Here is a 107,085-nt window from a genome sequence, read left to right as displayed (position 1 = left end):
CTGACAAGCGAGCACTTAGATATGGTCATTTACACATTTTGATACATTCTTAGTATACATACTTCACAAACATTCTAAAGCATTTGTAAAAATTCTATAGCAATATAAAGTGGGAAAGCGGCTGTGCATTTGGGCAATTAATAGACACTGCAGTAAATAAAACCTTAAAAAAACATCTGTCTCGTCCAGGACTGGAGTCTACGCAGACCGGTGCGGCATAGCCAATCAGAGCTACAGTAGGCCTATGTGCCAACAAGCCATTTGCCACAAGGGCCTGCCATCATTCACTTTGAACTGAACTGTGTGTTTACAGGCAGTTTCAACAGCGTGACTTTAGATCATTAGAACGCATTAGGCAAAAGCCACAAAATACACTTGAATGGATTTCTGCAAATATGTAGCTAAATACAACGGGAATCCTCTTACATTTGGGAACTTTACATTCCTATTGATCAAACAACCAGAAAAGGGTAGGCTATCTTTCCCTATATGCACATCAACAACAACAAGATCAGCAACTAATGCTAACCAGAGCAAGATGAGCTATAATCTAACAAAGGAACATTTAGATAAACCCTCTCAAACCTTTTCAGCAAGTTGGCCATCAAAATTGCAACGATAAATGATGGGGAATAGCCTGCTCATGTCCCAACCAAGCACCCAAGCTAACTGGCTAAAGTTGCCTAGCTTGCTAGCTAGCTACTTCCAGACACAAATGAGAGACACCTCACTTACCATTTTACTCGCCCTAGCAGAGCTGGTTAGGCTGTTTACATGTTATATAGAGTGTACGTGACTAACTATTACTTTTTTTGCCTGCGTTTACTGACACGGTCATATTCAGTGGGTCTTGTGCGTTTGTAAATTCCTCAGTTATTCTGTGCTCTGGCACACTCAGACAAGAGTGCTCTGAAATCAGAGTACATAGCTAGCCAGAGTGAATTAGCGAATGCAAGAGATATGCTAATTGGATAACAGTCGTTCAGCATAGCGATTCACATTTCTTACTAGCTAACCAAATGACATGTGCATCTTTAACTGTGTAGCCAACGTAAAAAAATAAGAGGGGGAAAAGTCAGTCACTCACCCACTCCTCCAATGACATGACGTCCTCCAAGCAGCTAGCTAGCTAGCTATCTAGCTAACGTTAGGCTCTGTGTTTTTATCTTGCTACATAAATAGATACGCTAGCATATTAGCCACGTTATGACTGACTTGTGATCATTGCCCTTGCTAGTTTGTTTGTATTGACATTCCCAGCCTTAGTTACATTCATCAGTTTTTGTCCAAAATATTGAGTAATTGAAACTGAAACAGTGCATCCTGAATGGAGGCAGCAAACAATGTACCAGGCCAGCTGTGATTTACAACCTGATAGCAAGATTTTTTGGACAACCAAGAAATGTATTAGTGAATTATATTAATCATGCATTGAACTGCAGCCATCTATTCTGCCAACAATGCCTTAGCGTACATCATGAAATGTTGAGTCAAAAAGAACCTATTTCGAAACCTCTTCAAACATTTTTACATTTTAGTCATTTAGCAGACGCTCTTATCCAGAGCGACTTACAGTTAGTGAGTGCATACATTATTATTATTATTTATTTTTTCATACTGGCCCCCGTGGGAATCGAACCCACAACCCTGGCATTGCAAACGCCATGCTCTACCAACTGAGCTACATCCCTGCCGGCCATTCCCTCCCATACCCTGGACGACGCTGGGTCAATTGTGCGCCGCCCCATGGGTCTCCCGGTCGCGGCCGGCTACGACAGAGCCTGGATTCTAACCAGGATCTCTAGTGGCACAGCTAGAACTGCGATGCAGTGCCTTAGACCACTGCGCCACTTGGTTTGGTTTTGTAGCATAAACTAGGAATTTGATCTTTTTGACTGATATTATGATTGTCTGTTTCATATCTGCAAAGTAGTTAAAATGCTGTCAGTTCCACTTTAATGAGAAGAGAACATCTGTGTTTTATTTTTAGAATCAAAAATATAGACATAGGAATCTTTTTCCTATTTATTTTATTTCCATAACAATTGCAGAATAAATTCCTCACCTTTTCTGAACAAAAGTATAAACGCAACATGCAACAATTTCAAAGATTTTACTGAGTTACAGTTCATATAATGAAATAAATCAATTGAAATAAATTCATTAGGCCCTAATCTATGGATTTCACATGACTGGCAATACAGATATCAGATACCTTAAAAAAATTAAAAAAGTAGGGGCGTGGATCAGAAAACCAGTCAGTATCTGGTGTGACCACAATAATAATAATAATAATAATATGCCATTTAGCAGACGCTTTTATCCAAAGCGACTTACAGTCGTGCGTGCATACATTTTTGTGTATGGGTGGTCCCGGGGATCGAACCCACTACCTTGGCGTTACAAGCACCGTGCTCTACCAGCTGAGCTACAGAGGACCACATCTCATGCAGTGCGACACATCTCCATGGTGCACTCTGTTCACAACGTTGACATCAGCAAACCGCTTGCCCACATGACGCCATACACGCTGTCTGCCATCTGCCCGGGACAGTTGGAAACCGTGAAGAGCACACTTCTCCAGCGTGCCAGTGGCCATCGAAGGTGAGCATTTGCTCACTGAATTCGGTTACGACGTCGAACTGCAGTCAGGTCAAGACTCTGGTGAGGACGACGAGCACCCAGATGAGCTTCCCTGAGACGGTTTCTGACAGTGTGTGCCGAAATTATTCAGTTGTGCAAACCCACAGTTTCATCAGCTGTCCGGGTGGCTGGTCTTCCCACGTGGTCTGCGGTTGTGAGGCCGGTTGGACATACTGCCAAATTCTCTAAAATGACGTTGGAGGCGGCTTATGGTAGAGAAATTAACATTAAATTATCTGGCAACAGCTCTGGTGGACATTCCTGCAGGCAGCATGCCAATTGCTTGCTCCCTCAAAACTTGAGACGTATGTGGCATTGTATCCACTCACTACTACTGTAAGTCGCTCTGGATAAGAGCGTCTGCTAAATAACAAATTATTTTTTGACAAAACTGCACATTTTAGAGTGGCCTTTTATTGTCCTCAGCACAACATGCACCTGTGTAATGATCATGCTGTTTAATCAGCTTCTTGATATGCCACACCTGTCAGGTGGATGGATTATCTTGGCAAATGAGAAATGCTCACTAACAGGGATGTAAACAAATGTGTGCACACAAGTTGAGAGAAATTAGTTTTTTGTGCGTATGAAACATTTCTGGGAACTTATTTCAGCTCATGAAACATGGGACCAACACTTTACATGTTGCGTTTATATTTTTGTTCAGTGTAAATTGTTTTGAATATACAATCAATCTTACAGACACTTGCTGTAGGCAGCATGGATGCTTATTCTGCCCATATTTAATGGTTATAAATGAGACCCCAGGGTCTGGGATTTCCTTCTCCCTGGAAGCCGGAGACTGTTGGAAGTACCTAAACAGACTTGGGCTGACTTGGGATAGGTACTTGTCTGCTGGTATCAATGCAGGTTTCTCTGTTTACTCTCTAATTTGTAAATACCACAGCAGTTGCTTCAAAGTTCTACAAATAAACATTGTTTTCTATTGTTTTGCAGAATATAGTGTTTTGTTTTGAGAATGTTCAACATATTACAATACTAGAATCCATATATGACAAGCAAATATCTTTGGTACATGCATTTTCAGGTGGAGCTCTCAAAATGTGTCATGCCCAGACTGCCAGTACTAACACAGTAATCATGTACTACCACAGTTTAAATTGATCAGCCCCTTTAGGATTACCTTACAACTATGTATTCAAGGTAGAACAGACACTTTCATTAGCGGAGGGTGAAAAGGTTAAACGTTAACCATATCATCAGGAATTAACCATATAGGCCTAACCGCAGCATTGTTTGGCCTCCTTCCCCTTTCAATCTCTCCCCCCTATTCAAAGCATGTTCCCCTTTAGTGTTGCTAGCAGCAACCTGAATCCCTTGCCTTCTCATGTACCCTTGATCTTTTATGGAGTAAAAGCAGGCCAAGAAAACAGAATTAGTCAAACGGGCTCACACGATACTGAGGAGGAAAAGATGTTTTAAACCGATAGAGTTAATATTTGAATGAAACCCTTTCATTATGCACACGTCCTTTAGGGCTGCTGTGTTGTAGGGCTAGGCTGCATAGGGACTGGAGAGGCGCCCATCGTGGTTATTAATGGACTTTGAGGTAACACAGGCCTCAGGGTGCATCATCAAACTGTCCACCCACACGACTGAGCGCGACACTCGGCTCTAGCCCCGGGCATACCTACCCACAGTCCCCTTCCAATGCATTTTACATTCTCAAAGATTATATAAAAGGAAGAGGGGGTGGAGGGGCTCGGGGACCCCTCCTCCTCTCCTGCCCCTCCCCTCCCAAATCCCTCTGGCCCCCCACCTTCAGCCAGCACATAGAGTGGTGCACAGAGGTTTTGTATGCTGCTAATGTGTGAGTAGGAGTAGTGAGTACACAGGGGGCCCTCAGCATGGTGGCTGTATTTTCTATTGATATAATGCGTAGGGTATTATCAAGTACCATGGTAGTCGATGGGTTACTAGGAGATAATGACATCTTTGATGCTTTGACTCTCATTCAAATCCTAGATTGCCCAGTTTGGAGCCCTGTTGTAGTCTCTTGGGATCTGTTTGTTTGGTGTATGCCGTATTGGTGTCGTTTGTGACAAGAAAAGTAATCCAGTTGGGCTTCACACACATCTCCATAAAGCAATTGATCTAATATTTGTCCCAATCCTACCCGTGATGACACCCTCTCATTTCCAATATTCAGCTCCGTAGAGAGCGGAACATAATGCAATGTGGAACCGTCAGTATCATAAATGAAATGGCCACTAAACACGCCATGACACATCACTGCAATTTAGTGCTAACACATATTCAATCCCTACAACTATAAAAATGGCATTACATGTTTTAAACACTGAACAATTTTGCCCTGTGGTTATGCTCTTCCACCTGGTAGTCACAGGGAGAAATGGGAGAATTAATGCAATCTCTTGCGCTAAGCAAAGTGTGTCAGACTGACTCTGCTGTTCACGTCATAGCGCGGTATTGTAGAGGCAACAAACAGCACAGCCCACTCAGTTTGTCGACAATGGTACGGTTAGAGCAGAATGTAAATCAAAGCTGTTGAAGATGCACATAATAAACATGTACTGTTGTGCAAACAGTATTAAAGACTGGCTGCATTGGATATTGAGAAAGAAGAGATTGTTTGTTTGAAAATGTGTGAAGATTAGTCTTCAAATTTCACCAAAAGGTAGATGCATTAGGTCACAGGTGGAAGGCTCTCTTTCCTTACTCCTGCGCTGATTGTATAAGGTATTATTACTATGACATTTGAACAGATGTCACCCCTCTGTACAGACCAATTGGGAGAGATGATAGGATAACCAACAGTTATGAAGCTATGAATCACCGCGTGCCTCTGATTGGACAGTTAAAATCATGGCAGAGATTAGGTAATATTGTTACATCTTAGTTTATTCTGTGACAACCATTAGATTGTCCACATCACTCCTACTTTTGTTCCAATATTTACACTGGGATCATCTAGCATCCTTCCGTCAGTGGATTCATTGAGTTATCATTCACTAACACCTGATTTAATATTATCCATAACCATGGACAGGGTTTCTATTCCCTCCTGATTGTGAACAACCCCAACCCTAGCTTCATGTCCACATTCCGCTTCAACCCTAACCCTCAACCACAACCCTAACCCTAGCTCCATGTCCACATCCCGCTTCAACCCTAACCCTATTCTCAACCACAACCCTAACCCTAGCTCCATGTCCACATCCCGGTTCAACCCTAACCCTCAACCACAACCCTAACCCTAGCTCCATGTCCACATCCCGCTTCAACCCTAACCCTATTCTCAACCACAACCCTAACCCTAGCTCCATGTCCACATCCCGCTTCAACCCTAACCCTATTCTCAACCACAACCCTAACCCTAGCTCCATGTCCACATCCCGCTTCAACCCTAACCCTCAATCCCAACCCTAGCTTCATGTCCATATCTTGGTTCAAGCCTAATCCTAGAATCAATTACAACCCTATTCTGTCTACTTCACATCCACCATTGCTCTACCCATGCCCTCTGTACCATGCTCCTAGTGACTGTAGACTAGCAGGGCAGCCACAACAGACCCAGGTCGCGACCTGACGCCGCCGTAAAGCCCATAACAATCCCTTCCGTCTACCCCGTCGCAAAATGCCACCCCACTATAAAAGGTTTTATAGCAGAGTCCATAAAACACTGAATGCATTAAACCTTTTCATTGGCCTGTTAAGACACGTTGCTTTGAACAGTTGGTGTCGTGTATACTGCATGTGTGTTTCCTGTATGAGTTGTGTGTTCTGAAAGTGTGTGTGTGTTTGATTTGTACATGACTGTTGACCTAGGACTGTGTTACTCAAAACAGCCGACTTATGACCACTTTCCCCGATATATGATTTAGGAAAATTCGGAATATCCCCAACTTAAGTCAGATGGAAACATTAATGAAATGTGTTTCTTTGCCCCTCCCTTTATTTTGATAATCTACCATATTTGTTATTAGTTTCTGATAAGAGCAGAATCATTAAATCCCTTTTTATAGCTAGGTATAGCTACAGTATATTTCCAGAGATAGGAAAGTTTTAGGAGTTGACATACAGTCTACTTTGTAATAGGGTAAGGAAGGAAAAGGGCTATACAACCTAACCCATGAGAATCAACGTACTGGTACCTCTCACTATGTCTTGGTGTTACATTTGGAGTGTGTTGTCACTCCCTATCCTATCCCCTCCACTCATGCATACAGCCAAGTGAGAATAATTCTCTCCCTGGTAATTAAAGTATTATTTTTGCCACGGGTCAAATAAAGGGAAACAGTTAATTCCTTAATGTGTAGGTCGACTTAATGTGTAGGTCGGCTAGATTGTTGCTGGAGGTTCTGAATGACTAGATTGTGGCCCTGAGCACAGGGCTTCTTCACTCGTCTTAGCCTCACACTGAAATATACTTCCATACATCCATGAACCATGGCAATATCATTTTTCCTCATGTCAAAGGCTAATGCCATTTTTCAAGAAATATCTGACTCCTACAGATAGTTTCCCTATATGACGGACGGTATTATTGTGAATATTAAAATGAGAATTCACATTTTTTGTAAAAATAAACTCTTTAGAGAGATGGAAGACAGAGAAAAAGGCTCTGCTATTTGAATTTGAAAGTAAGAAAATGTTGGTTTGCGGCATTTTGAAACTGGTGGATTATCAACAAAGAACAGCAACATTAATTTCACGCATCAGGAGAAAGCCTGGTTCCGTCCTCTTGGTTCTGAGGCTGTCTGATTCTAGACTGAAACAACACCTCCAGCATGGAATGACAAACTCAAAGAAAGACAAAAACAAAGACTGGTCTGGGGAAATGTGTTTATGCAAATGTACATGTGCACATGTGGATGTGGATAAGGCAGAACTGTTTTCCTCATGACATCTGATATAGGTTTCTATGTGGAAAAGACCTGTTATTCCACTCTGGAGACTGAGTGAGATGCTGAATAAAGATGTTGATCGTCTCTCCAATGGCTTTATTATAACTGTCATGGTCTTTTGAATTTATTTTATTTCCTACATGCAATCAGTCGGTTATTAATCAGGTATTTTCTGAAACATTGCAGGTTAAAGTGCTAATTATGCAGTAATAACCTATGAAAAATAACCACCGTTTTAATACCATTTCATATCAGGCAGTTGTGAATAATGATTAGTGAATTGAATACACTGAACAAAAATATAAACGCAATGTAAAGTTTTGGTCCCGTGTTTAATGAGCTGAAATAAAAGATCCCAGACTTTTTTCCATACGTACAAAAAGCTTATTTATCTCAAATTCTGTGCACAAATGTGTTTACATCCCTGTTAGTGAGCATTTCTCTTTTGCCAAGATAATCCATCCACCTGACAGGTGTGGCATATCAAGAAGCTGATTAAACAGCATGATCATTACACAGGTGCACCTTGTGCTGGGGACAATAAAAGGCCACTCTAAAATGTGCAGTTTTGTCACACAACACAATGCCAAAGATGTCTCAAGTTTTGAGGGAGTGTGCAATTGGCATGCTGATTGCAACAGAGCTTTTGGCGTGGGGTTATGGTATGGGCAAGCATAAGCTACGGACAACGAACACAATTGCATTTCATCGATGGCAATTTGAATGCACAGAGATACCGTGACGAAATCCTGAAGCACAATGTCATGCCATTCATCCGTTGCCATCACCTCATGTTTCAGCATGATAATGCACGGCCCCATGTCGCAAGGCTCTGTACACAATTCCTGGAAGCTGAAAATGTCCCAGTTCTTCCATGGCCTGCGTATTCACCAGACATGTCACCCATTGAGCATGTTTGGGACACTCTGGATCGATGTGTACGACAGCGTGTTCCAGTTCCCACCAACATCTAGCAATTTCGCACAGACATTGAGGAGGAGTGGGACAACATGCCACAGGCCACAATCAACAGCCTGATCAACTCTATGCGAAGGATATGTGTCGCGCTGCATGAGGCAAATGGTGGTCACACCAGATACTGACTGGTTTTCTGATCCACGCCCCTACCTTGACCAACAGATGCAGGGGCGCAACTTTCACTGGGGACAGGGGGGATATGGCCCCCCCCAGAAATTGCATTTTTGTCCCCCCCCCACCCAGTTTTATCATTGCATTGTGATACAAAACGCGTATACGGTGTGCTTTGGGACCATGCAGACGCCTCAGAGCAGTCGGGTAGGCTGTTTTCCGGTTTCAGCTGGCTGGATTTAGGACCACAGAGACACCACAGAGCGTGCATACAGGCTGTTTGAAGGCAAAGCTTCTGAAAGGCTGGTAATAAAGACCAGCACAGGGGAGATGAACAGAGGTAGCTGCTATCTGTGTTGCGCTTTTTCTCAGAATTGTAAAAGCAAGCAGAGCAGAAACTGACTACTCTTTAGTTGACTGATCTAGCTAGCAAGGTAAGTACTGTTTGGCAGAAAAATATATATATATATATATTCCCAGTGCTGAGCTAGTAGTGTAACTGACATGTTACCTTAGCTAATGTTTCATCCCCCCTCGACTGAACTAAAATGTAAATGTAAGTGAATGAACTACTAGCAGTTAGTTAGCTAGCTAGTAGCTACCACAGCCAGTTCAGCTCTAGCTAGCCTCTAACTATCTGTCAGGTAGCAGTATCTAACAGATGTTGTGTATGGAAATGTTTTGTACCCTTTGCTTTGTCCCGTTTCAACAGAAGTACATTTGATGATGTTCCATTAGTTGGCTAGCAATAGCTAGCTAGCTCGCTAACTTTAGCTATTATTTTTGCCTCAATCACACTAGACCTGAATCAAACGATGAAACCAGCGGCCAAATGATTGAAGACCAATATTCTGATGTCTTTTCAGCGCAATGTGAGTTTTTATTAGTCAGTATAGCAATGTAATGTTATTGAACTGTCAGTTTCCCTAGCTAATTCCCTACTTTTCACTGTAACACGGTATAAACAGCTATACAGGCTTCACTGTCATGGTGCACAGTCATTACACAACACTATGCTCATCATGTCTTAGCAGGATCAGATGATGACAGGTGTCCATGCAGGGGCAGACAGCCAGGGAAGACCAGTCTACATAGCTCAGGTGAATTTTGCAGTATATTATAACAATCAGTGAATGGATACAAAGTTCCATCTTGAGTTGATGGGTAGGCTACAGTCTGGGATCTGTGAATAATGGTCATTTTCATTGTTGAACCATTGAATCTATTCATGGATAATATAATTTATACCAATGTCATTCTTTGTCATGGCTCATCTGAGCAGGATCAGATGGTGACAGGGGACTCATCAGGGTCAGGCAACCAGGGAAGACCAGTCTGTGACAGAGCTGAGGTGAATTTTTGCAGATATAACACTTTATTTTCTCTGTACAGCAAACACGGGACAAGCAAGAAGCTTCAAAGATTGAAACTATTTTAAGGCCTTCCGACAAACCTCTAAAGTTGATTTCCAAACTGTATCAAGGGTTGATGGAGGCTTTTCCCGATGACACAAAACATGTGAAACAAAAATGTAAGGAAGACCAGGGAGACGCTATTGATGATGATGAATGGATACATATGTTAGAATGCCCTGTCATGTTCATATAATCTCAGACATAAATTACTGCAGTTGAAGACCATCCATAGAACGTACTATATGCCAGTGAAACTGAATACCACGCACACAGAAATGTAATTATTCTGCTGGAGGTGTAAAACACAAAAGGGGACATATTTGCATGTTAAGGTTAAGGTCTTGTGAAGGCTGGATGAATTCTGGCAAAGAGTATGTTATTTTTTCTCAGCATGTCTACAGATTCTCCATTCTCCCTGTTTTTGTTTGCTTGGAAATGTTGATACTGGAGACTGTTATCAGAAGAAATGGTGTAACCTAGCATTTATAGCGGCTAAGAAATGCATTGCCATTAATTGGAAGGTTGGTTATCCTCCCACAATGGATGGAAGAAATGTCAAGTTATGAATCACTAGATTTGATTTATTACAATACTAAATGTATACTGTGCAACTTTCATAAGGTCTGGATGCCTTATATGGAATACAGTACGACAAACGGAGTCTGTATTTAAAACATGCCCACGTCAGGGGAGATACCCATTTAGGCAATACCTAGCTGCTGGGCTGCTCAGTCCTGGCCCTGGGGGTCTGCCTACTGTTGGTTGACACTCTGGTCCTGGCCTAACACACCTGAAAGCAACAATGAATGTGTCACTAAGATCCTAAAGCCGAGTGGGGTGTGTTGGGTTGAGGCGCTGCAGGGCCGTGGACCCCTATGGACAGGACGGGGTGACCCAGCTATATTGTGTGCAAGTAAAAAGAGCTCTACAGTATTATTATGCCTATGATATTAATTATATGGAGGGTGTACGGTTAATGTATGTGTGTTTTTATAAAACGTTTGTTTTCCAAACCTTTCCTTGAGACATAAAACAAAAAGATGGGAAGGAAGTTGTGCTGGGGAGAGAATTTAGTTATTGACTAGACTGGTTGGGGTTGGGCGTGCAGGCAGCTCTGTCTGGCTGAAATGTTATATAGAGGATGTCTGAATAAAGACAATCAAAAGTCTTTGTACTCCATTTGTAAGAGTTGTTCCTTTGTTAGGCTATTGGTTAAAGGTGCAACACAATATTGATTATTGAATTATCATTGATCTAGTTCAGTCTTATCAATCACTTAAACATATTTAATAATGATCTCTTACCTAGCTTGATGACTGGGCATTTTTGCTTGTTTTATGTTGTTCTAAATAGAGACGGCTAGAAGGGCCATGGGTCTTATTAGATTGTGTAGAAATGCAGGAAATGAGCTTTAGATGCCCCCAAAAGTGACCCCTAGACACCCCACCAAGTTACAGTGAGGGAAAAAAGTATTTGATCCCCTGCTGATTTTGTACATTTGCCCACTGACAAAGAAATGACCAGTCTATAATTTGAATGGTAGGTTTATTTGAACAGTGAGAGACAGAATAACAAAAAAAAAAATCCAGAAAAACGCATGTCAAAAATGTTATAAATTGATTTGCATTTTAATGAGGGAAATAAGTATTTGACCCATCTGCAAGGCAAAAACCTTTGTTGGCAATCACAGAGGTCAGACGTTTCTTGTAGTTGGCCAACAGGTTTGCACACATCTCAGGAGGGATTTTGTCCCACTCCTCTTTGCAGATCTTCTCCAAGTCATTAAGGTTTCGAGGCTGACGTTTGGCAACTCGAACCTTCAGCTCCCTCCACAGATTTTCTATGGGATTAAGGTCTGGAGACTGGCTAGGCCACTCCAGGACCTTAATGTGTTTCTTCTTGAGCCACTCCTTTGTTGCCTTGGCTGTGCGTTTTGGGTCATTGTCATGCTGGAATACCCATCCACAACCCATGTTCAATGCCCTGGCTGAGGGAAGGAGGTTCTCACCCAAGATTTGACAGTACATGGCCCCGTCCATCGTCCCTTTGATGCGGTGAAGTTATCCTGTCCCCTTAGCAGAAAAAGACCCCCAAAGCATTATGTTTCCCCCTCCATGTTTGACGGTGGGGATGGTGTTCTTGAGGTCATAGGCAGCATTCCTCCTCCTCCAAACACGGCGAGTTGAGTTGATGCCAAAGAGCTCGATTTTGGTCTCATCTGACCACAACACTTTCACCCAGTTCTCCTCTGAATCATTCAGATGTTCATTGGCAAACTTCAGACGGGCATGTATATGTGCTTTCTTGAGCAGGGGGACCTTGCGGGCGCTGCAGGATTTCAGTCCTTCACGGCATACTGTGTTACCAATTGTTTTCTTGGTGACTATGGTCCCAGCTGCCTTGAGATCATTGACAAGATCCTCCCATGTAGTTCTGGGCTAATTTCCCCACCGTTCTCATGATCATTGCAACTCCACGAGGTGAGATCTTGCATGGAGCCCCAGGCCGAGGGAGATTGACAGTTATTTTGTGTTTCTTCCATTTGCAAATAATCAAACCAACTGTTGTCACCTTCTCACCAAGCTGCTTGGCGATGGTCTTGTAGCCCATTCCAGCCTTGTGTAGGTCTACAATCTTGTCGCTGACATTCTTGGAGAGCTCTTTGGTCTTGGCCATGGTGGAGAGTTTGGAATCTGATTGATTGATTGCTTCTGTGGACAGGTGTCTTTTATACAGGTAACAAACTGAGATTAGGAGCACTCCCTTTAAGAGTGTGCTCCTAATCTCAGCTCGTTACCTGTATAAAAGACACCTGGGAGCCAGAAATCTTTCTGATTGAGAGGGAGTCAAATACTTATTTCCCTCATTAAAATGCAAATCAATTTTTAAAATTTTTGACATGTGTTTTTCTGGATTTTGTTGTTGTTATTCTGTCTCTCACTGTTCAAATAAACCTACCATTAAAATTATAGACTGATCATTTCTTTGTCAGTGGGCAAACGTACAAAATCAGCAGGGGATCAAATACTTGTTTCCCTCACTGTATGTCCCCTCCACTTCTAAAACCAAAGTTGCGCCCCTGAACAGATTCAGATCTGTATTCCAAGTAATGCGAAATCTATAGATTAAGGCCTAATGAATTTATTCCAATTGACTGATTTCCTTATATGAACTGTAAAAGGGAAAATCTTTGAAATTGTTGCATGTTGCGTTTATATGTGTAGGCCTATCAGAGGACTTCTGCGACTGTCACAGAAATGTAGGGAGTTATTTAAAAATGCAACACTTGAGGAAAGAAAATACATTTTTAAATAAAGGCCAGCCTCAATTTTCCATGAGGCTTCCGATGAGCCCGTCCCAGGAGAGGCAGCATTAAAGGTACAGTAATTAACAGAGCCCGGCTAGCTCTGATGAGTCCACATGAGCTTTTTACCGTTGCCATATGGGCCATTTAATTTCTCTGTGACGGTGTTCCCTGATAGAAAATGTTTAAAGGGGGAGGAATGGAAAAAGGAGTTTGTCCTCAAGTGACACAGTCATATGCTATCAATATGCTGCCATGTTCTTTTGGAGCTGGGGTTGTGTTTTAATGGGCCTGGTGGTTAGAACGTGGCATGCGTTTCACAGGGACACTATATTGTTATGCCTCCATTTCTTCTTTTAAAGGAGGATTTTTTATTTTTTACTAAAGAAGGCAGACGTCCGTTGCCATGAAGCTCTTCCAAAAAGGAACAAAGAGGGGGGCTATTCCAAAACAGAGTGGTCGACAGTTATTATATGAAATCACCACACACAGAGAGGCTTGGCTGGGAGAAGGAAAACAAACCGGCCACATTCCCCCTGTACTGTAGCCTACTCTGACTCACATCTTGGTTATGGATCGGACAGAGGGGTCCCAAGCTGAAAGCAGTGTCATATGGCAGCATTGTCATTCTTCTGTAACCGCTCCCTTATTCTCAGACCACTCTGCAGTTAACCCTGCTCCTATTATTTATACTGACCTATTTACATTATATATTTATGTTCTCAATTACTTTAAGCATATCCTTCCTACTCTCCGTCCAACACTTTGACAACCACTTTTAACAAAACAAGCAAATGGATGAAACATTCCCATGCAGCAAAAACTTGGTTTCTTGGATCCAAGACCGCATTCATGTTTTTTGTCAAAAGTTGTGTAGAGAGTGAAATGTGGCACTGAAAGCATTGGTGGCCTGCCGGGCTCGTTTGGTCTTCGAACGTGTCTCTGCGTGCCAGGAGGGAGGTCACCCAAAGCTGGAGCTCGTTCTGTCTTTTATTCCCGTGGAGATTTAGTGAAACACAACCACAAAGCTAGTTTAAGTATGTCACTCTCCCATCGCTCTCCCAGTTCTCTGCCAAGGCATGAGACATCTGATTTAGAGAATAATGAAATGCAGAAAAATGGCTTTCCCATAATTAGACTTTCTCTTATCTCTGCTGAGCTCTGTAGAAAAAATAGCAAATTCCATAATGGCAGAGTCTTTGCATTGGCTTTTAAAAAGTGTATAAACAGAAACTTCTGTTAGGGAGTATGAAAGCAGTATGCTGATTTGAAACTGATGTGAATGCTGTTGTACAGTACCACACAGCTACAATTGTATCTCTGTGGATTATTTGTACACTCAATCCATATGGAGATATGCTGACTGAGAAACGCATTCTGACAGTATTTACACATCACGTTTCTCCTCAACAAATACAATAGTTGGTTGGTAGCCTACCAGAAGATGCAGTGATCTTGATTTAACTTGGAACATTTTGATTTTATGTGTATTTGTCATAATAGACAGGGCTCCTGTGGCTGCAGCCTTATCTCTACATGGTCTTCCTCAAATAAGCTCTACAGGGAACTTATTAGTATATCCACAACATATCTTCCACCCAGCTCTATAGTGCTGTTGGGGAGTATGAAAGCAGTTGGGAAATGGTACCTTATTACCTTTCAAACGACTCTAAACCTACTGGGAGTAAGACTAATGAATTATTTGATACAGGTTCTTTTGACATACTTTGACTTTCAAAGTGGCTTTAAAGTGGCAGCTTCAGAGTGGAAGCTCTTTGGACTAGTAGTCTATGATACTATATGCTACAGATGCTGTAAGTGGTTGGTGCTTGAGGGTGTGTCTGGACCATCCCAAATGACATAGATCCATTAGTCCTTCTGGTATAATGATATTGATTTAGAACACCTGGACAGGAGCTGTTGTTATTGGTGCAGTATTGCAGAGTTGTCATCATACTGATATTTAGACATCGTAAAATGGATGACCTCATTGACAAAAATGTGTGTACACAGTCTATTGCTTTCTTGGGGTTTCTGCATCCACAACGAAGACAAACTATTTTCCTTGAGGGCAAGTCTGCAGTGTTGGTAAACCTGCGACTCCTGCTGTATCTTAAAAGACAAGTGACTCCTGCTCCATCCGAAAAGACAAAAATAGCACACAACACAACAAAGCTTTGCTCCCAAAGATCAAATGCTTAGAGCAGACAGGGAGTGTGTTTCATGTGGTCTATAGGCATATAAGTAGGAGTGGAGCAGCTGTGATCTGATAGTGATGGAGAACACCTTGTCTGAGTGACACTGCCCTGGCCTCTAGTGACCAGCAGAGGGCGCTGCTTTCACCCCACCCTCCCTCTGGTCTGACGTAGAACAATGAAGAAGTGGCGCTGCTGACCAGCTTTGGATCGGTCAAAAAGCCTAAACAAAGTCTTATCCTAGATTAAAGCTTTTACTCGATCCTCATCAAACATTCAGGAAGTAGATTCACTATTGAATTAAATGATCTGAAACAGATTGATATACATTAACCTAACAGGACTTGCAGAAGAATCGATGTGGACAATATCCATGATATCAAACAGGACTTGCAGAAGGATCGATGTGCACAATATCCATGATAGAGGTCAATACACCCACAAATAATCTGTTGTGATTCTCTTGTCATGAATCTCTCAGGTGTTTTAGATCCCTGTAACTTCTTACAGTGCTGTACAGAAAGTGACGTGTACAGTATTGGACATGATGGCAACTTTAAAAGTGACACATTTAACTGGCATTACAAACGTTTAGATTAGGGAGCCTGTTTTAATTGCGGTCGTGCTTTGAGGATCAGGGCTGTGTAATAGGAGCTGACAGACGTATGATATGAGTCCTGTGATCACTATTAGACTACAAAGGCTGTGGCTGCTCCTCTCTGCTCTGCTCGCCCTCCCATTCATTTACACTGTGATTGACTGTTTTATTTCAGGAACAGCTCTATAAGGTATATTTCGATGAGTGGTCATTCTTCAGAGAAAATAATTAAAAGTAATCATCTCATCCGGGTTGTCTCTCTCTCTCTCTCTCTCTCTCTGTGTTACTGCGTGTGTGTAAGCTACTCTGATCACTCAGTATGCATGTTCCATCTTTGTGTTTGTCTAACCCCTAAAACAGACATTTGCAATTGGAGGAGAAAGGGAGACTTTTTCCAATGTACTTGTGGTTTCATACAATGCATATGATACAACCAAACTCAGTGCTCATATTCAAAGGATTCTTTTTAATTTCCAAGTGTGTCTGAGACAGGCCCCATTTGCATAGAAAATGGTAACGGATACTCACAGTCGGCTGCATACTCTGTTTGGAGTTGGTGTTCAGGATGATGCTCATTCACAGACTTGAATAAAGACAGATTTGAATGCATCACACAGGCACACGTACACACAGATAACATAGCATCATTACTTTTGTCCATTCTTCTTTCATGATACTGTAGCTATGCAGTATAAGGCAATGGAAGAGCCAGACCACAAAATAAGCTATTTACTAGTATGCATTCACTATAGTACAATTCAGAAATCACAGTTTGGGTGCTGGGTTCAAAAAGTGTAACTAACAAATACAATAACAAAATAGTAAAATATAAACGCTATCCCCTTTTTAAGCAGGTAGCTTAGTGGTTAAGAGCGTTGTGCCAGTAACCGAAAGGTCGCTGGTTCTAATCCCCGAGCCGACTAGGTGAAAAATCTGTCGATGTGCCCTTGAGCAAGGCACTTAACCCTAATTGCTCCTGTAAGTCGCTCTGGATAAGAGCGTCTGCTAAATGACTAAAATGTAAATGTAACTAGCTCCAAGCTTTAGGCACAATAAGTCCTCTTGTCTGTTCATGAATCCATCCATTGCTGTAGATAAAATGCCCTTATCACTTCTTCTCCAGGCCGAAGATCTCTTGGCTCTCAATGAGGATGAACTCCACTATCTGGTTCTGATATACCATGTTGACCGCCATGTTCCCACAGTCCAGCTCAGGCCACATGAGTGTCGGACCAAACACGATGCTGATGCCTTGGGTCGACATCAGGTTCTTCCGCGAACACGTCAGAATCCTGCAGAGAGATAAGGGTTAAATTATCTGGGAAAATAAGAGAGAGCTTGGATTTAGATGGTTGAGCTTGAAACAATGGATATAAATGAATAAAAAGTCACGAAACAAGGTTTTTCAAGTCAACATCAATGATCATCACAAAAAGAGACATCTCATTGCCACTGGAAAATGGTGGATACTTTCTGCACACATTCAGTAGATTTGTTAGCAAGGCCGATTTTTACCCTTGAATGGCCCCTGTTGAAAACATATCTTATTTCAGTATTGGTAACTCAGTATATCATTTGTGCACGCAGCTTTGTGTACTCAAAGATCCAGGTTCAGCCACAACTAAACCGCTCACTTCATGCCACACATTCAGCACCGGCAGTCAACTGCGGAACATCTATTGACTCTACTGTATCTGAATAGGGAAAGTTACAAAATAAATCTGGATGGAGTTTCAGGGCAGAGAGGAGGTCTGGAGAAGGCTTGGGGACTGGATAAAACAGGGGCAGGAAATTAAGAAGCACATGCAACTCTTGTATATTACAGACATGCTGTAGGATTCTATGCCGCAATGAGATTATATTCTCTACTGTACGATCTGCAGTGACCTGCTTTTGTTTCACTGTACAGATTGCCTCGCCTTCTTCCTTTGTCATAATCCATTAGAAATATATTCCATTCTCTTCACATGAGCAGTACGCTACGCAGGGTGTATGAGGACTCAGTGGTTGTACTTTCTGGGGGAAAGCACAGAGAACGTGATACAGGGAGGCTTTTAGAGAAGTATTCTTCCTGAGCTGAGGCTTGGCTGTGCGACAAAGGCCCAGGCAGGGGGACCCACTCCGCTCCAGTCTCTACTCCCTCCGTGGAGGAGGCTGCCGCCCACAGGCATCCGGGCACGTTATGGAGTGAGGCCTGGAACAGGATGGAAGGGCTGTGGCGTGGGGCGCATTTCCAAGCTGTCAGTGGGCTCTTGACGGAGCGTTCTGAGGTGGGATGGGGTCCCTCCGTGCCCAAAACGGATCCACACAGGGCCTCTCAGCAGATAATTGCATCCAAAAGGTATTGTCAGGGTGCCAGGCCTAGGCACTGCAGCGCTGCGGCGTCTGAAGCTGGTCTTTTGGAAAGCCCTAAGTGATGTTATCTATGGCTTACATGTCATAAAACAAAAAGCAGTCTGTATATTGTCCAGCCTCACACTGTCATTGCCTAGATGTAGTGCACATGTATTGTAAGAAAACACACACTAGAATCCTCTGACCTTTTTCCCAGTTGTATGGAGTTAGGATTCTTTGTGACAACTACCATAATAGTTCAGTCAATCTAGCTGTTGTAAAGTATTGGTCTTCACAAAGTTTGCTGCTTCAGTGTTTTTAGATATTTTTGTCAGATGTTACTATGGTATACTGAAGTATAATTACAAGCATTCCATAAGTGTCAAAAGCTTTTATTGACAATTACATTAAGTTTATGCAAAGAATCAATATTTGCAGTGTTGACCCTTCTTTTTCAAGACCTCTGCAATCAGCCCTGGCATGCTGTCAATTAACTTCTGGGCCACATCCTGACTGATGGCAGCCCATTCTTGTCAGAATTTGTGGGTTTTTGTTTGTCCACCCACCTCTTGAGGATTGACCACAAGTTCTCAATGTGATTAAGGTCTGGGGAGTTTCCTAGCCATGGACCCAAAATTTCGATGTTTTGTTCCCCGAGCCACTTAGTTATCACTTTTGCCTTATGGCAAGGTGCTCATGCTGGAAAAGGCATTGTTCGTCACTAAACTGTTCTTGGATGGTTGGGAGAAGTTGCTCTCTGAGGATGTGTTGGTACCATTCTTTATTCATGGCTGTATTCTTAGGCAAAATGATGAGTGAGCCCACTCCCTTGGCTGAGAAGCAACCCCACACATGAATGGTCTCAGGATGCTTTACTGTTGGCATGACACAGGACTGATGGTAGCGCTCACCTTGTCTTCTCTAGACAAGCTTTTTTCCGGATGCTCCAAACAATCGGAAAGGGGATTCATCAGAGAAAATAACTTTACCCAAGTCCTCAGCAGTCCAATCCCTGTACCTTTTGCAGAATATCAGTTTGTCCCTGATGTTTTTCCTGGAGAGAAGTGGCTTCCTCGCTGCCCTTCTTGACAGCAGGCCATCCTCCAAAAGTCTTCGCCTCACTGTGCGTGCAGATGCACTCACACCTGCCTGCTGCCATTCCTGAGCAAGCTCTGCACTGGTGTACTAGCAGCAATATCCTTGCCTGTGAAGCCCTTTTTGTGCAAAGCAATGATGACAGCATGTGTTTCCTTGCAGCTAACCATGGTTAACAGAGGAAGAACAATGATTTCAAGCACCACCCTCCAGTCTGTTATTCTAACTCAATCAGCATGACAGAGTGATCTCCAGCCTTGTCCTCGTCAACACTCTCACCTGTGTTAACGAGAGAATCACTGACATGATGTCAGCTGGTCCTTTTGTGGCAGGGCTGAAATGCAGTGGAAATGTTTTTGGGGGATTAAGTTCATTTTCATGGCAAAGAGGGACTTTGCAATTAATCTGATCACTCTTCATAACATTCTGGAGTATATGCAAATTGCCATCATAAAAACTGAGGCAGCAGACTTTGTGAAAATTAATATTTGTGTCATTCTCAAAACTTTTGACCACGACTGTACAGGTATGCAAGAGCGCAATCAGGATAGACATTTAAGACGGACTGACATTCACATTAGGGATAGTCTGTCTAAACAGCTGATTTCAGTGTTACAGTATATGTCAATAAAAAATGTTTCTGGAAAGGTCACGATCAGGCTGTATCTCTCACCAATGGAAATATGCCTCTAAATCGTTAATCATGTGGGATGGTCAACATCTTGCTCTGCCATATGTCATTATAATATCGACCCGGCTTGTACATGCCATGCATATTTCTCAAGCTCATTACTAAAAGAAAGGCATGATGATGATCCAACCTGACATAATCGTTATGAATAATTATCCTCATCTCACTTTAAGCCAATAAATTATATTTTCCATAAAATATGCTATCATGCTACGTGTCAGAGCGAATCTGTATCAATGTACTGTGGTAGTTTATGTATAGTAATAATGCAATAGTGGTAGCTTTTGCAAAACCAATGTAGCAAGTACTGAACAGTGTCTCCCTGTGCCATAATGCTAGTAAGGCAAAGAACACTGATGTCTTGGAAGGAACTATATTGTGAAAAAAGTGCCATAATTGATTCCATACTAGAGCACTTACGTTCACAGGTGGGAGTGTAATTGCAGGAAGTTAAATTCACTGCCACCTATTTATCGGTGCTAGCAAAGCAGAATTAGAGATTTACTGTCACCGCATGCATGTGCTGTAAGAGTCTGGTAAAATATATAATTTAGGGGATGATTGGGAAAAACAGAGTTTACTGAAAGCCTGTACTTGAGGTGGACAATATGATGTGCACGTGCTTTTTATTTCATTTGACCTTGTAAATATAGTTTTATTCACCTGGTAAATACAGTCTATCCATGCATTTCACATTACTGTAGGTTGAGCTACTCTGTGTTTGCATGCATTGATGTCCATGTGACTAAGTGTTTTGGAGTGTGTCTTAGAGTGAAACCTGATTAAAATGTGTACACGCTATAATTTCCTATTTATGTCTGCAATTAACCTCAGCCCTGTGCCTGTGTACAGTGCATCACTGTTCTCTGCCTGTCTGACCATCAGCGTTTTAACTTAATTAGAACACTGAGATGATCTAAGGGTCTGGATTACCATGCCTAATGGTTCACTAATGATCTCAAATAAGGCAACTCAATTATTAAAGTAATTCCACTGTATATTATTATTATTAATTATTAAAGTAATTCCACTGTATATTCACAGAAGGAATATATCACCTTACTAAGTTCTCAGGATCATTCTGCCTCTGCACAATGGAGACTGGTATAACAGTGTTAATATGCTGACACTAGCTACTCCTCATCTCCTCTTCCTCTGACTACAAACGACAACTGCTACTACCTCTACCACTAGCTATACCTACAGAAAACGAAATCACACTTCAAATACTGCACACCCAAACGTGCATGCAATGACTAGTTACCAACGCCCTGGCATAGTGTTTCCAAAAAGCCGTGGTGGCATGCACAGCTCATATCAGCAATGTCCATCCTACCCTACCCAGAGAGGTGACCAGAGGGGACTCATGATTTGATCTGACGAATCATTGATGTCTCCTACATGAGCTGACGTGCACGGCCCAAGATGCCAATGGTAATTAATTAGCATCTAGTTTCTCCAGGCGGGGCATGACAGGAAATGGGAGCTGGACCATGATTGGGTCCCCTCCTTCTTCTCCACCACCTCCTCCTCCCCGCCTTCCCTCCTCCTCGCCTGGAAGGCTCCTCCTAATTGGGTCAGGATCACTGACTCCTTCAGGATCATGGGACAGATAATACATTGAGGTGGGGATGGGAAGAGAGGGAGGAAGGGCCAGGGAGCCTGAGGAGGTGGGGTGAGGAGGAGAGGGAGGGAGGGCCAGGGAGCCGGAGGAAGTGGGGTGAGGAGGAGAGGGAGGGAGGGCCAGGGAGCCGGAGGAGGTGGTGTGAGGAGGAGAGGGAGGTGGGGTGAGGAGGAGAGGGAGGGAGGACCAGGGAGCCAGAGGAGATGGGGTGAGGAGGGAGGGAGAGGGAGGGAGGGAGAGGGAGGGAGGGAGAGGGAGGGAGGAAGGGCCAGGGAGCCGAGGAGGTGGGGTGAGGAGGAGAGGGAGGTGGGGTGAGGAGGAGAGGGAGGGAGGGCCAGGGAGCCGGAGGAGGTGGGGTGAGGAGGAGAGAGAGGGAGGGCCAGGGAGCCGGAGGAGGTGGGGTGAGGAGGAGAGGGAGGTGGGGTGAGGAGGAGAGGGAGGAGAGGGAGGGAGGGCCAGGGAGCCGGAGGAGGTGGGGTGAGGAGGGAGGGAGAGGGAGGGAGGAAGAGGGAGGGAGGAAGGGCCAGGGAGCCTGAGGAGGTGGGGTGAGGAGGAGAGGGAGGTGGGGTGAGGAGGAGAGGGAGGGAGGGCCAGGGAGCCGGAGGAGGTGGGGTGAGGAGGAGAGGGAGGTGGGGTGAGGAGGAGAGGGAGGGAGGGCCAGGGAGCCGGAGGAGGTGGGGTGAGGAGGAGAGAGAGGGAGGGCCAGGGAGCCGGAGGAGGTGGGGTGAGGAGGAGAGGGAGGAGAGGGAGGTGGGGTGAGGAGGAGAGGGAGGGAGGACCAGGGAGCCAGAGGAGATGGGGTGAGGAGGGAGGGAGAGGGAGGGAGGAAGAGGGAGGGAGGAAGGGCCAGGGAGCCTGAGGAGGTGGGGTGAGGAGGAGAGGGAGGTGGGGTGAGGAGGAGAGGGAGGGAGGGAGGGCCAGGGAGCCGGAGGAGGTGGGGTGAGGAGGAGAGAGAGGGAGGGCCAGGGAGCCGGAGGAGGTGGGGTGAGGAGGAGAGGGAGGTGGGGTGAGGAGGAGAGGGAGGTGGGGTGAGGAGGAGAGGGAGGGAGGGCTAGGGAGCCGGAGGAGAGGGAGGGAGGGCTAGGGAGCCGGAGGAGGTGGGGTGAGGAGGAGAGGGAGGTGAGGAGAGGGAGGTGGGGTGAGGAGGAGAGGGAGGGAGGGAGGAAGGGAGGGCCAGGGAGCCGGAGGAGGTGGGGTGAGGAGGAGAGGGAGGTGGGGTGAGGAGGAGAGGGAGGAGAGAGAGGGAGGGCCAGGGAGCCGGAGGAGGTGGGGTGAGGAGGAGAGGGAGGTGGGGTGAGGAGGAGAGGGAGGGAGGGAGGGAGGGCCAGGGAGCCAGAGGAGATGGGGTGAGGAGGGAGGGAGAAGGAGGGAGGGAGGGAGAAGGAGGGAGGGAGAGGGAGGGAGGGAGGGAGAGAGGGCCAGGGAGCCGGAGGAGGTGGGGTGAGGAGGAGAGGGAGGGAGGGCCAGGGAGCCGGAGGAGGTGGGGTGAGGAGGAGAGGGAGGGAGGACCAGGGAGCCAGAGGAGATGGGGTGAGGAGGGAGGGAGAGGGAGGGAGAGGGAGGGAGGGAGAGGGAGGGAGGGAGGGAGGGCCAGGGAGCCGGAGGAGGTGGGGTGAGGAGGAGAGGGAGGGAGGGCCAGGGAGCCGGAGGAGGTGGGGTGAGGAGGAGAGGGAGGGAGGGAGGGCCAGGGAGCCGGAGGAGGTGGGGTGAGGAGGAGAGGGAGGGAGGGCCAGGGAGCCGGAGGAGGTGGGGTGAGGAGGAGAGGGAGGGAGGGAGGGAGGGAGGGAGGGAGGGAGGGAGGGAGGGCCAGGGAGCCAGAGGAGGTGGGGTGAGGAGGAGCGGGCGGGAGGGAGGGAGGGAGGGAGGGAGGGAGGGAGGGCCAGGAAGCCGGAGGAGGTGGGGTGAGGAGGAGAGGGGATGGGGGGTGGTCTAAGGCTCGGAGGTTGAAACTATAAGTGTCAGTCTCGTAAAGTGAACAGACAGCGCCCCATTTGATCTGAACTAAAAATACCCCATTGGACCAAACATTTGAGTTGAAGTGTTGAAAAGTTTCCAAGCAGAGAGCATCTTCTTGGTGCACTATGGCTAAACAACACTGCATTGGATCATGGCAGTTGAGAGCCAATAATAAGAGCTGTCCTAGACAGACCTATGTCATCCATTCTGGTTCAGCAGCACCCGTTGATTTTGATTCATCTCCTAGCCTTGGCTGTGGCTACCTACCACGCCTATAGAGGTTTTATTTCCACTCTGTAGTAAGGTCAGCAGGAATTTAAAGCCCATGGATTTTTTTTTAAGCCCTTGTGGTAAATGGTACCATGAACAGCAGTGACAAAAACACTTACAAAAAGGAGAATAAATAGAATGGTTAAGTGAAGGTACACTTCAGAGAATCTGGTTTCCTTGACCACATCATCACAATGCAAGTACACAGCTCGATATTGAAGCCAGACCCTATGGATTGAGGGAAAAAGGAACACTGGTTCCACACAGGCAGAGAATGAAGCCACAACAAAGCAGTCAGAAAACTTCATAGACTCCTACATTACTGAAGGCACAGCCAACCCAGCCAGGACTGAAATAAAACCGCTTAGTGAAGCCTGGGATCATAAACCACTCTTCCTTCTGGAATAAAAGTTGTTTAATATAGGAGGCAGGGACACACATTCACACACTCCGTCTCCACAGTGCCTTTTTGTAATCTCATTTGATATCCTCGATAAGGCAACATGCACCACGGATAAGCGTTTTTCAGCGTTAACTTCGTACACTCATTATTTTCCTCTAATTGTCTTTAGAATAATTTCTCAGTGTTCCCCCTCTTTTTCTCCTCTGGCAATCTCAGAGAGAATGTTCTATACACTGTGCCTGTGCGCCCTCCAATGCTGCTCAGCTCTTCGGGGAAAAAAATGCAAATAATAAATAAATAAATCACACATGATCCCAATTTACTGTGGTCTGGTGTGAAATTTAGATTAGGCAAACGCATCTAGCCTATGAGAAATAAAGGGTGGGACTGGAAGTGAACGCGGTATGGCGCGAGACAGAGAGCGAGAAAGAGGGAGAGAAAGAAATAAGTGAATTAGAGCTAAACCACATCAGTAGGTAAGGGTGTGGCAGCCAAAGTCCTGGATCTGGTCCCTAGGGGCCCGTTCTTCTGCCATTCTTTCACATGAGACGTTCTGGCTTGATTATTTGCATGGTGAGAGGGCAGGGAGAAGTCATTTTGTGGTGGGGGCAGACTTGGAGGCACTGCCTGGGATTTACCCTGTCCCCACAATCCCCTCGCAATGAAACCGTGTGAGCAAAACAATGCGTCAGTAACATTACTTCACTCAGTCCATTGACAGTTGTTATGAGGATATTATTCAACATTCTATTATGCAAAGCTGCATATAGGAGCTGCAAAGAAGAGCTGAGAAGGACTGAGAAATAGGATAGAAATGCAGCTGAAATCATTCTTTGAACTAGGTGTGTCATTGCTGAAAGAGAGAGAGGGAGAGCGAGATAGGAAGAGGGAGAGGAGAGTGAGAAGAGGGAGAGAGAGAGAGAGATAAAGAGATAGAGATGTTTTGGGGTGATCTCTGCAGGCGATTCTGCATCGGGATATGAATGGGGGGGTTGGACTTATTGAGGGACCTGGCATTCGAAAGCAAACAGACAAACACACACTCGTCCTCTGCTGCAGCCAAGGGGTATGTTCCAGTTAGGGAGGGGCTCATCAATCTAAAATGAGTCATTTGGCCTCCTGTGTGGGGTGGTAAATATGGAGAAGGGTAAGATGGGATAGAACACCTCTCCTGGGACATGGGTTTAGCCATATGGCCCCTTTAGCCTGGCCAGGACAGTCAGAGTGGACCGGGGCCAGGCAACTTGCACACGCAGGCAGCACTGAGGTCATTTCCCCGTGTCCTGTACACATGGGGCCGGGATGCCACGTTCGGGTGGGGGGAAGGGGGATAGGAGGTTCAAACTTAAGTTTCTACAGAGCTTGATGTTTTAGTGTGACCTCTCCGTCACCCTTTACTGTACGTTTGACCCTCTGTTGTCAATCTGCTTTTTAAAAACACTGGGCTAATAGAAAAAAATACTATTTCTGAGTTAGTAGTACTACTACTGTAGTACTGTAGCATTTACCTACTGCATTCTACAATGCATTCGAATTCTGGACATTGAATACAACATGTTCTGGCTGTGCTCCAATGACATTAACAGGCTGTGAACTTACTTCTGCAGGTGTCTGAAGAGTACTCTCATGGTGTCCTGGTTGGGTTTAGGGAGCTGAAGTACCAGCTTCTTCATCACCTGCACCTTCTGCTTGCCATCCTTCTTCTCTGTTCAGAAGGAAGATTTGGAGGAATATCGTTAAGAGTGACAACACTATAAAGATTGATTATCCAAATGTAGATGTTTGTCTGATTATTCATATTCAATTCAAGAGTTAGTGAGACTTTACTTATACTTTTTTTAATGGATGATCATTATTGTTATTACTGGAAACCATTAGAGCCTTTCTGTTACTGTAACACAACACTTAATGGCTGACCAATTAGCCATCCCAAGGGAACGTCCTAGTCTCCAATGGGGAGTCAGATGGGCCCTTACCCCTAATGCACAAGCCTTATATAGATGGTAAACTGTTTGGCAACATTGTGTCTGACCTATGACCCTTAGAAATTGGTAGCATCCATCATGTTGTGATAGCTGATGGGTAACACTCTTAAGACCGGACCTCCTCTCCCGATAGTGCATGCCTGCAGTACACTGTTCTATGGTAGGTAAGAGGAATACACCAATGAATTCACTCAAACACTGTGCATGTGTTTCAATGGGACTGGTGAGACTTTATTTGATTGTAATCAAACCAAATAGAAACCTAACACTATGGTCAGATCAGTTAGATAATCCCAGGGAGAAAATCCTCGATGATTTAGTCCTCAGGGGCCAGGCCAGGCGGGGACGCCAATACAACCAGCCCAGGGATCAAGCTCCTTTTCCACCACGAATTCCACCCCAAAACAACTTTGCGTGTTATTAATCTGAACAGATGTTTGCTTTCTGTAATGCTACTCCATTTAGGAACAGTTGGGGAAACATGTGTGAATGTGTATGTTTGTGTTGCTGTATTTGCTAAAGAGGGAGAGAGTGAAAAGTACTTGTAAAATAGTTTTTGTTATAAAACAAGACAAATCCAGTCCTCAATCCCTGATAAATATGACAAGAAACTGCAACACTCAGTAACACATCTATAGTCCAAAAACTGTCCCACCCACTGTGGCACTACAGCCATTCAACACCTCCCATCCATCTGTTGAAACCTGCTACCTGTTTATTTATATCGACATCCTGCTAAAAGGTGACAATAACCTCATGCTTGCTCTATCCTCCCCGTGCTCACTGCTCAGCATGTTTCTCTGACCTCCAGAGGAACCCACAGGTTAGGTTAACACTAATGGCCTAATGGAGTCTCCTCAGCTCTGCCTGTTCTCATTACCCCAGGTTGTTAGCAGACAGTGCCGCAGAGCGAGGCGAGGACAATGTTTGGCCCCCTGTCTGTCGTACCGTGGAGGCTCCCCTTGAGCACGGCCAGAGCAGATGTCAGCATGTACACCGAGCTGGCACAGGCACAGGTGGCAGATGCCCACGTTGGGTGCCAACCCTGCCAGTTGGGCACAGATGGACAAACCCGTTCTGGGAGAGAGAGTAGGGCCCCTGACCTTCTGCTCTAGGTGAGCCTAGCCTGAGCCACGCTCTGCTCTGTGCCGGCCCGGCAGGATGGAATGTGTGGCAGCTTTCCCTGCCCTGCCTGGCGGACAGGCTGTCACTCTGAACAGAGTTTTCCTGTTTAGTTTTTGTCCTCAGTATCAACTATGACTGGAAGTTATCACTGAGATTATCAGAATTGACTAGAGATGACCCACTCTGAAATAGATCAGGCAATATATCTGTTAAGTACAATGCAGAACTGTTTATAAGAGGCACCTGCTGCTACACAACTAATCAATAGTAGGCCTCACCCTAAAATATTTAATCTAGTCTACATTACTGGCACAAAGGACATGATTCATTCATTACTTTGCCGTTGGTGGCTGACATATTGGAGATGCCCCTCAGCTCACCATTGTGGACAGATGGCGAGGACAGTGTCATTAATTTAAAGCAGGCTGAAATTCCCTGTTATGATTATAGCATCTACATTTGCTGATTCACTCCAATGTACCACACACTGAAACATACAACCTGACCCATAAAGTCACACAGGGTCATATAATATGGCACTGGATGAGCAAGGGAGCCAGAAGAATACGTGTAATACTGCTCTTCACACAAGTACTCTAAACTGGAAGATAATTTTCAGCCTTCTTATAAATTAAGTTGTGATTATTTAATTGACTGAGCTGACTTTTGGGAACCATAGCAAGCATAGGACATTAAGTGTGGTACCATTTCCTGGAAGACCCAATTTCCTTTTTTTGCAAATTCAATATTGTTATGAATCTGGCTCGGACAGGAGTAAAGCCTCTCGATAATGGGAAACATCTCAAGGGAGAGAGCGTACCCCACAGAAGACTAAACGAACATTAGTCATGTCAACTTTAGTCCCCGGCTGCAGCATTAGGCAGCTTTCGGCCACCTAGAGGGGATTGAGTGATTTATGAGCTGCTATGACAACAGACCATTACAACTCCCCATCCAGGTCTGTATACAACAACAAACAAACACGCCTGTGCCAATGAAAATCAATACTGTGTAAGGGGTGTAACCATGGAATAGTCCTTTGATCCCGAACAAATATTTAAGAATTGCTGATCTGTATGGATTGGAACAAGAAGGTAAATGGCAAAGAAATGCCTACAAACTTTTTAAAACCTTGTAAGCCTGTAAGCATTTCACTGCACCTTTTATACCTGCTGTAAACTGTGTATGTGACAAATAACATTTGATTTGTTTTGTTTTAAGGTATCAAGTTGGGACAATAAGATTTATGGAATTGTAGACATTTTTGCAAAGTTACTTTCTTAATTATTAAACATACGCAATGTAAATCTTAAAACCCAATGTTCGAAATTTGAGAATGTCAATAGCTGTATATTCATAGAGATTTCTGTGAGAACCAATTACTGTACAATAGCCGCAAGTTTTTCTTCTCTTTTTGATTTTTGATAAGTGTTTCAATCGGTGACACAGTGACTAGATACACATTCAGCATCTAAACCGCTGTGGATATAATCCCATTACAAACGGGGAAATGTATTTTGTTTCAGGAAATCTAGCTGTACAACCTCATCTCCAGGCTTAGTGTACTGCATGGCTCACTAAAGCCCCGTCAAGGCAAATATTAGCAGAAAGCAAATAATCCTGCAGGTTGTGATTAAGATTTTAAATGGATCCCAATTGTGTGCTTTTGGTTAATGAATAACAAAGTCTTAGAGGATGGTGTCTGTAATATATTAAACATGAAAAGCTCCTTGATGAAATATAGAAACTAGATATTTTTGCATTTCAAACGATTTGCATGGCCAGCTTACTTCACATGCAAATGAGGTGGAGTTTTAGAGTGTTATAAAAATAAATGAACTAATAAGTACCATTGAATGCCCCCATTTCATAAAAAGGTAGTATCTTCAAGTATCTTGATCAAAGGTAAAACTTAATTATGAAGAATTATTATTCTCAAACTGAAACATTACCAACTTAAGAGGTCTCAGCACAATAGTACAGAAATGCAGAATTTCTAGATAGTTTTTTCTAATTTGTTCAATCTTTAATTGCATATTCATGGGAGTACTTTGCACCACATTCCCCATTACAGAAAATACACAAACACAATTAATCCTCATTATGAACACAGATCGTAAGTTAATAATCCATCCGTGATTATGATGAGTGCTCTGTATGCACTCAATAAGTCAGAAATAGAAACAAACCAAACAATGTCAAACTAATAAAAACACCTCCTTTGTATGCTACAGGACTTGTAGGGCTCTGGGCTCTCTGCCTTTCTGTGATGTGCGCTTTGCATTTGAGGTAGACTATAGAATGCTATTCTTTCCTACCGTAATGGTGATTATCAGCTAAACTAGGCCAGATCATAAATATGTGCAATTATTCATATGTAAATGATGTGTCTCTTTGAAGCTTGAGAAGTGGTGTGTAACCCAAGATGACCTGGAGCTAGCACTGGACTTTACCATTTTCCAAGAAAATATGCATCTGATGAGCTGACCCAATTGTAGTCTAGCCCTTCCTGTAGAATGTAGGATATCACCATGATAACTATTTACAAATGTATTTCAAACAGATACCAAACACTATAGAGAAATGTGATTCTCTCTAACATTTGTCATGTACATGCATTTTGTCTTCCCTAATCTACAGTATTATCATAAATACTGAATGCACATTGGTAAAGTTATTGCTTAAGTGGGTGAATCAACCAACCCCAACTGAGACACAATAGATTCCCTCGATTCTCTCTGCAGTAATGTCTTTCCGCTGTGTTTCTGTTTCTGTGTCAGTATGGTGAATAAATAAGAGCCATGTATAAAACTGTGCTAGCTAGTTAATGATGTGAAAGTCCCTGGCTTGGTGGAGATGCGGAGGGAGCAGTATTTAGACTTCTCTCCTCGCCTGGGTGGCCCAGTTACTAACACACGACTCCATTTCCATGGTTACTGAGGGCATAGACAAGGACCCAACAACTTGGGTTAGTATTTTAGAATTTACAGAAGAAGAATTTTAAGGATGCTGGCCAATCTGAAGTTCTGGGAGCCAAAAAATGGAATAATAATAATATGCCATTTAGCAGACGCTTTTATCCAAAGCGACTTACAGTCATGAATAAAATCACTTATGTTAAGAGAGTTCAAATCTTTGTAAATATCAACAGTTAAACACATGCATGCATGTATACAAAGAGCATCCACTGAGCCATGAACATGTAACATCTTAGTTATTGTAACCAGTGTAAAAATGTCTCAACCCAAGACCCGACCGAAACATTTACACTTTTACGGCAACACTATCAGTGCCGCCACCATCCTCTACAAAACTATAGAAACAGTGCTTTAACAAGATCAAACTCAATTCATCAGTGTTTGCATTGATTTGCTTGCGAAACAAAAAGGAGTGTTTGTCTGCGAGACAGGTGGCTGGAGATTCCAGATACCCCTCTCTGATACTGAGGCCCACATGAATAATAGAACGTGGTAAGTTGGTGCCAGGATCACGGCCTGCAAACACAGCTGCTCCTCTCAGCCTTCCAAGAATGAACAGCTCACTTGGAAGGGAGACAGTGAGACAGGGCCTGCATGGGCCCCACCTGAGGACCTCAGACTGAACAACTAATCAAACCTACGGGGCTGAGAGGGAGAGAGGCGAGAGGGAGAGAAGGGAAGGGACAGAAGGGGGCATCTGTTCATACAAAAGTAGAGAGAAAACAAATGAAACAGGAGACCGGGGAAAGAAAGGAAGGGAGGTGTAGGACTGAAGATATGATAAGTGTTTGCATTGTGTTTAGGATATTTAGGAGATAACAATATCATGTCTCTCTCCATTATCCGTGGCTGAGAAAATCCTTTCATATGATGTGAATGGACTGGACTACATCCAATGCTACACTAACCATCATGTTGTAGTACTTGTAAGTCTCTTTGTCCAATGGGAGCCAAGCTCTTGGCCCATGATTCTGGTAACGACACTGCCCATTCTTAACAACACATACACACTGCCCATGATTCCAGTAAGCTGCAACACTGTTGGCTCTTGGAACAGTGGTTTCAATTAGAGACCTGGTGATGTATACTGAAACCTGCCTAATCAGCTCACCTCCCGTCCACACAAGCCATGGACCCATAGGAACTCCCCCTAATGCAACCCCATTACAGGGCCAGCCAGCACGGGAAACGCGACTCTAATGATGACGACCCATCATCTCCATCAGCAGGAGACTCGCTCCCAGTCTCAAGGTCCTAAATGGGGCACGAAGTCAAACAACTCTACTAATAATGTGTTGGCTGCAGATGAGGCCTTGCTCTCATGTTCTGGACAGTTCAATCAGCTCGTCTTAAATGAAGTGGGGCAGGTGATTGCCATGTGCTGATGCTAAATCTTCACAGTCTTTTCTTCAGTATCTTTGCAATGTAAATGAATGGTGTACGTCACCATATGGTTGCTAATACATCTATTTAGTTGCACAACTACATTCATTTAGTGGCAAATCTGTGGTGACTCCACCCCTGGTCGTTTCATCTCTACAGTGGAGCACGGTGTAGCAGGTTATCCTAATTACACCTCCTGCTATGAAGGGCTTCCTACACTGCTAATTAGTTGTCTAAACGCTGTCTGAGACTCATCAGCCGTGCACATACTTATCTGATTAACTGGATGTAACCACCTTGAGCGCCAGAGGGGATTCTGGCCTACATTCTGGAGCATGTAAATATTTATTGCCAAATTATAACACCACCTTGGGATTGTTTTTGCAATCTGTTTCCGGGGGCTTCTAGGGTCTCTGAGAGAATATTTGGGGATGGGATGGGACAGCATTGATAACAGCAGGCACTTTTGTACAAATGACACATATTGAACAAATTAAAAAGAAATAAGGGGTAGAAGAAAAAGCACATATTAAAGCACATTATTCAATGTCATTTCCTTATGTTTTATCCATGGAGCTCAGGAGAGGGCTGATGGCCCCTGTACTCCAACCCTGAGGTGGGGTTACAGGCACCAGGTAGCATTTCAACACAAGAGCACAACCTTTAGTAGTATTGTTTACACAAGGTTAACTCTGGCGTCAGTAGGACGGCAGCTAGGGTGGGAGCCTGAACACTGGCATGATGGGGGTTAATTGAGTCGTGGGTTGGGGGTGTGTGTGTGTGTGTGTGGAGGGGTGTGTGTGTGTGGTGGAGTAGAGTGGAAGTACGACGACACATGACTCAGTGTCAGATCTGATCTGGTGTTAGCTTCTGTCTGGACTGCCAGCCCTGGCTGCCGTGACCTTTGGCCCGTAGAATTCCCCCACTTACGACCAGGGGATCTCAGGGGTGAGAGAGAGAGGTGACCCACCTCACAGTTCTACAGCGACCTCTTTTGACTGGACAGATAGAAAGACGCAGATAATTCTGCTACCTTTTTGAGACCACTTGGTGTAAGTGGAGTCAATGATACAGTACATTGTACATGAAGCACAGAATGATATCCTGCACATACTGTGTGGATCCATCCGAATGTTCGAATAGTTTATTCACCGCCTCCAAATGCAACTTAAAGTTCTAACTCTGATGTTGTTTTCCTCTGGGCCCATACATACTGTACGTGCCAAGTGACCATGTGGAAAGATGTCTATTGATTTCACCTCTGTTGCTAAGCAGATATTGGAGTATCAACTTAGCATACTGTACCACAGCTCAATCCTCAGTGGTCTCTCTCTCTCTCTCTCTCTCTCTCTCTCTCTCTCTCTCTCTCTCTCTCTCTCTCTCTCTCTCTCTCTCTCTCTCTCTCTCTCTCTCTCTCTCTCTCTCTCTCTCTCTCTCTCTCTCTCTCTCTCTCTCTCTCTCTCTCTCTCTCTCTCTCTCTCTCTCTCTCTCTCTCTCTCTCTCTCTCTCTCTCTCTCTCTCTCTCTCTCTCTCTCTCTCTCAGCCTCTCTGAATGAAAAATCATTTAGTGTTTAAGTGAGCTGCCTTGAGGACAATGTTTCTAGAGGCAAATAAAAGCACATGGAGTACAGTATAAACAGGATTAATGCTAACACACCACAGGGCCTGATGCATGTGTTACTATGTAAAAACCCAGGCTAGCCTGCCTATTTCACTAGTAGAATATCAACCGTTACACAGTTCTGACACAAACCATTATTAATCTGGAGATTTTCATTACATTCCAAATTTTCACTCTTCTTGACCTCAAAATGAAGGTGACTGAAACCTGACTGCAAGTGCAAGCTTTGCGAATATGCTTGAATATGCTGACACTAAAACTGATGTGCTGATGACAAAAAAAAACACACAAAAAACAGCTAGGCTGTATACTCACTGATGGCCTCCACAAACAGCTCAAATAATGGGAAGGGGAACAGGGGCTCTGGCAGCTCCCGGAAAAACATCTTGAGTGCCCCGGTGACGACGTTGATGTCCTCCCATTGGCTGTCGTCCAGGTTAAACTCCTCCTCTGGGACAACACCAGGAAGAGAGGGGGCAAGAGAGAGGGGGGGAAGAGGGGGGAGAGAGAGGGGGGAGGGGGGAGACAGAGAAGGAACAGGAACAGTGAGAGAGAGAGAGAGAGAGAGAGAGAGAGAGAGAGAGAGAGAGAGAGAGAGAGAGAGAGAGAGAGAGAGAGAGAGAGAGAGAGAGAGAGAGAGAGAGAGAGAGAGAGAGAGAGAGAGAAGAACAGGAGAGGGAATAGAGAGGGAACAACACAGCTTTAATTGGGAGAATTAGCGAGGGCTAATTACTATACTAATGTTTACCTGCTAACAGCGGCGCTTGCTAACAGGCTCCCAGCTACCCAGAGGTCTGATGAAGCCACATATGTTGGATTGGGTTTCTGTTCTAGACTGACAGATACCCTCTGCTGAAATCAGTTAGTTCTGATAGGGCTGAGAATAGAGAAAACCCCTGGTAGTGACAGAGACAGGCCATCAGGTGACAAAGTGATTCAGGGGCACCAGGCTCAATATGCCACAGGAGGGGTGCAGGATGATGCAAAGCCAAGATGACAGGCCTGGAGGTCTGAAGACAGTGGAATGGTACAGCACAAAGTCACATTATGCTGTATGTTGAAACTGGAAATAAGCCATCGTTCATTTCAGACAACCCTGTTACATGATCATAGGAATATAGTGTCATAGGAACTTCAGAATCATTTTCACAGAGATAATTATCTTAGAGAGATTTTATCCATGCTTTGAAATTAGAGTAATGTATTTGGCATGTCAAGATGATCTTAGATCTTCCCTTCATTCTTTGGTCAACCAAAAACAAAGGCAATGTGTTGGAGAGCCAGACTCATAGATAATGACATAAAGCGAGTGGGTATTTCTTTCTTTTTCTGGACAGTTTTAGGTATTCCCTAGCAGAAAGTCCAGACTTTCAATTAGCCAGCCTCTCCAGTGTGTGCACTTGACACATCTGAGCTGATTGCTAATCAGCCCACGGTTTCCTTGTTTGTACCGAGTCCTGGTACAAAGACCCACTCAGGGAAACTGAACCTGCAGCGTTCTATGGTCCTGAAGGACATAGTAGCCTACTACATGGTCAATGTTTTCAACCCACTCTCACTTGAGATTGTACTGTACTGGCTCTGTATAACTATGGGGGTTGGGAGCACATTCAGGATAAATGGAATGTGTGGGACAGAATGTAGACACATGGTGTCATTGTGTCAGAATGCTCGGAATGTGCAAAATGTTGATGATGTCACTCTCTCCTCAATGTCCCGCATCACAAACCACTTCTTTAATCTATAGGACTGCAGGGCACAGTAACAAATAATGGTGTATAAAGAAGGTTGCTAGCTACCTCAAGACAGAAAAATACATTCCAGAATGATAAATTAGGCTAAAGGTCAACCAGTGTATTCTTTATTCTCAGAGCCAGGACAACAACAAACGTTATCTTGTTGGTTTGCTGGAGAAATCCCCCAGGAGTCCCTTACAGGAAACATTGGATAATTCAGATGAAGTACGTAGACGTGTTTCACTGGAGACACAGATCTGACTTGAAGTCTCATGAGGGATGCTTTATCATCCTTGCTTTTACTCTGAAAGACCCCATTCTTAAGGTATTCATCAATAATTTTTTATTTGCCAAAGAATGCCTTGTGATCAGTTACTCATTCACCATCAAGAGAAGGTCTCTACAGTTATTCATAATTAAGCTGTAAAGTAGAATTACTCAGTAATTACTCAGAATCATCCATGATTTCAACAGAACACACTGTATGAACTGTATGAACTGTATGAACTGTATGAAGTCAACTACTGTTAATCCATAACTCTAACTATATTAGTTTACTGGATATGTGGCTGTATAACAAACACTATAACATACAGTCAATCACAAGTGAATTAAACAACAGAACATACCTTGGTCAACCAAGAATCGTAACTTCTGGATGGTGGCAAGATTACCACTCACTCTGTAGATGCCATCAGCCTCTAAACCTGGTGGATACAAGTTAGACATTATACACAAGCAGATTTGACAAGACTACGTTTTGATTTGGACTTACAGTGGGGGAAAAAAAGTATTTAGTCAGCCACCAATTGTGCAAGTTCTCTCACTTAAAAAGATGAGAGAGGCCTGTAATTTTCATCATAGGTACACGTCAACTATGACAGACAAATTGAGAGAAAAAAAATCCAGAAAATCACATTGTAGGATTTTTTATGAATTTATTTGCAAATTATGGTGGAAAATAAGTATTTGGTCACCTAAAAACAAGCAAGATTTCTGGCTCTCACAGACCTGTAACTTCTTCTTTAAGAGGCTCCTCTGTCCTCCACTCGTTACCTGTATTAATGGCACCTGTTTGAACTTGTTATCAGTATAAAAGACACCTGTCCACAACCTCAAACAGTCACACTCCAAACTCCACTATGGCCAAGACCAAAGAGCTGTCAAAGGACACCAGAAACAAAATTGTAGACCTGCACCAGGCTGGGAAGACTGAATCTGCAATAGGTAAGCAGCTTGGTTTGAAGAAATCAACTGTGGGAGCAATTATTAGGAAATGGAAGACATACTGATAATCTCCCTCGATCTGGGGCTCCACGCAAGATCTCACCCCGTGGGGTCAAAATGATCACAAGAACGGTGAGCAAAAATCCCAGAACCACACGGGGGGACCTAGTGAATGACCTGCAGAGAGCTGGGACCAAAGTAACAAAGCCTACCATCAGTAACACACTACGCCGCCAGGGACACAAATCCTGCAGTGCCAGACGTGTCCCCCTGCTTAAGCCAGTACATGTCCAGGCCCGTCTGAAGTTTGCTAGACTGCATTTGGATGATCCAGAAGAGGATTGGGAGAATGTCATATGGTCAGATGAAACCAAAATATAACTTTTTGGTAAAAACTCAACTCGTCGTGTTTGGAGGACAAAGAATGCTGAGTTGCATCCAAAGAACACCATACCTACTGTGAAGCATGGGGGTGGAAACATCATGCTTTGGGGCTGTTTTTCTGCAAAGGGACCAGGATGACTGATCCGTGTAAAGGAAAGAATGAATGGGGCCATGTATCGTGAGATTTTGAGTGAAAACCTCCTTCCATCAGCAAGGGCATTGAAGATGAAACGTGGCTGGGTCTTTCAGCATGACAATGATCCCAAACACACTGCCCGGGCAACGAAGGAGTGGCTTCGTAAGAAGCATTTCAAGGTCCTGGAGTGGCCTAGCCAGTCTCCAGATCTCAACCCCATAGAAAATCTTTGGCGGGAGTTGAAAGTCCGTGTTGCCCAGCGACAACCCCAAAACATCACTGCTTTAGAGGAGATCTGCATGGAGGAATGGGCCAAAATACCAGCAACAGTGTGTGAAAACCTTGTGAAGACTTACAGAAAACGTTTGACCTGTGTCATTGCCAACAAAGAGTATATAACAAAGTATTGAGAAACTTCTGTTATTGACCAAATACTTATTTTCCACCATAATTTGCAAATAAATTCATAAAAAATCCTACAATGTGATTTTCTGGATTTATTTTTCTCATTTTGTCTATCATAGTTGACGTGTACCTATGATGAAAATTTCAGGCCTCTCTCATCTTTTTAAGTGGGAGAACTTGCACAATTGGTGTCTGACTAAATACTTTTTTCCCCCACTGTATATGACCAAAAATGACCAATTTAGATACAATTCCTGGGTTTTTCGATAGACAAAGTTTACATTCATTGCAGTGGAATGGATAGTTGACATCTTGCCTAGATAGTGGCTTGGACTTGGACAACATATGGCTCTATTTCACTGTAACATTTTGAGTGTGACTTTGATTATAGAGTCTGACTTCCATTTGGTTTTGCATCCAAGTACAGGAGACCAGCCTGCCAAACCAACTCAACAGCCTTTGACAGATTGTCATGCTTTCATTGTCCATACTCTAACAATAAATTAAAAAGTGACCAGCATTTAAATACACAAGGCTGGAGGCTTAAAAGTTGAAACACAGGCTAGGCTACAGATTGTAATGCTAAATATTTGAGTCACACTGTTGTCAGTGCAAACTAACACTGCCGCTGCATAGAGGTAGCTGGGGCGACACTTTCCTCTGGCCCTTTCTATCAATTGCTCTAATGAATGTCCGTCCACATTCCCGAGCAGTTGACAGTGGCACGCTATGTCCTGTACCACTGTCACTGGTGGGGTAACTTGAGGATATGGTTGATTTTTAAAGTAAAGAAGACGTACATTTCATTCTTTGCAAGGCATTCTTGTATAACGTCCTGGCTATTTTCTTCTGCTCAAGTGTTAAGATGTCCAGAGGAATTTCACCCCAGTGTTTGGCCCTTTGTTTACATAGAAAGCAGTCAGAAGTTGTTTGTTTGTTCTTTCCCTGCTGTGTCCAGAGCCCAGCCAATGGCCTCCCAAATGTTGTTTGTGTGTGTGTGTGTGTGTGTGTGTGTGTGTGTGTGTGCGGGTGCATGTGTGTGGGAATGTGTGTGCGTGTGTGCGAGTGAGTGAGTGAGTGAGTGAGTGAGTGTGTGCGTTTGTGTGTGTGTGTGTGTGTATGTGTGCGAGTGAGTGAGTGAGTGAGTGAGTGAGTGAGTGAGTGAGTGAGTGAGTGTGTGCGTGCGTGTGTGTGTGTGTGTGTGTGTGCGTGTGTGTGTGTGAGTGAGTGCGTGCGTGTCGAAAGGTTTATTTTCTAACACACTAAAGTCCATCATGTATCAAGAAATGCAACAGACCTTTAGATCATAATCATTACAGTTAAAAGACGTTCTTAATCATTATTATTATCTCAGCGTGTTTATCGGGCCACAGCAATTTTACCCCCAGATAACTAATAGTCCTGAACAAATGTTCAGCCAAAACCACAAACGGGACCCATTACACAAACACATAATTCACTCTCAATTTCAGCGCGTTATAAACAGTCTGAAGTGGACTCGGAATTGGACGGGGACCAGGAGTGAGTGATTTGGGATGCTGAGGAGCATTTTCCTCAGGGTTCAGCCCCTTTGCCTGGCCAGCTATGTGACAGAGCCTGGGAAACTACTGATCACACACATTGTGTGAGAACACTACAAGTCAATGACCGGGATACACGTCTTATAAAACAGGCACTCTCAACTATTGGTCTTTTTATATTCACTCTCAAATGTCAAAACAGAGGGGAAGTGTAAACAGTGGTGAAACGCTGAAGCAGCTACTGTAACTGTGTGAGATGAAGCATCACTGGGGTGGACAGGCTGACTCGACAGGGTCAGGGTGTGGAGAAGGGTCAAACTCCCCAATACAGGAGGAGGATAAGACAGTCCATACTTAAATTATTTCCCACACACATCTTATCCATTGTTGGTTTATTTCCCATAAACAAAGTATTAATTAAATAAAACAATTTTAGGAAAAGTGCATACCTCTTTTTTCAACGGCCTCCACACACTGCCTGACGAACTTTGGCACAGTGGTCCCTTCCCGCTCGCAAAGTGCCAACAAGTGACACCCAAACACTCGATCTGTGAGGAAAAAGACTTGATTTGTTCAGTAAAAAAATCCATTTCCCAGAACTACTGAATAAGAGACCGTGTAAAAATATAGAAATTAGCAGTCATCATCATCTATTGCATTTAATTGCATCAAAAGTCCTCAAACGTGGAATGTGCTGAAATGTCTGTTTTCAGATCTCAACTTGGTGGAACGGTAAAAGGTCTGTTTAATAAGTCATTTCCATTCACACAATCTCATTAATACTGTCCATTGATCATCATCATCATTATGTGGAGGGATAGGTAATTATCTCATAGCATGAGTAGTAACACTCATCGCTCTTGACTCCTACTGCCCTGCTCTCCTCTGGTGGCGCTACTAACAGTAGGCTACATGGATTCCACGGCCACATTGGTAAAGGATAAACAATCTAATGTTTAATCACACACTTAGCATTTTATCGCTAACATTTTTTCCCATGAACCCTGAGTCTCCCAGGCCGCTTTGCTACAATCAGAGGGAGAGGGGGGCCACATTTTCTTGCCTTATATGAACATTCCCATTGCTTCATTACTCTGCTTTTGTCCATTTAAATATGCTGAGGCGTCCCTCATTTAACCTGTTCTTCCTGGCAATAAACTCAGGCTTCTGTGGTCACTAACTCCGGTCAGTTCATCTCTAGTAGACACCCTATAGGGCTTGCAAAAGCTAGGGTTAGCAAAGCATACCTCATCAATCATAGACTGGAATTCAAACTGACTGCACAGAGGTACACTTTCTCACTCATCAACTGGCTTATGTTACAGTATCGGGACTCTCGAACAGTGCTGTCTCTCTAGCACTGTGCAACATCAAAGATTGCCCTCTCTTGTTTATACACTGGAGGGGAGGGTGCACCAAATACATAAATGACTGCGAGCACGGCACCTTTGCATACAAAATGCACTTCCCAGCGCTCGGCAGATAAGCAAGAGAAAAGACGAGGAGAGGGGAAGGGGGGCAGAGAAATGGAGCAAAATTACCCCTCCTAAAGGAATTCAAATAACCCTCGCGTCGCATGGATTTAATTTGCATTCTGAAGTACGATAGGAAAGAGGGGGGAGGAAGAGGGACCTGATTTGAGGAAGCACACTCTCTGAAGTGGCTTGCCCACCAGCCTTGCCAAATAGGACAGTCTGGAGGCCACCTGCCCCACTCCTTAATCCAGAAGTATTTCATTTATTCCGTCAATAACGTCCTCTCCCTTTGATCTAGCGTTTGTCCCGTGGACACAACATTAAAGGGTCTCCTTGAAGCTGGGGGAAATTCCAAATACCGTTACCTTCTTCTAAGGATTGCAAATGTGCTTAAATATGCCCTTTAATGGTGTATTTTCCTTCAACCGTGAGCTCAATAAATTAGTTCCCCCTTAGAGGAATGGATTCTGTGGTTGCCGGTTGGATTGGCATGGTTTGTTCAAGTAAAATGCATTCGGTTTAATTTGATCAATCACTGTTGTTCTGTGACTCCTAATAAACATGGCGAGACCTTTTCAAATCAGTATAATAACTCATTATCATCACTAGTTATTCTATATTTACAATCAATTAGAAAATAAATTGTGACATCTGGGAATATACAGACACAGTTAACTCTCTTTTTTTTTTTTTTTAAGCGCTGTCCTAATAGAAAAAGATGACAACATGTAGAACACATTTTGAAAGATTTGTGTTCTTCACAACATGTGAGGTGTGGTGGAAAATAATACACTTATACTGGTATATTTACAACAGAATACTCTGATACCTTTGATGATGCCTTTCTCCTGTAGAGTCTTCATAGAGGGCCGTCTTGATATGAACTTTTTGAGTCTGTTCTTCACTCCATTCTTATCAGCACTGTCCGACATGCTGTAGTTGAGCTTGGAAGACTTGAAAACTTGTCAGGAACACAAAGACAGAGACACACGGTTAAATGGCAACAAGTGAAAGGGAAAGCTAAGGTGTTTAAATGTGTCTTTAGAAAGGCTCAGTAGGTCTATATGCCTTTACAATGTTCAACCAGCAAAGTGGAGGTGGATATCATGGTTCCCCTCATCTCTCTACCTGACCCTCGCTGTTCCCCTCTCTCTCTCTCGTTAGAGTCCCACTGTTATTTATTAATTAGGCATCTTTCCAGGAGTCTCTCCCATGGCTGTCCTTTTCTATTATTCATTCCAATTGAACTTCTCCATGTCTAGAGGAATTCCCTGCAGTTTTTGAAAGTCCGGGTCCTGCTTGTCATTCTAATAAAAACACTGCTCCTCCCAAATGAATCAAATGACCTATTTTGTCTACGAACTAGCTTTGCCATCCAAGAAACAAGTTGGATATATTTCTTATATTACAGTTGGGTTACACAGAGGTGCAAAGCAAATAATATTGTTGTCAGGTAATTGTATATAATTTTCTGAAAACATACAGTAGGACCTACAGTGGAAAACAAGCTAACCGTGATGCTCTCCAGTTTGTGTAAAGGACTGTCTTTTTCATGGCCATAAATTGACATGAACATAGCCAGAATCAAAGGTTTAAGCAGCTCAAGATAACAATAAGAGACTGGATCTTGGCCTCTATGTCCCTGGCCCCTAATTAGAGATTTTAATATGATCATCCAACATCAATATATTAGTCTCGCAGCGCTTAAGGTGACGAGATTGATTTGAACCGTTGACAGGGATTAACATAATTGCTACTTGACATATGATGACATAATGTTAATTAGCATGTTCTTGTGTCATGTTCCTACAAGAGCCATAATTGAAATCAACAGTCACCACACACATTTTGGGCATATAAAAAATAAAACACAAAAAGTGCCACTAAAAATCAGGAAAGCTGTCAGGCCTTATCACGTTGGTGGGTAAGGGAAATGAGCACACATACATTATGCAAATGTGAGAGCAACCATTTCCCTAGAAAAGTTATGTTTTGAGCAATTAAATGCCTACAGAAGCACAGATAATAGAAAACTTTTAATCAGCATACCTCTGAGTTCAAGCTTGTACTAACACGTCAATAACTGTTTTGATAAGCAACTGTAGTAGAACTATAGTCGTTGGAGACAACTTACTGAGTGAGCGTCTGTGTTCAGGTTCCTTTGTGCAGGGGGAATCAGGTGCAGGTCTTGGCAGTGACAGTGTCTTGCTAGGCAACCCATGTCTGGGTAGGTACTCTGTGCTGTTTGCGTTCTGTATGCCAGGCTTGCCAGAGGCCTGTCCTCCAGCTCCCTTAGACTACAACAGAAAGGAGGTTACAACCTTTCAAAGGTTACTGGTTGCATACAGTAACTCATTATTATCACTCATTATTAAGTAAAGCAGGTCTATGCAATTTTCTGCACTATGTGGAACATAAAATCATACGTTTGACCTGATAAATAGTCAATGATTTATGGAATTGTCTTACTTTCATTTTGAGAAGCATGTTATGACTAAGCTATATTCTGAATGATTTAGTCATAATTTCAATATCCAAAATCATAAACACTTCAGAAATGTTGAACTTCAGATACACCATCTGTAAGAAACAGGAAACTGCTTACCAAGTTGTCAGCTGTGCTTTTAATAGCATCATGCCATTTACATATTGTGGGGTAATTGTCAGCCTGGAGAAGGAACTCACTGCCAGAGCTGGTTGTTATCTGGAACAGAGAATGTTCAAATTGACCTCAATAAAGGTACAACAATAAACAGGTCTTTACCTAATGCATTCCCATGAAGCGGAGCATAATGCAAACTGAATAGCAAAGGTTCAAATTCATAACACCCTAAACTAACAATAAGTATTTACATGTTAATATCATTTTAATGACACCCACTGATCCACATGAGTTTGTAAGACAGTGCTCACTCCAGCATCAGCAGACCTTGCACTTGACACTCATTCCCTTGGTCTGTTGAGTCTTATCAGCAATGTGCCTGTTAATATATGTGTGCTCTCTGTGTTTGACAAGAAGCTCACGTTGTGCAGGGTGTGTGTGTGTGTGTGTGTGTGTGTGTGTGTGTGTGTGTGTGTGTGTGTGTGTGTGTGTGTGTGTGTGTGTGTGTGTGTTCCAAAAGACGAGACAAATGCAGACTGTATTCTCAGAGGGGAAAACATAATTAGTGTGATACTTGTCATCTTAATATCGGGCCTGTTCTGCATCTCTGCAACAGTGTCGTAACAGCATTTGGCACCGTCAAACGGAATAACTGTACTGTTAGTAAAAGTATTTGAGAAACCATGACATCAAGGTCAGCATTGTCAAGTGTGGTTGAAATTACAGCTGATTACATTTTGCTCATGTTTTGTGATGGAAATGATAAAAATAATATCAAAGGAGATTAAATGGTATTTCATACCATACATAATGAAGAAACTTATCTTCGCAGTTATCTTCCTAAATTAGTTAAAATGTTGACAATTGTTCATCATTCATCTACGTGATAATTACTTAGAGGAAGTGTTTTTACCATATGGAGTTTGGGATGAGAGTAACCTTTTCCCCTCCTTGTATTAATATCTCTTTAGTCCAGCATGAAAAGCCAGACCAGACTATAATTATTTTTGTCACACAAAACCTTTTAACAAATTCTGAGTAGGAAATTTCATATTTTATCAACCACCATGCCTGCAAAGTCACTCGTGGCCTTGGGGAGGAGCATCTCACATCTTGCCGTCCCAATACTCAACTCATGCAATCATGGTTACCCTACATGGACCTTCAAAGTTTGGGACTATTGTGGAGCTGATTTTTGTGACTTCCTTACAAAGTGTCAGGAGCAGTTAAGCAGCATGCTTTTGTGATGCCAGATAAAGCAGAGAATGGTTACGGGCGCAATCCTTGTCAGAGTGAGTTTACCATCCTTCTTTTCTTGGGTTACAAGCATCTGAACAAGCATGTTTGCTCTGGAACATGGTTTTTCCTGGAGGCTGCCCCAGGACGTGTCAGTAAAAGGCTCTGCAATCACGCTGCAATGTGGGGGACAGGTTACGGGGAGGCTCACTGGTGAATCTGAAAGTTCTCTCAAAACAATCACAAACACAAACACAAAAACCTTGGGCTCTGAGGATCTATTTTCTGTTCTCTAACATAAAGTATGTGTAATCAGATACGCGAAACATAAAAATGCATACAAGAACCTGCGTAAAAAAAGGTTCAACCATTACCATGTACAGTACTGTATATCCTATAAATAACAACACAGATCGATTGCGTTTGTATCACCTCTGATTAACTGGATCATAATGGACTTGGATAGGTTGTTTTATAACCTCAGTTAGATGTATTTGCATGAATTTTGCATTAGCTACAGTCTGTTCCTCTTATAAATGTTAGATGGTGGACACACTGAGCTCCCTATCTATTCCCACAGGGGACTGAGCTAGCTACCTTCAACCTGGATGACTGTATGCATTTATGTTTAATTTTGCCATTCACAACCCCTCATAACTGTATAATTTGGCAGAAATGATTTACACCAGTATGTCAGAGCTCTAGAATCATAGTATGAGTTGATTTGAAGAATGATTAAAGCAACCTTTCACATAAATTATTAATATCAATGGGAGATTTGCACAGATGTTATATGCCTGGATGTCAACTTCAAATCATAGGCCTAAAATCCTAGGCCTTGAAAGAGGAAACCAATATTAGTGACTGTTAACTGGTCCCTGCAACTTGGAATCTCTGTTGAAATCCAATGTGTCCATATCATGGTGAAGCTAGCCTACAATCCTCTTCATTTTGGGGTTTAAGACTCAGGATTTAACATGTAGTCCGTGGGATCCTCATACAGAAATGCATCCTGAACATTACGTCCTTTTTCTTCTCCTGTCATCTTGGAAACAGAACCCTATTGAAATGTCTGGCTTACACCAAAGCCTATCTGACTTCCTGATAAGGCAGACTCTTCCCTCTGAAGTTTAATCAAAAAAGGAGAGCAGACTGCTTAAAAAATATATCAAACATATTTTTTTAGGAGCTGCATGGTCAAAGATGCATTTAAGATTATCTGAAGCAGCGCAGAGACATGACAGCGGATGCTCCGTGTCTATTCATTCTGTTAATGAAAAATTGAGATAAGCTCCTTCAACTAAATATTGCCCTACCCAGTCTCCATGTTCACATGTCAACTGTCCTAATCTGAGCCAGCACAAAGGTACAGTGTGTAGGGCATCGCCTCTCGTGTCATCAGGCTCATATTGAGCTGTAGGTTCGTTGGGACGACGCAAACTCCTTAATATGTCTTGATATTAATCCTAACGTGCACAGGCCTCTTGAACTAAGAGTTGGTGATTTTAATTAGCATGGTCATTTTATTCTCAGGCAAATGTTTGCTGGAGATGCTAATGTATATGAAAGCAGATAGATCCCCCAAAGGCCCCTGATATCAACATGCTAGCTATAGTCTAAATGGAACACTACAGACAATGTAGGAGGTGCAGGCTAATGAAACACTCCAGGTCTCCACAGTCAAACAAAACAATAGGCAAACTTTAATAAAGAAGGAGTATGGAAAATAAAAATGTAATTAAATTGTTTATACCCGCTGATTAACAATGCTCTTTATAACCAACAGACTAATAGTTGGTAATTCATAGATGACTGTTATGAAATGTGAGGTATTATAGGAGATAATCAGCTTTGACAATGTAATGGAAATGCATTGTAAAATGACTGCATATAAAGTGGATGACTTGACTTCTATTCAGGGATATATATTGAGCTCATTGCCACTATACAAAAACAAAAGTCAAAAGTTGTATGTGTATTTTTAAGAAGTGAAATGCAGTTACAGTAACCAGTGCAAAGTAGTGTTTTGCTTTTAGAAATGAAAAAGAATATGAAATAAATCTATTTTTTTCATCACATTTCTTAATAAAGAGGGTGTTGAATTTCTGGGCTTTATTTTGACTGGAGACATTAATATTTAAATATGCACAGCGGAGCAGAGAGGAGAGTGCCATTTGTGCCTTTACATTTGCATTTGGCTCTTAAATTAAACATTAATTGTGGTTCTTCATAAAGGAACAATGCAACTTTGAAGCATTCTACTTTGCCAAGTTAATTATTTCCAATTTGCAACAAAATATCTGTAGATGTGTCAAAACTGCGATGATAATCACAGAAAGAAAAGTTCTTAGAATAACAGTGGAAATAAAAGAGTATCTAAGTGTTGGTTGCTTTTTATTTAGGTCTGACCTGAGCAGAATGTTAATGCTGCAATGTACTGCTGAGTTATCTTAGGCCAAGGTGACAGTTGTCATAAGGATTTTCCATCATTTGCTGAACATTTAATCAATCTCCACAATTCATAACCCACAAATTGCTCACTTCTCTTCTCTTTGCTCCATGACGTGAACTCATCCCAGATGCTCAATCTTGGTGGCTCACATTTCTCCACATAAGAAAGGTATAACATTTAATACTGTGTGATGCATGTCTGGCTAGAATTAAGTCATGTGGTTTAACTGAAGTTCATTTCTAAGTTGTAATCTCCAAGGCAATCTGCTGTTGGGGGTTTAAATCCTTCCACCGTACTGGCGATTAACATACTATATACTTTCACTGTTTCTCTGAAGAACCAAATTAATGCCCACTTCAATGTAAGCAGCTTTGAGGAGGAAGGGCCACACCACAAATACCTTTTCTACGCTCTGGGACTACCAGAGAGAGACTGTCATTTTAACGGATTAAGTCCTCATCTCAAGTCTCCAGAGACCCACTTCAGAGTGAGCATTACGAAGGTAACTTACAACACCGCAATCAACGTAACGCAATGCTGATGCAATTGAACAAACTACTATGGTTTTCCACTTGTTTCCCTCCTTTGAATAAGAACACTGTGTTCCAGTGACGGAATGAAATACACAAGATAAAACCATTTTATAAACAATTGGAGGGGGTGGGGGGTGGGGGGGTATTTGTGCGTGCGAGAAAGGACCAGCTGAGGGGAATGACATGGGGAACCTGACTATGTCTTGTAGGGGTCAGGCCTTAGATGACGGCTAGTGTTTCACAAGGTGACATTCTGTGTTAATCTGGAACTGTTGCCAGCTGCCTTGTGACTCTGTTGTCATAAAGTATCTGTGTTTAAGGGTTACAGGGATGAATCTTTCAAACGCTCTCATTGTCTTTTTTTGTTTTTTACATGGTTTGTGGAGAAAATGTTTCATGGATGAATAAAAATCAAGAGACAAGATATAAAAATCACAGTGCCACTTTACTTCACAGCTTAGAATAAATGTGTAATAACTTGGTAACAAAGTGGAGCTGTAACTACTCTTATTCTGAGATGGGAGTAATGTGCTATCCATACCTTTAAAAATACAAAGTATGATGGTACTCTACCAGACCACAGAGTGACAAACGGACAGGCCTTCCTCTCATAACAAACAAAACACATTACCATTATGTGAATAGAATGATATACAGTAATCTTACGACCTAATTTGAAGCCCTAAGATTTTGCCATCCTCCTGGGCCAATTAGCCATAACACTTATCACAAAGTCACTCCGAAGTATATCAATCCGTGTGCATGGCCGTGAGGTACAGTGTGAAACGCCAGTTGTGATAACACTGTTAAAGAGCTCCAGACTCCCGCAGCTCTGACACCACGGAGACATGCATCGCTACAATATGGTGCATGTCTTAGTGGTGCAGTCTCTACCCTCCAGCCAGAAGGACAAGACATGACAAGAGGACTAGAGGGAGGTGGATGAAGGAATAGCAGAGGAGAATGAAATGGAACTGCAAAGAAGGATATGATCATTATATAAAATGTGATTATTCAAAATCAAACAAAATGTGGTATTATTCATTCATTGATCTGGATGTTGCTATTTTGGTCCAACTAACTTTTCCATTAACATTCTAGTATAGACTGTATTTTGGATCAACTAAGCTACTAGTTGTTGGCCGATGCCCACTGTCATCAACACTATGGAAGTTAGGAGCTTCTTTTTTGGTGTAGCCCTTTCCTGCAGTCAAATGACCATGGGTGGAATGTTATTAATATAATTAATAAACATGACCAAAAAAATTAAACACAGAAAATCCGGTGTTTCTATGTGAAACAGTTTTGTTATATTTCAGTCTTCTGTGATATATAGAAAGTGTAATATTGGGATAAACTCTAAATTAAATACATTCAACTCTATATCTGACATGCTATAGGTGTCTTCTTTTTTTTTGCCCATAACCATGTGTGTGAGGTGTATACTTTTGTTTCAAAGTAGATTTGTTTAAGACTACCAAGAAACACTCTGTGTGACCCTGATTTAGCCCACAGCAATAAAAGGTTAACCACAGGTCAATCTCCTAGACCTCACCAAAGTAGTGTTGGCTAGTACAAGCACAGTCTGTCTGTGAGAGGCTACCTCTATTTGTGTGTGATGTGATGTGGTATCCATTTTGGGAGCGAGCCACTCCTATTCACAATCGTAATCACGGCTGGACATCAAGAAGCAATCAGGCACCGTGAGCTTAAGACAGATGGCATTAAAGTAGTCAGGTCAGCAGCTTTGGACGATTACATCCTGGGATCAGGGGACCAGTAGGCACTGGATAACTCCTACTCCTACTGTACAACAAACTATAACCTGCTCTGAATATCTACTGTACTGATCTTTCAGTTGCTTTAAAATAGTACATATATTCATTAACATCGATATGTGCATCCAGTCTAGCTAGTCTTATTTACTCCACTCAAGATACAGCTAATACACTTCAGGGCCTGGCTGATGCATAATGATGTGGAGGTGTTTTGTATTTCTGTGTTGGTGTAACAAGAGCCAAGCCAGTTGTAAAAGTCAATGCCTTTCATCTGACTGAACTTTAGAAAGGTTGAGGCTCATACAGAAATCCGAAGATGAAAAACTGCACTAACCTCAATGAACTTCTTCCGAAAAATTAGGATGACATCCTGCCAGTATAATTCACCTTTAACACTCAGAAGGACGCTTCCTGAAGTGATTAAGGGTCTTTCGCAAGAATATTAAACTTTCCTGTTGATTAGTCAAGACAAAGCAATGTTTTTGGAGTGGTGGCAGGTTAAAGCTCCTCCACTAAAATGGACTCATTATTTTCTAGCCCTGGGCTCTATTTCATCATTTTAGTTGTTACTGTCTTCTCTCCATGGTTGTTGTTGAAGTCTGTTTTTCCACATTGTGACTATGAGAACGATGTTTGTCAGAGCAGAGAGGGTACAGGGGGCTCACAGCGAGAGTCGCCCAAAACTCCAAAGAATCAATTAGTGATGAGAGAAGGATGCTGGTGTTGATGTCTCTGTAGCAGCGGCCAGTGGTTAAAACCAGACGCCTTTGACACTACATTACTTTTTGTCTCTCTTTCTTCTGGTGGAGTTGATGCAATTTTGACTTTTCTGCTCCTTTTGTTATTTGCTTTTAACTCACTCAAGCCAGACTCAAACACTTAAATATGCAGAAAGGCATGAAAAATGCATGACCACTTATTCAAAGTTGTGCTCCTTTTCATTTGTTGAGCAATGTCAGAGATATTTCTTGTTTTATTAGCCTCGCGGGATACATTTTGAGCCGTTAGTCCTTTTCAAACAGACTATCTGCTTTCATCAATGCTGATAATAGTTAGAAAAACAAATAATGTTGAAATTCTTATATTGCTTTGGTTATAAAGACAGTGTGCCAGGCATTTCCATTCAGAGTCTCCTGAAACAGACATTTTGACATATTATTTTCAGTATAATCATTTGGGGGGTGCTTATATTTGTCCTGTTAAACACAAGCGTGTAATGGAAATGTGTTTTTTGCATATCCCAACTCCCCCTGAAACAGCACAGGGAGTGGCGTCACAGTCACCATTGTACAGCACCCCTGGAGCAATTAGGGTTAAGTGCCTTGCTCAGCTACAGATTTTTTAATATATATATATTTATTTTCTTGTTAGCTCCGGCCCTTGAACCAGCAACCTTTTAGTTACTGGTATGACAGCACTCAATAATTGGCATATGACAGCTCAATATAGGTAGACTGCAGTTTGGAATACAGAGTTCTGCTCATTGAGTCTGACTTTGATCGGACAATGTTAGCCTTATATATGGTCTGGTTTATGGTTCCCCATGCTAAAGTATGTTCTCTCCTCATGTCCCTTTTCTGCATCATGTCCCCTCCAACCTCTATGCTTCTTCAAATGTTTTTGTTTTTGTAACAGTACAAATAGTGAAGTTTAAAAAAATCTCTGTTCTTCAGTGAACCCTTTTTGTATGTTTTTACAATATTTGTATCATATTGCTGTCTTATGTATCATAAGGCAGCTTTGTGACAAACAATGACATATCTCATATTGCAGTCAAATATGTATATTTCCTGTCATTCCTCATGCGATGTTTAACCTGAGACTGATACAGACGCAGAAGTGACTTACTCTCAGCCTCAAAACAACCACATCACAATTGACAACAGTTTTCTCTGGTTTCTAACTATGTTTGTGTATGCATTCTTTCCGTGAGCATGGCACAAGATATGGGGGTCCCTCAGGTGTCAAAGGAATCCAAATACAAAGACTAGAGCTCCCTCCTTGTGTTTCTGCAAGGTTGCGTTTCACTTTGTCAACCATGGCTGTGTAACTAATAGCCTGATAAAAATGTAGCAGACCTGAACCTTGCATTGTTTTAAGAATCTCATATGTAGAGACCAAGTGAAGGTTATTCAGTGTCTCACTAAGCTGGAGTGTGGAGTAACCTTGAAGGAAAACAAAGTCCCTCCTTCCTTAAGCTCCTGGTAGGATAATAGTGAATCATGAAGAACAATGTCCATCTATTCATAAACACAAATGATGATATTGGTGAGTGAAGAGATAAGGGGAAGGGTGAGTAACAGACTTGTGTCAAGTCTAAAAAGAAGCCTGCAGCTGAATAAATACTGTGGGTGACAATGGCCTCAGTAACACCCTCCTCCCATTCCCATCCTCTTTCCCCTGCTTGTGGAATATGGAAGACCTTTCTGTCACCAACCTTATCCTCCACAATTACAAAAAGATAGAAAAAAGGTGAATAAATAAACTGGGTAGATGAATAACATGAACACCTATTTCCGAACCATTTCCATCAACTACTTTTCCATCAGCTGCCCTCGAGCCAAACCAGAGCTCTCTTCTAACCATGATAATCCCCTTGCAGGACCCCCATAAAGTGATTGAACCACTTCCTCAGTCGTTCACACATTCACTCAACTTTCAACTTTAGAGATAAGAAAAATATGTTTTTTTTCAGGTGGGCATTGCCTTAATGAGTCAGTTTCAGCTCTCCTCTATCCTTTTACCCATGACTTCCTATAGAAAGGGCAGGTCTTCTGCTTCCTGCCTGCCAAGCAGCCATGTCGCTGATCTGAAAAGCTACTGCGGGGAAAAACAGCTGGTGAGCACTGAGGTCTTAGAAAGTCAACGCTGACTGACTGAGAGGCACATTTCTCAGGGTCATGACCCTGTGACCTTTGGCTGGGCAGCCTGTTAATGACAACACTGTCCAGGGAGGACACTTCCTTACTGGAATGTTCACAGAGAATGATAGTGATAGAGAGCAGAGTGCTAAGTGGAAAATAAGGTTCTGCTTCATGCCTATTTGAGTGCAGTATTTATTGAGCTGAGGCTCCTTGTTATATTTTAACATTGGATTTGAAGCACATTCAATCAATATATTTTGTGCATTTGAAATGTTGGACTAGGAAGAAATACACCGAAATACACTGAGTGTACAAAACATTAGGAACACCTGCTCGTTTCATGACATAGACCGCTCAGGTGAATCCAGGTGAAAGCTATGATCCCTTATTGATTTCACCTGTTAAATCAGTGTAGATTATGGGGAGGACACAGGTTAAAGGAGGATTTCTAAGCCTTGAGACATGGATTGTGTATGTGTGCCGTTCAGAGGGGGAATGGACAAGACAAAATTTTGAAGTGCCTTTTGAACAGGGTATGGTAGTAGGTGCCAGGCACACTTGTTTGTGTCAAGAACTGTAACGCTGCTGGGTTTTTCACACTCAACAGTTTCCCGTGTGTATCAAGAATGGTCCACCACCCAAAGGACATCCAGCCAACATCAGTCACTGGCTTCATCAATAAGTGCATCGATGATGTCGTCCCCACAGTGACCGTACGTACATACCCCAACCAGAAGCCATGGATTACAGGAAACATCCGCACTGAGCTAAAGGGTAGAGCTGCCGCTTTCAAGGAACGGGACTCTAACCCGGACGCTTATAAGAAATCCCGCTATGACCTCCGACGAACCATCAAACAGGCAAAGAGTCAATACAGGTCTAAGATTGAATCATACTACACTGGCTCTGACGCTCGTCGGATGTGGCAGGGCTTGAAAACTATTACAGACTACAAAGGGAAGCACAGCCGCGAGCTGCCCAGTGACACAAGCCTACCAGACGAGCTAAACCACTTCTATGCTCGCTTCGAGGCAAGCAACACTGAAGCATGCATGAGAGCACCAGCTGTTCCGGACGACTATGTGATCACGCTCTCCGTAGCCGATGTGAGTAAGACTTTTAAGCAGGTCAACATTCACAAGGCCGCAGGGCCAGACGGATTACCAGGACGTGTACTCCGAGCATGTGCTGACCAACTGGCAAGTGTCTTCACTGACATTTTCAACATGTCCCTGACTGAGTCTGTAATACCAACATGTTTCAAGCAGACCACCATAGTCCCCGTGCCCAAGAACTCTAAGATAACCTGCCTAAATGACTACCGACCCGTGGCACTGACGTCTGTAGCCATGAAGTGCTTTGAAAGACTGGTCATGGCTCACATCAACAGCATAATCCCAGAAACCCTAGACCCACTCCAATTTGCATACCGCCCCAACAGATCCACAGATGATGCAATCTCTATCGCACTCCACACTGCCCTTTCCCACCTGGACAAGAGGAACACCTACGTGAGAATGCTATTCATTGACTACAGCTCAGCATTCAACACCATAGTGCCCTCAAAGCTCATCACTAAGCTAAGGATCCTGGGACTAAACACCTCCCTCTGCAACTGGATCCTGGACTTCCTGACGGGCCGCCCCCAGGTGGTAAGGGTAGGTAACAACACATCTGCCACACTGATCCTCAACACGGGGGCCCCTCAGGGGTGCGTGCTCAGTCCCCTCCTGTACTCTCTGTTCACCCATGACTGCATGGCCAGGCACGACTCCAACACCATCATTAAGTTTGCCGACGACACAACAGTGGTAGGCCTGATCACCGACAACGATGAGACAGCCTATAGGGAGGAGGTCAGAGATCTGGCCGTGTGGTGCCAGGACAACAACCTCTCCCTCAACGTGACCAAGACAAAGGAGATGATTGTGGACTACAGGAAAAAAAAGAGGACTGAGCACGCCCCCATTCTCATCGACGGGGCTGTAGTGGAACAGGTTGAGAGCTTCAAGTTCCTTGGTGTCCACATCACCAACGAACTATCATGGTCCAAACACACCAAGACAGTCGTGAAGAGGGCACGACAAAGCCTATTCCCCCTCAGGAGACTAAAAAGATTTGGCATGGGTCCTCAGATCCTCAAAAAATTCTACAGCTGCACCATCGAGAGCATCCTGACTGGTTGCATCACCGCCTGGTATGGCAACTGCTTGGCCTCTGACCGCAAGGCACTACAGAGGGTAGTGCGTACGGCCCAGTACATCACTGGGGCAAAGCTCCCTGCCATCCAGGACCTCTATACCAGGCGGTGTCAGAGGAAGGCCCTCAAAATTGTCAAAGACTCCAGTCACCCTAGTCATAGACTGTTCTCTCTGCTACCGCACGGGAAGCGGTACCGGAGTGCCAAGTCTAGGTCCAAAAGACTTCTCAACAGCTTCTACCCCCAAGCCATAAGACTCCTGAACAGCTAATCATGGCTACCCGGACTATTTGCACTGCCCCCCCACCCCATCCTTTTTACGCTGCTGCTACTCTGTTAAGTATTTATGCATAGTCACTTTAACTCTACCCACATGTACATATTACCTCAACTACCTCAACTAGCCGGTGCCCCCGCACACTGACTATGCAACGGTACCCCCCTGTATATATAGCCTCCCTACTGTCACTTTATTCTATTGTATATATAGCCTCCCTACTGTCACTTTATTTTTTACTTCTGCTCTTTTTTTCTCAACACTTTTTTGTTGTTGTTTTATTCTTACTTTTTTGTTTAAAATAAATGCACTGTTGGTTAAGGGCTGTAAGTAAGCATTTCACTGTAATGTCTGCACCTGTTGTATTCGGCGCATGTGACCAATAAAATTTGATTTGATTTGATTTGATTTGATTTGACACAACTGTGGGAAGCATTGGATTCAACATGGGCCAGTATCCCTGTCTGTGATGAGGTGGTGTTGAAGAAGTCAGGCGCAGGAGGGTCAATCACAGAATAACAGGCTTTAATCGTCAAAATACAGGTTTACGCAGAAATGCGTCAAACACACTCCAGGGCGCACTGGAAAATACAAGGCACACAGGAAAATACTCCCGTCGATACACAATACACGAGCTCCACCGAGCTTCACAAACCTCCACAATAAACAATCACCCACACAGACAAGGAAACAGAGGGAACACTTATACCATGACTAATACGGGAATAAGGACCAGGTGTGTGTGATTGAAGACAAGACAAATGGAGTGATGATAAATGGATCGGCAGTAGCTAGTAAGCCGGTGACGCCGAACGCCGAAACCTGCCCGAACAAGGAGGGGAGGCAGCCTCGGCGGAAGTAGTGACACTGTCGAACACTTTGGACACCTTGTAGAGTCCATGGCCCGACCAATTGAGGCTGTTCTGCGGGCAAAAAGGTGTGCAACTCAATATTAGGAAGGTGTTCCTAATGGTTTGTACATTCAGTGTATATCCTGATGTCACCAATCAATGTTTAAAGTTGAGAGTCACATTTACGTCTGCAACCACTGGGTACTTACAGAATTTAAATTACTCCATATCAAATCTACATGAAGTGAATGGCCTTTTGAGATCACCATTTGCAATAGTGCCAAACTCATCAAGTCTGTAAACCGGCCCAATTATGTTGTCATCGTCCTTGAAGTATCTTAGAAATTGGAATCTATCTGGAAGTCAGAGATATGGCGAGTGGAGATACTGTATAAACGGGCGAAGAAAACAAAACAAACATTTCTATTATATTTGTTTAATCGCATCTACCCATCTGACAGGCATATTTTTGTGAGGTATTTCTTAGATTACTGTACAAATCAGTCTCTGGAATGGTGCGAAATTAACAGTAACTTTCCGTGCTAATTTTAACTGTAATCCTAGTGTTGATTGACAATGCTGTCAGACCTCAGAATAGCTTTGCGTCGGCATTACACACACTTTTCTGTCCACAGCACTTGGATTATTTAAGATTATGCTGTAATTCCCGTTTTAATCTTCACTGCATTAAGATTTTGAGGCTGAAATACTGTGCGGCAGAGTAGCGACCAGCAGCGATGAAGTGTCTTAAGCGTCTGATGAGATCGGGAAATCTGCTCTCATCCTCTTCCTTTTCTTCTGCTTATCACAGCATTTTTTTCTAATGAAAACTTGTGCTGCCACCACCAATGAATTGATCATCAGTTTGCTTTGCTGGCTTAAGCCTTTATCAAAGAGTATCTTGAAAAGGCAATAAGAAGATAGTACTTCACATAGTACTGTGAAGTTCAAAGGTCTAATTCCCTAAACTAAAAGCCATTGGGTCTGAGGAGACAATATGTTGGCCTAACATCACCTTCAAATGCAATGTGACTAAATTTAAATGTCTTCTCTGAAAAGGTGGTTGAAGCAAAGTAAAAGAAAAATATGAAAATTGATCAAATATCTTAAGTTGAATCTATTATATACTGAAATTATCAACGAAAGAGTGCATCCTAGAACATCACATCCTCAACAACTAAAACAGACAATTTGCAGGCTGCTCAGTCTTATTGTAAACTTACTTGATCCTTGTCTTCACACAGAAACAAAATGGCCGTACCTGAACCACGTTCTTCCGGCTGGACCTCTCTGTTGTCCATTCAACCACGGCCCCACAGAGATCCACCCCATCAGGGCTGCATCCAGGTTTCTACAGACATATAAGAGGCAGAGTGGAGAGGTGTTTAGTGAATAAAGGTTACTACACTGAACAAAAATATAAACGCAACATGTAAAGTGTTGGTCCCATGTTTCATGAGCTGAAAGAAAAGATCCCACAAAAATCTTATTTCTCTCAAATGTTGTGAACAAATTTGTTTACATCCTTGTTAGTGAGCATTTCTCCTTTGCCAAGATAATCCATCCCCCTGACAGGTGTGGCATATCAAAAAGCTGATTAAACAGCATGATCATTACACAGGTGCACTTTGTGCTGGGGACAATAAAAGGCCACTCTAAATGCCACTCTAAATGCCGTGCAATTGGCATACTGACTGCAGGAATGTCCACCAGAGCTCTTTCCAGAGAATTGAATGCTCATTTCTCTACCATAAGCCACCTCCAAAGTTGTTTTAGAGAATTTGGCAGTACGTCCAACCAGCCTCAACCGCAGACAAAGTGTAACCACGCCAGCCCAGGACCTCCACATCTGGCTTCTTCACCTGCGGGATCATCTGAGAACAGCCACCCGGCCAGCTGATGAAACTGTGGGTTTGCACAACTGAAGAATTTCTGCACAAACTGTCAGAAACCATCTCAGGGAAGCTCAGCTGCGTGCTCGTCGTCCTCACCAGGGTCTTGACCTTACTGCAGTTCGGAGTTGTGACCAACTTCAGTGGGCAAATGCTCACCTTCGATGGCCACTGGCATGCTGGAGAAGTGTGCTCTTCACAGATGAATCCCATTTTCAACTGGCAGACGGCGTCGTGTGGGCGAGCAATTTGCTGATGTCAACGTTGTGAACAGAATGCCCCATGGTGGTGGGGGGGTTATTGTATGGGCAGGCATAAGCTACAGACAACAAACACAATTGCATGTCAATTTGATCGCACAGAGATACCGTGACGAGATCCTGAGGCCCATTGTCATGCCATTCATCTGCTGCAATCACCTCATGTTTCAGCATGATAATGTATGGCCCCATGTCGCAAGGACCTGTAAACAATTCCTGGAAGTTGGAAATATTCCATGTCGTCCATGGCCTGTATACTCACCAGACATGTCAACCATTGAGCATGTTTGTGATGCTCTGGATCGACATGTACGACAGCATGCTCCAGTTCCCGCCAATATACAGCAACTTCACACAGCCATTAAAGAGGAGTGGAACAACGTTACACAGGCCACAATCAACAGCCTGATCAACTCTATGCGAAGGAGATGTGTCACGCTGCATGAGGCAAATGGTGGTCACACCAGATGCTGACTGGTTTCTGATCCACGCCCCTACCTTTTTTTAAGGTACAGTGGGGAAAAAAGGTATTTAGTCAGCCACCAATTGTGGAAGTTCTCCCACTTAAAAAGATGAGAGAGGCCTGTAATTTTCATCATAGGTACACGTCAACTATGACAGACAAATTGAGAAAAAAATCCAGAAAATCACATTGTAGGATTTTTAATGAATTTATTTGCAAATTATGATGGAAAATAAGTATTTGGTCACCTACAAACAAGCAAGATTTCTGGCTCTCACAGACCTGTAACTTCTTCTTTAAGAGGCTCCTCTGTCCTCCACTCGTTACCTGTATTAATGGCACCTGTTTGAACTTGTTATCAGTATAAAAGACACCTGTCCACAACCTCAAACAGTCACACTCCAAACTCCACTATGGCCAAGACCAAAGAGCTATCAAAGGACACCAGAAACAAAATTGTAGACCTGCACCAGGCTGGGAAGACTGCATCTGCAATAGGTAAGCAGCTTGGTTTGAAGAAATCAACTGTGGGAGCAATTATTAGGAAATGGAAAACATACAAGACCACTGATAATCTCCCTCGATCTGGGGCTCCACGCAAGATCTCACCCCGTGGGGTCAAAATGATCACAAGAACGGTGAGCAAAAATCCCAGAACCACACGGGGGGACCTAGTGAATGACCTGCAGAGAGCTGGGACCAAAGTAACAAAGCCTACCATCAGTAACACACTACGCCGCCAGGGACTCAAATCCTGCAGTGCCAGACATGTCCCCCTGCTTAAGCCAGTACATGTCCAGGCCCGTCTGAAGTTTGCTAGAGTGCATTTGGATGATCCAGAAGAGGATTGGGAGAATGTCATATGGTCGGATGAAACAAAAATAGAACTTTTTGGTAAAAACTCAACTCGTCGTGTTTGGAGGACAAAGAATGCTGAGTTGCATCCAAAGAACACCATGCCTACTGTGAAGCATGGGGGTGGAAACATCATGCTTTGGGGCAGTTTTTCTGCAAAGGGACCAGACGACTGATCAGCGTAAAGGAAAGAATGAATGGGGCCATGTATCGTGAGATTTTGAGTGAAAACCTCCTTTGAAGATGAAACGTGGCTGGGTCTTTCAGCATGACAATGATCCCAAACACACCGCCCGGGCAACGAAGGAATGGCTTCGTAAGAAGCATTTGAAGGTCCTGGAGTGGCCTAGCCAGTCTCCAGATCTCAACCCCATAGAAAATCTTTGGAGGGAGTTGAAAGTCCGTGTTGCCCAGCGACAGCCCCAAAACATCACTGCTCTAGAGGAGATCTGCATGGAGGAATGGGCCAAAATACCAGCAACAGTGTGTGAAAAACTTGTGAAGACTTACAGAAAACGTTTGACCTGTGTCATTGCCAACAAAGGGTATATAACAAAGTATTGAGAAACTTTTGTTATTGACCAAATACTTATTTTCCACCATAATTTGCTAATAAATTCATAAAAAATCCTACAATGTGATTTTCTGGATTTTTTTTCTCTCATTTTGTCTGTCATAGTTGACGTATACCTATGATGAAAATTACAGGCCTCTCTCATCTTTTTAAGTGGGAGAACTTGCACAATTGGTGGCTGACTAAATACTTTTTCCCCCCACTGTATCTGTGACCAAAAGATGCAAATCTGCATTCCCAGTCATGAGAAATTCATAGATTAGGGCCTAATGAATTTATTAAACTGACTGATTTCCTTATACGAACTGTAACTTCTTTGAAATTGTTGCATGTTGTGTTTATATTTTTGTTCAGTGTAGTTTCACTGCTGTGTTTGTGAATGGGACTCTCCTAAATGTATCATAGTTGTGCAGTAAATATAAAAATACATGTTTTTAAAGAGGGTCACTTTCTCTATAATGGATAGATATTTGATTTGAATCACGATGAATAAACAAAAGGAAGTGCTGGAGTGCTCTACCCAAATATCAGATAATGCCCATTTGTTATAGCACTTTTTTATATTCATTATGCTGTAGACTGAGAATGTACATGTGCTGTAATTCTCTATTATTCTAAACTTTAATATCTTATTGATATCCTCTATGGAATTATAGAAGCAGTGTGTAACCGTTTCAAAATAAGAATGGTATAATTTTCAGACAACATTTTGCTTTTTTAAAGAAGAACTAATCTGTGTTAAAGGCATGGGAACTCATTTAGATATCATTTCTCTTTATTGTGGTCTCAGACCAGGGAAATTGTGGACAAATGATAGAGAGATGCTGTAGAAAATTAAGATGATAAGGACATTGTACAACAGTATTACAAGGTAGTATCACAATCAATCAGAATCAAATCAAGCAATCTTACATTTTAGTCATTTTAGCAGACGCTCTTATCCAGAGTGACTTACAGTTAGTGAGTGCATACATTTTTTTTTCATACTGGTCCCCTGTGGGAAACGAACCCACAACCCTGGCGTTGCAAACGCCATGCTCTACCAACTGAGCTACACGGGCCATAGAAAGATGCTCACTGAGATCCCACGTGCCCAGCTTGGAATAAGCTGAAACCTGAAGACTCAATAAACTACCTTGACTGACAGGTACAGTATTGGACAAATTAGGTGATGTTTGATTTACAGTACCTGCCACAGACAGAGTAAACTACATGTGTTTAAGTTGGATGATGCAAAATACTGCCTATTCTTGTTTCTACTGGATAAATAACTCTCCTTACAGAACGATGTACACATTGCAGGTGAGCTCATATATCCTGACTTTGTATGCTGGTGACGACATTGTATATTCAGACCCAAACCTAAATACTGCCCACAGCGACTAAATGATAACACAAGATATTAATAAACTGTTTATTCTACTCTGAAACAAAGATAAATCAAATTATGAAATTATTATTTTTATATAGCAAATAAATAAACTCAAATGTACACACACACACAAACCACCACCACCACCATCCCAAACACACACAACCGCCCTCCACTGTACCCACTATTTCCATTGGACCATTGGAAAGGGGGGAGATATGTCAATCTATGTGGAAGTGGAAATGTCTCTCTCGCCCATAATGAACTATTGGACGGGGAGAGTCTGACAGACCGTTGCTCTGGTGGGGCTCAGTAAGGGAGAGGGCTTTGATTAAGTCTTTGGAGCTTCATTAAAAAGCATGGCAAGCTCATTTTAGAGACTCCCCCCAACCACTCTCTCTCTCCATCTCTCTCTCTCTCTCTCTCTCTCTCTCTCTCTCTCTCTCTCTCTCTCTCTCTCTCTCTCTCTCTCTCTCTCTCTCTCTCTCTCTCTCTCTCTCTCTCTCTCTCTCTCTCTCTCTCTCTCTCTCTCTCTCTCTCTCTCTCTCTCTCTCTCTCTCTCTCTCTCTCTCTCTCTCTCTCTCTCTCTCTCTCTCTCTCTCTCTCTCTCTCTCTCTCTCTCTCTCTCTCTCTCTCTCTCTCTCTCACCAGGGCAGGGTGGATTAAAGTCACATACTATACACACATAGACAGACAGACAGACAGACAGACAGACAGACACACACACACACACACACACACACACACACAATATGCAGTCCACTTCACAAGGGGGTAAACAGTTCCTCATTGCTTTTTGATGGGGTGAGCTCCAGTCCTTGGGATCAAAGCCAAAGTTAATTTGCCAGTTTGAGAAATCAGAAAATGAAAAGAAAACGCTTCATTTCTGGCATCAAATTAAAATGCACATAGCGTGTGTTCACTCAACATTTGCACTCATAATGCTAATAGGCAATCCCTCAGAAGGTTGATTTGAGGCTGTAATTGAACATTGCCCCCTCGTATTCAGCAGGTTACCAACCTATTGATGTCACTTTTTTACTTTACTGAACTGTCACTTTTTACTTTACTGTGTGTGTGTGTGTGTGTGTGTGTGTGTGTGTGTGTGTGTGTGTGTGTGTGTGTGTGTGTGTGTGTGTGTGTGTGTGTGTGTTGTATAAACCTACCAAATTCGTCAGGGCTTCTTGCTTGCTCTCTTTATAAAACAGAAGTTTATCAGTCTCCAGGACTACCCAAGTTGAAGTCCAGTTCTTCCTCAGTTTTTTGCCTCCATCTGATATTTTGGCTTTATTCAAATATTCACCTTTCAAAACAACCTGAAATGCATGATGCAACATTTAGCCTTTAACAGATATTAACAATGAATGTGACATAAATATTCAAATAAAACACATGCTATTTTATCAGTATCAACAAAATAAATACCTATTTTAATAAGTAAAATTGGCCTGCTGAATTAAAAGCATAGAAACATATTAATAGTGAATAATACTTAAATGTTAGCCTTATAGAAATAGTCTAATGGCGAATAACAGGCATATAGCAATAGAGCATAATAAACCAAACAGATTTCTGTCCATATGTTGCCATATACAAACTGACAGTTCTTTATGATGACCTGTAATACTCACAAGAGTGTCTGCAGCTCCAGCTCCACCAATGTTATGCTGAGACTGGTTCCTCCGGTGGCGAGAAATCTACAGAAACAGAAAAGCAGAAAAATATATTGAAGAGGAGCTGATTTCCCTGACTGTTTCAAATCAGAGCTGTTGCTTGATTGTGGCCATATTGTCTTAGCTAGTAAAATCGGTTCAGTGAAATTAAAAGCATACAGGTACTGTTATTCCATGCTGTAAAGACTATGCAATATAGTGCATACAAAGTATGGTTATGTGTGAATGTATCATCATTATATTAACATATAGAACATCTATATCGTACAAGACTATATAGTCTCTGATAGTAGCGTGTATGGAAACAGTGTGGTTAATGAGATGAGACCTCACATTGTGACAACAGAAAAACAACGCACACAACCCAGTGCTAATCAAAATCAGACCGTGAGAATTCATATCAATATCACAGCAATGTAAACACTCATCCAGATAAACATGGACACAAATAAAGCAAGATTATTGATAGTGTCATTTGACAAATCCATTTTCAACTGCATGTATTTCAGTATTGTAGTAATAGAGTAGCAGCAGAAGCAGTAATAGTTATAGCTATACTAAAGGTAGCTTAGAAGAGGTTGCGCTTATACATAGTTGAACAAGAGTTCTGCGATATCCACACCCTTTACTATGGAAACACAGCTCACAGTGTATCGTTCTAGTCAGTTTTATCCTTCAGCACAGTGCTGGCCTGCCCTCTACTGTTCAAATGACTTATAGGAATTCCAATAAGGATAGGTCTACCCCAGCACGCCAAACCCCTAGTGAGTCCTATAGTCATTATGATTGGGTCCTGCTATATTCTCTCATTAATCACAGTGTAAGAGGGTGGAGCAGGGTCACGGTACAGTTGGGTTTAACACACACTTACTTCCATACATTGGAGGAGGTCAAGAAACCATTTCTCTGCTCTCTGGTAACATATCTAATATATGAGAGTAAACAAATAATGTTTATTTTGATGTCTGTTAGATTAGACCCTCTGTGTAATGAATGTAATGAAATGAAAAGTACATCTGTAATACGAACAACATTCTGGAACACTGATGCAATGTTAAAGCAACACTCTAACGTTCCGTGTTCCGTGTTCTGAGTTGTGTTTGTTCTGAGTTGTTTATGACCATGTTTGTAATCCGTAAGAACTGGTTCATTATCTCCGGTAGCCTTTGCATCTCTTCCCTCTGGACAAACTGTATTACTGCAGTATAAGACGTCTCACAAACAAGTATCATCTGCATAATTAGCAAACAAGCAACCCAACAAAACATCAGACGTGGCCTCACGGCAGTGATCATCTGAGTAATTCAGTTTGCTGTCAATTACTAATAAACCCTATGAAGGTTTACAATACAACTGTGTATGTTTAGCAATCTAGACTGACGGATTGAAGGTCAATGGCCTGTTGTAAACACATCTAATACTATTTTGTATCTGATGAAATTTTGCAGATTAACATTCCAGCCAACAGACAGATGTATTGTATGATACGAGGCATGAACCACTATGCTAAATAGAGGTGTCAGCCAGCCCCTCCACCAATTTATGAAAAATATTAAATGGTTGGGGTTATGTCCAGTTCATTGTCAACACGGTAGCTACATTATTCCAAATATGCTACACCAGACTGCTCATTTTGTAAATGCATCATCTGTTTTATCTTTACCCTGATTTTCCCACAGGGAAGTGCTCAGAGTCAAACAGAGATCAGCTCAATTAAGCTAATGATAATCACCTAATGTGCGACAACGGTTTATAAAGAATATAATCATAATTACTGGAATTTATATAAACACAGTTCAACAAATGGCTAACAATATTCAATAAGCCTCTAAAATCAGAGTATATCCAGCTGATAGGTCTGTGTGTGTGTGTGTGTGCGTGTGTGTGCATGCAACTGTGTGTGTATACACCTACACTGAGTGCACAAAACATTAGGAACACCTCATCTTTCCATGACATAGACTGACAGGGTGAATCCAGGTGAAAGCTATGATCTATTATTGATGTCACCTGTTTAATCCACTTTAATCAGTGTAGATGAAGGGGAGGAGACAGGTTAAAGAAGGATTTTTAAGACTTGAGACAATTGTGTATGTGTGCCATTCAGAGGGTGAATGATATTTAGAGACAAAATATTTAAATGTCTTTGAACGGGGTATGGTAGTAGGTGCCAGGCACACCGGTTTGAGTGTGTCAACTGTCAAGAACTGCAACGCTGCTGGGTTTTTCCACACTCAACAGTTTCCCTTGTGTATCAAGAATGGTCCACCACCCAAAGGCAGGCTGACACAAAGTGTGCAGAGCAACAGACGAGCTACAGTTAGTCAACTGACAGTACAGTATTGGTGTCCAAATAATGCACAACTCGTTTTACCTTGACGCGAATGGGGTATGGCAGCTGACGACCTTACAAAGTTCCACTTCTTTTAGCAAAAAACAAGAAACTGCGGTTGCAGTGGGCTAAGGAACGAAAACACTGGACACAGGAGAATTGGAAAAACATTGCCTGATCTGATGAATCCCGGTTCCTGCTGTTTCACGCTGATGGGAGGACTAGGGTATGCAGAAAACCACATGAGTACATGCATCTAACATGCCGTGTGTCAACATTGCAGGCTGATGTAGGTGTTGTGATGGCACACATTGGGCCCCTTAATAAAAGTGGAGCAATGTTTGAATGCCACAGGATATCTGAACGTCATTGCCAATCAGGTGCATCCCTTCATGGCAGCAGTATATTTTTTCAACAGGATAATGCCCCATGCCACAAGGTTAGGATTGTTCAGGAACGAGTCCACAAACTTGACAGTGAATACAGCATATTGCAGTGGCCTGCCCAGTCACCAGATCTCAATCCAATTGAGCATCTGTGGGATGAGATGGAACGAGCTATTCGGAGAAGAGATCCACTACCAGCCAACTTGACACAACTGTGGGAAGCATTGGAGTCAACATGGGCAAGCATCCCTGTGGAATGCTTTCGGCACCTTGTAGAGTCCATGCCCTGACAAATTGAGTCTGTTCTGAGGGCAAAAGGGTGTTCAACTCAATATTAGGAAGGTGCTCCTAATGTTTTGTACACTCAGTGTATACTCACAGGTTTGGGAGGCAGGTCAGGATCCTGCAGGACCATGGACTTGGTTTGACTCAGGCGTTCCCCACTGTTCTGAGAGCTCTTGATGCGCATCTGGACTGTACCTTGTGCTGCTCCGGTCAACTGGTGGGGCAGAATCAGAGGCGGCTGTTTCCCTACATTCTGAAGATTGCTGATTCTGGTCAAAAGGAGATGAAAACATAAGTGGATGTTAAGATTAAAATATTGATGAAAAAAAGAACTATTATCCAATTTATAAGATTTCATATAAATCAATGGATGTAAAATAACCTATATACTGAAGAAGGTTATTAAGACAAAATGTCTGTGTATGCTATCCTGATGCAGTAAAAAATGATACTTTAAAAAAAATAATGAAGTATGCTTTACGCAACATCTTTTTGAGGGCTGACCCATCACATTTTTTGCTTATCTGAATTCACTGGTTTTATACCCCAAACACACTTTTGGGTGAGCGTGATGGTCCTCTTTTGATTCAAATATTGATAAATAATAAGTAGTATCCAACTGATACGATTTCTAATAATTAAATGGATGTAAAACACTTAATAGAAGGCCATTAAAGTGCTGTTTTTGCTTTTGGGAGTGCATTAATTTATTTGGTTTAGTAGTGACACTCAGGAGATGAGGAACATTTAAGGGAAGACTGCAAGAAGTCTGGTCTAAGCTTGAGGACTTTAACCTTCCTTCCTGTTATGGTTGCCTCATCAAAGCATTGCAAAACATACCTCTTGCTGTAATGTATCTGTCGATGAGCAGGAAAAACTCACAGTCTGCTTATTGAAGGATTCTCACAAATAATAAACAGTCTACCCACTGACAAAAATCTATGTTCAATCTAAACAATGTTCATGTAAATGTAAATACTATGGCACATCCAGCCAATGTCATCAAATATTTTAGTGTTTCTTTGTGTTTTTTTTGTGTGTGCTATTGATTGATGTTTTTTTTTTAAGTTGCACAAAGTGTCTCATAACAGGAAGCAAATCTCAAACTCCCTCCCCCACCCAAAAAAACAGATTCAGAAATCAACCAGTACTGATGTTTTGCATCTCTTCTTGTTACTGATTACCACATTAACAATGCAGTAAATAATGATGGCCATGTGATACAAATCGTCATATTTCTGGTAAAGACTTATGCAGAAATGTCAATTGACAGACAGGATAATGAATGCAGTTTTAGTGATATCACAGATTTGAAGATTGGGAGTGAGTTCAAAAAGCTAGGAAACTCCTAAGCTTCAGTTTAACAACGTAAAAAAAAGAGACATACAAATTCTATATATTTTTTACATTCACACTTGTTCATCAGAAATGCTACTGTATCCTGTGGCATCTAACATGTCCTGTTTTAACTGCACGTAGACAGGGCATTCCTAAACAACATCTACCATGTTATAACGATTCTGGACTATAATACTCAAGAATAACAGACATTCCTCACGTGTCTACAACTTTCCACCCATCAGCCACGTCCAGTTAGGACCCAGGCCACTGACACCATTGCCCAGATGTTACATCTCTTTAAGTCACCAATGGCCCCCACTAAACCCCAAATACTTTTAAAAGAAAGGAAACAACAATGACAGCATCTTTGAATTTGCAAACCCAAACCCACTAGAATGGTGTCTTTCTTACCTCGTCCCCGCCATGCCTCTATCATATCAATCTGTCACAGATCACAAAAAGAGAAAGAGAGAAAGAGTGTAAGTCTTCCTTTTAGAGGAAGTAGGTTTCATCACGTGTTGTAGTCAAACCACCATGTCTTTCACTGCTGCTCTACAGTTGATGTGAACGTCTGTTATATGGCGCAGGCTCAGGACCCCACTTCCTGAAGGATGCCACTTGCACAGAAATAGTCTGACTGAAATTTGCTTTAACTTCAAAAGTGAATAGACATTACTAACGCATGTAGATGTGAGATCTGACCATCACACAAATTAGAAACAGGGTCGATCAGAATTATCTCCCTCCTGCAGCAGAGAGTTGATGTACGAGACAACAACTTGTGTGGTTTTCCGCTTCTCCTTTTTGGCCTGTTTTTAGTAACAGCTTGTTTCAAACATCTCCCTTGCCCAAAGTGTAGTTTGAAAGTTAGTTGTGCATGCCTTGTGGTAGGTTTCACTGCAGTTAATGTTGTCCTAACTTAAATTCAATTTGGTTACCAGCATACTTCCATTACCAAAACGTAGATATACACTGAGTGCACAAAACATTAAGAAAACCTTCCTAATGTTGAGTTGCACCCCCCTCTTTTGTCTTGTCCATTCACCCTCTGAATGGCAGACATACACAATCCATCTCTCAATTGACTCAAGGCTTAAAAATCCTTCTTTAACCTGTCTCCCCTGTTCAGCTACACTGATTGAAGTGGATTTAACAAGTGACATCAATTAGGGATCATAGCTTTCACCTAGATTCACCTGGTCAGTCTATGTCATGGAAAGAGCAGGTGTCCTTAATGTTTTGCACACTCAATGTACAATATGAATGGTTTACACTTTATATCAAGATTTAAGCATGAGATGTAAACTAATTTGGTAACATTATCAATAAGCTCCAAAACAATTGTTTGTTGATGACATTGGTTGAACCAGGATTTTACATAATCTTGTGGTTTTCCTGCGGTCTGAGGGAAATCACCCAAAGATGGAGGATAAATAAAGAAGTCTTACTAAGGTCGTTTACCATTGAATTTTTTTTTCAAAGTTTCAGTCCGATTAAGGGGTGGCTCTCCTATAGACAACAATGCAATAGCAGCTGGGTTTGGTCTGCTTAGTTCATTGACTGTATGAACCAGAAAAAAATGAACGAGTAGAACGTCTCTCTTCCACATCGTTCTCTGTTTCACAGTAACAACACTCCTGAGCGACGCAGTCAGCTAGATTTCTCACAGTGTGGACTCGTGGGTGGGGGGAGGTGGGGGGGAAGTGGAGACTGCACAATAGAAAGTAAAGAATTACCGGAAGGGAACCGAACCTCAAGTTCTGCCTATATAAGTCTATAAAATCAACCACCAGCATAAGGGATGTATTAACAGCACTAGCTCCAGTTGTATTGTGTACATCCTGTAAATCTAAACAATACTTTCATATCTGAATATTCTGTGACGTTCCGTCTTTGATCATTGATGGTTCAGTGACTCTCATTATGGTTGACTGTGTGTTATCTCGCCTCAACAGCTTTTTTCTGTATTTTATATTAATAAACATTCAATTAGTCAATGATCCAATGGAATCTCTTACAGAAGTAATTGAACACCAACCAGATCTCACCATGTCAGACATGGTCCCCCTGGAAGAGAGGTACAAGGCCAGCATGGTCCTGAGTGGAGCAGGAGATGCCCTGGGCTACAACCATGGTAACTGGGAGTTTGAAAAGGATGGAGCGTTCATCCATGAGGAAGTGCAGAAGAGAGGAGGTCTAGAGAAGCTGGATGCCATAGACTTCCCTGTTAGTGATGACACCATCATGCATCTGGCTACAGCTGAGGCTCTGGTCAAGTTAGGGTTTGGGGAAGGGGCGTCCCTCCCTGTGCTGTATCAAGCCATGGTGTAGAAGTACATTGTAAGCATGACGGACATGGTTGGAAGAGGAGCAGGTATGTAACCGTTTTTAGTCCTTTATGAAGTGTGTCATGTTGTGTTAACATGAGTGGCAAATGGCAATATTTATGCACACAGGGGCACGGTACACTTAACTTAGATGCGTGGTTCTGGTAGCGGTTCTGACCGACATGTTGGCTTAAATCGTTCTGTGGACACCGTAGATCGAAACGGCTTGCATTGAGCGATATCCCTGGTTCCCACGGACACAGTAGTATATTTTGTGAGCCTTGTCGTAGTATGTGACATCTGAAACAACTTAAAGCAGGGATGTCCCTCCTACCATTTCATTTGCTCTTCCAACTGTCCATCAACTCCTGGCTGAACCCTACCTCACAGCCAAAGCACATGCCTGCAATCGTTACATCGTAGCGCAGCAGGGAGATGTGTTTCATCACGACAGCACATTCAGAGATCGATTTATAGACATAAATTAGGGATCATAGCTTTCACCTAGATTCACCTGGTCAGTCTATGTCATGGAAAGATCAGGTTTTGTTAATGTTTCGTATACTCAGTGTACAATATGAATGGTTTACACTTAATATCAAGATATAAAGCATAAGATGTAAACTAATTTGGTAACATTATCAATAAGCTCCAAAACAATTGTTTGTTGATGGTTTTGGTTGAACCAGGATTTTACATCATCTTGGGGTTTTCCTGGGGTCTGGGGAAAATCACCCAAAGATGGAGGATAAATAAGAAGTCTTACTAATAGAAAGTTACTCAAGTAAAAGTGAAAGTCAGCTAGTAACATACTACTTGAGTAAAAGTATAAAAGTATTTGATTTTAAATATACTTAAGAATCAAAAGTAAATGTAATTGCTAAAAAATACTTAACTATCAAAAGTAAAAGTATAAATTATAAAAAAAAAATCCTTATATTAAGCAAAGCAGACGGCACCATTTTCTTGTTTTTAAAATGTATGGATAGCCAGGCGCACACCAACACTCAGACATTATTTTCAAAATATGCATTTGTGTTTAGTGAGGCCGCCAGTCAAGAGGCAGTAGGGATGACCACGTATTCTCTTGATAAGTGTGTGAATTTTACCATTTTCCTGTCCTGCTAAGCATTCAAAATGTAACGAGTACTTTTGGTTGTCAGGGAAAATGTATGGAGTAAAAAGTACAATATTTTCTTTAGGAATGTAGTGAAGTAAAAGTTGTCAAAAATATAAATAGTAAAGTAAGTACAGATACCCAAAAAAACTACTTAAGTAGTTATTTAAAGTATTTTTACTTAAGTACTTTACACCACTGAAATTGTCAAAGTTTCAGTCCGATTAAGGGTGTGGCTCTCCTATAGACAACAATGCGAAAGCAGCTGGGTTTGGTCTGCTTAGTTCATTGACTGAATGAACCAGACAAAAATGAACGAGTAGAATGTCTCTTTTCTTCATCATTCTCTGATTCACGGTAACAACACTCCTGAGCGACGCAGTCAGCAAGATTTCTCACAGTGAGGACACACTGTCAGTTTAATCAACAGTTAACTATTTTATCGTACAATTCAAAGTGTGTACTTCATGGGCGGCATCCTTGGTCAAACTTTAATATAAACAATAACCTATAAACGTTTTATACGGCATAAAGTGGAGAATAGACCGTTCGGATAGTGTACGATAGTCAATAAACAATTAATTTCCCATTTACTTCCAGCAGATGGGGCAATTGCAACTTCATATTCAAAATTCGAAAGGCCTTTTTCCAGGAAGTGTTTGTCATGACTCGTGGGGTGAGTGGAGACTGCACAATATAAAGTAAAGAATTACCGGAAGGGAACCGATCCTCAAGTTCTGCCTATGTAAGTCTATAAAATCAACCACCACCACAAGGTATCTATTTACAGCACTAGCTGAACTTGTATTGTGTACATTCTGTAAAGTTGCGTCTTTGATCATTGATGGTTCAGTGACTCTCATTATGGTTGACTGTCTGTTATCTCGCCTCAACAGCTTTTTTCTGTATTTTATATTATTAGACATTCAATGTAACATTCAATTAGTCAATGATCCAATGGAATCTCTTACAGAAGTAACTGAACACCAACCAGATCTCTCCATGTCAGACATGGTCCCCCTGGAAGAGAGGTACAAGGCCAGCATGGTCCTGAGTGGAGCAGGAGATGCCCTGGGCTACAACCATGGTAACTGGGAGTTTGAAAAGGATGGAGCGTTCATCCATGAGGAAGTGCAGAAGAGAGGAGGTCTAGAGAAGCTGGATGCCATAGACTTCCCTGTTAGTGATGACACCGTCATGCATCTGGCTACAGCTGAGGCTCTGGTCAAGTTAGGGTTTGGGGAAGGGGCGTCCCTCCCTGTGCTGTATCAAGCCATGGTGGAGAAGTACATTGTAAGCATGACAGACATGGTTGGAAGAGGAGCAGGTATGTAACCGTTTTTAGTCTTTATGAAGTGTGTCATGTTGTGTTAACATGAGTGGCAAATGGCAATATTTATGCACACAGGGGCACGGTACACTTAACTTAGATGTAAAGTCCCCTGTATAGAGGACCTGCGTGGTTCTGGTAGCGGTTCTGACCGACATTTTGGCTTAAATCGTTCTGTGGACACCGTAGATCGAAACGGCTTGCATTGAGCGATATCCCTGGTTCCCACGGACACAGTAGTATATTTTGTGAGCCTTATCGTAGGATGTGACATCTGAAACCACTTTAAGCTGGGATGTCCCACCTACCATTTCATTCGCTCTTCCGACTGTCCATCAACTCCTGGCTGAACCCTACCTCACATCCAAAGCACATGCCTGCAGTCGTTACATCGTAGCGCAGCAGGAGAGATGTGTTTCATCACGACAGCACATTCAGAGATGGATTTATAGCAATTAATCTAAAATAAAAAACACTTTCCGTTTGTCATAGAAAGACAGTGATGAAAGGTGCGTTCCTAAAGATTTCAGGAAGCCAAGCTAGAGCTCTGTGAGACGTTCACATCGATGGGGGCAGACGTTTTGATCAAGAGAGACCTTTAGAAAATCTGCACATTTTCTCTTAACACTAAACATACAATTATTTTTACGTTAAACATTTTACTAATTTAGAAGACGGTCTTATCCAGAGCAACTTACAGTAGAGGGCATACATTTTCATATTTGTACTTTCTTCGTGCTGGTCCGCTGTGGGAAACGAACCCACTTGTCGCAAGCGCCATGCTCTACCAACTGAGTCTCATAGTTAGTCATTTTAATATTTGATTATACTATATTTAGAAAGCATATAAGTAATTTAATGTCTTATTCATACAGTTTTGTTGAATAGGAAATGCATCATATAAAATGTTTCATACTTTCATGTTTTTTTATCGTATTTGTACTGTGTAGTTGAGCTTGTGTCCTCAAAAGGGACTACACCTCAGTCATTTATAACAATTTTTACCAGAAAGGTGAGATTTTAACATTTATTTGAGTATGCAACATTACTAGTTATTGATTATGGCCCTATCATAAAAAATAATTACTTTTGTGGATGACGTAGATTACATTTTCGATTACATTTAGTTACATTTAACTGGTTTTAAACCAACATGTTGATCTTCATTAAATTCAATACTTATACTCTCTCTGTCTCCGCTGTAGGCATCACCTGCATCAACAGCGTTACAATGCACAGACAGAGAACTGACCAGGGCATTAAGATTCCCTTCAACAAGTGGGGCGGAGGGTGTGGGGCAGCCATGAGGGCCATGTGTATCGGCCTGCGCTTCCCCGACCCTGAGCAGGAGCACCTGCTGATAGCTGTGAGTGTGGAGAGTGGGCGTCTGACCCACCACCACCCCACAGGCTACCTGGGTGCCCTGGCTGCAGCCCTGTTCACGGCCTACGCAGTGAGGGGCACCTTGCCCGTGGAGGCCTGGGGACACAGACTCATGGATGTCCTAGACAAAGCCAAGGAGTACATCAGGCATTCGGGCAACTATGTGGAGCAGAACATGGATCACTGGTGAGGCCTTTGTTGTTGTTGGCTGCAGAGGAGGCTGGTGGACGGAGTGGAAAAGTGGGCAGAGTGGAACGGTGGGCGGACTGGAACGGTGTCAAAAACATGGTTTCCATGTCTTTGATATGTTTGATACCACTCCATTCCAACCATCACAATAAGCCTGTCCTCCTATATCTCTGCCCAACAGCCTCCTTTGGTTGACTGTATGCAGTTCACACTTCACACCTCAATGTTAATTAGTGAAAGTTGTTGTTGTTTATAAAGAAATATGACATACTGCCATGAGATTTTCCAGTTAACACACCATTGTCTAACACAGATATAGGATCTTAATTTGTTCCTTTTTTTGTTGCTGAGAATTTTCCTGAGCTGCAGGAAATGCATATGAGCTTCGTGGTTTACATAAATTCACAGAAAACTACATTAACACCCAGCTATATTAACAGTATTCCACTTTTCATGTAGCCTCATTTTACCAGCTAATAGCCTAACCACCGATCAGTCAACATTATGGACTAAACGATCAAATCCTGTTCCTGCAGGATTCTTTTGCTGCGACAATTCAGGCCAAATTAATTCCTATATTTATGCCTGGGTTTACAAAGTAGAATGGTGTGTAAGCTTCATCTGCTTCTGACTAATCTTATTTTTCCAGGGACTACTTTGGAATTCAGTGGAGAGCCTATTTAGAAAAGAGAGGGATTTTGGATGGAAAGAGCAAACTTCAGTTCCCAGAGTGCTACGGAGTGAAGGAGAGGGAGCATTTCTATAGGGCGGTGAGCTTCAAGGGTGTGGGTGGCGCCAGTGGGCATGATGCTCCCATGATAGCTTACGATGCCCTCCTGAGGGCAGGCGACTCCTGGGTTGAGCTGGCCAATCATGGCTTCTTCCACGGCGGGGACAGCGACTCCACGGCCGTGATCGCTGCTGCCTGGTGGGGCGCACTGTTCGGCTTCAGAGGGGTGCCAGAGATCAACTACCGGAGTCTGGAGTACCGTGACAGGCTATCCAAACTAGGTCAACAGCTATACGAGCTCAGGGGAAAACCTCTTGATTCTGAGAAAGAGAAAAGCAAATTAAACCAATAGATGGTTAAACGTGAAATTCATTACATTTCTTGCAGATAATCAGTAATTCCAGCTACTTAAACTTTTTTGACACTAATTTTGCATCCCTTGATTTTTGCATTACATATTTTAAAGAATATGACTGGATCTGGAAAGGTTTATAGAGTACTTATAATCTCAAGCTGCAGTCCAACTACTGACCAGGAGATGGAGCCATAGGCATATGGAGAATTTGCTCTTTAATTACAAAAATGTTCTGTTATGGCAACATCTTTTTTTTTATTCCAGCCTATAATCAAACCTTCACTAACATACATTAATGCTACAGTTGTTGTGCTATTATTGTAGCATTTTAGCTATGGCAGAGTGTAAAAATTGATTTATTTACTTCAGATTAGACTGATGTTATTGTGTACATCTTCAAAATGAAGACTACAAGTACAGTGGTTACCAGAGGGTGGCAGTGTAACTTAACAAATCTCTCTCTCTCTCTCTCTCTCTCTCTCTCTCTCTCTCTCTCTCTCTCTCTCTCTCTCTCTCTCTCTCTCTCTCTCTCTCTCTCTCTCTCTCTCTCTCTCTCTCTCTCTCTCTCTCTCTCTCTCTCTCTTCTCTCTCTTCTCTCTCTTCTCTCTCTTCTCTCTCTCTCTCTCTCTTCTCTCTCTCTCTCTCTCTCTCTCTCACACACACACACACATATTTAAAATTCAAGGGATTTATTGGCATGGGAAACATACTGTAATGACCTGGCTAGATCATAAATGAACAAATGTCCAGACAGAGGATTGAGTTTACGAATTCCCGGTTTATTAACGAAACTCAACACAGGCTACTGTTTGGCCGTAGCCACGCCAAATAAATAAAGGATAACCGTATAAAACAACCGTGACCATCTCTTGTTAAGACCAGACGTAAGAGAGAGAACAATGGCTAAGCATGGTCTTAAACTTGCGATGTTCATCTACACTGATTGAAGTGGATTTAACAAGTGACATCAATTAGGGATCATAGCTTTCACCTGGTCAGTCTATGTCATGGAAAGATCAGGTTTTGTTAATGTTTTGTATACTCAGTGTACAATATGAATGGTTTACACTTAATATCAAGATATAAAGCATAAGATGTAAACTAATTTGGTAACATTATCAATAAGCTCCAAAACAATTGTTGTTGATGGTTTTGGTTGAACAAGGATTTTACATCATCTTGGGTTTTTCCTGGGGTCTGGGGGAAATCACCCAAAGATGGAGGATAAATAAGAAGTCTTACTAATAGAAAGTTACTCAAGTAAAAGTGAAAGTCAGCTAGTAACATACTACTTGAGTAAAAGTATAAAAGTATTTGATTTTAAATATACTTAAGAATCAAAAGTAAATGTAATTGCTAAAAAATACTTAACTATCAAAAGTAAAAGTATAAATTATAAAAAAAATCCTTATATTAAGCAAAGCAGACGGCACCATTTTCTTGTTTTTAAAATGTATGGATAGCCAGAGGCACACCAACACTCAGACATTATTTTCAAAATATGCATTTGTGTTTAGTGAGGCCGCCAGGCAAGAGGCAGTAGGGATGACCACGTATTCTCTTGATAAGTGTGTGAATTTGACCATTTTCCTGTCCTGCTAAGCATTCAAAATGTAACGAGTACTTTTGGTTGTCAGGGAAAATGTATGGAGTAAAAAGTACAATATTTTCTTTAGGAATGTAGTGAAGTAAAAGTTGTCAAAAATATAAATAGTAAAGTAAGTACAGATACCCCAAAAAACTACTTAAGTAGTTGTCGTGTATTAGGATTATGCCTTTGTTAAATGTTTTTCATGAAGAAATGGAATGTTGTTTATGTTAGGTCAAATGTGGCGTTTGTGGGGTGACGCCCCAGGGGAGACTGGTGATTGGCCAGAAGAGGGAGCACCCATCTTTTTGCATTGTTTATAAGTAGGGGCTAGACAAAGAAAGGGCAGAGCGACCATTGCAATCCGGGGGCCTGTTGCACAAAACTAGGATAAGGGATTAAGCCAGGATATCTTGGTGATCCTGGCTCAATTGATCCGTAATCCGGTTGCACTAAAGATGGATAGGGGGCAGGAGGATATGTTATGGTATAAATTACCATGGAGATTTATTCTGTGGAGCTAGCCTGCTCCAGACCAGGCTAAATTCCAGGATCTATTTAATCTCATCCCTACTGTCAGTCAGCAGTCACCACAAATGGAAACCAATAGTTATTTCACTGCTCACTATACATTGTTATCACATATAACTAGACCCACTGTCATTATTTAAACGTTTGTGATCATTAATTTCAATGATTTTGGATAAAAAATGATTTTTAGATGATGTTGCTATCATTAGATAATTTACAGTTTCCCATAGACTATAAGGCTATATATAAAATGATAGAATATTAGGGCCACAGAGGGGAAAAAAACACAAGTCATAATATTGTAACCAGTTGTTTTAAAGGAGGACAGTTGTTAAAATGACAGATGTGGGGCATTTCGTGAAATTGTACTTCAGTATGGTTTCATAAACAAAGACATGCTGATGTGCCAGAATATTAAGTATCACATTGTCATAAGTATCAAAACAATATGTAGCTTTTCTGCAGAAAGAACCAGCCTCATAAATTTATGACTTTATCCTTTTTCTTCAGTGTGGCCCTAGTACTCTGTCATATAAACAAATACACATTCCATATGAATATAAAAACACAATGTGTAACATTATGTTCCTTTATTGAATAAGGACAAAACAAAGCAGGTAAACCATCAGCTCCTTTCGAAACTGAAGTCACAGTGACTCTACAAGATGGAAAGCACAGAATCCAAGCATATTATACAAAATGATACATACACATTCAAAGGTCTGTATATAACACACCCTGCATGTCTGCACACTAAAATAAATGCAGGACAAATCCATACACATCAACTGAACAGACAAATGAATGGATGCAGTAGCCTCCCTGCAGCCTTGTATTACACACAGTATACCGCACAAACATCATAAGAGGCCAAATTCGTAAAAAAACGAACCCAAAAAAACCCAAATTCCTCTGCCACCGCAGGACATATTTAACCAAAATTGAAAGCACACATACTAACTAAAATAATTCAACACATATTGGTCCCTCAGCAGCCGACCACTGTCGTCATCAGGGAAGATTGCCGGATTGTCCCAGTCCATGGCTGGTGGCACTCTGGGGGCCCTCTCCTTCCTCAGGCAGGCCACATTGTGGAGGACAGCACAAGCCACAGTAATATCACATGCCCTAACAGGGCTGACCCTTAATTTGTGAAGGCAGTGAAAGCGTGCCTTCAGGAGGCCAAAGGTCATTTCAACTCTGGCCCTGGTCCTGGCATGGGCATGGTTGTAGGCCTGCTGTGCTTCCTGGGGGTCTGTGAAAGGTGTCAGGAGAAAAGGCTGGCAGCCATACCCCCTGTCTCCCAGCAACACACCAGAGAATTCACCTGTCAACACAAAATCTCATCATTACTACCTCATAAACACAGTGATATTCTTGACACAGCCATGATGGTTATAAATAGGGGTTGTGTGGCTTACCTTGTGATAGGCACTGATAGATTTCAGAGGCCCGAAAGATTCTGGAGTCATGGACTGAGCCAGGCCATTTTGCCACAACATTGCTGATCACACAGTCAGCATTGCAGACCATCTGAAATCATAAGATGAGGAATATTACACCAATCAATGCACATCACTGGCAATGCAGAGTGTTCGTCAATGGACAATATCAAAAAGTTATGTTCACCTGAACATTAATGCTGTGAAAGGATTTCCTATTCACAAAATCGGCCTCATGGGCACCTGAGGGGGCTTTTATCCTTATGTGTGTGCAGTCCACTGCACCAATGACATTGGGGAAACCTGTCACACAAAGTAATGAGTATCCTACTATGTGTTAACAGTTGTCCTGTAATTTGTAGATCCTCTTACCTGCAATCCTATAGAACTCCTCTTTGATGTCACAGAGTCTTCTGTGGCCAGGGAAGGAGATGAAGACATCTGCTAATGCTTTGATAGCCAGACACACACTCCTTATTGTGCGGCAAATTGTGGCCTTGTTCAGCTGTTCTGCATCCCCCACTGAGTACAGGAAGGCTCCACTAGCAAAAAAGCGCAAGGCCACACAAACCATTTGCTCCACACTCAGTGCATGGCTCCGTGCAGTGCGGTGCTTAATCCTGGGACCCAGTAGTCTGCATAGATACCTGATGCCATCTGCAGAAAACCTGTATCTTTCATATAGATGGTCATCAGGGAAGGCCAGTGGGTCCAACCGGTCCCTGAAGACCCTTTCTCGCCTGAAGGCTCTCCTCAGCACAAGTGCTTCTTCATCCACCACATCTCGCACGAATGGGCATGCCATTGTCAGAGCAGAAAGGAACACACAATTTTGGGCCTTCATATAGGCTAGTGGCCACACCTGGTGCTGGGGGGGTGGGCAAAAGAGGGCGATGCCTTATAACGATGACTTGGTTGTACTGATTGCTGGGAAAATAAAAAAAACCTTAGAAAGATGCCACCGTCCTGTGTGCTCACAATAAGAGCTCATATGTCATGGCTCACTTGACTTTACGAGAATATACCTAATTTTTATTTTGAGCTGTGTCATCTTCTTGGAGCTGGGGGAGGAAAGAAAAATAATGATTAATACATTTGTGTTACAGATAGCATACAGTGTACATTGAAGGCATATCTCACCTCCCTCTCAAGTTTTTTTATTTCAAGGTCCAGTTTCCTAATTGTCCTCTTTTTTATTTCGGACTCCAGTGCAAGATTTTCCATCTTTTTCTTCTTGTACTGAATGTCTATGTCTGCCAGTTCTATTTGGCGCCGGAGGTGGTTGCCATACAACTTTCTGATAGCTTGTGAGCTCTGTGAACACAATACAATTAGCGCAGCTGGAATTTGGCAGGATGTGGTGTCCTTTTATTAATACGCACTATGTTGCCAGGCTGGTTTTCCCACTGTATAGCATCTGGGTCCTGTAAAATAAATTAGATTTTTTGATTTTGATGAGGACTCCTCACCATTGTAGAGTAAATAGTACTTTCACAGTCTTAACATGATACCTCATGCCTTCTGGAATCCAGAGAGATGGTCTCCTCCTCATCATCGTCTCCATCATGTGCTGTTGCTGCTGCACTGGGGCCTTCACCCTATCACATTTAATCGGATTCATATTGAAGCTAGTAGACAAGACATGCCAGGCCTACAGTATGCCTTTGATGGAGTACTCACTGGATCAGCATCGTCTGGTGCTTGTGCTGGTGGCTCTAACAGGAACACAGTGCTGCCAGACACTGCAAGGCAATAGGTAAACCAAAGTCAGACAGTCCAAATTGATTCAATATGAATGTGGTTGTATCCCATGTAGAGATGGAAGGACATACCTTGAATGAAGCGGGTGGCATCTTGGGAGGAACCTATGCTCGTCTCTTTCCCCCCAGGGATCCCCTCTAAGACGGGCCTGCCTTTATTTAGCTCCAAGGCCATGTCCTCTGCTGGGGTAAGGTCAGCCTTTGGTGACCCACCACCCGTGCCTTGTCTGTGAGTATTCTTTTTCACTGCTAAAACAGTACAGACAATGTGTGAGCAGGCACCTTCTGGGTACAATATATGCTTGTGCTTTGTTAAATATTAGTCAGGGACCATACCAGTCTGCAGAATGTTCTTGTATTTGATTTTGACCTGCTGCCATGTCCGTTTTGGCCCGTTCATGTTTAATCTACACACACACACACACACACACACACACACACACATTTAATGGAGTCACACTGCAAAAAATTACTTGGTATTTTTGTCTTGTTTTCAGTAAAAATATCAAAAAATTTATCATAGCTTTATACAGTGTGATGGAGTTACTTTACACAATTTCACTCATATCTGCAGTGCATTTCAATTAAAAATTTAACCGTTTCATAATTACAGTACAACTGCATTTTTGGAGATGTGAATTAAATATTTGAATTGTAATTGTGATGTTTCAGCGGAGCGGTGAGTGTGTAATTGTGCACTACTTACGCATTCAGGCGGTCTGCAATACTTTGCCACGCTTTTTCTCTTTGCTTTATCACTGTGGCGGTGTTGCCTTTCTTCTTAATTATATCTTTTACCTCCTCGTATGCCTCCATGAGGATTTGTGCTTCCGACGGGGAAAAGTACGCGGCTCTAGTTGCCATGGTAAATCAGTTAATCTGTGATCTGTGGCGGGGTCTATTTGAGTGAGCCGTGAGCGCGCACCTATCCAGGATTAGTTTCACCTGGCTTAATGAATCCGTGTCTGCTCATCCTGGCTTGGTCTTTGTGCAACCAATTAAGCCTGGACGCACATGTTTTGGCTTCATTGAGCTCAGCTGAGTCATTTATCCCGGATGTCTTAATTCTACTTTTGTGCAACAGGCCCCGGGCCGTCGCTCTCCGGATGTCATGACATCTGTCACTTATGCTGAAGCTTGTGATATGAATAAACCTTATGATCCAAGTTCAGTATGAGCAGACTCCTTTGTTTATCAGCAATAATTGCCAGCATTCACCCGATACGACATAGTTCTTTAAAGTATTTTTATTTAAGTACTTTACACCACTGAAATTGTCAAAGTTTCAGTCCGATTAAGGGTGTGGCTCTCCTATAGACAACAATGCGATAGCAGCTGTGTTTGGTCTGCTTAGTTCATTGACTGAATGAACCAGAAAAAAATGAACGAGTAGAATGTCTCTTTTCTTCATCGTTCTCGGATTCACAGTAACAACACTCCTGAGCGACGCAGTCAGCAATATTTCTCACAGTGAGGACATACTGTCAGTTTATTCAACAGTTAACTATTTTATTGTACAATTCAAAGTGTGTACTTCATGGGCGCCATCCTTGGTCAAACTTTAAGATAAACGATAACCTATAAACGTTTTATACGGCATAAAGTGGAGAATAGACCGTTCGGATAGTGTACAATTGTCAATAAACAATGAATTTCCCATTTACTTCCAGCAGATGGGGCAATTTTAACTTCATATTCAAAATTCGAAAGGCCATTATCCAGGAAGTGTTTGTCATGACTCATGGGGCGAGTGGAGACTGCACAATATAAAGTAAAGAATTACCGGAAGGGAACCGATCCTCAAGTTCTGCCTATGTAAGTCTATAAAATCAACCACCACCACAAGGTATCTATTTACAGCACTAGCTGAACTTGTATTGTGTACATTCTGTAAACATTGTGACGTTCCGTCTTTGATCATTGATGGTTCAGTGACTCTCATAATGGTTGACTGTTTGTTATCTCGCCTCAACATCTTTTTTCTGTATTTTATATTATTAGACATTCAATGTAACATTCAATTAGTCAATGATCCAATGGAATCTCTTACAGAAGTAATTGAACACCAACCAGATCTCTCCATGTCAGACATGGTCCCCCTGGAAGAGAGGTACAAGGCCAGCATGGTCCTGAGTGGAGCAGGAGATGCCCTGGGCTACAACCATGGTAACTGGGAGTACGAAAAGGATGGAGCGTTCATCCATGAGGAAGTGCAGAAGAGAGGAGGTCTAGAGAAGCTGGATGCCATAGACTTCCCTGTTAGTGATGACACCGTCATGCATCTGGCTACAGCTGAGGCTCTGGTCAAGTTAGGGTTTGGGGAAGGGGCGTCCCTCCCTGTGCTGTATCGAGCCATGGTGGAGAAGTACATTGTAAGCATGACGGACATGGTTGGAAGAGGAGCAGGTATGTAACCGTTTTTAGTCCTTTATGAAGTGTGTCATGTTGTGTTAACATGAGTGGCAAATGGCAATATTTACGTACACAGGGGCACGGTACACTTAATTTAGATGCGTGGTTCTGGTAGCGGTTCTGACCGACATTTTGGCTTAAATCGTTCTGTGGACACCGTAGATCGAAACGGCTTGCATTGAACGATATCCCTGGTTACCACATACACAGTAGTATATTTTCTGAGCCTTGTCGTAGGACGTGACATCTGAAACCACTTTAAGCTGGGATGTCCCTCCTACCATTAAATGTATGCACACATGACTGTAAGTCGCTTTGGATAAAAGCGTCTTCTAAATGGCATATTATATTATTTCATTCGCTCTTCCGATTGTCCATCAACTCCTGGCTGAACCCTACCTCACAGCCAAAGCACATGCCTGCAATCATTACATCGTAGCGCAGCAGGGGAGAGGGGTTTCATTACGACAGCACATTCAGAGATCGATTTATAGCCATTAATCTAAAATAAAAAACACTCTCCGTTTGTCATAGAAAGACAATATTAACATGAGATGAAATGTGCGTTCCTAACGAGTTCAGGAAGCCCAGCTAGAGCTCTGTGAGACGTTCACAGCGATGGGGGCAGACGTTTTGATCAAGAGAGACCTTTAGAAAATCTGCACATTTTCTCTTAACACTAAACATACCATTATTTTTACGTTAAACATTATACTAATTTAGCAGACACTCTTATCCAGAGCAACTTACAGTAGAGTGCATACATTTTCATATTTTTTAATTTTTTCTTACTGGTCCCCTGTGGGAAACGAACCCACTTGTTGCAAGTGCCATGCTCTACCAACTGAGCAACATGTATTTTACAGTTATAAGGAAGGTGAAATCTCATACTTAGTCATTTTATAATTTCATTATACTATATTTAGAAAGCATATCTCAAGCCTTATTCATACAGTTTTGTTGAATAGGAAATACATCATATTAAATATTTAATACTTTCATGTTTTTTATCATATTTGTACAGTGTAGTTGAGATTGTGTCCTCAAAAGGGACTACACCTCAGTCATTTATAAAAAAAAAATACGAGAAAGGTGAGATTTTAACATTTATTGGAGTATGCAACATTAATAGTTTTTGATTATGACCCTATCATAAACTATAATTACTTTTGTGGAAGACGTAGATTACATTTTCGATTACATTTAACTGGTTTTAAACCAACATGTTGATCTTCATTAAATTCAATACTTATACTCTCTCTGTCTCCGCTGTAGGCATCACCTGCAGCAGCAGCGTTGCAATGCACAGACAGAGAACTGACCAGGGCATTAAGATTCCCTTCAACAAGTGGGGCGGAGGGTGTGGGGCAGCCATGAGGGCCATGTGTATCGGCCTGCGCTTCCCCGACCCTGAGCAGGAGCACCTGCTGATAGCTGTGAGTGTGGAGAGTGGGCGTCTGACCCACCACCACCCCACAGGCTACCTGGGTGCCCTGGCTGCAGCCCTGTTTACGGCCTACGCTGTGAGGGGCACCCTGCCCGTGGAGGCCTGGGGACACAGACTCATGGATGTCCTGGACAAAGCCAAGGAGTACGTCAGAAATTCGGGCAACTATGTGGAGCAGAACATGAAGCACTGGTGAGGCCTTTGTTGTGGTTGGCTGCAGAGGAGGCTGGTGGACGGAGTGGAAAGGTGGGCAGAGTGGAACGGTGGGCGGACTGGAACGGTGTCAAATACATGGTTTCCATGTCTTTGATATGTTTGATAACACTCCATTCCAACCATCACAATAAGCCTGTCCTCCTATATCTCTGCCCAACAGCCTCCTTTTGTTGACTGTATGCGGTTCGCACTTCACACCTCAATGTTAATTAGTGAAAGTTGTTGTTTATAAAGAAATATGACATACTGCCATGAGATTTTCCAGTTAACACACCATTGTCTAACCCATATATTCAAATCCTGTTGCTGCAGGATTCTTTTGCTGCGACAATACAGGCCAAATTAAATTTGCACATCTATGCCTGGGTTTACAAAGTAGAATGATGTGTAAGCTTCATCTGCTTCTGACTAATCCTATTCATTCCAGGGACTACTTTGAAATTCAGTGGAGATCCTATTTAGAAAAGAGAGGGATTTTGGATGGAAAGAGCAAACCTCAGTTCCCAGAGTGCTACGGAGTGAAGGAGAGGGAGCATTTCTATAGGGCGGTGAGCTTCAAGGGTGTGGGTGGCGCCAGTGGGCATGATGCTCCCATGATAGCTTACGATGCCCTCCTGAGGGCAGGCGACTCCTGGGTTGAGCTGGCAAATCATGGCTTCTTCCACGGCGGGGACAGCGACTCCACAGCCGTGATCGCTGCTGCCTGGTGGGGTGCACTGTTCGGCTTCAGAGGGGTGCCAGAGATCAACTACCGGAGTCTGGAGTACCGTGACAGGCTATCCAAACTAGGGCAACAGCTATACGAGCTCAGGGGAAAACCTCTTGATTCTGAGAAAGAGAAAAGTAAATTAAACCAATAGATGGTTAAACGTGAAATTCATTACATTTCCTGCAGATGATCAGTAATTTCAGCTACTTAAACTTTTTTGACACTAATTTTGCATCCCTTGATTTTTGTATTACATATTTTAAAGAATATGACTGGATCTGGAAAGGTTTATAGAGTACTTATCTCAAGCTGCAGTCCAACTACTGACCAGGAGATGGAGCCATTCATCTGCAGAATTTATATTTACATTTACGTCATTTAGCAGACTCTTATCCAGAGCGACTTACAGTTAGTGAGTGCATACATTTTTTTTTTTTATTCTTTTAGTTTTCATACCCCCCGTGGGAGTCAAACCCACAACCCTGGCGTTGCAAACACCATGCTCTACCAACTGAGCTACATCCCTGCCGGCCATTCCCTCCCCTACCCTACCCTGGACGAATTGTGCACCGCCCCATTCCTCTATAATTACAAACATTTTCTGTTATAACTAACATACATTAATGCTACAGTAGTTGTGCTTTTATTGTAGCATGGAAGGTGTAAAAACGGATTACTTTACTTCAGATTAGACTGATGTTATTGTGTACATCTCGCTCTCTCTCTGTCTCTGTTTCTCTCTCTGTCTGTCTCAATTTCTGTAAGCTTTATTTTAATGGGAAACATATGTTTATGTTGCCAAAGCAAGTGAAATAGATGTGGTCCTCTGTAGCTCAGCTGGTAGAGCACGGCGCTTGTAACGACAGGGTAGTGGGTTCGATCCCCGGGACCACCCATACACAAAAAAAAAATTATGCACGCATGACTGTAAGTCGCTTTGGATAAAAAGCGCCTGCTAAATGGCTTATTATTATTATTATTATTATTATTATTATTATTATTATTATTATTAAACAAAAAATTAACAGTAAACATTACACTCACAAAAGTTCCAGAAGAATAAAGACTTTTCAAATGTCGTATGTCTATATACAGTGTTGTAACGATGTGCAAATAGTTACTAACTGTAAGTCGCTCTGGATAAGAGCGTCTGCTAAATGACTAAAATGTAAATGTAAATGTAGTTAAAATACGAAAGTGAAAATAAATAAACATAAATATGGGTTGTTTTTACAATGGTGTTTGTTCTTCACTGGTTGCTCTTTTATTTCACCCAATACATATGGGAGTTAATCAAAATTTGATTTGTTTTTTAATTATCCCTCCCTCCCTCCCAGAAAAACCTGCTATTCTCTTTTCTGAAGCTTGGTTTTCCAGTGAAACCTGTTTAACAGTGTGACATCTATCCTACACCAGCTTGTTATATACACTGGATTATACTGCACAACTCAAGTGTCAACTAGCTGAAAGTGGTTGCTGCCATCACTGTAGAAAATGTATGTGTGGCTCAATCTTTGATATCCTTAAAGTAATTTTTCCTATCTGCTGATAAGTTAAGATCGGGCAATCCACTCTAGATTGTTCTGGCAGTTGTCACATAGGAAATTAATTGGGAGGAAGGATGTTTAAGGAGGAAGGATTTTGAATTGGCCATTTTATACCCTTTTTAGACCTATTTAAGACCCTATGATCTGTGAACCATACATGCTACAGACATCTTTGTGTCATTATACTCCGTATAGTGTTCTCTCAAATATAGAGATTCTGAAATACAAATGTTCACATTCATTTATTCAACATAAAAAATATGAATATCTCAAAACTACCCTTTTTGATTTTGCTTATTTTTAGACATATTGTTTAGTGGGCTCTCTGGTACTTTTACTGATATTACTTAATCTGTTTCTGACTAATCCTATTTTTTCCAGGGAATACTTTGAAATTCAGTGGAGAACCTATTTAGAAAAGAGAGGCATACTGGATGGAAAGAGCAAACCTCAGTTCCTAGAATGCTACGAACCTATACGTACAGTGGGGAGAACAAGTATTTGATACACTGCCGATTTTGCAGGTTTTCCTACTTACAAAGCATGTAGAGGTCTGTAATTTTTATCATAGGTACACTTCAACTGTGAGAGACGGAATCTAAAATCCAGAAAATCACATTGTATGATTTTTAAGTAATTAATTTGCATTTTATTGCATGACATAAGTATTTGATACATCAGAAAAGCAGAACTTAATATTTGGTACAGAAACCTTTGTTTGCAATTACAGAGATCATACGTTTCCTGTAGGTCTTGACCAGGTTTGCACACACTGCAGCAGGGACTTTGGCCCACTCCTCCATACAGACCTTCTCCAGATCCTTCAGGTTTCGGGGCTGTCGCTGGGCAGTACGGACTTTCAGCTCCCTCCAAAGATTTTCTATTGGGTTCAGGTCTGGAGACTGGCTAGGCCACTCCAGGACCTTGAGATGCTTCTTATGGAGCCACTCCTTAGTTGAGCCACTTACGGAGCCACTCCAAGATCTCGCGATACATGGCCCCATCCATCCTCCCCTCAATACGGTGCAGTCGTCCTGTCCTCTTTGCAGAAAAGCATCCCCAAAGAATGATGTTTCCACCTCCATGCTTCACGGTTGGGATGGTGTTCTTGGGGTTGTACTCATCCTTCTTCCTCCAAACACGGCGAGTGGAGTTTAGACCAAAAAGCTATATTTTTGTCTCATCAGACCACATGACCTTCTCCCATTCCTCCTCTGGATCATCCAGATGGTCATTGGCAAACTTCAGACAGGCCTGGACATGCGCTGGCTTGAGCAGGGGGACCTTGCGTGCGCTGCAGGATTTTTATCCATGACGGCGTAGTGTTTTACTAATGGTTTTCTTTGAGACTGTGGTCCCAGCTCTCTTCAGGTCATTGACTAGGTCCTGCCGTGTAGGTCTGGGCTGATCCCTCACCTTCCTCATGATCATTGATGCCCCACGAGGTGAGATCTTGCATGGAGCCCCAGACCGAGGGTGATTGACCGTCATCTTGAACTTCTTCCATTTGCTAATAATTGCGCCAACAGTTGTTGCCTTCTCACCAAGCTGCTTGCCTATTGTCCTGTAGCCCATCCCAGCCTTGTGCAGGTCTACAATATTATCCATGATGTCCTTACACAGCTCTCTGGTCTTGGCCATTGTGGAGAGGTTGGAGTCTGTTTGATTGAGTGTGTGGACAGGTGTCTTTTATACAGGTAACGAGTTCAAACAGGTGCAGTTAATACAGGTAATGAGTGGAGAACAGGAGGGCTTCTTAAAGAAAAACTAACAGGTCTGTGAGAGCCGGAATTCTTACTGGTTGGTAGGTGATCAAATACTTATGTCATGCAATAAAATGCATATTAATTACTTAAAAATCATACAATGGGATTTTCTGGATTTTTGTTTTAGATTCCGTCTCTCACAGTTGAAGTGTGATAAAAATGACAGACCGCTACATGCTTTGTAAGTAGGAAAACCTGCTAAATCGGCAGTGTATCAAATACTTGTTCTCCCCACTGTATACATTATAGGTCATTAACCAATCACAGCCCTCCTTTAGGATTGCACATTCAGCAAGTCACCAGCAGAGGGAGTTCTCTTTGAATCCATTTTCCCATTCACTGTGTTGGTGCTGATCGTAAAATTGACCACACCTTCAATTAGCAGAGAGCCCACTCTGGAAATGTGATGTACTGTTGAGTATATTGTACCAAACAATATGGTCTTAAAATGAACTGTAACACTTCACTTGACACCTATTATCACAACATGTCATGACACGGTCCTAATCATGTCATAATATATCATAACAGCTGACATAATGTGTCATAACCTGCATAATATGTTCATAACACTGTCATGACCCATATATTTACCATATATTTACAGCTGTTGTGACATATATTGCGTTATTTTATAGCTGGTTATGACACCTACACAAGAGTGTCAAACCCACACTTATTCAAATGTGTTTTTCCCTGCCAAGAAGTTTCCTTTCATTTGAAAGTTTGTTTCTTAAATCCTTTGTTGTTGTAGTAATTACATTTTTAGTCATGTTTTTTTTTCCATCATATTTGAAATCACTTGTGGAAAATACACATTGCTTTGACACTATCAAGAAGCATGACCATCCTGTGTCACTTTACTTGGACTAAGAAAATACACTGAGTATTCAAAACATTAAGAATGTCCATGACATAGACTGACCAGGTGAATCCAGGTGAAGCTATGATTCCTTATCGATGTCACTTGTTAAATCCACTTCAGACAGGTTAAAGAAGGATTTTTAAGCCTTGAGACAATTGAGACATGGATTGTGTATGTGTGTCATTCAGAGGGTGAATGGGCAAAACAAAAGATTTAAGGGCCTGTGAATGGGGTATGGTAGTAGGTGTCAGGCGCACTGGTTTGTGTCAAGAACTGCAACGCTGCTTGTTTTTTCACGCTCAACAGTTTCCCGTGTGTATTAAGAATGGTCCACCACCCAAAGGACATCCTGCTAATTTGATACAACTGTGAGAAGCATTGTATCAAGTCAACATGGGCCAGCATCCCTGTGGAACGCTTTCGACACCTTGTAGAGTCCATGCCCCGACAAATTGAGGCTGTTCTGAGAGTAAAAAAGGTGCTTATCTTCATTATTTGATCATCTATACTTGGATGTGTAGTGTCTGCATTTGTTGCTGGCATGTCATTTATGTAACTTCCATCAATGTAATTGTTTGCATCACTTCCAATCCCCCATGTTTTTTATATATATACTCCCCTTTATTACTTTTCAACACCGCCATCCTTTCCCTACTTGGGGTAAATTAGTGAACAACAATGCCCAGGCCTCTACTTCCAGCCTATACTTACTATCTACACATTATGAACACATTCAATTTTAGAATAATTATATTTTATTTGTTTTTGCTCCTGAACTACTTCTACTCTCAACCTCTCCGATCATTTTCATGATGTCCATCCGGTTTGCTTCTATATGCCATATCTTTCTAACTGTGCTCTTTCCTAAAAGCTCCCAACATACAATCTATATACTTATTATGGACACAGTATGCTTACATTATTAGTTATCTTGTTATTATTTATTGGTTATTTGTTATTAGTCCCATCCTTCAACTCCATTCAATACCTCCCATCTATCTTTTAGCACCATCTATATAGGATTTCTATTTGCCATATATATTTCAACCGTACTGTGATGTTTTACAAAAGTTCTGAACCTTTCTATTCTCATTGCTTCTACAGATTGTGAATTAAAAATAAACATTTTTGCTAAAAGTATTATTATATTATTGATCGATTGACTATGACTTTTCAGATCACCCAGTAATGCTATCTGCAAGGTTAGCTTCAGGAAAATATTGCAATCCTTTAGCCATTCCTGGACCTGTGTCCAAAAACAAGCTACAAATGGACAGAACCAAAACAAATGATCTAATGATTCTGTCTCTTCACAGCAAAATCTGCAGAGCTGGGAAGATTGTATCCCCCATATAAATAACATTCTATTGGTAGCAAGAATTTTATATAATAATTTAAATTGAAAGATTCAAATTTTTGAATCCGTTGTCGTTTTGCGTGTCAGTTCATAAACACTATGCTATGGGATCGGTACGTCAAAAATCTCTTCCAAACTATTTTGCAATTTATATGGGACGGCTGTCAATCATTTGGTCCTTAAGTGTAACTGATACTTTTTTATTTATCACAGTTTTCCTTAACCAATGATGTTCTTTAATGCAAGGCCGACAGACAAGTTCCTTACTTTCTCCCCCTTCCACTTTCCTCTTCCACTTTTGCGGTAAGGCTGCAATTATTTGGTTGTAATTTTGGGTAGAGCAGACATTTCCATATGTTTGTGTTAGCTGCATGTGCGACATAACTCCACCAGTCCTACCGATGATATCATTTACGAAGATTATACATTTTTTAAACATTCTGTCAAAAAATAAAGTTTTTTGTCAATTAGTATATTTGAATTTAACCACAATATTTGTTGCATTATTTGTTCTGTCATTTTTGGAGGATTAATTGAAATTGCAACCAACTTTCTATGTGTCACGGACGTTGAAGGACGGGTCAGACCAAGGCGCAGCGTGAAATGCATATATGTTTAATATATAAACTAAACACACAAACAAAACAACGTAACGTGAAGTCCTCAGGCTAAACACAATACAAGCCCAAACTCACCGAACACAAACAAGATCCCACAACACAGGCAGGAAAACTGGCTGCCTAACTATGATCCCCAATCAGAGACAACGAGCGACAGCTGCCTCTGATTGGGAATCACACCCGGCCAAACATAGAAATAGAATCATAGAATCCCCACATACAAAACCCACACATATATTCACACCCTGACCAAACTAACTAGAGTCTATAGGTCAGGGCGTGACACTATGGCTTGTTTTAGAAATAGTGATATTTGGGAGATGATTTCCTTTTCAAATAACTGAAAATGAGAGGTTGTAATCTTAAAAAAGGGAAAAAGGCCATTCTTGAACATTGGGTGAGACATTCTTACTAATTTGCTTGAGAACCAGTTCGGATTTAAGTATAACTTTTGTATGACTGAAGCTTTTAGTGATAGGTCTAATGCTTTAATATTTAATAATTTCTGTCCTCCGAATTCATTTTCATTATATAAATAGGCCCTTTTAATTTTGTCTGGCTTGCCGTTCCAAATAAAATGGAATATGTTTTTCTCATATAATTTAAAAAACTGTTCGCTAGGTGTAGGCAAGACCATAAGCAAATAGGTAAACTGGGATAATACTAAAGAGTTAATCAGGGTGATTTTTCCACAAATTCACAGGTATTTTCCTTTCCATCGTAGCAAGATCTTATCTATTTTTGCTAACTTTCTATTAAAATGTATTGAAGTGAGATTATTTACTTCCTTTGGGATATGTATTCCGAGTATATCCACATCACCATCAGACCATTTTATTGGTAAACTACATGGTAATGTAAAAATTTTATTTTTTAGTGATCCAATACGTAATATAGTACATTTGTCATAATTTGGTTGTAATCCAGAAAGGTTAGAAAATGTATCTAGATCCTCTATGAGGCTGTGGAGGGATTCTAGTTGTGGATTTAAAAGAAAACATGAATCATCAGCGTACAATGACACCTTTGTTTTTAAGCCCTGGATTTCTAATCCTCTGATATTATTATTGGATCTGATTTTAATAGCTAACATCTCGATGGCCACAATAAATAGATATGCCGATAGTGGACAACCTTGTTTCACTCCTCTTGACAGTTTAAAACTTTCTGAGAAATAGCCATTATTTACTATTTTACACCTAGGGTTACTATACATGATTTTGACCCATTTTATAAGAGATTCTCCAAAATTGAAATGCTCCAGGCATTTATATATAAACCCCAGTCGTACTTTATCAAATGCCTCTTCGAAGTCTGCTATGAATAGCAGGCTTGGTTTCCCATATTTTCCATAGTGTTCTATTGTTTCCAATACTTGCCTTATATTATCTCCAATGTATCTTCCATGTAAAAAACCTGTCTGATTAGAATGAATAATATCCGACAATACCTTTTTAATTCTATGCGCTATACATTTTGCTAGAATTTTTGCATCACAACACTGAAGTGTAAGGGGCCTCCAATTTTTTAAATGTATCCTGTTTCAGTAATAATGAGATCAGACCTTCTTCTTGAGTGTCAGATAATCTACCATTTACATAGGAGTGGTTAAAACATGCTAATAACGGTCCTCTTAGTATATCAAAAAGGTTTGGTATACCACGACTGGTATGCCATCCAACCCTGGAGTTTTCCCGGACTTAAAGTCTTTAATTGCATCCAGAAGTGTTGTGAGAGGAGTCCAGCTGGCAGGGCCGCCTCTACTATCTATCTACCTTTTAACCTTTTGCCTCCTAAATAGCACTCTATTATCTATATAGTGCACTAGTTGCATTGTGAGGAGCGATGGGGTGAGGTTGTGTTCCTCTAAGCGGGGTAGTAAGCTTGGCTTCTTCTTTATATGTGTTGAGTAAAGCTTAAACCATGCATTTAGAATGTAGGTAGGTATTGTAGGTAGTTTATCCAGGTAGTTATTGTAGGTAAGTATTGTAGTGTATTCGACTGAGCCCGGTGAAGCACGAGGCTAGCTAGCTAACCCACTACCTGGACCATTAAAGCTAGCTAGCTAGCGGGTAGCAACACCGCAGCCACTGCTTAAACCATGCATTTAGAATGTAGTTAGGTATTGTAGGTAGGTTATCCAGGTCGTTATTGTAGATAGTTATTGTAGGTAAGTATTGTAGTGTATTCGACTTAGCCCTGTGAAGCACGAGGCTAGCTAGCTAACCCACTACCTGGACCATTAATGCTAGCTAGCTAGCTAGCGGGTAGCAACACCGCAGCCACTGCTAGCTAGCCAACGTTACCTGCTAGCAGTACTGTATCATTTTAGTCAATGAGAATTTTGCTCCTACCAAGTGGCGTGGTGAGAATCTGTCTCCGCACCACGTGCTCTCACCACTGGTGTCCCCCAGGGCTCAGTTCTAGGCCCTCTCCTATTCTCGCTATACACCAAGTCACTTGGCTCTGTCATATCCTCACATGGCCTCTCCTATCATTGCTACACAGACGACACACAACTAATCTTCTCCTTTCCCCCTTCTGATAACCAGGTGGCGAATCGCATCTCTGCATGTCTGGCAGACATATCAGTGTGGATGACGGATCACCACCTCAAGCTGAACCTCGGCAAGACAGAGCTGCTCTTCCTCCCGGGGAAGGACTGCCCATTCCATGATCTCGCTATCACGGTTGACAACTCCGTTGTGTCCTCCTCCCAGAGTGCAAAGACCCTGGACAACACCCTGTCGTTCTCCGCTAACATCAAGGCGGTGACCCGATCCTGTAGGTTCATGCTCTACAACATTAGGAGAGTACGACCCTGCCTTACACAGGAAGCGGCACAGGTCCTAATCCAGGCACTTGTCATCTCCCGTCTGGATTACTGCAACTCACTGTTGGCTGGGCTTCCTGCCTGTGCCATTAAACCCCTACAACTCATCCAGAATGCCGCAGCCCGTCTGGTGTTCAACCTTCCCAAGTTCTCTCATGTCACCTCGCTCCTCCGCACACTCCACTGGCTTCCAGTTGAAGCTCGCATCTGCTACAAGACCATGGTGCTTGCCTACGGAGCTGTGAGGGGAACGGCACCTCCGTACCTTCAGGCTCTGATCAGTCCCTACACCCAAACGAGGGCATTGCGTTCATCCACCTCTGTCCTGCTGGCCCCCCTACCTCTGCGGAAGCACAGTTCCCACTCAGCCCAGTCAAAACTGTTCGCTGCTCTGGCACCCCAATGGTGGAACAAGCTCCCTCACGACGCCAGGACAGCGGAGTCACTCACCACCTTCCGGAGACACTTGAAACCCCACCTCTTTAAGGAATACCTGGGATAGGATAAAGTAATCCTTCTACCCCCCCTTACCCCTTCTACCCCCCCTTAACATATTGTAAAGTGGTTATCCCACTGGCTATAAGGTGAATGCACCAATTTGTATGTCGCTCTGGATAAGAGCATCTGCTAAATGACGTAAATGTAAGTTCCTCCTCTGTAATTTCACCTTCACATGAGTCTTTCTGTATGGCTGTTAATTTTACATTATCAATAGAAAAAAAAATCTCTACAATTAGCTTCAGTTAGAGGAGATGGAGGCGACTGAAAAGAAAACATATGCTTAAAGTACTTTGCTTCCTCCTTCAAAATATAATTTGGTGAATCATGGGTGACTCCGTCATTTGTAACCCATTTAATTTTGGTTAGCTTTTTTGTTTCACTACTAAGAACACTGAATCCTCTTTAGTTAACTATATCATTTATATACACTACCAGTCAAAAGTTTGGAAACAGCTACTCATTCAAGGGTTTTTCTTTATTATTATTATTATTATTATTATGTTTTACATTGTAGAATAATAGTGAATGGAATCATGTAGTAACCTAAAAGCCTTTAAAAAATCAAAATATATTTTATATTTGAGATTCTTCAAATAGCCACCCTTTGCCTTGATGACAGCTTTGCACACTCTTGGCATTCTCTCAACCAGCTTCACCTGGAATGCTTTTCCAACAGTCTTGAAGTAGTTCCCACATATGCTGAGCACTTGTTTAACACTTATTTGGTTACTACATGATTCCATATGTGTTATTTCATAGTCTTCACTATTATTCTACAATGTATAAAATAGTAAGAAATAAGAAAAACCTTGAATGAGTAGGTGTGTCCAAACTTTTGACTGGTACTGTGTATATATACAGTGGGGAGAACAAGTATTTGATACACTGCCGATTTTGCAGGTTTTCCTACTTACAAAGCATGTAGCGGTCTGTAATTTTTATCATAGGTACACTTCAACTGTGAGAGACGGAATCTAAAACAAAAATCCAGAAAATCACATTGTATGATTTTTAAGTAATTAATTTGCGTTTTATTGCATGACATAATTATTTGATCACCTACCAACCAGTAAGAATTCCGTCTCTCACAGACCTGTTAGTTTTTCTTTAAGAAGCCCTCCTGTTCTCCACTCATTACCTGTATTAATTGCACCTGTTTGAATTCGTTACCTGTATAAAAAACACCTGTCCACACACTCAATCAAACAGACTCCAACCTCTCCACAATGGCCAAAACCAGAGAGCTGTGTAAGGACATCAGGGATGAAATTGTAGACCTGCACAAGGCTGGGATGGGCTACAGGACAATAGGCAAGCAGCTTGGTGAGAAGGCAACAACTGTTGGCACAATTATTAGAAAATGGAAGAAGTTCAAGATGACGGTCAATCACCCTCGGTCTGGGGCTCCATGCAAGATCTCACCTCGTGGGGCATCAATGATCCTTCAAAATATCATTTGGTGAATCATGGGTGACTCCGTCAATTGTAACCAGTTTCATTAAGTTATTTTTGGTAGCATTTCTATGTTGAAGATTAAAAAATAATTTTGTGCATTTTTCCACATATTCCATCCAGTTTGCTTTATTTTTATAATATATTACACTTGATCTTTCTTGAATAAGTTTCTCAATTTCTTTTTGTTTTTCCTTTAATTTATTCTGAGCCTCTATGTTACAGTTTTTATTGCCATCTATCTGTTCTGTTAGACTTTCTATTTCCTTTGTTAGTATAAACTCTTTTGACCTAAATTGCTTTTGTTTTCGAGATGAGTACTGAATTGCATGGCCACTAAAGGCACATTTAAAGGTGTCCCATACAATAAGTGGATTTGCTGTACCTATGTTATGTCGGAAAAAGTCAGTTCTAAATTCCTTTGTTCTAATTCAAAATAAATTATCATCCAATAGGCTTTGAAAAAAAAATTCCAATATCCTCGCCCACGTGGAAATTCAGTAAGAGTAATGTATATGCCAATTATATGATGGTCCGACCGCATTCTGTCCCCTATCAACACTTTTTAAACTTTTGGTGCCAACGAGAATGAGATAAGAAAGAAGTCAATACGACTAGATTGATTGAGTCTCCGCCATGTATATCTCACTAGATCAGTATATTTAAGCCTCCATATACAGTGGGGAAAAAAAGTATTTAGTCAGCCACCAATTGTGCAAGTTCTCCCACTTAAAAAGATGAGAGAGGCCTGTAATTTTCATCATAGGTACACGTCAACTATGACAGACAAATTGAGAAAAAAAAATCCATTGTGGGATTTTTTATGAATTTATTTGCAAATTATGGTGGAAAATAAGTATTTGGTCACCTACAAACAAGCAAGATTTCTGGCTCTCACAGACCTGTAACTTCTTCTTTAAGAGGCTCCTCTGTCCTCCACTCGTTACCTGTATTAATGGCACCGGTTTGAACTTGTTATCGGTATAAAAGACACCTGTCCACAACCTCAAACAGTCACACTCCAAACTCCACTATGGCCAAGACCAAAGAGCTGTCAAAGGACACCAGAAACAAAATTGTAGACCTGCACCAGGCTGGGAAGACTGAATCTGCAATAGGTAAGCAGCTTGGTTTGAAGAAATCAACTGTGGGAGCAATTATTAGGAAATGGAAGAAATACAAGACCACTGATAATCTCCCTCGATCTGGGGCTCCACGCAAGATCTCACCCCGTGGGGTCAAAATGATCACAAGAACGGTGAGCAAAAATCCCAGAACCACACGGGGGGACCTAGTGAATGACCTGCAGAGAGCTGGGACCAAAGTAACAAAGCCTACCATCAGTAACACACTACGCCGCCAGGGACTCAAATACTGCAGTGCCAGACGTGTACCCCAGCTTAAGCCAGTACATGTCCAGGCCCGTCTGAAGTTTGCTAGAGTGCATTTGGATGATCCAGAAGCGGATTGGGAGAATGTCATATGGTCAGATGAAACCAAAATATAACTTTTTGGTAAAAACTCAACTCGTCGTGTTTGGAGGACAAAGAATGCTGAGTTGCATCCAAAGAACACCATACCTACTGTGAAGCATGGGGGTGGAAACATCATGCTTTGGGGCTGTTTTTCTGCAAAGGGACCATGACGAATGATCCGTGTAAAGGAAAGAATGAATGGGGCCATGTATCGTGAGATTTTGAGTGAAAACCTCCTTTGAAGATGAAACGTGGCTGGGTCTTTCAGCATGACAATGATCCCAAACACACCGCCCGGGCAACGAAGGAGTGGCTTCGTAAGAAGCATTTCAAGGTCCTGGAGTGGCCTAGCCAGTCTCCAGATCTCAACCCAATAGAAAATCTTTGGAGAGAGTTGAAAGTCCGTGTTGCCCAGCGACAGCCCCAAAACATCACTGCTCTAGAGGAGATCTGCATGGAGGAATGGGCCAAAATACCAGCAACAGTGTGTGAAAACCTTGTGAAGACTTACAGAAAACATTTGACCTCTGTCATTGCCAACAAAGGATATATAACAAAGTATTGAGAAACTTTTGTTATTGACCAAATACTTATTTTCCACCATAATTTGCAAATAAATTCATTAAAAATCCTACAATGTGATTTTCTGGATTTTTTTTCTCATTTTGTCTGTCATAGTTGACGTGTACCTATGATGAAAATTACAGGCCTCTCTCATATTTTTAAGTGGGAGAACTTTCACAATTGGTGGCTGACTAAATACTTTTTCCCCCCACTGTATATCAAGAACTAGGGCATAACATTGACATTTGAGGCAATGGAGATTGAATAAGTGTTTTTTCTCTTCATAAATTATGTAGCAATAGCTGGTAACAGGAATAAAAGTTGGTCAGAAGGCCTATAGTTGCAGGCTTCCAAAGACGTGATGTGAGAGAATGGCAAGGAGGCAGAGAGGAAATTATTGCCACCATATATTTTCTATCATGACATTTGCAATCTCCGCTCTCCAACAAAAAAGTAAATGCATGTCCTAGATCGACATTAACCAGAGGGAAAATATATGGAGCATAGAATAATACAGTATATATTGTAATGTTTCCACAATATGAAGTTACTAACTAAATATGCTGTTCTGTATGGTTATGCATTGTATTTTTGGTATGGAGTATGTCACCATATGTCAAGTATTTTACTCCATTAGTTACAAGAAAGATGTTTCTTTGGTTGCTTTAAAAACAGTCAGATAAGAAATAACATCACGCCACAGAATGAAATAAGCCAGTTATTGATACAATAAAGGCCAGAGGACATTGGGCTTATCCTTATCTGTGGAGGACTAGTAACATAATCAGTGTTTCTCTGTGTATCAATGTGAAACCAAAAGAAGCAATAAAAATACAAACTGACAGCATTCAACTATTTCAAGGAACTTGTGGTCCTCTGTAGCTCAGCTGGTAGAGCACGGCGCTTGTAACGCCAAGGTAGTGGGTTCGATCCCCGGGACCACCCATACACAAAACATGTATGCACGCATGACTGTAAGTCGCTTTGGATAAAAGCGTCTGCTAAATGGCATATTATTATTATTATTAACTTGGGTTTTTTAGAGTTGTGTGGTCAGCTTTTCAAAATGTTTCCTAAAAGTAAAAGAAAAGACAATTAATGAACACATGCATTGCTATTGCCATGGTTTATCAGAATAATAAAAAACCATGGTTCCAACTTATTATGAATAGTGAAGAAGTTGGGCTGACTAACATCTAATGTGATTGATGTGGGGAGTTAGTCACCATACAACACACCACCTCTTGATAATTTCAACAGATAATGTAGCTAGTAAGTCATCATCACATATCCACCACCACCAGCCAACCCACCACCTCTGCGTTACAGTACAGTACAAGGCTGGACACGTTGTGACCCATGAGCAATGTAAACATGTCATTCATATTTCATTGGGGTATTGATTTGAGGACCAAGGTGGGGGAGCAGTGGGACTAGGTTAGCCTCTGTAGCAGCTCGGCTGAAATTATATGTGGTTTATTCATGTCCAGGGACTCCTTGGGAGGGACACAAAAACTATCACGTCTGCCTCAGATCACACCTGACATGCTCATGGTTGGGACGGCTCTTCCTGACCTTGTCCTCCAAAGGCAAAAATGGGACGCAACTGTAGCGTCTAGAATTATTTGGTTAGCTTTTTACTATTTTACACCTAGGGTTACTATACATGATTTTAAACGCATTTTATAAGAGATTCTCCTAAATGGAAATGCTCCAGGCATTTATATATAAACTCCAGTCATACTTTATCAAAAGCCTTTTCAATGTCAGCTATGAATAGCAGGCCTGGTTTACCAGATTTTTCATAGTGTTCTATTGTTTCTATTGTGTCTGATAATCTACCATTTACATAGGAGTGGTTAAAACATGCTAATAACAGTCCTCTGAGTATATCAAAAAACTGGTATGCGATCCAACCCTGGAGTTTTCCCGCACTTTAAGTATTTGATTGCATCCAGAAGCTCCACCTCTGTAATTTCACCTTCACATTAGTCTTTCTGTATGGCTGTTAATTTTACATTATCAATATAAAAAAATTACATACATTTAGCTTCAGTTAGAGGAGATGGAGGCGACTGAAACGAAAACATATGCTTAAAGTACATTGCTTCCTCCTTCAAAATATAATTTGGTGAATCATGGGTGACTCCGTCATTTGTAACCCATTTAATTTTGGTTAGCTTTTTTGTTTCACTACTAAGAACACTGAATCATCTTTAGTTAACTATATAATTTATATACACTACCAGTCAAAAGTCTGGACACAGCTCAAGGGTTTTTCTTTATTATTATTATTATTATTATTATTATTATTATTATGTTTTACATTGTAGAATAATAGTGAATGGAATCATGTAGTAACCTAAAAGCCTTTAAAAAATCAAAATATATTTTATATTTGAGATTCTTCAAATAGCCACCCTTTGCCTTGATGACAGCTTTGCACACTCTTGGCATTCTCTCAACCAGCTTCACCTGGAATGCTTTTCCAACAGTCTTGAAGTAGTTCCCACATATGCTGAGCACTTGTTTAACACTTATTTGGTTACTACATGATTCCATATGTGTTATTTCATAGTTTTGAGGTCTTCACTATTATTCTACAATGTATAAAATAGTAAGAAATAAGAAAAACTCTTGAATGAGTAGGTGTGTCCAAACTTTTGACTGGTACTGTGTATATATACAGTGGGGAGAACAAGTATTTGATACACTGCCGATTTTGCAGGTTTTCCTACTTACAAAGCATGTAGAGGTCTGTAATTTTTATCATAGGTACACTTCAACTGTGAGAGACGGAATCTAAAATAAAAATCCAGAAAATCACATTGTATGATTTTTAAGTAATTAATTTGCGCTTTATTGCATGACATAATTATTTGATCACCTACCAACCAGTAAGAATTCCGGCTCTCACAGACCTGTTAGTGTTTCTTTAAGAAGCCCTCCTGTTCTCCACTCATTACCTGTATTAACTGCACCTGTTTGAACTCGTTACCTGTATAAAAAACACCTGTCCACACACTCAATCAAACAGACTCCAACCTCTCCACAATGGCCAAAACCAGAGAGCTGTGTAAGGACATCAGGGATAAAATTGTAGACCTGCACAAGACTGGGATGGGCTACAGGACAATAGGCAAGCAGCTTGGTGAGAAGGCAACAACTGTTGGCACAATTATTAGAAAATGGAAGAAATTCAAGATGACGGTCAATCACCCTCGGTCTGGGGCTCCATGCAAGATCTCACCTCGTGGGGCATCAATGATCATGAGGAAGGTGAGGGATCAGCCCAGAACTACACGGCAGGACCTGGTCAATGACCTGAAGAGAGCTGGGACCACAGTCTCAAAGAAAACCATTAGTAACACACTACGCCGTCATGGATTAAAATCCTGCAGCGCACGCAAGGTCCCCCTGCTCAAGCCAGCACATGTCCAGGCCCGTCTGAAGTTTGCCAATGACCATCTGGATGATCCAGAGGAGGAATGGGAGAAGGTCATGTGGTCTGATGAGACAAAAATAGAGCTTTTTGTTCTAAACTCCACTCGCCGTGTTTGGAGGAAGAAGAAGGATGAGTACAACCCCAAGAACACCATCCCAACCGTGAAGCATGGAGGTGGAAACATCATTCTTTGGGGATGCTTTTCTGCAAAGGGGACAGGACGACTGCAACGTATTGAGGGGAGGATGGATGGGGCCATGTATCGCGAGATCTTGGCCAACAACCTCCTTCCCTCAGTAAGAGCATTGAAGATGGGTTGTGGCTGGGTCTTCCAGCATGACAACGACCCGAAACACACAGCCAGGGCAACTAAGGAGTGGCTCCGTAAGAAGCATCTCAAGGTCCTGGAGTGGCCTAGCCAGTCTCCAGACCTGAACCCAATAGAAAATCTTTGGAGGGAGCTGAAAGTCCGTATTGCCCAGCGACAGCCCCGAAACCTGAAGGATCTGGAGAAGGTCTGTATAGAGGAGTGGGCCAAAATCCCTGCTGCAGTGTGTGCAAACCTGGTCAAGACCTACAGGAAACGTATGATCTCTGTAATTGCAAACAAAGGTTTCTGTACCAAATATTAAGTTCTGCTTTTCTGATGTATCAAATACTTATGTCATGCAATAAAATGCAAATTAATTACTTAAAAATCATACAATGTGATTTTCTGGATTTTTGTTTTAGATTACGTCTCTCACAGTTGAAGTGTACCTATGATAAAAATTACAGACCTCTACATGCTTTGTAAGTAGGAAAACCTGCAGAATCGGCAGTGTATCAAGTACTTGTATGTAAAAACAAATCACGGAGCTCTACAGTAAGGCCATTCAACTGTCAATGTTTGTCTATGGAGATTGCATGGCTGTGTGCTTGATTTTATACACCTGTCAGCAACGGGTATATATATCTGTACATATTTTTATATCACATACACATGATGGGTGCAGTGACATGTTGCTTTACAGGGTCAGCCATTGTAGCACGGCGCCCATGGAGCAGGGAAGTGTCTTGCTCAAGGGCCCATGAACAGGTTTTTCATACATCTGCATTGCTTGCTGTTTGGGGTTTTAGGCTGGGTTTCTGTATATGCACTTAGTGACATCTGCTGATGTAAAAAGTGCTTTATAAATTTGATTGATTACATTTGATTGATGATTGATGATATTCAAACCAGCAACCTTTCGGTTACTGGCCCAACATTCTAACCGCTAGCCTACCTACAGTGCATTCGGAAAGTGTTCAGACCCCTTGACTTTTTCCACATTTTGTTACGTTACAGCCTTATTCTAAAATAGATTACATTTTTTTTAAATCATCATCAATCTACACACAATACCCCATAATGGCAATGCAACATTTTTGCTAATTTATTAAAAATAAAAAACCGAAATACCTTATTTACATAAGTATTAAGAACCCTTTGCTATGAGACTCCAAATTGAGTTCAGGTGCATCCTGTTTCCATTGATCATCCTTGAGATGTTTCTACAACTTGATTGGAGTCCACCTGTTGTAAATTAAATTGGCTGGACATGATTTGGAAAGGCACACACCTGTCTATATAAGATCCCACAGTTGACAGTGCATGTCAGAGCAAAAACCAAGCCATGAGGTCGAAGGAATGGTCTGTAGAGCTCCGAGACAGAACAGCCCGCTTGGAGTTTGCCAAAAGGCACCTAAAGGACTCAGACCATTAGAAACAATATTCTCTGGTCTTATGAAACCAAGATTGAACTCTTTGGCCTGAATGCCAAGCGTCAAGTCTGGAGGAAACCTGGCACCATCCCTACGGTGAAGCATGGTGGTGGCAGCATCACGCTGTGATTATGTTTTTCAGTGGCAGGGACTGGGAGACTAGTCAGGTTCGAGGGAAAGGTGAACGGAGCAAAGTACAGAGAGATCCTTGATGAAAACCTGCTCCAGAGCTCTCAGGCTCTCACCTCAGACTGGGGCGAAGGTTTACCTTCCAACAGGAAAACGACCCTAAGCACACAGCCAAGACAACACAGGAGTGGCTTCGGGACAAGTCTCTGAAAGTCCTTGAGTGGCCCAGCCAGAGCCCGGACTTGAACCTGATCGAACATCTCTGGAGAGACCTGAAAATAGCTGTGCAACTCCCCATCCAACTTGACAGAGCTAGAGAGGATCTGCAGAGAAGAATGGGAGAAACTCCCCAAATACAGGTGTGCCAAGCTTATTGCGTCATACCCAAGAAGACTTGAGGCTGTAATCGCTGCCAAAGGTGCTTCAACAAAGTAAAGGGTCTGAATACTTACGTAAATTTGATGTTTCCTTTTTTCTTATTTTTAATAAATGTGCAAAAATGTCTAAAAACCTTTATGGGGTATTGTGTGTAGATTGATGAAAGAAATTTAGCATTCCGAATGCACTGTATGTAGTATCCCACTTTGATGAGACTTTATGCTTACAATGTTCTACTATGAATTCAATTGGCTGTTTTTCCTGTAGCAATGCACTTCTAAAGTCTGTTAATATTTAGTTTAGTGGCCTTCGACCCACCCCATAAAATGCCTATTACTTCTGGACTATGTTCACCTTAAAGCTTATCCATGGCTAATTCTGACCCAGTAAAGGTCATGTTTTCCAGAGGAACCGCCATTATCCCCTTTCCATTCATTTGCAGGCTTCTGCCCTGTTCTTAACCCTCTGAAAAACACCAGTCCACCTCCCCTCCTCAGTGTCACAGGCCCTGGATGTGAAGTGACAGGTAATGGAGGTGGAACTAAAGCTAATCACCTCCTCAAGAACAGTTCAAAGCTAGAGGAGGGACTGCATGGAGGAAAGGATTATAATTTTGGTCAGCCACTGAGAAGTACAGAAGAACAGGCTGAACTCCCTGTGGATACAGAGACATGAAAACAGAGCTTTAAAAAGTCTCTCATCGATTCCATTTGTCAGAACCTATTGTGGTGTCTCATCCTGATGACTGGTCAACTGGAAATGTCACGAAATGAGAAAGTTCAACCGAAATTCTACTATACAGTATGTCAGGGGTCTGCTCTGTGAGCTTCTTTGTGATCTTCTTTCACTTTTCTAGCCATAGGCTACTTTACCTTAACACTCCCTGTGATCCTCATACCTTTTTTTTCTTCCCACTGTCTGGTTGTTGAACCAGATAGGACTGAGCCAATCTTCCCACAGGTGGCCTCTCCTAAATCATTGTCCTGGAGAGTCTATAGGCTAGAGTGTACCCATTCCTGAGTGACCATCCCACATATTGGCTGGAGGTGGTCAGATGACGCAGATGCTAAGCTACAGGACTGCCGCTTTCAAGGAGCGGGACTCTAACCCAGACGCTTACAAGAAATCCCGCTATGCCCTCCAACGAACCATCGAACAGGCAAAGAGTCAATACAGGACTAAGATTGAATCGTACTACACCGGCTCTGATGCTCGTCGGATGTGGCAGGGCTTGAAAACTATTACAGACTACAAAGGGAAGCACAGCTGCGAGCTGCCATGTGACACAAGTCTACCAGATGAGCTAAATCACTTCTATGCTCGCTTCGAGGCAAGCAACACTGAAGCATGCATGAGAGCCTCAGTTGTTCCGGATGACTATGTGATCACGCTCTCCGTAGCCGATGTGAGTAAGACTTTTAAGCAGGTCAACATTCACAAGGACATGTACTCCGAGCATGCGCTGACCAACTGGCAAGTGTCTTCACTGACATTTTCAACATGTCCCTGACTGAGTCTGTAATACCAACATGTTTCAAGCAGACCACCATAGTCCCTGTGCCCAACAACACTAAGATAACCTGCCTAAATGACTACCGACCCGTAGCACTCATGTCTGTAGCCATGAAGTGCTTTGAAAGGCTGGTCATGGCTCACATCAACACCATTATCCCAGAAACCCTAGACCCACTCCAATTTGCATACCGCCCCAACAGATCCACAGATGATGCAATCTCTATTGCACTCCACACTGCCCTTTCCCACCTGGACAAGAGGAACACCTACGTGAGAATGCTATTCATTGACTACAGCTCAGCGTTCAACACCATAGTGCCCTCAAAGCTCATCACTAAGCTAAGGACCCTGGGACTAAATACCTCCCTCTGCAACTGGATCCTGGACTTCCTGACGGGCCGCCCCCAGGTGGTAAGGGTAGGTAACAACACATCTGCCATGCTGATCCTCAACACGGGGGCCCCTCAGGGGTGCGTGCTCAGTCCCCTCCTGTACTCCCTGTTCACCCATGACCGCATGGCCAGGCACGACTCCAACACCATCATTAAGTTTGACGACGACATAACAGTGGTAGGCCTGATCACCGACAACGATGAGACAGCCTATAGGGAGGAGGTCAGAGACCTGGCCGTGTGGTGCCAGGACAACAACCTCTCCCTCAACGTGATCAAGACAAAGGAGATGATTGTGGACTACAGGAAAAAAAAGAGGACTGAGCACGCCCCCATTCTCATCGACTGGGCTGTAGTGGAACAGGTTGAGAGCTTCAAGTTCCTTGGTGTCCACATCACCAACAAACTATCATGGTCCAAACACACCAAGACAGTCGTGAAGAGGGCACGACAAAGCCTATTCCCCCTCAGGAGACTGAAAAGATTTGGCATGGGTCCTCAGATCCTCAAAAAGTTATATAGCTGCACCATCGAGAGCATCCTGACTGGTTGCATCACCGCCTGGTATGGCAACTGCTCGGCCTCCGACCACAAGGCACCACAGAGGGTAGTGCGTACGGCCCAGTACATCACTGGAGCCAAGCTTCCTGCCATCCAGGACCTCTATACCAGGCGGTGTCAGAGGAAGGCCATAAAAATGGTCAAATACTCCAGCCATCCTAGTCATAGACTGTTCTCTCTGCTACCGCACGGCAAGCAGTACCGGAGCGCCAAGTCTAGGTCCAAAAGGCTTTTTAACAGCCTCTACCCCCAAGCCATAATACTCCTGAACAGCTAATCATGGCTACCCGGACTATTTGCATTGCCCCCCCCCACCCCATCCCCCTCTTTTACACTGCTGCTACTCTGTTTATTATTTATGCATAGTCACTTTAACTCCACCCACATGTACAGTGGGGAAAAAAAGTATTTAGTCAGCCACCAATTGTGCAAGTTCTCCCACTTAAAAAGATGAGAGAGGCCTGTAATTTGCATCATAGGTACACGTCAACTATGACAGACAAATTGAGATTTTTTTTCTCCAGAAAATCACATTGTAGGATTTTTAATGAATTTATTTGCAAATTATGGTGGAAAATAAGTATTTGGTCACCTACAAACAAGCAAGATTTCTGGCTCTCACAGACCTGTAACTTCTTCTTTAAGAGGCTCCTCTGTCCTCCACTCGTTACCTGTATTAATGGCACCTGTTTGAACTTGTTATCAGTATAAAAGACACCTGTCCACAACCTCAAACAGTCACACTCCAAACTCCACTATGGCCAAGACCAAAGAGCTGTCAAAGGACACCAGAAACAAAATTGTAGACCTGCACCAGGCTGGGAAGACTGCATCTGCAATAGGTAAGCAGCTTGGTTTGAAGAAATCAACTGTGGGAGCAATTATTAGGAAATGGAAAACATACAAGACCACTGATAATCTCCCTCGATCTGGGGCTCCACGCAAGATCTCACCCCGTGGGGTCAAAATGATCACAAGAACGGTGAGCAAAAATCCCAGAACCACACGGGGGGACCTAGTGAATGACCTGCAGAGAGCTGGGACCAAAGTAACAAAGCCTACCATCAGTAACACACTACGCCGCCAGGGACTCAAATCCTGCAGTGACAAACGTGTCCCCCTGCTTAAGCCAGTACATGTCCAGGCCCGTCTGAAGTTTGCTAGAGTGCATTTGGATGATCCAGAAGAGGATTGGGAGAATGTCATATGGTCAGATGAAACCAAAATAGAACTTTTTGGTAAAAACTCAACTCGTCGTGTTTGGAGGACAAAGAATGCTGAGTTGCATCCAAAGAACACCATACCTACTGTGAAGCATGGGGGTGGAAACATCATGCTTTGGGGCTGTTTTTCTGCAAAGGGACCAGGACGACTGATCCGTGTAAAGGAAAGAATGAATGGGGCCATGTATCGTGAGATTTTGAGTGAAAACCTCCTTCCATCAGCAAGGGCATTGAAGATGAAACGTGGCTGGGTCTTTCAGCATGACAATGATCCCAAACACACCGCCCGGGCAACGAAGGAGTGGCTTCGTAAGAAGCATTTCAAGGTCCTGGAGTGGCCTAGCCAGTCTCCAGATCTCAACCCCATAGAAAATCTTTGGAGGGAGTTGAAAGTCTGTGTTGCCCAGCGACAGCCCCAAAACATCACTGCTCTAGAGGAGATCTGCATGGAGGAATGGGCCAAAATACCAGCAACA

The 107,085-nt window shown here is 42.3% G+C and overlaps 4 protein-coding genes across 6 annotated transcripts; 2 read left to right on the top strand and 2 right to left on the bottom strand.

Annotated features, from left to right (window-relative positions):
• Positions 1-16,579: 16,579 nt before the first annotated feature.
• arhgap15 (Rho GTPase activating protein 15) lies at positions 16,580-67,253 on the bottom strand. Its single transcript, XM_084179889.1, has 13 exons — positions 67,119-67,253; positions 65,461-65,635; positions 62,322-62,387; positions 61,857-62,006; positions 56,536-56,625; positions 43,087-43,185; positions 42,616-42,778; positions 41,311-41,442; positions 39,456-39,554; positions 35,964-36,041; positions 33,914-34,048; positions 26,106-26,211; positions 16,580-17,425 (listed from the first exon to the last, which is right to left on the bottom strand). The coding sequence occupies exons 1-13, from the start codon at positions 67,130-67,132 to the stop codon at positions 17,242-17,244; spliced, it is 1,491 nt and encodes a 496-aa protein (XP_084036015.1). The 5' UTR covers positions 67,133-67,253; the 3' UTR covers positions 16,580-17,241.
• A 3,559-nt stretch (positions 67,254-70,812) lies between these two features.
• Positions 70,813-74,994, top strand: LOC311143584 (ADP-ribosylhydrolase ARH1-like). 2 transcript variants are annotated; one of them, XM_084179434.1, is made up of 4 exons: positions 70,813-70,896; positions 71,125-71,478; positions 72,687-73,050; positions 73,703-74,994. In XM_084179434.1, exons 2-4 carry the CDS (start codon positions 71,154-71,156, stop codon positions 74,133-74,135), a joined length of 1,122 nt encoding a protein of 373 aa, XP_084035560.1. In that variant the 5' UTR covers positions 70,813-70,896; positions 71,125-71,153; the 3' UTR covers positions 74,136-74,994. The 2 variants fall into 2 exon arrangements, with proteins under 2 accessions (XP_084035560.1, XP_084035561.1); XM_084179435.1 differs by having other exon boundaries at positions 70,823-70,927.
• Positions 74,995-76,812: 1,818 nt separating this feature from the next.
• Positions 76,813-80,195, bottom strand: LOC311143560 (uncharacterized protein). Its single transcript, XM_084179413.1, has 9 exons — positions 79,532-80,195; positions 79,380-79,441; positions 79,211-79,297; positions 79,082-79,123; positions 78,840-79,013; positions 78,725-78,760; positions 78,072-78,626; positions 77,679-77,790; positions 76,813-77,584 (listed from the first exon to the last, which is right to left on the bottom strand). The coding sequence occupies exons 1-6, from the start codon at positions 79,632-79,634 to the stop codon at positions 78,725-78,727; spliced, it is 504 nt and encodes a 167-aa protein (XP_084035539.1). The 5' UTR covers positions 79,635-80,195; the 3' UTR covers positions 76,813-77,584; positions 77,679-77,790; positions 78,072-78,626.
• Positions 80,196-81,184: 989 nt separating this feature from the next.
• Positions 81,185-85,465, top strand: LOC311143498 (ADP-ribosylhydrolase ARH1-like). Of its 2 annotated transcripts, none has more exons than XM_084179324.1 (5): positions 81,185-81,274; positions 81,512-81,865; positions 83,147-83,510; positions 83,962-85,174; positions 85,375-85,465. In XM_084179324.1, exons 2-4 carry the CDS (start codon positions 81,541-81,543, stop codon positions 84,392-84,394), a joined length of 1,122 nt encoding a protein of 373 aa, XP_084035450.1. In that variant the 5' UTR covers positions 81,185-81,274; positions 81,512-81,540; the 3' UTR covers positions 84,395-85,174; positions 85,375-85,465. The 2 variants fall into 2 exon arrangements, with proteins under 2 accessions (XP_084035450.1, XP_084035451.1); XM_084179325.1 differs by having other exon boundaries at positions 81,204-81,305.
• The last annotated feature ends 21,620 nt before the right edge of the window (positions 85,466-107,085 follow it).

The sequence above is a fragment of the Coregonus lavaretus genome (genome assembly GCF_964263955.1).
Source record: "Coregonus lavaretus genome assembly, chromosome: 16".
Lineage (NCBI taxonomy): Eukaryota > Metazoa > Chordata > Actinopteri > Salmoniformes > Salmonidae > Coregonus > Coregonus lavaretus.
The sequence above is the reverse complement of the archived record's forward strand: the minus strand, read 5'-3'. Positions and strand labels throughout refer to the sequence as shown.

Coding starts and splice junctions, on each gene's coding strand:
- arhgap15 (XM_084179889.1), bottom strand. Junction 62,007..62,321: donor CTGGAGCTGCAGACACTCTT/GTGAGTATTACA, acceptor CATGCATTTCAG/GTTGTTTTGAAAGGTGAATA. Junction 17,426..26,105: donor CTCTTCAGACACCTGCAGAA/GTAAGTTCACAG, acceptor ATCTCTCTGCAG/GATTCTGACGTGTTCGCGGA.
- LOC311143584 (XM_084179434.1), top strand. CDS start 71,154: ATGTCAGACATGGTCCCCCTGGAAGAGAGGTACAAGGCCAGCATGGTC. Junction 71,479..72,686: donor CATGGTTGGAAGAGGAGCAG/GTATGTAACCGT, acceptor TCTCCGCTGTAG/GCATCACCTGCATCAACAGC. Junction 73,051..73,702: donor GAGCAGAACATGGATCACTG/GTGAGGCCTTTG, acceptor TTATTTTTCCAG/GGACTACTTTGGAATTCAGT.
- LOC311143560 (XM_084179413.1), bottom strand. CDS start 79,634: ATGGCCTTGGAGCTAAATAAAGGCAGGCCCGTCTTAGAGGGGATCCCT. Junction 79,442..79,531: donor TGCCACCCGCTTCATTCAAG/GTATGTCCTTCC, acceptor ATTGCCTTGCAG/TGTCTGGCAGCACTGTGTTC. Junction 79,298..79,379: donor CACCAGACGATGCTGATCCA/GTGAGTACTCCA, acceptor TAAATGTGATAG/GGTGAAGGCCCCAGTGCAGC.
- LOC311143498 (XM_084179324.1), top strand. CDS start 81,541: ATGTCAGACATGGTCCCCCTGGAAGAGAGGTACAAGGCCAGCATGGTC. Junction 81,866..83,146: donor CATGGTTGGAAGAGGAGCAG/GTATGTAACCGT, acceptor TCTCCGCTGTAG/GCATCACCTGCAGCAGCAGC. Junction 83,511..83,961: donor GAGCAGAACATGAAGCACTG/GTGAGGCCTTTG, acceptor TATTCATTCCAG/GGACTACTTTGAAATTCAGT.